This window comes from Macrosteles quadrilineatus, unplaced genomic scaffold (genome assembly GCF_028750875.1).
Source record: "Macrosteles quadrilineatus isolate MER2022 unplaced genomic scaffold, UCM_ALF_1.0 Scaffold_4__1_contigs__length_99947679, whole genome shotgun sequence".
In the NCBI taxonomy this organism is placed as follows: Eukaryota; Metazoa; Arthropoda; class Insecta; order Hemiptera; family Cicadellidae; genus Macrosteles; species Macrosteles quadrilineatus.
This window is the reverse complement of record NW_026542597.1, coordinates 55181898-55284491: the sequence shown is the minus strand read 5'-3', so window position 1 is coordinate 55284491 and position 102594 is coordinate 55181898. Positions and strand designations below refer to the sequence as shown.

At 34.4% G+C, this 102594-nt stretch overlaps 3 protein-coding genes across 11 annotated transcripts; 2 read left to right on the top strand and 1 right to left on the bottom strand.

Annotated features, from left to right (window-relative positions):
- Window positions 1-2961: 2961 nt before the first annotated feature.
- LOC128993540 (FK506-binding protein 15) lies at window positions 2962-26819 on the top strand. Of its 2 annotated transcripts, XM_054417510.1 has the most exons (19): window positions 2962-3130; window positions 4776-4961; window positions 8248-8398; window positions 9345-9443; window positions 9848-10003; window positions 12474-12590; window positions 13106-13230; window positions 13968-14151; window positions 15601-15774; window positions 17020-17172; window positions 17656-17789; window positions 18333-18447; window positions 20056-20152; window positions 20649-21046; window positions 21678-21773; window positions 23502-23643; window positions 24451-24590; window positions 25756-25914; window positions 26563-26819. In XM_054417510.1, exons 1-19 carry the CDS (start codon window positions 3078-3080, stop codon window positions 26635-26637), a joined length of 2754 nt encoding a protein of 917 aa, XP_054273485.1. In that variant the 5' UTR covers window positions 2962-3077; the 3' UTR covers window positions 26638-26819. The 2 variants fall into 2 exon arrangements, with proteins under 2 accessions (XP_054273485.1, XP_054273486.1); XM_054417511.1 differs by lacking the exon at window positions 25756-25914.
- A 1963-nt stretch (window positions 26820-28782) lies between these two features.
- Window positions 28783-61512, top strand: LOC128991648 (cell death activator CIDE-A-like). 5 transcript variants are annotated; one of them, XM_054414724.1, is made up of 5 exons: window positions 28783-28799; window positions 51060-51213; window positions 52160-52322; window positions 52995-53147; window positions 60528-61512. In XM_054414724.1, the coding sequence occupies exons 2-5, from the start codon at window positions 51105-51107 to the stop codon at window positions 60673-60675; spliced, it is 573 nt and encodes a 190-aa protein (XP_054270699.1). In that variant the 5' UTR covers window positions 28783-28799; window positions 51060-51104; the 3' UTR covers window positions 60676-61512. The 5 variants fall into 5 exon arrangements, with proteins under 5 accessions (XP_054270699.1, XP_054270698.1, XP_054270696.1 ...); XM_054414723.1 differs by lacking the exon at window positions 28783-28799 and adding an exon at window positions 49620-49736; XM_054414721.1 differs by lacking the exon at window positions 28783-28799 and adding an exon at window positions 49640-49925.
- An 8555-nt stretch (window positions 61513-70067) lies between these two features.
- LOC128992409 (alpha-taxilin) lies at window positions 70068-100246 on the bottom strand. Of its 4 annotated transcripts, none has more exons than XM_054415975.1 (10): window positions 100101-100246; window positions 98177-98270; window positions 97628-98044; window positions 96071-96217; window positions 94499-94693; window positions 93316-93444; window positions 76392-76550; window positions 73342-73558; window positions 71692-72311; window positions 70068-70614 (listed from the first exon to the last, which is right to left on the bottom strand). In XM_054415975.1, the coding sequence occupies exons 2-10, from the start codon at window positions 98237-98239 to the stop codon at window positions 70588-70590; spliced, it is 1974 nt and encodes a 657-aa protein (XP_054271950.1). In that variant the 5' UTR covers window positions 98240-98270; window positions 100101-100246; the 3' UTR covers window positions 70068-70587. The 4 variants fall into 4 exon arrangements, with proteins under 4 accessions (XP_054271950.1, XP_054271947.1, XP_054271948.1 ...); XM_054415972.1 differs by having other exon boundaries at window positions 100105-100246; XM_054415973.1 differs by lacking the exon at window positions 100101-100246 and adding an exon at window positions 98464-98568.
- Between the last annotated feature and the right edge of the window lie 2348 nt (window positions 100247-102594).

Sequence of the window (102594 nt, the reverse complement as noted above, 5' to 3'; positions counted from 1 at the left end):
AGCTACGTCAGAGAGGGCATTATTGAACAAAACTCTCTGCGAGCGATTTTCTAAGTAAGATTGAAATAGGCTAAGCTCCACACCAACAATGCCATAATGCCTTAATTTCGTGAGGAGTATCTCATGCGGAACGCAATCGAAAGCCTTGGTAAGGTCACATAAAGTTGTTAGAGTGTGTGAGTGGTTTTCAAAACCATCTACGACCTTCTGTACAAGGCTCTCGACCGCATCCACAGTAGACAGCCCTCTCCGAAAACCAAACTGAAATTTGGAAAACAAAAAATTTGTCTCAAAAAAATCGTTTACCTGGTGTTTCATTGCTGATTCAACGATTTTGGAAAAACAAGGCACCACAGAGATCGGCCGGTAGCTTCCTGGAGAACTTGTGTCACCTTTCTTGTAGATTGGTACAGTTTTTGAGGATTTCAGGCACAAGGGGTAGACACCACTAGTGAAGCAATCATTTATGCAATGTGTAAGTGGTGCCACTATACAGTGGGCCACTTCCTTTACAAAATCACTATTGATACCATATATGTCTTTGGAATTTCCACTTTTCATGTTTAGTATCAACTTTGCGACATCATCACAACTCACTGGCTTCCATCTGAAGGTGACCTCGGGTACAGCAAAATTGTTGAGCAGGTAAGTAGAAGCAGGTTGATTGAGATTGACAGTTTTCTGAACATCCGCCACAGATGAGATGAAGTAATGGTTGAATTCATCCGCAGTTATGGGTACAACGCCCGCCTTGCTGGAGCTAATCCTGGCTGAATTTATAACGGACCAGGCTGTCTTACATTTGTTGGAGGACGATTCGATAAACTTGGCGTTAAAGTGAAGTTTAGCATCTTTAATGGCTGCTTTATAGTCCTTCCTAGCATCCATGTAGGTCTGCTTGAAGAATCCCACATTGATGTTGTACTTGGACGCCCATAATAAATTATGGTAACATGTTAAAGTTTCTTCACGAAGCTGACGGAGGTCATTTGTGAACCAAGCATTTCCAGTTCCACGGCGCTTTACATGAGGATTTTTCTTTACCGGTTTGATGGGAATACATAAATCTAGTTTTTCACGGAACTTTTCCATGAATAACTCAAAAGACCTACCATTAGATACGTTATTAAGAAACGACCAGTCAATTGCAGACACGTGTTTAACAAAGTTAGCAACATTTGCTTTGTTAAATAGTCTTGAGTCAATTTTTGAGTGTAGGCCTAATTCTTTATCAGTGCCTGCTTGGGTAAACATGACCTCCACAATCAAACCAGCATGGTCAGAGAGAGGAGGCAGGGAAACATTAACATGAATATTGTCTCTAGGGAGGTTAGTGATCACATTGTCCAGACATTTTAACCCTCTAGTAGGTTCCTTGTTAGTATAGTGGCAATCTACTGACCTGAGCAGGTTATCCAAATTTTTTTGTGGTATACCTTCCACCAATACATCAATGTTTATGTCACCACAGATCACAATAGGTAGGTTATACTTTGACAGGGATACAATTATATTTTCCAAGGACTCAAGAAATATATTGAGGTTTCCATCTGGAACTCTATAAACAGATATTACAATGAACTTAAAGTTATCATAGGTCACAATAGCAGCAACAACCTCGAAATCCCTTTCTTTGGAAACATTGTTGACGCTAAGCACTTTATAGTCACAATCATTACTAACATAGATTGCCACGCCACCTTTGGTGATAATAGACCTACAATAAGTAGTAGCACAAACAAAGCCCTGTATAGTGGCATAGTCCATAGTGTCCGGAGTACACCAATGTTCGCATACACAGAAGATTTGGTAATTTTTGCTTAAAATATACTCCACCTCACTCAGTTTGTCCATAAGCGATTGAGCATTTACACTGAACATTTTTACTATGCCCGTAGAATGTCCGAGGTTAGTTCGCGGGTTCTCGGCTGCAACTGTCAAACCGGTTTTCTTAGAACTTTTATTGTCTATTCTAAAAAAACGCTACTATCAGTCCTGGGACCAACACCATTAAATTTAGGCTTGAATTTCTTCACCAGAGCCCCCTCAGGCCATAGGTTAGGATCAAGTGCATTAATATGCAGAGGTTGGACTCTGCATAGCAACAGGCGACCCCCGGCACGTCATGTATCCATAGTGCTGGGCAAACGGAGGTCGGGACAACGGCCACCTTTAACTCCAGGCCGCGGCCTTCCGCAAGTGGTGTTGTAACAGCTGTTTTGTTTGAATCAGCTAATGGTATTTGTGTATTTACGAAAGATTGATTACATGACTATGACAATATTGACTCCGCTTAAAAATGTACAGATATACATTTTAAATTCATTCATTTTTTTTTTAATTCATTTCATATTGTTTCAGTTTTCAATTCTGTATGTTTTATTTTCAATATTTTAATAAAATCATGTTCATAAATTTAAATTTAAATCAATAAAGTGAGAAATTAATGAGCTGATGTCGCCTGTCTGCCATGTTATCTTATGGGACGTCTGTCACTAAACAACACCACTTGCGACGTTGCCAATTCTACCAGACCGCGGCCTGTAGTTAAAGGCGGCTGTGGGTAGGGGTAGGGGATCGTCCCCGAGGGTATACCCGTTCCTGACTGTTTCCGGTCCGTCTTTTGCCGCACGATGTGCTGGTAAACATAGAGGAGGAGTCTAATCTCGTAGACATTGGGGTTGTTAGGTACTGTACATAACGGATTTTGTCCAGAAAATGCACCGGACGGAACAAACAATAAAATTGTCTTCAGCTGATCCATAAGGATGACAAATCTAAAAAGGGAGTATTTTTAGACTGTAGTATGATGTTTGGGTTTTTTGTAGTTGAACTGATAACAATTAACTTCACAGTTGCATAGTTTAAAACCCTATGAAGTTTACCTGGCAGTCGTAAGAAAACAATGATTCAACCTTCCCTTAGTATTCTTATCTCCAATTCATATCGTCGTCTCTAGTTTCTTTCTAAACAGACGACAAATGTCCAAGGGAATTTACTAAAAAACTAATCATTACGTAATTATTTGTTCTAATATTAGTTAACAATTTCAAACTTATAATTGCACTGATTTTAACATGTTGTTTTCGAGGGACAAAGATGATGATGATGACTTCAACCCCAATCCCAAGTAAGAAATCAATGCTAGGCCTAGCCTACAAAGTTTATTAGTGTAGCCTAGGTAAACAAACATGGGCTTATTTACTCTGCACATAGTGGAAATTTACCATTGTTTTATCACTTGCCTTGTGAGGTTTTTTTTATATTATATGTATAGGGCTTTGTTGCATCTACTTTGTTTCTTATGTGAAAAAGTCCACAACCTCAGTGTTGGGGTTGGGACAGGTTGGCCCTTAGTTGTTTGTTTTAACTTAAGTTCTTACAATATCTTAATTTTAAGGGGTCTAATTTTTAGCGAATTTCCCTATAATTAAGTAGCTATTACCGTAGGTAGCACGGTAGGACCTGGAGCCGGGACCAATTTTCTTTTTTATTTTAATGTCCCTAGAGGCTAAAAAACGCTACAGTATTCGTTCAAATGTTTATATACTATGATATATTTGTATAATATACACCTAGATATATAGGCTGCACTTTGGTATCTGCCCTAAACTCATTCGAATGAATATATTGAGTAGGCTATTCAATTATTTCATTTGGTTTAAGTTAGGTTAGGCCTAAAACTTATGTCCAAACTTTAACTTATAAAGGGTATGGAATGTAATAGGCCCAATCGATATATATTGAAAATTTCATTCGAATGAGTGTAGGACGGATACTAAGTAAATTGTGCAGCCTCTTAAATACATCCAAGAACGCTATAACTTAACTTGAGTAACTTAATTTTTGTCCTTGTTAATCCTTTTAATTCTAGGTAACTTAGGCTATACATGATTGACTTAAACTTAGTACCTTTAAATTTTTATACAGACTAAGTTACTTGGTGTTTATTATAATAAGTTATGTTACAGAGCCTTGCGGCAAAACACCTTTAGATTTTTTTTTTATATGCAGCACCGAGAAACATCATAGGCCTAGCCTACAAACTGCACACAGTCATGATTTCGGTAATTATATCAACTTCCGTACTTCACCCGAAATTCAAATTTTAAAAGTGTTTGGGGAAAACCCGATTTTTTAAATGGAATATGACATTGAGGGTATTACTCGAAAAATTGTTCAAGATCTCATCCTGGACAAGAGTATCTCATTTTTATTACGATCGTACTGCTACTAAGTTAAATATCGCCAGAAAAACGGGCCGTTGGCTACTAGTTTGCCACCCCTAAGCCAGCATGCGGGTGACTCCTACGCTAGTAATGTAAAGCCATTGTTTTATTAGGTTAGGTTAGGTTAGGATAACTTGTTAAGGCTAGGTTACTTACAATACCCATTTCATTAATAAACTAACTAAACCTATCCTTACAAAACAATGCTTACATTCCACAATGGCGTAGGAGTCACCCGCACGCTGGTGCTAGCAAGGGCCCACTTTTCCAGCGATATTTGAACTTAGTAGCATTTGAGTAGGCTACCCACAATGTCATTTTCCGAAAATTATTCTTTTTCGGGTTTTTCTGAATTTCCAGGTCGTTCCCACAAAAAACAACAATCATCTTTTGAATCAGTTGAAATTTCAACCATTTTGGGAAAAAATTTAATTTTGGGCGAGGTGCGGAGGTAGATATAATTACCATGATTGCTTTGTATTTAAAATGAGAGGTTTGCCTAAGTGAATTTTATTTTTAGTTGTATCACTAAGTACTTTCTTTCAGTTATCACTCAAACTTGGCATCTATATTTGGCAATGCTGGTAGTGGTGGAGAAAATAATTCTAGTTTGACATACACACCTCCGAAGCAGCCTCGGCGACAAAACAAACCAAGCACCATCGCGGCCCCTTCGTCTTCCGGGAGATCATCAAGTCTTCTGTGTGCCAAAACAGTTCAAACATTCAAAATGTAAGTTATTTACTTTTGTTGGACTAGAAAATAAACTTCACTAAAATTATGTTTTTCTTGATAGGATATAGGCCTATTATTCAACAATAATTAAGATTAATGATCCAATCAAATTCTTTTCTATGGAATGTTATTCAAGATTTCATTCAACGCCTAACATTTTGTACCTATTAGAAACAAATTCCTACTCTGTAATCATAAACTTCCATAAGTTCTTTAATTACTTTTCGAAATTGTATTTTAAAATTTGGTCTAACAAAAGACTAATTAGCCTAATGATCTTATATTCAAGATGCAGATTGTTTGTTCTCGTGAGTGTGGTAAGGTGTATTACATTATAGGTAGAATCGTGGTCTTCTGGTGACAATCGTTTCAAAAACGACAAAACACTGACTTTTGACAAAACAATTTTGACACAGTCGTCGCCAGAAGACCACGATTCTACATTGTGACCGAGGAAGCCTATCGAGCAAGGTACATTATAGGTAACCTAATATATTCAAATTAGAGTCTGTCTTGACAATAACCTGAGTCCACCCAGCCGCAAATTTTCAAAAACAGCTCTCACGCGGTCCCATATAGACGCCCCAAGAATTAAATGATAATTATAAATTTAATATATGCCTATTCATAGCAAGAATTGTTCAAGTGCTATAGGATGCTTTTGCTCGCGGGGGAGCGAGCTGGCGTAGTGGTTAGAACGCGGGACTTCAGTCCCTGAGGTCCCGGGTTCGATCCCCGCCAAGTCACCAATGGATTTTATCCAAGTGATAATGCCGCAACCCCTAGGTCTAGCCTGAAGTAATGTGAAAAACAATCCCAGGTTCGTGCCTAGCGTCTTAGGACAAAAAAAAAAAAAAAAATAGGATGCTTTTTAAGAATTTTGCTAGCTTAAATATTTTTTTTTATTTTCTCAATAGAAAGTCATCAAATTTAGACATTGTCAAACTTATTTTCAAAATTGTATAAAGCAATCCGGAAGTAGATTGATATTTTGAAAAATACAGGCACAAAATTGGACCGCAGAAAACCTTTCATTGTGTAAAATACGCACTGTGCGATCTTAGAAGCAAAATGAGGCACTTCCAGACATTCTAATTAGAAACTACAATTGTGATACCTTCTCAAGGTAAAAAGAAATTTAAGAAATTTTCCAGTTCTAACTTAATTGTTTTAGAATGTTACAGCAATCTAACATCAAACTAAATACCCCCGCCGCAGCAAACCTGCAGACTAAGCGAATTTCCATTTGCCTGGTTGGGCTTACACTAAAATGTCGATAGTTTAACAAGTACTTAGGTTTGCTGCATCAGGGAGGGTAAAACTGTTTTTTTTAGCGAATTTCCCTATAGGGAAGTAGCTATTACCGTAGGTGGCATGGTAAGACCTAGGCCCGGGACCGATTTACTTTTTCATTTTGATGTCCCCAGAGGCCAAAAACACCATTTGTTTAAATTTTTATATATGTATATATATATATATATAGATTTATATATATATGTGTCCGTGAACACGATAACTTGAGTAATTTTTGTCCGATTTTGATGAAATTTGGTTTGAAGGTGTAAGGTGGGATAAACTTGAATGAGTTCGCGAACCAGCATGATCGGACCATGGGAACAGGGTTTTACGGGGGGTTTTATGGGGTAAAAATTGGTTTTTCTAATTTTTTACCCTCTAAACACAAAATTTCCCATTTTCTCTCCGGACCTTTTTAAAGAGCTTAAAAAAAGAAATAATTCAGTATATCCAAGTGTTTTTGTACAATTATTGGTTACGGAGAAAATTCAAAAAAATGTTATTTTAAAATTCCTATGTTATTCTTATGGAGAATATTGTAAAATGTTGTAGTTTGCTTGTTTATGGATATATTTTAATCAAACTTGGTAAATTTATTTATTTTATACAAAGTTATTCATATTTTACAAAAAATACACTTTTTTACCCTCCCTGTAGCACCAAGCCTAGGTACTCATAAAACCTAATGTTAATTAAATACATTCAATTGAAAATCAATTCAGGCAAATGGAAATTCGCTTAGTCGGCAGGTTTGCTGCGGCGGGGGTATTTTTTATGTTAACAGTTACTGGTAGTAAGAAATAAAAACATTCTCAAAATTTAATTTGATCAAAATATGTTCATAAACAAGCAGTTTACTTGTTCTCCATAAGAATAACATGGGAATTTTAAATTTACATTTTTTAGGAATTTTCTCCGTAACCATAAGGCGCATAATAACGCTTCAATATACTAAATCATTTGTTTTTTTAAGCTCTACAAAATGGTTTGGAAAGAAATTGCTAAATTTTATGTTTTTTGGGCCAAAAAGGGGAAACCCTATTTTTACCCCATAAAACCCCCCATAAACACCCGTTCTCATAGTCCGATCATGCTGGTTTGCGAACTCGTTCAAGTTTATCCCCCCTTACACCTTCAAACCAAATTTTATCAAAATCGGACAAAAATTACTCAAGTTATCGTGCGGATGGACACATACCTATATAAATATAAATATATATATATATATATATCTGTATATAGATATATATATACATATATAACAATTTGAACGAATGGTGTTTTTGGCCTCTGAGGACATCAAAATGAAAAAGTAAATCGGTCCCGGGCCTAGGTCTTACCATGAGACCTACGGTAATAGCTACTTCCCTATAGGGAAATTCGCAAAAAAAAAATCTAGAACCGTACATCGTAAGTGAGGTTAGAATTGAAGAGTGAGAGAGAATTGCAGCCAATGTCTCGAGCAGTGAAGCTGGTGACGAGACTCGAAGGGTCTTGTGTAAATGGGGGGGGGGGGGGGGGGGCAAACACATCACTCTTGCACTGTGCTCTTTCACACGATTTTCTATATCTGTTTCGTGACCACTGTCTGCATGTTGTTCGATTAAAAAACACAAAGGGATGTGAAGGCTTCCTAACATGTCGAGGAGACAAAAATACCAATGGCCATTACCAATTTGATAGACCTATAGACTACCAGCTAGACTTATAGTTTAAAGCATTGACTATTGGATAATGAAGTAGACATCCCATCTATATGGACCATCACAAATTTTGTATTAAAATAAACGGTATCAGCAATCTGACACATACTTTCTCCCATTAGTTTGTCAACAACCTTTATCATGGGTACCTTCAGATTACCAGGTGAACACGACTAAACTATACAGCTGTATATTTACACAGCCACAAGCTAACGTTCATCCCCAAACTGCTCTCATAATAATTTTAAATCTTGTACAATAATAGTTTTCTACCTAAATCTCAGGGTGGATGGAGCTTACCAGAACCAAGGCAAGTTGGGAGCAGCTGTGCTCAGTTTTGGGTCAGAAGAAGGTGCCACTTACCAGATCCTGCTGTACCGAGATAAGCAGAACCATCTGTGTAACTCTAGGATACTCAGAGAGTTCAACTTCCATGTAAGTCAACATCAATATTGATTTCACTTAGATTTATGTCTTGTTTAGTTTACCTTTGACTAGGAAAGGTGGAAATGCCTGAGGTAGCAAACTGGTTTCTTCCACTTGAATCTTGGTCTCCGGGTTAAGATTGTGTCATTAGACTGTTGAAAGTACTGGTTGATGTTCAGATGGATTCTAAGCTCGAACCTAGTTGAACTGTAGCTTGCCCCATTAATGAATTGCTGAAGATAAATGGATCCAAACACTTGACCAGTACTTTTGCCAGTTAAAGGTCTTAATCATCTGCTGGAGATCAAGAGTCTACTTTCTACTTTGACTGTGGAAGCATTATGTTCTAGTTGAAACTGGTTTCCAGCTTTAACTTTTACCATACAAGTTACCCTAGAACCCCAAAATTCAGGTTACCGGTACAAACAAAATCACAGAAAATTTACTCTATTCAATTCAATTATGTTACTTATGTAGGTACCAAAATATCTTAAATTTTTTTTCTTTATGTCTGGTTGGAAGAAAAATACTAATTTTCACAAATTTGAAGGAAAAAATAACGTGTCATACAACTCAGACTTAAAACGTGCAAACGTAACTAACTCACGGAGTTGGGAAGTGCAATACAACCAGTTTAGTTGATTTTTTGTGTTGTCTTTTGGCCAGAGAGATAAAACTCAAGATAGCTAGCTACCACTCAAACCTTCAACTGCTAACTATTTTACTTTGATAAAATCTAAGCTTGTCTTCTAGGGTGCTACTCCTGTCAGGTAGCTTTCAGCTGTTTTTACTAACTACATTTATGCTTTTTTAAGAGCTGTAAAAGAATAAAAAAACAACAACATATTTTAGAATTAATTATCTTAGCCTAAATTGTTTTCAATTTTTTTCCACTAGTGGGTGCAACCTATTTAAAGAGGATTGTTTTTAATTTAGGTTATGACATTTTTTATAGATCCAGCCCAAGAATTATTGCACTTTCTATGATAAACTCAACACCATCTGGTCTATATTGTTTGACAGCCCTGCAGACATGGTGGAATTTAACTTGCAGGTCAGTCTTATAAAATCTATTTCTCACACTTTTTTGGTACCGGTACTATCAGAAAAAGTTGACAGTAATATGAGTCGCCTAATCTTCTATGGCATCACTGATGATGAAGTCTGTTCTCATTGGTAGTTTTTTAGACAATTGATAGTTAAAAAAGTTTTTACAAAAATGAGGTTTATAAATATTAGTTGCATAATAAATAAAACACAACAATTTACTAAGACCATGCATTGTAAATGTTGCTATTGTTTTCAACTCCAACCTTTACTTTTCCCATCAAGTTACTCCCAAAAAACATCAAATTTCGCTCCCCATGCTTCCTTAAAAACATGTGTTTATAGCAGTTTAGTGAGTAGATCTTGTAAAAGCCACTGTGTTACCTAGAACACTCTGTATCTTGTGTACAGGTGGCCAAGTGTAGATGGAAGGCTGAACATTCCACCAGTCCCATCCTAATACAAGACCTGTGGTGTCCTGTCCAGAGCGGGGACTCTCCCGTAGCTGCAGCGGGGGACTCTGTCGATCTCACATTCACACTCTCAACTATCGACAACACGACTCAGGTATAGCAATGCATTTAAACCCCTTTTAACTCTGCACCCCAATACAGAAACCCAGGTTAACTTAAGCAATCACAACAAATTCAAATCAATTGGACAATTAGGTAGACAATGAGAATTGGCTCGATCTTTTCAGTATTTATTTCAACCAAATGATAAGCTGATAAGTCAATTGTGGTCTAGGTGTGTTAAGGAAAGAATTAAGATTGTTGCAAGAAGTCATCATGAGTGTCTTAGGGTCGGTGGAGAAATAGTGTAAGGATAGATAAGTGGTCATTATAGAAACACAATATGATAAGGGGATGTTCTTTTTTTTTCTTTTTTTTTTCAAATCTCCCACTGGTAGCGCAGCTGCGCCGTGGTCCTCAGTTTTTTTGGCCTATTTTTCTTTTAGATATTCTTCAACAGAATAATATGGCCTCTTCAATAGATATTCTTTAAATTTCCTCTTGAATTCATCTTGATCTTCAATGCTTTTTAAATTTAGAGGGATCAAGTTGTAGATTAAGCTTGATAAAAACTTTGGTCCGTCCTTTACTAAACTTGAGTTGACTTGATTTAGATGAATGTTGTTTTTTTGCCTTGTTGAGTAGTTGTGAATTGTATTGTTTTGTGGAAACGTGTTCGGGTTCTTCTTAACTATTAGGGCAGATTCCAAAATAAATATTGCTGGCACCGTAAGGACTTTTGCTTCAACAAAAAGGGTTTTACAATGGGCAAGGTATGGAGCATTATAAATTATTCTTATTATTCTTTTTTGAAGAAGTAGTATTCTGCTTGCGAGAGGACTGTTTCCCCAGAATAAGATTCCGTAGTTGACAATACTTTGAAAGCAACCAAAGTAAATTTTCATTAAAACATCATTATCAACAATTGACTTAAGCCTTCGGACCATATGGCACACAGCGTATTGCCATAGTATAACCTTAAATAGTGAGCGTATAACCTTGTTCAATGTTGAGTTGGACAAACTAAAAATATTTGATTTCCATTCAACTTGAATATTGTGTAAGTAATCATAAACATTTGTTTAATAAGGATAAAACCAGTTTTATTGTACAGGAAAAACTTTATGAGTGATTCTGAGTAGGATAATATTGCAATAAGACACAATTTGAATGCAGAAAAAAGTAGAACATAAACAATGGATGTCACCAACAAAAAAGTAATATAATTCATTTATATCATTTATACATAGAGGAATTTTATAAAAAAAAGAAAATAAAATTATCCAGCTTGTAGACTGGTGAGGATGTGAGGAAAAGAAAATATTCTTAAATTTAACTAGAATTAAGTATGGTAAATGGAATAGGAAATTGTTTCAAAATAGTAGTTTAGGCAACAACAGCGTAAAGATAGTCTTTACGACACAAGTAGTTAAAAACTTCTATGAGTGTCGTAAAGGCTAATTAGGCTAGTTTCTTACACTACTTTACCTACAATCGTTTGTTAATTATTACATTTGTAAAACATCATAACTTGTACTCTTTTTCTGTAAAGGTTCTGTAAGGGTCTATTTTTTAGGGTAGGTAGGATAGGTAGGGCTTGCAGCATTCTTACTCAAGTAGTGTTTCAGTTACAAATAGACAAAAAAAATATTAAATTTTTCTTGCAATACTGCATGTTGCATAGTTTGCTTACAACATTTAAATCAAAACAAAATCATTAAAATATCTCTTACCATTATTATCAGTGAAGATAGTCGATACAAATTTTGGCCCATATATTATTTTCTCATAATGTTTCTTTTTTTAAGTTGGTAAAAGACTATTACAAACCATTAAAGCCCTTAAGTCTATGAATTTATTTCACTAGAACTAATTATCTGACATTTTCAAAAAACCTTCTTGCAACTGTTGGTTAGCAAATCGATAAGTTCAATTTTTAGGTTAAGGAAGGAATGTGTGTGTTTCCAGCGGAAGTTGGCGGATCAATTATTGAATTGGTTGTTATCAGCTGATAAGTTGGTGATTGAAGCATCACAATTTTACTTCTTTTCTTTCAATCCTTTAACCTTATTGGTTACTGTGCTTTAAAGTAAAGCAACAATGTGGTTTAAGTAAGTAAACAACGTTGTATCTTTTCAATTATAAGAACTGAATAGAAAAGTCTAGTTTGAAAAATGGTCATAGGTAAAAGCTGTTTACATCTTTTTAGTTTGGGAAGGGGGAGAATCGGAAGCTTTTGCGAAAAAAACACATCTCTCTCTCTGTCTTTGTTTTAGTTATTAACACGTTTTGTATTTTTTGACATCCTTCCTACACCAAAGAAAATGGCACCACACTGGCAAACCTGAACTAACTAGTTGGAAGATTTAAAAAAAATCTTGTGTCGTAAAATCAAATTAAATATTGATCCCTCAATCACACAGTTATTCAATAATTGATGATGATATGTTACCCCATTACTTTGAGGGATAACAATGTATGTGTCAGTTTCTGATACTTATGACCCAAGGAATGGACTGTTGCAGGAAGTGGGACAGCCACAGCGGATTGACGTTCAAGTGGAGTCATCAGGGTGGAAGCAAGCATTGATTGGAGTCCAGTTAAACACACAACGAGTCATCATACTTCAGCCATTCATGCTGGTCAGTTGAACTCTTGTTAATATCACATCAGTCCTGTGAATTAAGCTTAATTGTTTACATTTGGAAACTGTTTGCCACCCTAAGTTAAATTTGTAAAAAAGGTTGAACTAACCTGGTTAATTATTGTCAAAAGTTAGTTACAGCTTAACTAAATCTGTGCAATAAAATTCCTACACAGCCATGTTGCTTTCCCTTGAACTTTTTAAATGCTTTCTTTATTATCACATCAGTTTGAGAGGAAAATACTGTTAAATGGTTTTTAAAAGTTTAAAAACTGTTTCAAATATAAAAAGTTGTTAATTGAAGATGTACTGTACCTAGTGGGCAAAATCAGAAAGTTTGAAATCAAATTCTAAATTGTTTTTTTTTCATCTACCTTTTAGACCAATAGTTTCAGTGATATATTTTCTTTTAGGTATTCAACATTTTTGTATACACCATGCAGATATGAGGGAATCCATTGTATTTATTTCTGTAACTGAAACACTTCTTTAGGCCTATTTATTTTGTTTCAGGGTGATTTGAATCCCAACGAGTCTGTTTACAAAAGTCCTGTGGTTGTCAAATTTACGGTGCTTCAAGTTACCAAAGTACCCCAACCAGAACCTCCTCCCGTTCCGCCAGCAAAGGAAATAAAACAGTAAGTACAAGTTTTTGCATCACCCTCATGTATGTCAAGCTTAGGCTATAGAAAACTAAATTAAACTGTATGCTTGAAACCATTCCATTGTGACTTTTACAATGAGTTGGTCTTTATTAGCAACAAAAACACTGACAATGTCTCCTTTCATGTATTTAGGCTACGCAAATTGCATTTATGTTTTCTTAAAAATTGTTCTTACCTTTACCTTTCATAGTAATATTTTATCGGCAATTGTAAATAACATATTGCAGCTGTTTATTTGTTATTAGAGTAACTTTCCTGTGTAAACTAAGTAATACAGCCATAATATAATGACTCCGCTCTATGTTATTTTGTTTAATATAATTTTTTTTACTAATTTCTAAAGAAATTTGATAATTTGATGACAGTTTACCAGACAGTTGCTTTGGTTTTACGAGTGAAAACTGAAGAACTCACCCCTAATCATGCCATTTGTAGGCTAACACAAAGCCAAACCTCAGAGCTTTGCTACATTATCTTTCAATTTTCCCATTTGTTAAATAAAACAACCTTCTCTTTCTATTGAATATATATATTGACAATTCATTGAGTTTTTAAATACTCTTACACTTATTATTGAAATAAAATAAAATAATGTATTAAAATATTTGTAAATTAATTAAATTACCGTATCAGTTAGCCAACGTATTATGCTAAAATTAAATCAAAAATTTTACATGTCAAGCCTCATTGTTTTCCTCTATTTTCCACAGCCAAGAGACAGAGACGCCAAAACTGGAGCCATCGCTTCCAGAAGTATCTGAACAGAAAGTTGAGGAGACCCCACGTAGTCCTAAGAGCACCAAGGTTGATTTGATCAACCGTATGGCACGAATGGGACAAGCTTTGCCGTTCAAGACAGCCGTTCCAACCCCTTCCGATTCTGATGAAACTGAGGTGGGTTTTAACTGTTTTCAGTTATCACAAATTGAAATGTCATTTTATAATGATTTCTGGGGTTAGGCCTCAAACTCAAACTCTTTATTTGCCATAAAAAACATTACAAATTTGAGCATAGCTCATGTAACAGATGGCATGTCAATTATGCTAGAGTGTGAATTAATTATTACAATTAATTATTAAAAAATCAAATACAATGGATAAGATACAGTCTAACAAAAATGAGAATATATACAGTACAACACCCCTGACTCAGACAGATGTGCTCATTTAAAAAAAAAAAATCGTCCACTTTATAAGGACATGTTGCAGCTAGATGAGTTTCCAGTTTTTTTAAAAATGTGTTAGTTTTTTTTTCTTTTTTTATCTCTGGTGGAAGGTGATTAAACAGTTTAATTGCCATGTAATATGGACCCTTCTCCAAAAGAGACAATCTATGTTTAGGGTACCGCAGAGTGTCTGTGTTTCTTGTACCCTGAGTCCCCAGACTGTTATTTGAAAAATATTGTTGATGTTTTTTAAAGAATTTCAGAACTTCAAAAATATAAAGAGCTGGTACAGTTAATAGTTTAGAATTTTTGAAATATTGTTTACATGATTTTCTAAATTTTAGTTTAAACATTGCTCGAATGGCCTCTTTTTGTAACTTGAATATCTTGTCAATTACTGATGTCCCACCCCAAAGGATGATGCTGTACCTAACAATTGATAAAAAATAACCATGATAAACCTGAAGACATGTCTTTATATCTGAGATGTTGGCAATAGTTCTAATTGTTGGCCTAGCATTGCCCTAACACTTTCCCCAGGACCTGCTGTATAAGTTTTAGCTTGGTTTTACTTAACAATAAATTTGTTGATCAATGTATTAGTTGATTTAAACTAAACCAGATTTAATTTATTACCTAATCCTTCTTAAAGTTATGTCTGTACTGTACAAAGTGGGGAAAACAGAACAAAGATTAAACTAAATTTCAAATAACACTTGTAAGGGTAAGTTGAGTGTTGAATAACACCCAAAAACATTAACAAGGTTAACATTAACAAGATTTATAAATGCAATAATCAATATTTAAAAAAATAAAAAGCATTAATCTCAATTAGGAATCTAAGTATGTTTCATTTCATAAGGGTTCAACACAAAACCATTTACCGAAAACAAGTGTTTAGATAGACAGAGTCATAAACTAATATTAAAATTTAAAATTTTAGAAAAAATCAAGACTAGAGTATTTTACACTATTATAAAATGTTGATTTTTAAATATTGTCAAATGATAGTCCAAACTTATTTCTTTGGGCATTAACTCACTATTTGATCATTTTGGACATTATAATATACCCATTGTGAAAAACTACAATATTTTATACTAAAATGAATATAAGGTAAAATTTTATTGCTAGACACAATCTGTTTCCCCTTCCCACATCACAGTGTTGTTTACAGGAGGATCGCAACCTGCCGACACACAGGCTCAGTAAAGTAGTTCCCAAACCAAGGACAAGACAAAGTGCTACAGTTCCCCTAGCTGTGCAGGGAGAGACAGTTCCTGCCAAGCCACATGCCACTGTTACATCTCAAGTACCTTTACAATGGGCAACAACCATGCAGCCTTACTCTGTAAATATCACAGACATTTCCAATCACTATTAGTTAAAAGTTTTCACCCAATTTTTTACTGTAGGTTATTTTTTTTATCCTGATGAAAACTGTCCTCAATAATCTCTTAACATGAACTTACAATAACCAAAAATGAACTTTTAACAAATAATTCCTCTCCATGGTTGAAAATACTGTTAGTGATAGTGAAAAAAAATTAGTGTATGGTGTAAAGTAGGGGTGTGCGAGTAATTAACATACCCCATGGTTCATATGAGTTGACAATAAAACTAGTGTGCTTCTATTCCAGTGTGCATCCAGTAAGTTATTGTGGGGAGGGGGTTGAAGAAAGGGACAGTGAGATTTGCGCTCCTGACAAGGGGGGTGTATGGTCACCTCTGGACCTCTGAAGCCGTCCTTATCATTTAATTTATATTCAAATCTCACCCTTGAGGTACACAAAGTACAAACCAATTTATACTTCTCTTTTCAGTTTTAACAACTTTATTTCAGTATGTTTTAAGGTTAGTTGACTGTACATTATAAAATTAGCAAGAGTAAGGATCGTGATTTGATTCTGCCATACTTCACAAATATACTGTAAATGCTTCCAGGAAACTCATTATAAAGCTTGGCTCATCAAATTGCCTTGAAAAGCTTTAGTCAAGCCGAATACTGAAATACTCGCTCAATGTTACTCGACTACTTGCACACACCTAGTGTAAAGTTAAATTTGATGTGTTCTTTGTGCCAGAGTGGACCTCTTACCCATTAGGGCGAGAGTGTTTTCAAGAAAAATCTCTGACTCTAGTCACTTGTGCTGTATTTTACTTAGTTCCTTTGACTGTAAGAGATCTTTTAACCTCGGTGAGACTTGAACTCAAGATAGTAAAAATCATTGTGTTTTTACTTTTCATTTTGGTTAGGTTTTTCAACTCTAACTATAATAATTACTGTAAACCGTTGCAAGGTTTCATTTCAAAATTGTTATGTAAACATTTTTTGTTTCAACCAACACTGTAATAAAAAACCAACAATTCAAAGTTAAGTAAATTTATTTTCAATAACTTCATAACAAAAATTATTCTAGAAATGCACTACATTTTTGTGAATTGTGTGGATGCGAAATTGCGCAAATCAGAACTTGTTATAGCAAGGACTGATGTTCATGAACTCCTTTGTAAATTATATAGATATTACACTGTTCATTCTTCTAGAGAGCCAATATTGTCCAATCTTGATTTTAACCAAACTTTTTCTATTAAGGTAGGCAACATGTATCCAGTTCCTCAAATCAGCTCTCCGCTAGAGTCACATTCCCAGTTCAATATGTTCCTGTCAGAAGTTAGAACTACAAACTCCGAACTGAGAATGGGACTGACAAGACTGACTGATAAAGTTGATAATCTTCATACCAAGGTTAGTTGTACATCGTAATCCTTCAAATAGTTTTAATTCCACAAATAAAACTTACATTACTTTCTTCATATATTTTTGAAAAGTAAATTTTTAAGCCACAGTAAGGATAAAGTAGCAAAATACATTATCAGAGGTAAATCCTCGAAGAATCTTCTTTTTCCACTAACCCTCCACTCAAGCTGTTTATCCATTTTAGGTTAGTCCTTTTTTATTGCCAGAAACAGATAAAATCCTCATGAGTTGCACCCTGAATCTGATTTCTGAGATATTATTCAACTCTGACTCAATAGTGCTCAATCCTTAATCCTTAACCATTACCATTATTAGTGCCTTGGTGTGGTAGTTGCCATAGCAATGTAAGTCTGTCCCCCACACTCATGCACAACAATAATTCTTCAATAATGTTTGAATCTAAACATACTGTAGATAATATTGAGATAAGGTTAGTGTTGAAACATACTATTATTTTTTTACTGTCTTTAGGTTGAAGAATCTAAAAATGCTCCCCCGTCTCTAGGAATTGGTCCTGTTTTGGAGCAGTTAAAGGACGGAGAGAAACATTTAAAGGATCAGTTGCATCAAGTCTTGACCATTTTACAAAACACTCAACTTGTCAGGTAGTTATGTTACTGTTGTAGATTTAGTTTTACCGACGAGATGTAAAGATTTTATTATTGTGTTACATGTCATTCCAGTTTTTTGAATTGGAAATAAATTTGGAATAGTTTAGAGCTATAAAATATTACTTAAAAACTAACATAACATAATAGGCTATCTTAAAAAATCCTACTGTGTTGTGTAGACTTTTTTGTATCTTAAAGCCCTCAAAATGGCTTCCACTGTGATTTGCTGATAGCTGCTACCAAAATCTATTACGATAATGTTAGTGTTCTGTAGACTGATTGATACCATTCGAGACAACAACGCAACAATTTCTACTGTACTAATGACCGCTCTCGATAAATGTGATTATTTACAACAGTTCACAAGTTGATGTCCTAACTTTTTAACCAAAGTCAATGTCTGTATTCAAAATAATTTACTCTTAAAAAAGATAGCCCACATCAATAATACTCATACTAAATAAATTACAGTGTTTAAATAGTTCTGACCGTTGTATCTATGATTGAACATTTCACCAACAGTGTTGTTTGTGACAGTCAGAACAGAGCAAGTGCAGAGTCTACGGCTCAGTCAGCTGTTACACCAAGAACGTCCGATGTGGAGCCTTGTCTCAAATGTGTACAGCTACAGCAGACCAACACAGAACTGTCAGTAAGTTGGAAGCACACTTGGATGAGACTTGTAGATATAGTACATGGACAAATATTTGTCAGTGAACACCGTTTGCATAGTTCTAAAAGCAATTTAGGAAAGTGTACAAAAATCCACGTCTACTACTTTTAAGCTTAAAACTTTGTAAAATGGAAGTCTAACCTGTCATAGGTTAAAGAAAGTTTCACTCACCCACTTAGTAACACAACCAAAATTAAGTAGGTAGTGCTCCAACCAGTTCATCTTCAAGCACTGTCGCGTCTCATACAAACAAAGCTGGATTGTTTTTGTTATGGTTCTTTGATAATTATTGGAAGCTGCAATAGCCTATATTAAATGTAATTCACTGTAAACCTGTTAATGCACAATTTTGCACCCGACTTTAAACAAAAATCCTGACCAACAATTATTTAAACAGTTGGTAATTTACTGAATCCCACCATTGGGTGGAATCAGTGAATGACTGTTTCTGTCATCAACTTGATTTGATTTGGATCAATTTTATTTCAAAGCTTTGGAAACAATGTGTTCTGATGTTTTAAGTGCTTACTAGGAAACATAAAATCCCATCTGACATCATGTGAACTAATATAAAATGTAGACTGTGGTTGAAGGTTATGGTAATTTACTAGATGAAAAGTGGTCATTCACTAGAATTTATATTTTAATAATCGTCAAATAGTTTTATATATATATATGTGTCCGTGAACGCGATAACTTGAGTAATTTTTGTCCGATTTTGATGAAATTTGGTTTAAAGGTGTAAGGTGGGATAAACTTGAATGAGTTCGCGAACCAGCATGATCGGACCATGGGAACGGGGTTTTACAGGGCGTTTTATGGGGTAAAAATTGGGTTTTCTCATTTTTGACCCCCAAAACACAAAATTTCCCAATTTCTCTCTATACTTTTTTAAAGAGCTTAAAAAAACAAATAATTTAGTATACAAAAGAAAAAGTGTTTTTGTACATTTATTGGTAACGGAGAAAATTCAAAAAATTGAAAATTTAAAATTCCCATGTTATTCTTATGGAGAATATTGTAAAATGTTATAGTTTGCTTGTTTATGGATATATTTTTATCAAATTTGGCAATTTTATTTATTTTATACTCAGCTATTAATATTTTACTAGAAAACTCACTTTACTAGTTCCCTTGTTGCAGCAAACCTAGGTACTTGTTAAACCTAATGTTAAATATATTTAATTGAAAATCATTTCAGACAAATGGAAATTCGCTTAGTCGGCAGGTTTGCTGCGGCGGGGGTATTTTTATTAAATAATACAGGATCATGAGAATTAGCTCAAACTAAATTAGCTTTGACGTGAGAATCTCGAACACATTATTTGGTGATATAAAGGAGGGAAAATTAGTAAGTACAGGAGAATTTGTGTTATCCCCTACTCTGTAGATGAATAGAATATTTTTTCTTTTCATATTAGATACAAGTGGAAACTCAAGCTTAAATGGCCATTTATAAAACAACATTACAAAAATTGTAGGGTGAGTGCACCAACCCTACAATTTTTGTAATGTTGTTTTAACAAATTTATAGACTACATAGTAAAACTGACATGTTATTGAATAACTAACTATTACAATTTTCAGGAAAAAGTTAAAAAGCTTCAGGAAGAAAATGAATTTCTCCAGATTAGTTTATCTGCACAAAAAGATGCATTGTTCAACGCAAAAATTGCTGATAAAGGTAAACAGTGTAATTCTTGCAAAATACTCTCATTTATTGTAAAATTATACTTTAGTCAATGTTGATCTAAGTTTGATCATTGACTATTGGAAATCCATTCAGAACATTTGGTAAAACTACAAAAAATTAGTATCAAGAAATGATAAATTTTGGTATCGACACATCACTAGTTTCCATCCATTTTAACGAGTCACACTATCTAATATCAAGGCTTAATTATTACATACAGTACTGGTAACATTAATAAAGCATCATTATAAAAGGTTAATTTCATAAGTTTTCTATAATAGACAAGTCTAATCTCATATATGCTACTCTTTTTCAAGTGATGTAAATATAATATTAAACAAATATTTCAATGCCTTTCTTAAGTAAATTAATTTTTTCTTCGGATATTATACCTGTATAGTGTTATAATGACTTTGTCTACCCTGTATCGTACCAATGAAATTAATAACTGTAGAAAACGACTTACCATTTACTATTACTTTTCCAGATCAACTATCTCAAATCAACTCTCTCCAAAAGCAGGTCTCTGAAGAGCAGAGACGCGTTTTGGAGTTGAATAACCGTTTGGCGAGTCTTGAAAGAGTCGAGGAAACTCTGAAAAGTGATTTGCAAACAGCAAACAATACCATTACAGAGCTGCAAGATACGATACGGGAAAAGCAAACCAGTATTGACAGGTTAGAACAGGCTTTGAAGGAAAGTGAGGAAACCAAGTTGGAGGAAGTGAGACGGAACATGCAGGAGGTGATGGACCCAAAACCCGTCATCGAGGAACACATCAAGAAAATTTCAAACGCTGTTTATAGAATGGTTAAGGTGCAGTTTGAGCCCCAAGTGAAATATGATGCTAACTTCATACAGTCTGTGTTGGCAGAAACAATTAAGGTTTGTTGAATGAAGTTTTTATTCTCTTTCTTTACATTTACATATTCATCAAGGTGTGTTAGGGTGTCACCCTAAGTCTGAAATATCACTGATTTTACTAGGGGACCATTGAAGTGATCTTAACTTAAATTGACTTACAGTAGCTAAAACACATTTATTCAATCCTTCCATTTTTAAGGTGTCATAATCTAAATACACAAATATTACGACACCTTAAAAAGTGAATTTTTTTCAGCCTAACCATGACAGTAGGTATTCAATAAATGTCAAAAAAGTGTAACCAACTTAGAGCTCTTTTTTTGTCCCTAAACACTAAAAAGTGAAATTTTTACTTGTAATTTGGGTTGAGATTTAAATAAAAACCCCTATATTAACAAAGAAAAAGTAATACATTTTGCATATAAATTAAGTGTTTGGTAAAAAAATAAATACAACACTTTAATATACAGTCTCATAATTTATTTAATAATCAACTCAAAGTTTCTGAATATCTAGGAATCTTTCCTAATACAAATATAAGATGAGGGGTACAGATAATTCCACTCACATCTTCATGTTTTTGCTACAGTAATATAAGTGCTTGTGTTGCTTGTAGCATATTTCACTTTTCTCATAAATATTTCTTTTTTAGGCTGTGACACTTCAATATCTCCAGAATAGTGACTTGACCAATTCAGAGAAACCGATAGCAACCAAGATAGACTCAGTTTCAGACATCTCTGGTCAGGTAAATTTTATTTTACAAGGGCATCTTATTTTACAATCTAGCAAGCGTTTTATTATAAACATAAAGTGTTTCTCCCAATAATGCGCTCAATATGAATTGTTCTATTGCCCCCAGGTCTACTTCTTACTATGCAAGTAAAAATGCTCTTGTAATATTCAGGTTTTGTTTAGATATTATGTGTAACTTTGGCCATTTCCTTCAAATGTAGTATTTGCCATTTGGTTCTATTATGTTATGTTGTAATTTTTTATTTTTTGTTTCTGATATAAAATAAGACTTTTTGACAATATTTTGTATTTACTCTTACTTGTTTAAATTCTACTCCACTCTGATTGAATCTATATATTTAATACGCTAGGCATATTTTTGTCATAATTGTTTTGGAGTGGTGGTGCTACCGATCACCATGTTCAAGGTGTCGTTAGAAAGGTCTAATCATGTAGTTTTGCCATCAAACAAAAAACTTTGGAATTCCATCAGGGCTCTGCCCCAGTGGCCTTCAAAGTTCCCATGTTATTCTAAGGGAGAAAATGTTTGTTTACATTTGAACAGATGAATACTTTGAAATAGACACTAATGTTTTAAACAGCTGGTTAAACTAAAATTTTTCACAAAATTAAAACGTAACAAAAGAAAAACGTTCGACATAATGGAGACTTAAGACGTTGAGCAGGTCGGCCAATAGGAGGAGGCCGACGAACTTTAACTGGTGGACACGAACGAAATACAAATAATACTATTGTCGTTCATAGCCGAATACAGCAAGCACCCTTCCGTGTTTGGTGTTCCGTGCTCTCCAACAGTCGCCTGAAGATTTCACATTCAATTTAGGACTGTTGGATAATCGCTGCATAAGCTGTTGATTTTGGAAGACAAGGAGGCGGGTAGTGCTAAATCGGAATCAGAAGAGAGGAGACATTAGATAAGTGGAAAATGCGTTGGGAGCAGTGTTTTATGTTAACGTTTTAGAGGTAAACGTTCGGATATATACCTAACATCAGAAAGAGACTAGAACAAGATTGGGAGATGGGCCATTATGAAACGCAGTTTGTCATAGGATATGGAAAATTTAAGTCGATTTTGTGAAGATTTCACATGGTGGAAGAGGAAGTATGTAAATGTGGAGAAATAAAAAACACGAGTCACGTATTTATAAATTTCAGGAGACAAATAGGAGAGAACATGAATAAGTCTTGGATAAGATAGGCCTAGAGATGAGAAAATAAAACATGATGAGTGACAAGGATGAATTTGAGACGTTTAGAAAAGTAGTTAGGGAAATAGGAAAAGACAAGGGATACATACAGGCATTAAAATTTAAAAAAAGAAACAAACAAAAACTAAGAATGAAAAGGGATGAAAACTTGCCCACGAAGGGGAGAGGAAAGGTTTTACGATCTGTTATGTACATCTTTAGTATTTTCATAATCTTTGAGTCCAATATTTTAAAGTCATCAGAAATTATGACTGTTATTTGTTTTAAATAACGCATGTAGTAATACTTAGCAATTGCTTGAATTCGAGCAACAGGTACACTAGTTGTAAATTATTTGCTTAGTCTAAGATATTTGGCTTCTAATATATGACGCTACTTCTATTCACAAATTTTCAAATAAGTGATCAGGATTACGATCGACTATAAAAATACCCTACAATATTTCAGACTGTTGTAGTAAAACGATACCATATAGGAAATGTGTAAAAACATAATGTAATATTTTGTTCCAGACTAAACATGAAGATTTGAATGTTGAAGAGGAGATGCGCTCTACATCTGATGTCGAAAGTAAATCTGAAGTTTCAACATCCACCCAACAATCCTCTGAAGACAGCCTGAATAATCAAGCTCAAAACACAACAGAAGGCAAAGGTAAATTAACTTAAGAAATAGGCTACGTAACTTCACCTCGATCATCAATCAATCATTAGGATTGACGACTTTAAGGAATGTAACCTATCATGGGGAAGTTTTGTGATGAGTGGATTGCTGATTTTATCCGTTCGGTTTCGGTTGGGTTTTTTAAATCTGTTGTCCCTTAAATCAGTTAGCCTCTTTAAATAGAATTTTCCTTTCTACTTTTGGATAGGTCAATTTACATGTTTAAAATTGTAAGCTGTGCTTTATGTAGAGGCCATTATATTTTGAAGCAAGATTAGGTCGGTCAACGTACCCTAACATCAATAAACTATGGTATCTATACAATTCAGAATTGTCTTATTTTATAATTCAAGGGAGCAAATACAAAGCTAAACAGATAACCTCAGTCTATTCTACACTCATCTTGCATTCATATGTACCTTGGTGTTCATCACTGTCTTAAATAATGATGCTGTAAAGTAATGATAAATAAGCGAGTCGGTGGCTCGGTCAGTAGGGGCCACATACTTGGGCCCAAAGCAGCGATGTCGTAGGTTTGGATGCTGGTGCCTGCAACTACTATTTATCAGTACAGTTCACCCTTGTACTGCACCGGCTCACCCCTTGTTGTGATGGATACACTAAGTTACAAACATACACGCCTCTGTGGACAGGTAAATGGGAGATAAAAGAGGCTGTATTTTCATTATAATGGTGAACTAAAGGGTAAACAGGTTAAATCTACAACTTCTATTTTTTTTTGTTTTTTTTTAATATTGGGTCTTTTATTCAAACATTTCTTTTATGTTTTCAATTTAGTTGATACAGTTCCTGGAGAAAACCAATCAGAAGTGAAGTCTGACAGTGAAAACGAAAAGGCTAATATTGTTAGCAACTCTTCAGCCAAATTAGGTCCTGCAACATGTGTGCCTGACACCAATGAGGAATCATCAGATGATGTAAGTATTCACACAAATATTCTAATTTCATCTAAGGGTTTTCAAAAATAATTTTTAAAACTTTTTCGAAATACAAATAGTCAACTCAAAACATATCAATATTTATGAATGTTTTTGACACAAACAATCACATTTCCTATACAGATTATTTTAATTTCAAATATAATAGGGGAAACACTAGCAGCCAGCGTCACTTCGTGACTTCATAACCTGTGATATATTTGAATTTTTTGAATTATTTACAATATTGATTTACAATATATTTATTGATCGAAAGAGAAACTAACAAAGGCATTTATGAATCTACCTTTGAATATTTCAAGCAAAATTTTAAAATTTCGAAAATTGATGTGATTTTATTGTTTATTGGTTCTAGAGGAACATTATCAAAAAATTTGTTGTGAACTTTTGGAAACAATATGATTTGGACAGATCCTTTTTGAAAATTATTATTCATGAAACATTAAGAGATTCATTGACCATAATGAGAAATCATCTATATGGCAAACATCAAAATTAATCAGTCTTGTAGCTATATAATCCTTCAATATTTTAAGTGTACATTTTTTTCTGTGTCATTGGCAACCTTATTTTTTAAGGCAGATGTATTTATTTTTATAAATAAATTCTTTTCTCTTCAGGATATCATCCAAACCACCAAAAGTCACATCTAGAGGATACGAGCTTTAAATGTATACTTATGCCAATGAAAATAAATATTTAGTCGTCGATTTGCTGAATAAAAAAAAATCCAGCAAATTCTTTTAATAATATAGATACATTTCTTTTGCATGACTGATCTGTATAGTTTCTTAGTAATAAAATACCCCAAAGCTTTAGTTTGTTTCCTTAAACAGATTTGATAAATAGGTATTACACAATTATTTGGAAGAGGAATAGTGAAAAGAAAGGAATTATGTTTAGGTTTATCTAAGACGTCTCATGACAGATGGACGTCTGATGTCAGAAGAATTTAATGCTTTTAACCTTATCTAGAAAAGATATAAGGGCACGATTTCTGTAAAAACAATAATAATGTCAGAAAAAACTCTGCAATTTCAAGTTTTGATTTTTGATACTCGTCAATCAAAGATTAGAGTTTTGACTCATCACTTATAGCAATTTCTACATAATATGTTGTTTGAACACCTAACATTATCCGCAGACTCAGAGTTTGGTAAGTGAGAAGCTAGAGCGAGTGTTGTTGCACATAGCTCAGTCGCAGAGTAAGATGTCCAATCATCCTCTTTCTCTATTCCATTCTTCCATGGACCCTACCACTTCCTCCTTCACTCCTTGGCCGCCTCATATAGAGGAGATTCAGGTAAATTATCATCAAATTCCTCGGTAAGATTATGTTGAGGACCTTCAAATGAAAATGCTTGTCAGCCACTTGTATATCTACAAAGGTGTTGGCTGAAAGCACAATAATTAGGTCAAATAACACTTGTAATAATATATTTTTACACTTATACTGTTTACTTACTAGACAGTAAATACATATAACAGGTGGTGATCGATTTCAATTGGACACTCCAATCATCATCAGACTCAATAGGCGCATGGAAGACCAAATCATTCGCCTATTGGGTCTGATGATGATTGAAGTGTCCAATCGAAATTGACCACTTACCACCTTTTATATGTATGTTACCGTCTTGTGATTAAATAGTATAAGTGTAAATATATTATTACAAGTGTTATTTGACATACTTATTATGCTTTCGGGTAATTTAATAACACGTACGATGCTGATAAAGAAGTTGGCTCAAATTTGGATTTGGCCTTTTTAATTCCAACCAAGCTATAACAAATTTCACACTTTCTCTACAAGTTGATGGTGACCAAGCTTTATTGTGTAGAAAAATCAAGTTACAAATTAGATATTTCAAAAGATATTTTAACATTGAATTCCATGATCTGTTTAATTCATACATATTTAGTTCATTGATTAAAAAAATATATTTTGCAGGTTTGGCGACCACAGCCGCCCCCTCCTCCTTTGTTCGAAGACGAAGAAGCAGACGACGACTGGTTAAACTCTTGAGAACGCTCTACAGAACGCTTTAATGTATTCAAATCTATAAATTATTCCTTGTATTGTGTTAAGCCCTTAGGTTATAACACTTGTGATATTTGCTATTCCTGTATAAAAAATATACAATAAATAGATATAAAAATATGTTATATATCTTTTTTATGTAATAAATATAAACATTTTAAAGAGTATTTTTCTTTCTATTGATGTTGTTAACCATGGTTTTCTTTCATGGGACTTTAAGTTGTAACGGTCCAAGAGTATTATTTATTATACAGTAATTCTCATTTTGATTGCCCCTGGATTGTGTTTTTATCACAAATAATGGTGAAATATACCTTGTCAGACAATCCTTAACATAGTGTTGTTTAAAACTTGCTGCACGTTTCCTGCCGGTGGCAATATACACACATGTAATTAATAGGTATATCCAAAGACTAACCAACACAAGTAGACTTCTCATCCCATTGTAAATTTTGAAGCACGTTTTTCGTGTCTAGTTCATGTACGTGACACATGGGCGCTAGTGTCGACGAAACTTTGTTTCTATTATTTTAGGGTTAATTTCTTGATTTGTGCTTTACTGTTTGGTTATATAACTAGGGGACAGGTTATTGTTTATGATTAGATCGTATTATTTGGTTAAACGAGGTTGGCTGTAATAACGGGAAACAAATTGTAAACAAAACACGACCTCTACAGAAAACCGTACAGAACTAACAATAAAATTGTCTTCAGCTGTTCCATAAGGATGAGAAATCTACTAAGGGAGTATGTTTTATCTATGGTATATCTTTCATCGCTTTTGTGTTTTCTGTTATTTGTAAAATAAAATGTGTATATCTTATTCTGACAAAACACCAAGAAGTGGATTCTTTTGTTAGCCTGATGTGGTGGAGTTATAAAAAACCGCCAAAACATAATATGTAGCAAGTTTTAAACAACACTATAGACCGTGTTAAGGATTGTCTGACAAGGTACGTTATTATGACACTATTTCTGTCATTATTATTTAATTAATGATTCAATATATTATATTCCAAATTTTAATGTATAATGATTCAATATATACGTTAGAAAGATACCGATACTGAGGGTAAGTGATTGTCTGGATATTGTAGTTAAACCAAAATAGTTTCTATTAAATACATAATTTTCATCTAATAGCATTGAGTCTCTTAAGAAAATATGCAAGAATACCACTTAAACATTATTATAAACTGTTTATTACTGGAAAAACTCTGAAATTCATATTTGCCCTCAATCATCAGTTTCACATTGATGAAAATAATTAGATAGTAACAAGACCAGGGTTTGGACCCCCTCAAAGTGTGTAGTCATTGTGCTTGTAGTGCAGTTCTTCCTCAATCTCTAGTGTGTAGTAGATAGTAGCCTGGTCAGTATTGTAGATCGGAGTCATGTGATGTAGGCGGGCTTCCCATAAGATGTTACGATGGTGTGAGGGGATCCTGGGTCATCAGCCCGCCTTCTGGTCAAGTAGTCAGTAGTCGTTAGATAATAGTCAGAAGTCAGCAATCAGCATCCTGTAGTCAATAGTCCGTAGTCGGCATTCTGTAGTCAATAGTCCGTAGTCGGCATTCCGTAGTAAACAGTCCATAGTCGTCATTCTGGAGTTAACAGTCCATAGTCGGCATTCCGTAGTCAACAGTCCATAGTCGTCATTCTGTAGGCAACAGTCCTTAGTCAGCAGTCAATGTAGTCCGTAGCTTGTGGCTCATGCCTGGTAGAGTCTGGTAAATTTTTACCTCAGCTAAGCTATGTTGTCGTCTGGCATCTCAGGAGTGTTGCAGTATTTGCTCACAAGCTGCTTCAAAAGGTCCCACAACTTGGCAGAGATCCACTTGGCAAACGGGACTGTAGGAAAGAAAATACACAAGATGATACCTGTTATGTAGAGCAGAGCACGGACAAGGTCGGGAAGGATGACACGCATCCTCGAGGGCTTCCTCTCGACGAGAGATTCAACGTCAAACACAGAACACATCATTAGACTTGTTTATCAAAATCAAATCGAATTCAGAGTGAACATTTACCTTGTTGCTATGGAAATTCTAGAAGAGTTAAAAGTTAAAAAAATATTTCCCATAGCTGCCTTAATTTTGTAAATTGCAAAAGAACAGAGTCCAACTAGAAATACTTTGCAACAATTAGTTAGTATATTATTTTATGTTATTTCGTTGCAAGTTTTAAAATGTTTAATGCATATTTTTTAATTTTTCTTTTCCAAAAGATACATTGATTATGAAATACTTGAATACTAACAACTTTGTGCATTCCAATGAAAAATTTTAAAATTTACTATAGTGAGTCGGTGGCTCAGTCGCAGTCGGGCCCAAGGCAGTAGTGTCGTGGGTTCGGATCCTGGTCACTGCCGATAACATTTTATCAGAACAGTTCACCTTTGTACTGTACCGGCTCACTCCTTGCTTTGCTGTAAACGATCCACGCACGGGCGCTTAGTCTATATGGACGAGCAAATGCAAGGTTAAAAGAGGCCGCCAACCTCTTTAAAAAAAATACAACAAATTATATTGTCAACAAAAAATATATATTATCAACGAATTAGTTTAAATGACAATCATGAGTTAACACAAAACACTGGGGATATTTATAGAGTGGGGGATTCCATATTTCAGTATAAACAAAGTTGGCGTTTTTAGAAACAATACATAGATTTCTTTTCTTGGTTGTTATTTTCTTTTTTAACTTGATATCCTTATTTTATAAAAGCTTAATTGAATTTTTAATTTCCACTAGGAAAAGCCATAACAGGTAAATCATTGACAATGATAGATGCAAAATATTGACACTCCGCACCACAGGCACGTGACGGATCGTCCCCAATTCAATCTTCAATAGTTTGGGCTACTCACATACATAATGGTAGCTGATTTGTTTGATGACGATTTCTTTGGCAAATAATCAATGATGAGATAGCTTAATGAACTATAAGTTTGATAAGTGATGTTTAAAATTTTAGTAATTCCAGGGATAGGTCCAATCCATAACAAACATAAATATTCACCGGAAGTTCCCCTGTCCCCTCTTTAAGTTACATTTCCATTAGGACCTAACTGAACTATAATGTGTGTGTATATATAGCCCTGATTAATTTTATTCTAATCTAAACTCCTCTATTAGATTTACCCAACAACTTAACGGCCTCTGTAAAATTATAAACGGTTCAAACATCTTCAGTAAGGAAGTTATTGTACACTGTCATTAAAATATGAAATTTTAACACTGAACAAAGTCCAGTAATCTTTTGTATATCTTCTTCTTCTATATAAATAAAATTAGAGTTTTGTCTGTACTTTGCTCAGAATTATATACTTTTAGGTTATTTTTAAGTTTTATACATTAAAGAAGCAGAAACGAGTCTTATCTCTATTTCTGTCTGTATGTCTGTCTGTCTGTCTTTCCCTTTGTCTGTAACACTCAAGATGGCATTTTACGCAATCTTCTCCGTGAAAACCAGAGTACCTATCAAGATCCAAGTCATTTTAATGTATTCACTGGATTGGCGAGAGTGTCTTTAGTGATTTAAATATAGCCTCACTACTTTGTAAATAAAATTACGGACGTTCAAAAATGCAGTTTTGTGCGATTTTTGTCAAACTAGTTAACCGCCCGTGCTCCGCAACGGGAATATTGTCAGCAATAAAAGAAATAATAATTAACAAATACTATTTATCTTTGTATTTTATTTAGGAGTAGTTTAATTTTTTACATGAAATAGAACTGATAGTTTGCCTGTATAAACTATTTTATGTTAATCAAACCGATATATTATTTTAACCAAATGAATGTTTTATATTAATTCGAGTTTCATTTGAAAAATAAATAGTATACGAACTGGGCAATGCTGATAACCTAATAAGCAGCTATTTATGCTATTTAGATAATTTGCTCAAGTATATTCCTATATTCGTCGTTTTTTTTTCATTACATTTGTTGTATGGAATAAAGATAGTCACCTAGCCTACATGTAAATCACGCATCAGCAGTTGGTCGCATTTCACGAATCTTTGACCCATACTGTGAGTAAAAGCTGTGTTTACGTCGTATATATAAAGTTGGGCATACTTTGTTCAATGTTAGAGGGTATTAACGGTCCAATTCGATGGAAAATGAGTCGTGGATTTTAAAACTACCTATATAGACTACCACTAACAGAAAGATGTTGATTCAAGTAAGACTTAGAACTGGCCATTTCAAATGCAGATTTGTATTATATTTTACTCAAGTAGTTTTTTGTCTCTTTTGTCCCTTAATACTTTTTTTATAGTCGCTGTTGATAAGATTTTCCATAAACTCTAAATGTTGATAAGGAGTTCATTTTACCTTCCCCTTGTGACAACATAAGGAAAAAATATTTGTGTCCCAGTTAGTCTGTTCTGACTCAAAATTCATAGATTTGCAGTCACAGGTATACTGACAAATCCAATCTAACGACCCAAATTAAAAAAAATTGGTATTTTTTAGAAGGGACTTCCAGAGCACATTTAACACTATCACTGCTCTTTACCTTTTTAGTTTGATGGTTCTCTACATGTTTTTTTTTTGTTCTGTATGTCTCTTTACGCCTGGTTAATGATTAGGCCTACCTTTTCTTTTTCTTTTTGTACTTTTCACATCCTGGGGTTAATGGTAAAGTTTTATGACGCTATAATATGACCCGAGTCAACATTACCATTAAACATCAAGTCAGATACTTCTTCGCCAGAACCGAAATCGTAAGTCACAGTTTCTCAAGCAACTTCCCTGTGTAGGCCTACTCGAAAAAATATAGTTAGGGTATAGTTCACTGATAAATTGTAGTTCCAAATATCCCAGCGTACTCGCCATCTCGAGAAGGTAAAATTTGGACGTCGAACACTGATCTTGAGTAAGATTAAATCACTTACGATAAAATGTGTGTATGTTTACCAATCATTATGGTAGCAATTATCTGTACAACTTGCAAGCGGATTTCCCCAATGATTGTTCTGGTGGCTATAGAGAATAAATTATATTGATCAAAACAATAAGTTTCCGTCCCCTACTATGGGTATTATTTCACATTCCATACTCAAACTTAAACTCAATTACCACTTTCCTTCAGATCACTTTGCAGGAAAACTAAAACATTTTTGTGTCCCAGTTAGTCTGTTCTGACTCGAAATTCATAGATTTGAAGTAGTGACAAATCCAATCTAACGACCCCAATTCAAACGAGTTGGTATTTTTTTGTAGGGACTTCCAGAGGACATTTAACACCAACACTGCTCTTTACCTTTTTAGTTCGATGGTTCTCTAATTTTTTTTCGTTCGGTATGTCTCTTTACGCCCGGTTAATGATTACCTTTTCTTTTTCTTTTTGTACTTTTTACTCCCTGGGGTTAATGATAAAGTTTTATAACGCTATAATGACCCGAGTCAACATGCCATTAAACATCAAGTCACATACTTCTTCGCCAGAACCGAAATCGTAAGTCACAGTTTCTCAAGCAACTTCCCTGTGTACTTTAAAAAAAAAATCACTGATATTTTGTAGTTCCACGTATCCCAGCGTACTCGCCATCTCGAGAAGGTAAAGTTTGGTACCACTGATCTTGAGTAAGATTCGTCACCTACTATAAAATGTGTGTATGTTTCCCACTCATTAGCAATTAATTATCTGTACAACTTGCAAGCGGATTTCCCCATAATAGTCGGAGAAATATAGAATATGACCTTAAAAAAATTGCAAGAAAACGTTTTATGGTTTTATTTTGTAGAGTTGGGTTTGCAGAATGACATACTAAAAGTTGCCAAAAATCGGTGCACGAGAAAACCACTAAAATCACAATATAAAATGGCGGCTTTTTCCAACATTGGACAAACTAAAAAAAAATATTTCACATGCATTTGTTATGCACATTTTTCGAGATATTGACTTGGGACCACCGCCTGTATTTATTGGGTGGTTAGTACTTCATTTTGATAGGGAACATGTTTTTGGCCGCCATCTTGGATCCGCCATATTGGTCATAGATACTTTTTTTTCAAAGTAAAGATAGTGTTGTGACACATCATTACCAACAACATTTTTACACTGATTTCAATGCCGAAATCCGTTTTTAAATATCTTTTTTCGTTTAGAAGATATATTCAAACGAAAACTCTCCACCATACATTTCTTATGGACGTTTCGTAGTTGATAATTTTTTTTAAAACTATTTTTCTTATATCTCCAGTTCTTATTGACGCTTGTAGTTCGTTCTAGGCTTAAAATATTCAGTAATGTAAGGGCTTTCATTTGAGCTCTTGGTCATTAAAATCAGACGAGTTAAAGACCAGCTACGAACCTTAGAACAATATTAAATTTAACTTTTTAGAAATATATTTTTATTAAAAGATTTATAACTCGGGTTGTTAATACGTCACAAAGTTATTTCTGGTCTCAAATTACTCAGTGAATGTTTGGCTTTAATTTTATTGACCATTAAACAAAATCTGACAATTTTAAAATGAGTCATGGACCATAATTTAACATTAAAATGTATTTATATTGAAATTTGTCTTTAGTTAAAGACGTATATCCCCAATTCTAAATAACTCCCAAAACTCTTTATAGTCTTAAATTATTCGCCAAATTATTGACTTTTATTTTAGCTATGGATTACTTTCCGGGAGTTATTTAGAATTGGGGATATACGTCTTTAACTAAAGACAAATTTCAATATAAATACATTTTAATGTTAAATTATGGTCCATGACTCATTTTAAAATTGTCAGATTTTGTTTAATGATCAATAAAATTAAAGCCAAACATTCACTGAATAATTTGAGACCAGAAATAACTTTGTGACGTATTAACAACCCGAATTATAAATCTTTTAATAAAAATATATTTCTAAAAAGTTAAATTTAATATTGTTCTAAGGTTCGTAGCTGGTCTTTAACTCGTCTGATTTTAATGACCAAGAGCTCAAATGAAAGCCCTTACATTACTGAATATTTTAAGCCTAGAACGAACTACAAGCGTCAATAAGAACTGGAGATATAAGAAAAATAATTTTAAAACAATTATCAAACTACGAAACGTCCATAAGAAATGTATGGTGGAGAGTTTTCGTTTGAATATATCTTCTAAAATAATAAAGATATTTAAAAACGGATTTCGGCATTGAAATCAGTGTAAAAATGTAGTTGGTAATGATGTGTCACAACACTATCATTACTTTGAAACAAAATTATCTATGTCCAATATGGCGGATCCAAGATGGCGGCCAAAAACATGTTCCCTATCAAAATGTAGTACTAACCACCCAATAAATACATGCGGTGGTCCCAATTCAATATCTCGAAAAATGTGCATAACAAATGCATGTGAAATATGTTTTTTTAATTTGTCCAATGTTTGAAAAAGCCGCCATTTGAAATTGTGATTTTAGTGGTTTTCTCGTGCACCGATTTTTGGCAACTTTTAGTATATCATTCTGCAAACCCAACTCTTCAAAATAAAACTATAAAACGTTTTCTTGCAATTTTTTTAACGATCCCTATGTAAGATTGTTTAGTTTGCTTGGACTATAATTATTCTGGTGGCCTTAGAGAATAAATTATATTGATCAAAACAATAAGTTTCCGTTCCCTACTATGGGTATTATTTCACATTCCATACTCAAACTTAAACTCAATTACCAATAATTTCCTTCAGATCACTTTGCAGGAAAACTAAAACATTTCAAAAATAAGTTAACAAATACACTTTCCTTGATCAAAATCATGTGTTTATAAACAGAAACTCCAAGTTTAATAATATTGCATACTGAAAGTGAGGTTATAAAAATAATAACAAATGTCTGACAAACAATTAACAGCTGACGAATAATTTATAAACTGTGTATTATATTCTTCAATAAGAATTGTATATGTAATCTTTGATTGTATTGACTCGACCTTTAAAGGGCTGTAGGTCGTAGCCCTTAGGAAAAAACGTAAATTCTAAGGAAGTTCGGCAAATCTACACACTATCCCCTTTAATTTGAGACATAAATCTTGTAGATCGGTCCAGTAATTACTGAGAAAACAGTGTTACAACTGTGTATTAAATATATAGAAAGATTTTCTTTCAATTTTTATCACATAATCGTCTATGAAATAACGAACAGCTGTTCGGATCAAGATTATTTTTCCTAGCTGTCAATGATATGTTTACAAATGTTGTTTACAAATACCGCAACCATTTCGAATCACGTTTTGAAAGCAAATCCCAACCAAGTGAGATTAAAAACGTTTTTCTTACATAACGGATTTAATTAATCGCAAGTGCAATAATATAGTCTAATAGTGTAACCGTAAATGAAATTAAATAACTAGACATCGTCCAAATCGGAACCAGAAATTCTTTGAGTATAAAATGTTTCTTGAGTTTTGACAACCAGAAAGAAGACCTTGAATCAGTGTTGTATAGGGCTGGACACTGAAATGATCGTCGCCAATAGCTTACAAAAAAGGTTTCCACTCATTGACGGCGCTTCAATGGTGGTTGTGTAAAGTGTAAAGTAAAAAATTAACAACTGCAGTGGGTGATTGTAACAGAGGTTTAACAGAGGAAGTGGTAAACTCGCTTTTCCAATGTGTCACTTTCTGTTTCTACTCACCGTGTGATGCAATCGCTGGACCATGCAGCCAATAGGCCCATAGCTCATATCTTGGGTACGTAAGCCTACATATTTATTCATAACAACCTTTTTGACGACGATCCTTGATACCGGTACTTTTCCATAGAATACATGGCCTGCCTACTTAAGAAATATAATTACAAATGATTAAAACCCCAACATTGTGTGATTTTCCTCACATTTCCTTGTTAATAGATATACTAATCATTGTTTAGAGAATGCGTAATCTATTAAATAACAAAAAGTTGTTTGGGCAAGGTTGTTTTTTTTTCAAACTGACAACGATAAGTTTACGCTATAACTTTTTACGAGAAAATCCAAAAGCAAGAGATCAATAACCTCGGGACTAGATGTTAATGTATTTAATTGGTCGGATGTACTATAGTTCTTAGGTAGGTTCTTACGTAGGTACTGGTTCTTTTCCTTAGAACCGTTGGTAAAATCCTTGCCTGAACCTTGCTAGAATCATTTTTACGTAGGTACCAACACATCACTGTAGTTTACAAATTAGTTATCGTTGGTGTTGCACCTTATTTATTAGAGCCGTCCGTATTCAATTTAAGTGATGTCTTAACTCTGTATAAGTTTTGCTTTTTCTGTCTGGATTCCAAATCTTAGCTTACCCGGTATGCTAAGAAAATGATCACCTATTTGAGTAAAACATTTGTTGGGCAAACCATCATGAATTGTTTACGCCTTTATATTGTTTATGTATCAATAGTTCGTGGCCTTTTTAGCGAATTTCCCTGCCCAGTAACTTAAGTAAAAAATCAAGGCTAACAAAGACATGAAAGATGTAAAGCTGTATTTTTGCATGGTGATAGTGTATGATAGGAAGGGTGTTTTCTGAAAGTTCCCCGGATTTCCCCCCCTTGCTTCCCCTTAAACCCCCCCCCCCCTCCCCCAAAACACCAGGTTTAAAGTGTAGTGTTTTACTAAATCACCTATATCTTTTGATGTAAACGTTATCAGCATAATTGTTTTTTCTTTGAACTCCCCGTTAAATTTACTTTAATAAAATAACCTTACTTGTAGCATTATCTCTATTGGGTGGGTTTATATCTGTGATATAACAAAAATTTTTATTTTTTTAACATAAAATTGTAGATTAGGTCAAACCCCGGTTTTTGCAGTAGGTCGTACGTCAATGTGTTTGAAACAAAACTTTTTACCTATTTGATGAGCTTTCCAAAAATGTATAACAATATATATTTTAATTTAAGTTGTTACCGAATGAAGCTATTTAAATCCATGCTTCACTTAGTGCACTTAGTGCATCATTCCAAATTGTTCAGTAAATATTACTAAATGATTACTTTTTATTTATTTGTTGTTTACACACCCTGTGTGAATGTTTAACAAGCAAAATAAGATCACTCAATTACAAAATTAGTAAGAAAATAAGTACTCACAAGAATTAAATAAAAATGAAGTAATCGGTACCTATAGTTAAAAGAAAGGGCAAATATTTGCTCAATAGGTTTATTTAATTAGCCTACAGTTAAAAAAAACCACTTAAGTAAGACATAAACAATACAGTACATATCAACTTTCTTTTCCCTCATCATCGTCAGTTCCTTCGTCAATGAAGGGTGGGAGTGAATTTATACAATCATTTATACAATCAATTTAGTTGTACAAAGTTAAAAAAAAACAATTTATTATTTTTTCACCACTTAAAAATTTGTAGATCACTTAGCTTATTACCAATAACTTTTAAATGGAGGGAAAATCTACCAAAGTGAATGTGATATTCTGAAAGAGAATACAAATTACTACAAATAACTACTATGCAAGACTATGCATTTTTTGAAAATACTTAATAAAGGCAGCCAAAAGCTGGCTACAAATAGAAACTTGAAAACAGAGACTTGAAAAAAGAAACTTTCACCACAAATATTTGATAAAATCACACTTTCATAATAATTTGCAAATCTAAATGAATTAGGCTTTCCAATGACACAATAATTAACAAAATCGGTCTAGTAGAAGTCTAGATTTAGTTGTACAAAGTTTAACGAAAATATCCCTTACTCAGTATTTTATCATTACTATAAATTCAGAGGTTGCTTAGCCTTTTAGCAAATAACTTTTAAATTGTGAGGAAATCCACCAGAGTGGAAGGTGATATTCTGAAAGAGAATAAAATTTACTACAAATTGGTACCATACACTTTTTGGAAATACTCAAAATAAGTAGCCAAAAGTCGCACCCAAATAAAACGTGTAAAAACACTGTTTTCAATGCATTTCTTATGGAAAACATTTTTTTATATTTTTCACCATAAATCATAACAAAAACAAACTTTCATAATTATTTTCAAATTTAAATGACACACATTTGAGCTTTCCGACGACACAATACTGTAATTAATAAAATCGGTCCAGTAGAACTCTAGATTAAGTTGTACAAATATTTTTAAAACTGAATTATACAGGGTTAGTAAAAAGTGTGGAGACCCCCTGTTATTTTTTAAACGGCCCAAACTAGAAAAACTAAACTGGGCACACCTTTATGGCATGTGATGAAGTACTTTTTGGGCATAACTACCACTTGGTGTACATCCCCAAAATGGGGGATTTTGGGGGAAACTCAAACAACCCTTTAAAAATAACATTTTAAATGTTAAGCCCCATTGAGTGATTCCTCATTTTGAAGGTCCTGGTTGAAGAAAACTAACAACGCAAACTAGAGGTTTCTATCTCAATCCAGTAAAAAATGGAAGCTGATTGAAATCTGAAATAACTTGCAATTTAATATTAAATTGGCTGCCATATTTTACTGTGTTAAGATAGAGACCTATAGTTTGCGTTGTTAGTTTTCTTTTATTATGATTTTCAAAATGAGGGGTCACTCGATGGGGCTTATATTTAAAGTTTTTGAGTTTCCCCCAAAATCCCCCATTTTGGGTTTGGTAACCAAGTGGCTATTAGGCTTAAAAAGTACTCCATAACATGCCAAAAAGGTGTGTAGCGTTTAGTTTTCCTAATGTGAGCCGTTACAAAATTTACAGGGGTCTCCAGACTTGAAAAGCTAAATTTAACTTCTAAAATTTTCAATTGGCTGCCATTTTTCACTGGATTGAGGTAGATACCTCTAATTTGCGTTGTTGGCTTTCTTTTACCAGGACCTTCAAAATGAGGGGTCACTCTATGGGGCTTAAAATTTGAAATTTTGGAGTTTCCCCCAAAACCCCCCATTTTGGGGATCATCACCAAGTGGCGGTTATTCCCAAAAAGTACTTTATAACATGACATAAAGGTGTGCCTAGTTTAGTTTTTCTTAGTATGGACCGTTAAAAAAATTAATAGGGGGTCTCCACACTTTTTACTAACCCTGTATATAGAATAGATATTTACTGGACAAGTTGGAAAGGTGCGCTTTGTGGCGGTTTGAAGCATGGATTTAAATGGCTTCATTCGGTAACAATTTAAACTAAAATATATATTGTTATACATTTTTGGAAAGCTCATCAAATAGGTAAAAAGTGTTGTTACATTGACGTACTACCTACTGCAAAACCGACGTTTGGCCTAATCTACAACTTCACGTTTTAAATAAAATAATATTTATTATGTATCACATATAAAGTCCCACCCAATAGAGATAATGCTACGTGTAAGGTCATTTTATTAAAGTAAATTTAACGGGGAGTTCAAAGAAAAAACAATTATGCTGATAGCTTGTTTACATCAAAAGATATAGGTGATTTAGTAAAACACTACACATTCAACCTGGTGTTTCGGGGGAGGGGGGGGGTTTAGGGGGAAGCAAGGGGGGGAAATTTGGGGAACTTTCAGAAAACACCCTTCCCATTATATACTATCACCATGCAAAAAATCTGCTTTACATCTTTCATGTCTAGGTTCTTACCTAAAGTGACTGGGCTATATAGGGAAGTAGTTATTACCGTAGGTGGCATGGTAAGACCTAGACCCGGGACCGATTTATTTTTTCATTTTGATGTCCCCATTGGCCAAAAACACCATTTGTTCAAATTTTTATATATGTATACATATATAGACTTATATATATATATATATATATATATATACGTCCGTGAACGCGATAACTTGAGTAATTTTTGCCACTGGAACACGTACAAAGGTTGAATTAAGTTTAAAAATGTTATAAAATATATTTAAAAACCCCTTTTTGTATGACAAATTTTAAAACTACACTAAATTTAGAATCACATAAAATCCGTAATATCTCTTTAGTTCCTTTTTATTCAAAACCACGGATTATTAAGTGCGTATAGTTTCTTATACTGTCAGCTACTGGTGCGTTTACCTTATTAGTTTCCTTGTAGCGGCAAACCTAGGTACTCGTTAAACCTAATGTTATTAAAATATATTTAACTGAAAATCAATTCAGACAAATGGAAATTCGCATCAATGTCCTTATTTCTCAGTGTTTCACGGAATGGACAAGAGCACCTTTGATACTGAAAATGTCAACCGGAATAAAGTGTTAAATGGTGAGGTTGAGGTAGTACTTTAAATACGTTTAAGTTAACCGATGTGGAAAGTAACTTTCAATTATAGGCCTACTTTAGGGCTACGCTTCATGGATCTATAAAACATTTTTTAGTTTAATCATTGGACATATGGACCATAACGATCCGGGTGACATTTTAATTGCGAAGCATTTATTTTGGCTTGAACTGTCAGATACTGTATTTGCGAAGGTTTATATATAATAGTTTTGCCAGCATATCTGCAAATATGCAAACTAACTGCTGTTCTTAATCTTAATATAAGAAGGTTTCAACTGACTACTATAAGATCCCCGTGCGTAGAACGGGCACACAGCTAGTATATATATAATAATCTGAATTAACAGTGAGGTTATATTTAGGAAAAATGAAAGACAACACTGAATAAATAAATAGTTCAAAAAAATGTAATCAGTCTGTATTTTGGTCTAATGAGGTTTTCTGTGTGCTATCAAACCTTAGAGGCTTATATCACTAATTAGGACAGTGAACCTCTTTGTTAGCTCTCTTTGAACTATGTTAATGTTTTTTTTGCTAATTGTCGCCACAAAAGGAACTGACATTGTGTTGAATCCTGTGTAGAGAATAGAGATGACCACGAACCTTACATACTCATTGATACTATGTGAACTGAGCCGTGGCTCATACTGCATTATAACATGGTAACACTAGTTCGGAAAATTATTGCCTGAAAGAACGAAAAAATAGTCAAATAACACTTCTAATAGTATATTTAAACTTGTACTATTTACTCACAAGACGGTAAATACATATAATTATATGATAAGGAAGTTATTTAGAAAATTATTGCACAAACACAGATTCAAATTAGCTTTTATTATTTTTGTTAAAGAAGTGTATAGAATATTCATGTCTCATTAGTGGATAGGCTACATTTACATAAATCACAGTATGTAGAATTTGTTCATTTTTAGATGTAAACCAAAATTAAGCTATTTTAAAAATGAAACTAAATGAAAAATATTACAAATAATATTTGTTGAAGTTCATGGCATTATGTATTCTGTACACAATAATTTGGCATCAACCATTACTGAAGAAGGTATTCTAGGCCTATAAAGAAAAAAAAAACTTATATCAAATCAGTTTCCACGCAGTTTTTCATTACAAATGTTTCAGTCTCAGGACATTACTATTCAATTTTTGTATTAATTTATTTTTATACGAATAATTTAAAAAGTATTTGAACATTGGCCCATTGGGTGATACTTGACTGAACAATGTACAACTTGGAAATTACTAGGTGTTATCACAGAATTAAGAGTGAGATTGTCTTCATGTTAATTCTGAGTGTGGTATATTACATTTCACTTTTGTATCCTAACAATAGTTGGCTTACATTCAATTGCCATTCCGGAATCGGTCAATCCTCTGTATCTACTAGTGGCGCTCAAGATCAGCAATAATATGTGCGAGTTGATTGATAACAGCCTGATAATCAACAAAATTCATGTGTCAAGAATGAGATATTTAAATGATCCACCCACCGGAAATAAATCCTTACTGTACAGAAAAAATAAAAAGCTTTTTTTCATGAGTGAATATTTTCCCACTATAATTACAGTTTGGAATAAAAATTGCAAAGAGAACCTTAACTTAAAAAAAGTTCAAAGAAAAAACTTACTTTATGCTTTATGATGATTATCTTCAAGGGTCGTGGCTTTGATAAATGTTACCATTGATTCCATCATTAGTGCCTCACATTCACTGCACTTAAAGTCAGGGAAAAAATCCGGCATAAATGATCGCATAATTCCTGACGCAGATGAAGATTCTTTAAAGTAATTACCACATGTAATGCATTTGCTTAGTGAGTCTATGACATCACGTGTTTCACTTGGGTTAGAGCTTGAACAAGAAACTGATAATGTTGAACTTGTGTCAGCAACGGTTACAAAAACCCCCAAAGTGGGATATGAAAAACTTGTGTCGGAACCTGAAGCAGAAGTACTCAAAGTAGAATCTAAAGAACTTGCTTCAACAACAATATCACAAGCACTTGAACTGGGTTCTGAAGAACTAGCGTTACATCCTGAAAAAGAAGCACTCAAACTGGGATTTGAAAAACTTGTGTCACGCTCTGAAGAAGAAGCACTCAAACTGGGATCTGAAGAACTCGTGTCACATCCTGAAGAAGAAGCACTCAAACTGGGATCTGAAGAACTTGCGTCACATCCTGAAGCACTCAAACTAGGATCTGAAGAACTTGCAAAACACCCTGAAGAAGCACTCAAACTAGGATGTGAAGTATCGGAGCAAGAATCACTTGATTGACTATCCATATCTTAACTAATAGTTCGAACTCAACGTACAAAATAAACTTGAATTATCTATCCAACTAGCAGTGTATAAAGAATAAAATTGGTCTGAGAGCATTCCTGATATAGCAGTTCATCTGGTTTATGTAAATATTTTATCTAATACAAGAATAGACTCTGACTTGTTTGTTCTTTGATTTCTCTATCCTTTTTCAAATAGACAAAGAAAAAATACAGATTCAGTAGAGTTATGGGGGTCAAAGGTTATTCCATTACATAGTAAGAATTTGCTTTGACGATAGAGACCAAATCAAGATAAGATATATCAAATATCCGTTTGTCTGTCTGTCTGTAATTTAAATCTTGAAATCCAGTGGAAGGATTTTGACTAAATATTTTAATTAGGGTCTTTGTTTAGGATCTTTATAAATAGCCCTAAAACGTGATTGGCAACAGGCACTACCTCAGGAAAATTCGTATTTTGAGCACACACATTTAGAAAACTGAAAAAAATTAACATTGGCCTTATGAGCTGCCAAGTAACTATGTTGGTTGAAAAAAATAACAAGGATAAAGTAAACAAAAAGACTTGTAACATATGTTTATAACAAGCCATCCACAGTTTTTTTTAACTTCATTTTATTTTACAATCTGTTCAGCACTGTGAACAATTAGTAAAAGGGATAATATAAATAAGTGACTTGACCAAGAATCTCCCCTGTGAAAGATTTTGCAAAATTAAATAGTCATGTCATAACTAAAACTTTACAAATCGGTATGGGAGTTCAAGAACTTTCACAAATTTTCAGTCAGTTGGGAAAATCACTATTGTCCAGCAAGTTAACGGCTATATTGTTCGGGTGGGTTTCGAGTTTTTCTTCATTCTTGATATTTCTTGCTAATTCTTGTTATTTCCTTAATTACTGTAGGTATTTTGAAATTTTCATGGATTTTTTTATTCGAGAACTAGTAAATTACAAAATAGGCTACAGAGTACAAAGGGAAAAACAGTTGTAACTATTGAGCAAAGATTACTGAAGAAGACTGAAGATTACTCGATATAGGGGATGAAGATTACTCGATATAGGGGAAAATAGAGCAAATGTTGGTGACGTTTGAGTGCACTCGGTCAACTCAATGTTTCACTCTCAAAGGGAAGATTTTAAAATTTGTATGCACTCCTTCTTGTAGTTTACATAATTTTGTCAGTTAAATTAGTATTTAAAGTTAGTTGTACAGGGTGCGGAAAAAAACAATCTATTTTCTGCAGCGCACTGTTCAGCGATAGAGGGTGGTGGGAGTATGCTTGTTGAAAAGCCTACACAATGCCATTTTTTTGTAGTCATAGATCAGTATGGTCGCCTGTGCTATGCGTGCTTGTTATTGAGTCGTATTTAAAAAAGTAGTCAATTAATTCATTGCAACTCAGCGGAAGTTCCGTACATTCCGAGGTTCCGTCGTGATTATCTGTATGGATGATTAACAAAATTAAACAGATTAATATTCTTATTAACCTCAAAATTCGTGTAACTGAGCAGCAGTCAGACATGTTCAAGGCAGCCGCTTGTTTTTCGGGCGGGCCTACGAGGACTGTTTTCCACATCAGCACGAACTCTATCAATTAGTTGTCTGGCTTCCGATTTCTGACTTTAGGCGGCCTGTTATTTCCTTTTGAATGCAAAAGCCGTTGTTCCAAAGTTAGTGACCCACCGCATTATTGTGCAACGCAACGGAATCTGCATATCGCCTTAGCAGAAAGAATGCACGGAACTGCCGGGCCAAGGGTGGTCCTAGATACTTTGGGGGGTCACCTGGGTGTATGGAATACCCTCCAGCAAGGAAGGGGGGTGGTTAAACTAATGCTATTTAGGGAATAAATGTGATGTTATAAGCAATCAGGCATATGGAAATTCGCTTAGTCTGCAGGTTTGCTGGGTGGGGGGTACTAAAATATTGGTACCTGACTTTCATTTTGTTCACAAATTATTAGCGAATTGGCCGCAATCATCACTTATTCCGATATAAAAAATGTCTCAATAAATGTATTTCTGGTAGTAAAAAATAGGTACCCATTAGCATTTAAAAAATATTTTTTTTTATGGAGAGTGAATTTATTATACAGTTAAAAACAATTAACCGTTATGGATCATACACAAGAACAAATGACGTTTTTGGCCCAAAAATTAAATTTATTTAACTTTGCTTAAATGGAACTGCGAACTGCTATAATGTTAATGCTATTATAGGATTCGGGCTAACAACGTAATTTGTTTGTGTTTATGATCCATCCCGGGTTTCATTCTAGTATGCTATGTATGTAATGTACTTATTAGCTTTAATTTATTATAAAATCTATTCTGTATTACGTATTACGTACAAGATACAAAACCTCTTTTATATAAAACGATGTTTATTATTTAGTTGTTTCTATGACAAGATGACATTTGTTGACCCATTTTAATGGATTTAAAAGATACCGCGCTTGAAACCTAAGATAGTTTAAAAATATTCTAAAATAGGCTACAATACAACATGAGCGATGGGCGCCCACAGGGAAGTGCAAGGGGGTGCACTTGCACTCCCTGGAAAATACCCCCGCCGCAGCAAACCTGCAGACTAAGTGAATTTACATTTGTCTGAATTGATTTTCAATTAAACCCAGACAGCACACTTTCTCCTCAGAACATCCCACGGATATTGTGACAGGATATCCAAGATATCCCATAGTAGTCCTATGGTCAACCTGGGATATCCCAGGACAGGGGCGGACTGGCCCGCCGGCCCACCGGCCGGTGGGCCGATACGCATTTGCGCCCTCGTTAAAGGAAAAATTCATAAAAATTTTTAAAAAATGAGACGAGATGTGTTTTTAGAAAGCAAGAGGAAAAACTTAGAGAAAAAAGTTTCAGCAGTACAGTAAATAGCAAACATAAAGTCGGGTGTGAGACCTGAATAGACACTGTCGACAAGCGAGAGCAAAGCAGCTCTTCTCTGTCGTACGTGTAGGCCTACTAAGGCACTTTACTCAGTGGTATGAGCATGAACTACTTAAAAACAGCTGTCCTCTTCCCGCGTCATTTTACGCCGAACCCGAAAAAACTGCACTGCGACCACGAGTACTAGAAAAATACCAGTATGGTTCATAAACATAACCAAAAGACTTTTTGGCCAGAAAATAAACATTTAAACATTATTTAACATTGCTTAAAGTGGAACTGCCAAATCATATGTTCAATGCTATTAGTATAGGATTCGGGCCAACAATGTCATTTGATAATGTTTGTGATCCATACCGGTATTTTTCTAGTACCGGTATTCGTGACTGCGACTGCATCCGACATCGGTCGGTGTCACGATGTCGTCTGTGGTAAAGAACTTGAAGATAATGTAATATTATTTGATATTTGTTATAATATTAAATTATTGCTCACACTATAAATATTTCTATTTAAGTCACATTTAATTTTTATAAATGTCAACTCAACTCTCTTGTAAAATGGCGTTTGCCGTGCATGTAATATATAAATAATAAAGAGTGTGAGCTGCCAATTAAAATGTGTCTCTCTTTCGTGAGTGTCTGATTTGTGTCTCTGTGTATACCCTGTGTATACTCTGTGTTACCTCTGATTATTTAGACAATGAACATTGAAATTTTATGGTCTGCTCCACTGACAATGTCAATGCATGTAAATGTCCATGATAATAAATTATTTGATTTGATTTGATTTGTGTCGAAATCTTCAATTTATTTTTATATTCTTTACCTATTCACAGGTAACATGAACGAATAAACTAGTTTTGTAGAATCACTACTTTTACAAAATTTAAATTATATTTAGTGACAGTGTTTTTGTTAACTTAACCATTACACAGTAAAGGTTAAACAGTAAACAGTATTTTAATATGTGGCTACCGCCTATTAATTAATGATTTCAATATGCACTATGGCACTAATTTGGTCAACTTTCTTATTTTACTTACAGATAGCCAGCCCAAAATACCTTCGTAGTTATCTCTAGGCTATGGCTTCCATTTCGTTTGTAGAAATAGGTTAGGTAGGCCTACTTTAGGGTCACAGTTTTGACTTAATTTAATGCTAAAACAGTTTCAGTCAATAAATTGGTTTTGTTCACAGTGAAGGCATATTGTTTGTGTAAAATAATTTCATAGAAATCTAAAATATATAACTTCTGCTATTTACAGTGCCAAAAATACAACAGTTGCAAGTTCAGGTTGTAAACAGGAAGCACATGATTTATATTGTATGCATGCAGCCAAGTCATGCAAGGGAAAATAGTGAAAATGCACAAATATAATACGAAAGAACCTATATAAGAAAATCATTTGTATTTTTATTTTTGTTAGGATATTTACCGTCAGAATAGCACCAAGTCGTGTGGGTAAATAGTCTAAATTTTGTAAACCAAACATTGACCAATAGTGTCAGTTATCAGATTTCTGCTTTTCCACTGTTAATGCCTCTAGATTGCCTAAAAATGCGAGTTTATTGGTATAATTTTTAAAAAATTTCCCGGGGGAGGACCCCCCTCGATACAGGGGGGTATTCCATACCCCCCGGTTGGCGCCTTCGGGCTGGTCAAGGTTTACGCCCTAATAGAGTACCCAGTCCGCCCCTGTCCCAGGATATCCGCAGGATTGCGTAATGTCCCCGCCCGGGATGTGAGCTTATCCGTGGGACATCCGAGGTCATCCCAGGGTAGTCCTCAGGACATTTTCAGGACATATGGGACTACTATGGGATGTCCCTGGGATAAAGTGTGGTCTGGGCCTGAACATAAAAAACACAAAATAATATAGATTTAGTATGAAAAGCTTAATTATCAGTTGATTAAATAGCATAATAAGCACCAATTTTGAAGAAAAAAACGAGAAAAAAGTTTTTGACCCAGACTGGTCTCGAACCTGGTACCTTCACCTTAAGAGCCTCACACCTTACCTCCTGAGCTATCTGCGCTTGATGGATCGATAGGGCCGCTAGGGGTTTCAAGTGGTCAAAGCGTAGCTGACAGTTGCAATGGACGCAATACTTAAAATATTTTTGATACTACAGTATATAATATGATTCTGTTAATCTGTTTAGGCCTCAAGTAGTTTAATTGTTTTTTCTGGTAGTTGGAGAGGATACTGGTATTTGAATATAGATTATTTAATTACCATTAGATTAGCACTGTTATAATTGATTGTTATATGATTAAAATTTGTTTTAGTTTATTTTATTAATTTAAAGTTAGAATTAAATACACGTTTCACACAACTATGATAGAACTCTAGTTTTCCTTAACTCAGTGCATGGTAGTAATATGTCAGTAAAGTAAAGTCAGCCCTTGCTAGCCACAGTACAAGACATATTTTCAATTTAGGAAACCTTAAACTTTTAAATCAAATTATAAAACCTCAACATCTTAATGCTTGGGAATCTTATTTTATAGAAAAAAACAGGCCAAAATTATTTGTTAAATAATGAAGACGGCCCAATTATAAACTCGGAATTACTGAAATTATTTTTACATCAATATTAACACTGTAATATATTCAAATTTCAAAAGATAAAATTTTCTAATATTATTTTTTATTTTTCCAATATCCTTTAAATCATCTGTTTTAACTTTGTTTAAAATTAATTTATTAAGTAAATATTTACTTTTTGTACTCTAAACACAGCCTGAAGATGGAAACCTAGTTTCTGAAAGCGCTAGTGAATAAAACAAATTATTATTATATATTGGCCTTGTTGAACATTTAAATTTAGATATACATTTCATCAGTGGTAGTATTTTTTTCAGTTTGTTACTGGGACATTAAGGGACATTACAGGATATCCAGTGGATTTTGTACATGTCCCGGGATGTCATGGGACATTCTGGGATATCCTATGGCATTCGTACATATCCCGGGACTTTACAGGATATCCTGAGGTTAACTTACAAATCCCGGGACATTACAGTATATTGTAGGATATCCTGTGGATTTCGTACTCGTCCCGGGATTTTGCGGGATATCCTGAGGCTAGCGTACATATCCCGAGACATTCTCAGGACATATGGGACTACTATGAGATGTCCCTGGGATAAAGTGTGCTGTCTGGGAATATATTTCAATAACATTAGGTTTAACAAGTACCTAGGTTTGCTGGTTTTTTAGTAAAATATTGATAGCTTTAGTATAAAATAAACAAATTTGCCAAGTTTGATTAAAATACATCCATAAACAAGAAAACTACAACATTTTACAATATTCTCCATAAGAATAACATGGGAATTTTAAATTTACATTTTTTTTTATTTTCTCCATTACCAATAACCGAACAAAAATACTTTTATATACTAAATTATTGTTTTTAAGCTCTTTAAAAGGTCTAAAGAGAAATTGGGAAATTTTGTGTTTTGAGGGTCAAAAGTGAGAAAAACCAATTTTTACCCCATAAAACCCCCCGTAAAGCCCCGTTCCCATGGTCTGCAATTTTGGCTAGGGGTGAGATATTCACCTCGGATTTGCGTCATTGTGTTTCTTTTGTCAAACCCTTCAAAATAAGGGGTCACTCAATAAGGGTTGCTATTTGAAAAAAAAGTCACCCCCTACCCCCTACCCTGTTAGGGGGATTAAAATATATTTTTGATGTAAAAAATTGTGGAACCTTTTTGTTAACAATTATTGCCACAAACCGAATATTTCTATCTATTTCGGTTTTAAAAACACAGATTTGATTCAATACTTAATTTACACACTGTATATTTGCCCCCCCCCCTCTGTTCCAAATCCTACGGGCAATGAATACACAAACTATAGTTTGTGTATTCATTGCTACGGGCGCCAAAACACACAAAACATTAAGATACAATTAATTGCTCGGTAATTGGTACAGATCCTGGAATACCCATTATGCTTCAATATACTAAATTATTTGTTTTTTTAAGCGCTACAAAATAGTTTAGAAAGAAATTGCAAAATTTGATGTTTTTTGGGTCAAAAATAGGAAAACCCCATCACCCTGGTTCGCGAACTCGTTCGAATAAACGTAGGTTTACACGTTTGTACCAAATTTCATCAAAATCGGATAATTTTTGCTCGAGTTGTCGCGCTAACGGACATATATATATATATATATATATATATATATGAATTTGAAGGGATGGTGTTTTTGGCCTCTAGGGACCTCAAAACGAAAAAGTAAATCGGTCCCGGGTCCAGGTCTTACCATGAGTACTACGGTTATAGCTTATTCCCTATATGGGAAATTCGTTAAAAACTAAAACCATATACAGTACAATTTTCCTGAAAAGAATATCTTACATCTGAGTAGAAATAATTTGGTAGGTGTTAAGGTTTTAGTAATGGTAACTTAATTCGCCCTTCTTTTTTACCACGCTTCATCATCCCACCCTCATTCAATTTCAATTACAGTATTTTGGGGGAGAGTGTGGGTTTTAGGTCACAGGTCAGCTGTAGGGAATTTAGCCGATGAAGGAACTGAAACGTCACGTCGACGTCAGTTGTTATTGATTTGCTTGCTTGCGCTGTTCTGTCGTCTGCTCCCAGTGAATTCTGTAGGCCTATATTGTGGATAGAACTGCTTTTCTCACAACAACAGCTTAAAATAATTAAATAGTTTATATTAAAATTCTTTGCATTTTATCCAGTGTAAGTGACTAGTGAAGGTATATTATTGTTTGGTAATATAGGATAGGACAAAGTGCCTCAACAACTGACATAACCCCACCAACCAAAGTCAACATCCCAAATTTAGTACAGTAATTTTATCTAGCTAACTTATGTTCTTTTGAGTGATTTGAAGAACAAAAAATACATAATATCGCGTCATTCATATAGGTAAGACAAATCGTAATCATTATTTATCAACGTATTTGGAAAATATAATTATTCTACTTGTGTGTGTGGGCGGTTCCCTTATATTTGGGTTAGTGATGCCAGGGGTAGGTTATTGATTTGCCAAAAGTAGAGCAGGAAGAGGGGTTATAGCTTAACCCTGTTCTAGCTCAACTATTTTGCCCTACATTTCGGTCTCTTTTAAACTAGTTCACATATATGGGTTACTTCCCATTCTTGTGGCAGATTTCATTTGGTAAGGATACTTTTCCTAGCTTGTGTTTCACTTTGATGCAACTGAACAACAGCTCAAATTAACACTAACAGTTGTTAGTAATTAATACTAATTTAAATTATTTTATTAAACAAACTATTATTTTAGGAAATTCAGATATCTCACAGTTAGATGGACTCAAAATCTATTTTTATTGAGCTGGGATTCCAATTTTTTTGTGTAAAAATTAACTTAACTGTCAATTTCTAATTTTACAGTCCTCTACGGTAGGCTTCTCTTTTTTTTTTTGTAAAATGTATATTATAATTTATATTAAATAAAAAAATCTAAGGACATATAGTGTAAGAACTATGGATGTACACAGAGGATACACATCCGGTAACCAGACGTGGATTAGGCGTCCGGTAACGACGTCACCGGGTTGTGGGGTCCCGGAACGCCATTACCACAACGATACGATGTTCGGCCAGCGTTGTTCGTGGTGTAGTGGATAGAGTGCTCGGCTGATATCCAAGAGGTCCCTGGTTCGAAACCCATCGGTTTCTTTAACTTTTTGTCACAGATTTTGCTTTGAATGTAATTTCTTCTTAACTGTACATCTTTTGTTAGAATTTTTGGCATTTATAATTTTATGGTATGAAGAGAATTGAACCTTCATTTGATTTTTTTCATTATCAGCTTTAAGTTTGGTTGGTTAGGTTAGGTTATGACAGTAACTGCCGGACGCCTAATCCACGTCCTGTTACCGGACGCGTATCCTCTGCGATGTATGTAATTGAATCTCTACCACTGCTTTCCATTGTTAACTTAAATATCATAGCTATAGGTACAGACGTATCTCCATCTAAAATAAGGTAATTAAATAGAGATAGCCTAATATTGTAAGCTACTTGATCTCACAGGTCGCCTTCAAAAGTAACTCTGACTGCATAGAACAATACAGCACTATGGAAAAACCTGAAATAAGTGAAATTGTGCCTTTCAAAGTCGTTGATTGCACCCGAGAGAAACGGTTTGGCGTAGTGGCAACGTCTCTGCAGGACTTTGTAATCAGGGGTAAGTTCAGCAAAACAGTTAAGTTAACTTAATTTACTTAACAAGTTCACTACTGCAATAGACCTAGTACATTTTGTGGTACTTATGTATTAAACGGAGGCCACATTTTGTCAGCGCGCTGCGGCGGTTATGTTAGGTTGGGTTATCATAATAGAAAGTATAACTCGTCTGGTATCGTTCGATTCATAACGAAGCGAGGAAAGTCCTACACACATAATATTTACGATAACCCAACCTAACATAACCGCCGCAGCGCGCTGACAAAATGTCGCCTCCGTTAATACGTAAGTACCCATTTTGTATTAGACCAGCAACACGGATGCCACGGCCGGTTTCTATCCTTAGACTGCTGTCTTATGCGACAGCTGGTTGTATGAAAATAGACTGATGTCGCATATTTGTGTCGGTGTCCCAATGCTAATAAAAAGTTTATATCTTCATAACGGTCTATTTGAAGGCACTGAATTCTCTTCAGTGGTCCACAGAGATGTCCTTGGTTTGTGGATATATGATGATGAGTGACGTAATATAATAGTTGACAAAACTGTTTTTTACTTTGCTACATCACTGGCCCGTGGTCTGCATGTACTGTTAACCAAGGGACACCCCGTCTAGATGTGTAATATTAAAATGTGTACCTTGATCCGTGGCAATGTCCGCAGCGTCGCATATATGTAGCAATCGGAATCGAATGTGTTAGCCTAAGTTAAAGTTTTACAAATTTATAAATAGTTCTATTTTTTTGCCTTTGGGCACAGTCTGCGTGATTTCTTTTTTTAACATTCAATTATGGAAAAACTTAGTTTGAGTAATATAGTGTAGGGCCCAACTTAGTTCAATTTTACATAGTAATCACTTTAAAATGTGGTCTACAATCAAAACTGTTCACATGCATGGTTAACAACTACCAACTTAATACAACATCTATAGGATTATATTTTTTCAGCAAAAGAGAAACTGGGTCTGAACGGAGAAGCCGTGAAAGTAGTTCTTGAACAAGATGGAACCGAAGTAGATGAAGAAGATTACTTTTCAACGTTGGAGAGAAATACGAGTTTGATGCTTTTGGCTCCTAATGAAAAATGGGTGCCTCCGGGTCGCACACAGAGGTAGGGAATGTTTCACGTACTGAGAAATGTTATACTAGTATTTATTTTAATAAAATGATTGTTTTATTTAGTGGTAAAAATTATAACACAGTTAGGCCTATGTAAGAGATCAAATTAATCTTGTTGGTTGTTACAACTTCTTGTAGGGTAAATTTATTGTTCATTCATCCTTAGTCTATCACTGCTGATTTTAATAACATGAAATAAAGTTGGTTTTTAGAATTACTGACAAAGAAGTTCCAAAATCAGTTATGTTGACCTTGTCAGTAAAAATGTCAAGGTGTTGCAATAAAAAGGGTAGGCCTATTCGAATTACCATGCCATAGTTATCCTAATGCTGGAAATTTACATTTTTGTCTATAGGCCTACAGTACTGAACATTATAGTTAAACAGGCACCATGCTGCCTAGTAGCTTATACATTTAATGGTTCAAGTCATCAATTTGTATTTTAAGCATATAGTACCTAACCTGAAAAAAATATTAAAGCCTACCTTATCTTAAAATAGCCTAACTATGCTTAAAGCCTACCTAATCTCAAAATACCCCGCTTAAAACGAACCAACAACTCCCCCCACTTTTATCAGTTTTAGCATACCTAAACCTCAAATTACAATGATTAAAGCCAATCTAGCCTCAAAACTACCCTACTTAAAGCATGTTCCTTTTGCAGGAGTGCTGACGAGATAGATGGGGGCAGAGGTATCAGCGGTTTGTTGACTCGGCTGAGGGGAGACGTGGGCCACGTTTCTCTGCTGGGTGGCTGTGAGCTGGAACTCCTCTCTGACATGGACCCTGACAGCCTTGTAGACATCGTCCCAGACAGGTACTAATCTCAATTTGTAAATTCTGTACAGCTCGTGACATCTAAGCTGGCACTTGGCCTAGCGCGGGCAGTGTAGGCAGGAGGAGGGTGGAGGTATGGAAAAGACCGGACTGCAAACATTTCCGCTGCCTCATAGGGTTGACTCCCCGTGCATTATATACTTGAGCACCTTCACGTGAGTTGCGAGGGCAGTTGACGCAACCCACATGACAGGACAATGTTTTTTAATTAGAAGCTAGTAGGAATCGGCAAAGTGCCAGCTTAGATGTCACGAGCTGTAAGCTTGAAATCACTCAAAAGTTTACACCAGTTAGTCTTGTTTTTGTGTGTCTATGGGAATGTCGTTCATCGGATTGGACTTTTAATACCCACTAACATTGTCTTTTATTGCTGACATTATTCCTGTGGCGGAGCAGTTAACTAGTGTGATTGGTTTTGTAAGCACCCCAAAGCTCTTAGCTTTTATGAACAAATCTACTTTGAATATGAAGTAAGCCTACTAGACATCCCATTCTCACGTTAGGGTTTTAGCGAGTTGTAGAATGAAAATGAACGTTTCCTGTCAAATTGAGGCACCCACAGAGTGTCCTGTTGTTCATTTGAACTGATGATGATAAAAGTGTGGTGTTGCCTATAATGTTAGGTAACTCTATGATAGGTTATATTTGATAAAAGAAGTAGGCTACTATAGTTCATAAATAATTTTGTGGCCTCGTTTCCAATTTCCAATGTAATACAAGAAACAGATGATCCAAACAAAAGTTCTGGAGTAGCAGCTAAACTTTAAGAAGATTTTTTGGAAAGTTGTTACTTGTTTCTCTTTGGACATTTAGTGAAAAAAAACTTTGATTTCATTCAAGTACAGGGTGCGGCGTCAGCGTACTTACCGAAATTGCAGCTAAACTATACAGCTAGTATTAAACATAACTATAACAGTATTATTGCAAGTACTTGTTGGAGAAGCTGCTCCAAGTGACCACCTCAATTGTCTTTTACACATGTAGCACCTTTTCAACACTGATTTGCAAATACTTTTACATAGTTGTGGTGTGAATATAACATCAACATGTTCCATTATCAATTCTTTTAAGTGGTCTAGACTTTGAGGTTTCTCCGAAAACACGTTTTCTTTTAACAAACCCCACATACTAAAATCGCACAGAGTTAAGTCTGGAAACCTAGCTGGCCAATCAATAGTTCCTCTTCGTCCTATCCATTCTGTGAAGTTAGTATTTAAACACTGATATATAGATTGTAAATAGATCAAGCAATACACTCACCAACTTCACTTCACGGTTACAGGCGGAATACAGTACTGACTTAACAAAAAATCCTCAATAAAGAATGCAAAATAAAACATGACTTGATGTTGGATTAGAATGAGTGAAAGTAAGAGATAATAAAATAGCGCGAGAGATAAACAATGACGCTCACCGGTCTGCAGCGGTACCCTGACTTTTGCCGCACCCGGTATTTCAAAGAATTTACCTTTCATCAAAACTTAAGAAATTGAACAGTGATAGATTAATGATATACCTATGTAGGGTTTTGTATGAATTTTATGGGCCATTGCAATCAGAAATATTGGTTAAATTTAAATTATAAAAAAATACTTGAAAACAACAGATATTCCTGTAAAGTTGGTATAGGATAGGATGTGGGTTTGTTAATTCAATTTTTGGTTTAAATCTTAGTATAAGTACAATATTGTGCTCTCTTGTGTCCAAACAGTAAATTACAGTAGACTCTCAGTTATCTGGCAGATATAGGGCCGTGATACTGCCGGACTACAGAATGTTACTGGGCCAAGAAAGCTGGTGTAAATTCGCCATGATCGCACAGGATTATGTTTCCGTTACCGCAAGGGATATTCAGAATTTTGCCCTGAACACGGAACGATAACAATCCCGACATTGTTTACACGTCCGTGAAGACAATAACAATGTCTACACGGCCGAAGGAGATGATTAGAATTGCCGTGATTGCGGAAGACTATGATAATGTTTCTGTTACTGTGAAGCGCCTAAAAAAACTGTCACATTATATTTCAACTTGAATCCAATATCACACCCGTCAAAAAACACCGGATTACTGGAGTACCGGAGTGGTACAGTGCCCGCTTGTAGAGGGTCCACTGTATAGTAAATTGAGAGTTTACTTCTGGATTCTTTAGTTTACTACCTGTCGATTTGTAGTTAAGATTAGTTTGATTCTTGTTCTTTTTTATCATAGTTTTTTTTACTTAAATCAGAGTTTTCAAACAGTTTTACCAGGGATTTCTTCTCTGTAAATCAATCTTTTAAATTCAAAAAGTAAACTGTCACCTTGCTTGATGGTTTAAAATTCTCAGTTGGAAACAAAAAAATGTTGGATGCCTTTCTAAACAGTAGAAACCCTCAGCCCAATAACAACTTTCACGGGACAACTCCAAAAGTGAATGACTAAAACCGTTTGTAAGGTACGATAGTTTTGGGTCAACAAACACTGATACAAAATTTGATTGACCTAATTTGCAACTTGGATTTTACTTTACCAATTTAAAATTAACTTTGCCTAAAATTAAATTACTAAACAGGGAGAACGTTTAATCTTATTATTTCCTTTAATTTTTTACTATTTTTTGTTTTGTAAAACCCGTTGCACCGATTCCATATATTGCAAAAGTAAACATTCTAACAAATATTTTTAGTAAACAGTATTAGCAAACTGACACATACTTTCTCCCATTAGCTTGTCAACAACAATTGGGTAAGCGGTTGAGTAACAACAATAGATTAACAATGGTTTTTTAATGGGGAAAATCACTATATTCTTGAATCACAATTCTTACTGCATTTAATGATGTACCATTTTGTTTAGCGTTAAAAAAAAGGTACCATGATATTATACTAGCAGAGTACCCGTCCTTTGTACAGTAGACCCCCTTTTAACCGACCTCGTATTAACCGATAATCGGATTATCCGCCTTCGATCGTAAAATAATACAGTTTGTTTTAACCGACCTTGCTTTGAGAGCAGCTCGGTTTAACCGCCGCTTTCTAGGAATCTCGGCATTTCCGCTCCCACGCTGGGCGATGAGAACTGAACCATACGCTTATCTCCACAGGATATGACTAAGAATAAGTTATTTTGTGTTGATCACAAAAAATATAGCACAGCCTATTGACAGTTTGTCATCATCGTTCGTAGTTCGAGCGCATCTGATCTGTTTGTTATCTGTGCGGCAAATTTATAACATCATAAAGTGCCTTACGATTTTGAGAACTGATTATCTTATCACTGGAGTAAACAAACAACGCAACTTGTAGAGAGGGCAAGGAAGGGGGGTTAACAACTCCAAGGTCAAGATAGTATTTGTGCCTCGAGCCTCCAGTGAGAGGCTATAAATAAACATCCTGTCTTGTAACAAAATGGTTGCTTGTATCTTTAATTTCGACAAAAGGTTCTGTACTGTATTACGATGGATTTGGAAGGCATCAATAATTAATACATTACAGTACTAAAGTTATTTAAATAGGAATTTTCATTGATTATTGCCTATTATTATAATATATTCCACTGAAAGTTAGCCTATTTGACTCCACCGTGGTATGTGTTTATTTGTGACTCTTCTATCAATACGAAAAAGGAGATAAGAGTAGTTTTATTTTATAAATAATGCAAGCATGACTTCAAAATAATGATTATATAATTCCAAATGAATAGTGCTTCATTTTGTTATGATTTTAGGGATTGCTCGTTTTAAACGACCTTTTGAGTTATCCGACCTAGGTCCGGTCCCATTAGGGTCGGTTAAGAGGGGGTATACTGTATGGGGTTGGCTTTGAAATGCTTTTTGCAGCTATACTCATGCTTTGCATTTGCAATGGGAAAGGACGCGTTTTAAGAAAATTTGATTTACTAGCCTATAATTATTTACAGTATACTATAGCACATCTACCATAGCCATAATGTTCTACCTCTGCACCTAAACAATTGAAAAAAGTTAACTTCTCACAGATTGTTGTTGCTGCTTGGTTCAAACAATGAATACAAACCCTTTAAAATGCAAAATGCTATGGAGAATAGTCAGACTGTAATTTTACCGCCGAAATGAGCTTAGCATGGCCGCTGCTACGATCGCTCGCACGGCGGCCATGCTACTCTACCTCTCTCTCTTTCTAAGCAGATTCTTTGTCTCACTCTCTGTCATTCAGACAGCTGACTTGGCCGTGCGCTCGCGACAGTCTACCTAGCGACTGCCGCGGGAAGTATAGAAAATTCAAATATTTCTAGACTGAATTTTTTGCAAAGGCATTGCGCTTCTTAAAGGGTTTGTATTCATCTTGTATGTTGCCTTCCGGATTACTTCATGAATTGTATACAGGAGGTTACCTTGATTCTGTCCAAGTAATCCTTTTAAAAAAGTCGTCATTAGTGCGACCGGTTTCGATGTCTATGATGGCATCATTGTCAAGCTAGACTCATGACGACCTCTTAGGAGCGATTTTACGTCTAGCTTGACAATGATGCCATCATAGACATCGAAACCGGTCTCACTAATGACGACATAAAGGATTACTTGGACAGAATCAAGGTAACTTAACCGGTTTGTATTCATTGGTTCAAATAAGCTGTTGTCATAAATGCAAAAATAATTAATAGTGCTGCACCCTGGTGGTAATCCGTATAACCTTTTAGTGCTGTTGAATCTCATACAACCAACTTGTGTAGTTGAAACAGCTGGTAAAATGCTTTAATTATTTTTAAATATGAATACTCGAGGTTAACATGGAAAACTCTAGAGCCACTGGGGCGGAGCCCAAAGGATTTTCAAGATAAGAATATGTTTATATGTTAATCAGGAATGTGAGCTTTCATCATACCAAAATTCAACCTAATCCGACCAGTAGTTAATTTGTGATTGAACTGCAAACAAACAAACAAACATACATAGTATATAAACAAACATACATACATACAAACAAACAAACACACAAACGTTCCTTGTTTTAGCGAATTTCCCTATAGGAAAGTAGCTATTACCGTAGGTCTCATGGTAAGACTTAAGCCCGGGACCGATTTACTTTTTCATTTTGATGTCCCCAGAGTCCAAAAACACCATTCGTTCAAATTTTTATATATGTAAACCGAACAAAAATACTTTTATATACTAAATTAATTGTTTTTTTAAGCTCTTTAAAAAGGTCTAAAGAGAAATTGGGAAATTTTGTGTTTTGAGGGTCAAAAGTGAGAAAAACCAATTTTTACCCCATAAAACCCCCCGTAAAGCCCCGTTCCCATGGTCCGATCATGCTGGTTCGCGAACTCATTCAAGTTTATTCCGCTTTACACCTTTAAACCAAATTTCATCAAAATCGGACAAAAATTACTCAAGTTATCGCGTTCACGGACGTATATATATATATATATATATATATATATGTCTATATATATATATATATATATATATATATATATACGTCCGTGAACGCGATAACTTGAGTAATTTTTGTCCGATTTTGATGAAATTTGGTTTAAAGGTGTAAAGCGGAATAAACTTGAATGAGTTCGCGAACCAGCATGATCGGACCATGGGAACGGGGCTTTACGGGGGGTTTTATGGGGTAAAAATTGGTTTTTCTCACTTTTGACCCTCAAAACACAAAATTTCCCAATTTCTCTTTAGACCTTTTTAAAGAGCTTAAAAAAACAATTAATTTAGTATATAAAAGTATTTTTGTTCGGTTAATAGTAACGGAGAAAATTAAAAAAATTGTAAATTTAAAATTCCCATGTTATTCTTATGGAGAATATTGTCAAATGTTGTAGTTTGCTTGTTTATGGATATATTTTGTATTTTGATCAAATTTATTTATTTTGTACTAAGCTATCAATATTTTACAAAAACACACTTTATTAGTTTCCTTGTAGCAGCAAACCTAGGTACTCGTTAAACCTAATGTTATTAATATATTTAATTGAAAATCAATTAAGACAAATGGAAATTCGCTTAGTCGGCAGGTTTGCTGCGGCGGGGGTATTTTTGTAATTTTATGGCTTTTATAGTGAAATCACCATTTGTAATCAAAATAAAATAAAAAAAATGGGGAAAAAACACGTGAAAATACTATACTATAGTCAACTACAGTTTCATATTATAAGCTTTTTGGTTAATGAACCCAATTAAAACTGAATAGGTTACCATGGCGTATTGAAGTTACTTATGAATGCAGTCACAATTATTCAACCCTACAATATAATGGATTTCATTCAAGTCTCTTTTTATGGCTTTTATTTTTAGCTGGTCTATTGTGGTTATTTCCAATTTTTAAAGGGTTGTATTCATCCAACGATGAAAGTAATGATGTTTAAATAAGAATTTTTACTTTGGATCAGAAACTGAAATTACTCTCATTTTAAATATAATAATTTTTAACGTGTAAAGAGTTAGTTGTATTTATCCAATAAAAAATACAGTACAGTAGTACAGTTTAGTTGAAATTAAAAATTTATTTTTTGTCCAATAATGAATTAGTATCGGGGGATGGACCATGGCTCGGTTTAGTTTATTTAGATTGTAAAAGCAATATAAAGGGAAAACTTCAGCATAAGCATACTCTCTAAAATACTCTCGCATGATGGATTAGCTGAAGACAGATAAGTCAGATTCAAGCGTATATTGTTTACTATAAAGATTATTGTTAATACAATTGACTTTAAAATACTAATTCAACTGAAGACAGCTGTCCAAATTATGTAAGCTGTAGAGTGTGTAAAAGAGTGCATAAAAATTGTAAAATCTACCCTTGAATAAGAGTGAAACATTGATTTGACGCCAGTGCACTCTAAGGGCACCAACACTTAACACTCATCAACACTCGCTCTATTTTCCCCTATATAGAGTAATCTAATCTTCAGTGTAATATTTGCTCAATAGCTACAACTGATGTTTTTCCCTTGGTAATTTCCTAGTATACTGTGGATGGTTTTATAAACACGTGTTACAAGTCTTATTTTTAATTTTTCCTTGTTATTTTCTATTTTGTTCAACCAACATACTTATGTAACTCGGCAACAATTAGTATGTATTAGTTCAGGGGTACAATGTGATGGGCTATATGGATAAGTCTTGATGGTTTGAATTTGGCCGCATGAAAGACAATTAATTGAGATTTTCTACAACAAAATGTAATAAGTTTCCATAAATGTTATTAAAAAGTATGTTTTGAAAACCCAAACACAATTTTTGAATACTAGACGAGCACTATAACCACTCAGCTACATACATATATTTGTTACTGACAAATACCTGTTTTAGGCATATCAGTTTAAAATGTTAATGCTTTGAAAAAATGCCAGAGACGATTTAATACGGCACACAGTTGTATGGTTTCACAGAGCGTTTCTGGACCAGCTTAAGGAAGCGAGCAGCCGCGCGTTGAACGACAAGCGGCAGGCACAAGAAGCCCTCGACTTGCTCAAACTGTACCACAGCGCTTCGATCATCACGGCGGACGTGAACAAACGCAGCCGCGTCGCCCAGTAATCTCCCCCCACCACTGCCCTCCGCCTCGGGGACATGCAAGGCACGTATACGGTGATGATTAAATTGGTCATTAAATCTGTTGGTTTTCTTACAATTTAAAGGACATAGAACCGTGGAGATGGATTGAGATACTATAGGTTGGATGGAGAAGGCTCTCTTTTTAGCATTATGCTCGCATGATTTAATCGAAAAAGTAGTTAGTCTTTGTAATCGAGTAATTCAAAGTTCAGTTAAATGATCAAATTGTTCACAGAATGGGTATTTGATTAATTGGCAGATATTTACTAGTTTTTGTTTTACATTGGCTAAGATATTTTGCATGTAATGAACCAATGTGTGTAATAAACAATTAAGATAAATTTGATTTTTGTTAAATAGTACCAAATATGAGGCTGTATGATAACTAGTCAGGTCTGCTGAGAGGAAAACAATAAAGTGGGAGAATATTAGTTATTTAGAATCGACTCTGAGTTACTATAAATTACAGATTTTTAGTTGACAACCTCTCATTTCTTTTTAAACAATACAGTTCTTCTCCTACGGAATTTTATCAAGCAAAACTGTCTCTAGTATCCATCTGTCTCCATCTCAAAATCCTAACAAGACTCTAGAGTTTTGAATCTGTACTTGTATTAGAGTGAGTTGTAAAGTGAATTTGCAAAAGTATAATCAATTTTGTAGTAAAATCAACCACAAGGTTGTTGATAAGGTTCTACTGCATATATGTACATCTATAGTCAGTAATTTTGCCTAACTGATTGAGACTTTAAATCAATTGATTACAACTACCTTGTACTTTAAAACAGTGCAATAAATAATTTATTTTGGGTATTGTAAGTGTTAGTGGAAAACTCTGACTACAGCTATTATTGTGAATTCCATAATCATAACTAATACTAGTTCCTACAGTAGACTTCTTTTCGTTTGGATGTTTCTGGTTGGTACCCTTGGCCAAAGTTAATTAAGTTTCAAGTCTAAACACTGTGTGAAATATTGTTGGACTACATTGATACTGTTAATAATAAAGGAATGCAGCATTTATATATGTATGTACAGAAAAAAGGTTAGACAAATTGATTGTGACTTGTTTTTTTACATGGGCTAAGGACAAACTGGTGTCTGTGTGAATGTGTGAGTTATACCATTGACTACACACAGAATGTATAGTCTGTGTATAGTCAATGGTTATACCAAAGGACGGTCAGAACCAAACTCATCCCAATGAGACGGAGTCTGCTGTATGTATGTACATTCACTACTTTTGCAGACAAATATAGCAATACAAATCATAAAGAAAGTTTCTTAAAAACACTAACAAGGCAAGTAAAAAATAATTTCTATGATATATGTACAGTATTATGTATCACTGTGAGTCTCAAATCATTATCAGTATTAGAAGAGCATTTTTGTAATCTTGTGATGAAAATAAATAGATTGACATTAAGCAGAATATAACTAAAACTCATCATTCATGGGCTAATAAAATGCAACTTGTTATTTCAATGGATATACAAGCAAATGGAAGCGTACTAAACTTTTTAACAGTGTTTGAAAGCACAAAAATGAATGTTTAATGTTTACCTTGCATGCCCCTACATTTTGACTGTTGAACGTTGGGTGTTTTAGAAGTTATGAGGAATCGTTGCACTTTTGTGAATAGGATTTTCCAAGATTACAGATCTTCATGGGCCTAAAGGGTGTTGGATGTGATACGGTTTAACAAAATTTATTTATAGACTGATCGAACTGAAGACGATCTTTACTACATTATAGCTCGTGACACCTAAGCTGGCACTTGGGCCTAACACATGCAGTGTAGGTGGGGGAGGTTTGAGGTAAGGATAAGACTGGACTGCAAACATTTCCTCTGACTCATGGGGTGTACTTTCGTGTGTTTCATGTACTTGAGCGCCTTCACGAGGGTAGCGAGGACAGTTAACGCAACCCCCATGACGGCACATAATGTTTGTGAACTAGGCTAGTAGCGTCAGTCAAGTGCCAGCTTATGTGTCACGAGCTGCACACACTACACATATATCACAAAGCTAAAAACTGCCACACTTTGGGATTTGATTGTATCTTTTATTGACTTGTAAGTTTTTGGTAGTAACAAAATTTAAGGTATATGAGAAGTTGATTGAGTTAAAAAAATATTTTAAGAAAACAATGTGCCGTTTCATTGGACTAAAGTAGATTCATCAAAGTCACACCTTATTCGAATTAGGGTAAAGTTTTGTAAGAATTTCGTACGTTTTATACGAGAGGATTTTTTAATGGATATTGTGGAACTAGGTGTTAAGAATGTTGCGTCATTTTTCATCTCTAAAAATCTCATAACACTTGTCTTATTGAGCATCTTTAGCTCATCAACATTATACGCTGTCTATTGTATTTATAAGTTGTAGCACAAAGTCAAAATAAACAGGAAATGTAGGCTGCAATACCTTTAGCAATATAAATCTACAAAATGTTACCTTTCGCTCAAATGTTAAAGAAAATATTTAAAAATTCAAACTTGGTTGTATTTACTAACTCCAAAGGTCTATTAAACAATGCTCAAGGTGTAAACTAAGTTAAATTCTGTTAGATAAGGTCAGAGTCTAAAAGCTTTTTTACAATTTGTGAGACATCCAAAAGTACAGTAGTAAATTGTATTCTGTTACCATATCTCAAACTCTTGAAAAATAATTTGTATTTAGTTACTATAACTAGTTAACTGTTTTGTAAACGTAAAATACTGTTGGTACTATTAAATTTTGTTTTTAAATGTTCGAACCTAATGTTCTTTTGAAAAATATTTAATTTGTACTTTTTTTGAAACTATGTTTTAAGGCCTAAACTTACAAAACAACTAGATAACAATGAATCAAGTCTTTGATTTGAGCAATCACTAAAAACTATTTAAAAGCCATGTGACTGGTAAACTACATGATTCTATAAATATACACCTTTTCTCAATTACATGTTTTGTCACAAATTGTTGTACTAATAATAATAAGCATTAGCTATTAATAAGTTAGTACCTTTTTATCTAACAGTGTTCATTGAATCCAACACAATTATCATTGAAAAGATTATAATAAATCCATTCATGTAATTCTTACTGCTGAAAATTCGTTTTGAACTGCTCTCCTTATCAAGGAATCTTTGTGCATTTGGTTGAAAACAAAATACTTTGTAGCAATACGATTTTTACGGCTGAAAATAAAACTGAGTTTCATAGTTGAAGTAAATTGTTAATCCAATAAAACTTATCTCTTTTTTAAACTTATCTTTTTTCACAGAAAATTATGAATCATGATCATCAGTTTTGAATATTGTCTTGTCTATGAGCAGTGTTAGAAATATTGTAAAATATAAATGTGTGTTTGTGTGCATGATAAGCATGAATACCTTTAAATATTAGTTGGAAATTCAGCAGAAGTTAATTTACCAACACATTTTCATTTAAACTCCTTAATAGATGTTTAATGCTTTGGTTTTATAAAAGAAACCTCAATAATAATATGTTTTTTATAAATTAGGCTATGAAATTGATTATTATATTTTTGTTGAAATAATGCCTTCTTGTCTTTTTGGTCTAGAAGTTACAATCATAAATCAAAATATAAGTATATGAGTTTATTCCATTAATTAATTCAGTTTCAACATGAAATATTTTCTGGTGTTGATAAATTTAAAAGTGTAACTAACTTTTGCTGGATGAATAGCAAAATCATCAAACCTAGGTGAATAATACCTAGTTCCAGTATTAACTAACACCAATTTATTTGTGCACTTTATGCTTAGAAAAGCATGGTTGTTGATAAATTTCCTTGTAAAATAATCTATTTCCAAGGTATATTGATTTAAAATCAGGATTTGTTCAACCCCTAGACTAAACCAAAATTATAATTTTGCTCTGTTACGCCTTACTGGTAACTTTTGTTTCTTATTCACCTTCCAATACGTTTTTTAAGTTAATCAAATTTTGAACTAAACATTGTAGATGATAACAATTCCATTGGAGAAACAGTTTTACAAACAGTCAACAGGAAAAAATACAATATACATGCCATAAGGAGTACCCATAATCACCATTTTGAAGAGTGAATGGGAAACCATAGTTTGGTCTTTGACTAAAGATTTATTACTGTGAATTGGACATTCCATTCCTATGTTAAAGTTGAAGTCGGTTTATAGTTTATTAGAGCCACCAAACAATGTTTCTGCTGTAAACTACAGTTTCTATCCTACTCAAATGGGAACTTGTAAACTAAGGAATCTTGTCTATCAACAGCAACCATCATGGTATGAAAATGAACACAGAAATTTGACCTTTTTCTATGTGTGGTTCATTTAACTATATTTTCTTTGTCCTGGAAAAGTTGATCCATAAATGGAATGTCTCATTTCAGTATTACTGAACCCCTTTCCCTGTATTTCAAAGACGTTCATTTTCTCTATTAGAATGATCTTCATTTGATAGTTTTTACCATAACAAAAATTGAAACTTACAACCTAACCTAATTTCCTTCCCGTTATTTAATAATTTGCATTAAAATCTTCCTTCATTGTCCAACAATACTCCATTCAAAAGATCTTCATTAAATAGATGTGTAAAATAATAACTGTCTAAACTAATAATAAGTAGGAACATAAGTTAGTAAGTATCGTTAATTTGTACTTATCCACCTTATTTATTTACCTGGAATAGAAAATAATGTTAGAATTTTGAGTAGCTTAGACGTTGAATGAAAGAGTGGCTTTATTTAGATGTTATCGCCAACAGAGATAGCTGTGTAAAGTTAACGGTTTGGTTTTGAATTTTTGGTAACTGGGCAGTAAATCTTTGATTTTAAAAGTAAATTTTTATTTATCTGGACTAGTACATAAAATTGTTCTTTAATTTTAGAATTTTTTAAAGAGAAGTAATATGAAAGAGGAAATATTCATCAAGTTTGACAATTGTGCGTCTATGATTTTTCTGCTTTAGAATTCTGAAATAATGGTCAGAGGAACACTTTCTCCCATTTTCTTCAAAAAAAATCTTGTGTTACTTCTTCCATCTTACAATGTGTGTGTTTGTGTCTATGTGAATTTGTCCCAATGTATACCTAAAAACTATGATTACAACTGAGGGTTCGGTTACACCACTACTTAAAAATGTTTCCTCTGTTTTGTTACTTCTCTATCACTTTAATGAAAGCACTACTAATTATTGTCTATTAACAAAGTTGTTCCTCTTAAATTACAAGGAAATTTTGAATTACGCTATGCTAAGCGATATAACAAGCAAAACTTTATGGAACCAAACAAATAGGTTACAATTAAAAATAACTACGTTATTGAATTTGTTTACAATGCATAAATGTGATAATTTCAGTCCAAGTTTTACTGTCTATCACAAGGTAATCACTGCCAGTCCAGCTATCTCTATAGACAATCTAGCATGTTGTGTTAGTTTGGATAGAACATGTAGGTGATGGCTGGGTTTCTTAAACATTTAGTGTCCAGTTTTGATTCTAAGCTAAGGCTGTCCACTTAAAACACTCGATTTTGGAAAAAAACAACATAACAAAACAAGGGGAGCAACCACTTGTACAAAAATTTTATTGTCACAAACGTTCATGCCTTGACAGAATTTGAAATTCTCACCAAGAATTCTCATTTGAATTTCATCTGCAGACTTTACAAGCAATGATCAAACATTTTACTTATACATTGGAAATTTCGATTTAAATTGAAACCTAGTTCTCTCCAATCAAATAGTGACTTGAGTTAAACTCTATCCTAATGATCAAACAGCAAAAACATAGCTAAGTTTGGTAACCACTAACCATCAACATTATTTAAGATACCTCACTTCACTTGGTGGAGTTTTAAGACTTTTCCTAGATGCCTAAAGAAATTTTGGAAACTGCATTAGACTTAACTGTTTTCTAGAGGTGAGATTCTGGGATCAACGCAAGACGTATCTAAGCGAAAGCATTTGCCAAGCATGTCCTAAAAATCAATATTGGCTTGGCTTAAGTTGTCTTCTTTATGCTTGATTGTATACGGAACTACCAAATATAACCTATGCCTAAAAAATTGTAGAAATTGTATATTTCCTAGTGGTTTTAAAGGTTCTCTTGCGTGTCTCAGGGTTTTAAAAATATTTCAAGAACTTAAAACTTAATGTTTTCCAAATTTGCATACAATACTAATGTTCGAGGAACCCAGCCTAACTTAGCTTGGTGCTAAAGTTAAACTGACCGGGATGATACCATGCACTCCGTATTGACTTGTTTTTACCACGGAATAAGACTGAATCTTTACCTAATTTAACCCATTCCCAATTATTTCAGTAGAATAGATTTTTCACTTCTGCTCAATCCGTATTACATAGATTATTAGGAACATAAAAAATGTGTAAGTTTATTTTAAAGTCAAATTGAGATTGTTAAGTCTTATGTTTATTTTGAATCTTTTTTGTATTCTTTATATTTTTTAGTTTCTTCGAGTATTTATTTTTACAACTGGTTCCACTCTGTAAAAATCTGAGTTTCTCTTGAGGAAATTTGTTATTGCTCAAATACGTATTTACAATCACATTAGGTTTTTTATTCAAATACTAGTTTTGTCTAAAACCATTGACCAAGCATCCATAAGTGTGAAAGTGAAATAGACATCATTCTGGTAAGTCACTATTAAATATAGGGTTTTGGTAAAATGTATCAATTGAGGATCCAAAGTCAATGGTAAACTCACAAGAAATAATATTTCTCATTTTATTAAAACCATAAAATTTATTAAAGTGGAAATTAAATGTACATATTGTAAACCTTTGTTTTTTTTACACCTCCTCAAGAATGAAATAACATATAATTCCCATCAACTGTAAATATCCTTCATCGATCCAGTCTTTACAATAGACCATATAAATTAAGATTTAGTGGCCTAAGACTGAGTTTAATGTATAGAGACTTTTTGAGGACCTGGATTTGTAAAGTATTTGTTGCACTACTGGAGTACTTACAAGTCGCTTCATGAACAAAACCAGTGAATGTAAATTAACCTTGATCATAAATGAGTGTCCATTCCGAGGGAATTTATTGTATTTGAAAATTGTGTGTGAAATATATTAAAATCTAAACCCCAAACATTTATGACGTCTTATTGTTGATGGGAATTATATATAATTCAAACCAGTTTCCCAATATTTTAAAATGTTATTGTTGGATTTAATCAATTGCATAAACAGAATGTTGAAAATTAAATAACTGTGTATGGTTTTCACTCTCTATTGTACTATATTAATTCATTTGAATAAAAATGTTCACCAGCAAAGTTTGTCTAGTACTTAATTTACCTAACCCTACCTATTTCTTAGCTTTTGCAGCAGTATCATCAATATCTTTCCGACCGCATTGTTGGCTTAAATTCACAGTTAACATTTCACCCTTGTTGTGAAGTGGCATTTTTGACTAAATTTTTGTTGAGCTAAACATAGATTAATCACATTAAGCCAAAGGTGCTGCACAATAAGCTGTTCCAGCTGTGAAGCAATCCCATGGTCTACTTATTATCCTGGACCTCTGTTATAAAAATACCCCCGCCACAGCTAACCTGCAGATTAAGCAAATTTCCATTTACCAGAACAGTATTGGATTTTCATTAAAATCTATTTAAATTACATTAGGTTAAATAAGTGCCCATGTTTGCTGCTACAGGGACAGTAATTAAGTGTGTTTTTTAGTAAAATACGAATATTTTGGTATACAATAATTGATAAATAAATTACTGTTTGATCAAAATATATACAGGGTGTCCCATAACTCTCTGGAGATATGTAGTATGTATATAGCGTTATTGCTTAGGTCAAGACAAACACATTTCACCATAGGAACATCTGTCTGCGGTGGCTAGTTTTCCGTCTGTCTGTATTTATGTGTTTTTTACAAAAAAATTAATAACTCCTAAACGGTTTGAGATACAGCGTTGAGATTTTGATTTTGCATAAATGTTTATCTTGTTAAGACCTATATTTGTTTAAAATTATACTAAAAAATCATTTACCGTCTTAAAATGGCAGCCGTTTTAAATATTTGATGCCAAATTTCATGAAAACCGTTAACGAAAAAATTGCAGAAGACAAAAAAGTTAGTAAATTTTATGTAGTTTTCAATGATACCTCATTTGTTAGGGATGGACAAATAATAACAGAGAAATGTTTTCTTTTCTAAATGCATGACCACTCTTCTCCATTTAAACAATGCTAATACACCTTTTACGTTGTTTAGCATTCCTAGATATGTGGACAATCTTTGTGTTGAATTTTTGCTGTATCAGTTTAGTATTTTAGTCGTGAGAGCTACAGACAGACACCACCTCTATTTTATAATAGTATGGATAGATATATAATGTATTGTAAACTTAATTTATTCATTATTTATTGGTGAAACCCTTCCCTTAACTTTACAATCAAACAACAGCATTAGGAGACATGCGGATCTTTGTACTGTACAGAGAAATATTTGCACATAAGTGGGTGAGTGCAACCGATAATTTTGAGTAAAGGTTTGACTTAGGGGTGAGTATTTTAAATACTCCAGTGGAAGAAGTTTACAGATAATATTTGCTACAACATTAAATAAGTTAGTTAAGATGAACAAAAATCACGTTTACTTGTCCATCCATACAATATTGTGAGGTTTCCTATATAAACACGGAAGACGGTAGACTAAGTACAAGAAAAGAATCAGGCATCACTGTTTATAAACATAACACAAAAACGAATGGATATACTGTAGTTGAGAAATAATATAAAAGTACGGTATTATATTTTTAAGAGTAACCGGTCAAGGACTAGAAATTACAACAAATGATTTAAAATTACATTGAATATGATTAGCCAAATTGTACATTGTCTGTTAGTGTAGGCATTGGGTTCTAGAATCTATGCAACACAAATTGAAATCATCCTACCATAAAGTACCCATTTCATCGTTTTGGGAAGCTATATTTTGATATTGTAAAGCAATTATGTGTGTCACTACGCTACACAAAAACTCAATTTGAAAACGCTTGAAGCTCGGAGGTTTTTTTTTTAACTTAACAACTTAACTCATAAATTCAGTACTTGCACACTCCTGGATTGGACATAAGATAATGATGATGAAACCGACCTTGATGAAACTCAGATCATAAGAATTTCAGTGATCGATTGCGATTTATGAGTCTTAACGTCGGTTTAATTTGCTCAAACACATTATTCAGGTTAAGTATCATGGATTAAAGACCTAGATAAGTTTTTAAATTAAACTTTTTGTAGGAGTTTCAACTCAAAGATTGACACAGTCCATAACATCAGCAGGCATACGTAGCATTGTACAGGTTCGTCTAGAGTTTTGAATAAATACAAACTAAAGTTACTCAAATAATATTTATTAAATCAGTCGTATATCTTATCGTCCAATTCTCATAATACTATAATTTTCAACAAACATACTCGAGAATTAATACAAAACATCTCAAACTACAACCTCAAATTTAATTTATCCAAGCAACAAATTTATTTATTTTTCTTATATTTTTCAGTAAAAAACACTCTAACTACAATGGTGAAAACACCTTACAAGAAAACGATAGTTTTCCCATGTAATGTTTGCATGAGGGAATTAATTCTATAAACATATAAATAAATAATACACATTATAGTGATGATACAAATTTTGAAGTTATAACATATTTCCATAGCCGAATTATCTTTTTGAATGGTTTATGCTTAGAAATAGTTTTTAAATAAATATGAAGCCAGATATTACAAAAACAAACGCAATGAAACATTTTAGAATTACTGGTGCTGCAATGAAGAACCTCTTCTGACATTATACTTGAGAAATGCCGACTTCTTCAGTTTTAACTACTGGAACAGGATTTTCACATTCATTATTTCTTTTTCTTCTTATTTGCTTCCTGAAAACATCAAAGGATAAATTACCTAGCTGTAAAACAATACACACCCTGTTAAGAGCATTATTACAGCAGAGGGACAGCTTAAAAACAGCTAATACTCTAAACACAGTAGATTCCAAGTACCGTGATGTAGGACCGATAGATATAGCAACCGTGGTGATATAGGAAGATAGGACCGTGATATTTGTCGGATTAGTAAAAATGTTGCATTACTGGAATGCCATCAATGAAAGCACTTTCTTAAAATGCACGAAAAACGTCTACGAAGTTCGTGCGATCAGAAACCGCTATTGCCGCGATCCCGGAAGACGACGAAGACGTTTCCGTGACCGCGGGAGTCGATGATGATGTCTACACGACCGCGGGAGATGAAATTGAAGATACTTGAGAAGAAGAAGGGACTTAAAGGTGTATTAATTTATCATAATTAATAAAGGGGATTAAATTATTGTTCCATTAAGCAAAATACACTTTAATTATTGTTCAAGGATTTTAAATTTGTTGTTTATTATGAGGTATTTAGCCACGAGAAATCGATCGGTGTTGGTCTCAAGGTTAGGAAAAATCCAGTTTCCGCCATACAGCACTTGAAAGTGTCCATGTTATTGTCAATTAATAAACAGCTGATACAGGTTATTTTTACTGCCATCTAATCTATGTGTTCACATTGATTACCCTACTTACTTTAATAATGTTAATTAACTTATATATAATACATTTAATGGTTAGTTAAATCCAAGCAAAGCTTAGTTCTAAATACATTGGCAGACTGTGTAGGTCTATCAAAATATTTGACAAAAACAACAGTGTTAAAGACAGGACTTCTATCCTGCTGATCAGATTGAAATTGCCAATCCTGCGTAGATGACATGTTTTAGCCATGTGATAGTACGAACAACTGGTTTAGAGCCATAATACTTATAGGAAGGCTAGGCAAAGAGAACTTTCTCTGCACTGCGGAATTATTTTTACAAAAAGCTTTACTGACATAACATCAGAAAAAAGTTGACCAAGAACAAATCAATGAGCACCTCCATCAATCGACTACAATAATCCTGGGACAAAAGGATTAATTACCTTTACTTTTTTCCCACTGTCCGTCGACTTCGGACTGTTTTTAGCTGGCGACTTGGGAGTATCAGATTGAGTATTTGGTTCAGATGAAGAACTTTCTATATGAGCATCCCCGTTGACAACAGGAGTTGAGTTCTCCACTATGACCGAAGGCTGGGTTGATGTTTCCTTCACTTCAGTGCCACTAACACTTTCCTGCACTGTTTCAGTATTGACCGCAGTCGGAATTGAGTTTTCAGGCGCACCAGGGGTTATAGAGAGATTCTCCAGTCGCGGACAAGCTCCGTTGTTAACATCCGGGCTGTTGTCCACAATCTGATTTGTATCACCCACAACATCAGGTAAGGGATTAGGCATTGTTGTCGGTGAAGTTACACATGTATTATTGACGGCATTGTTAGAGGCATTGTTGGTTGCTGCATTAGTTTCAGCAGCCATTGCTGCATTAATTTCTGCCGCAACACTCTCTTTGAACGAGTCCAGGATGTCTTTTGTGTAACTGTCTAGAACCGGATTGCTGTTGTTTTCCATGACGTGATTCATGTCTTGGTTTAAGGCTTCACACTTTTTGGTGCACTTCTCCACTGAGCTAACCAGTTTCTCAGGAGGTTCGGGTCCGCCAGCTGAAACCAAAGTTTGTTAAATTAATCACAGAATAGAAAGAGGCAAAAAATTGTAGGTACTGTATTGGGGTTATCCTAGGTGTTATTTTTGTAGAAAAATAAAATATAAGTAAATACAATTTTTGAGGAAGATCATAGTGAATGTAGCCTATTAACTTTTAAAGATAAACACTTTCTCTAATTGTACATACAAGAACAAGGTTGGTAAATGGCTACATAAATTTCCCTCCTTTAGATTTTTTGTGTGAAAGGCAGTTGTTATTTATCTAGCATACTCTAAAAAAGAAAAAGTTAGAGCACAGACGTTACACAATAAAATAAAAGTTAGGCGTGATAGGTTTTAATTATCTTTTCTGAAGAGGTCCTATTCCTATATTGTGATATGTAAATGACAGTATTAAATCAAAATGGGACATTATACTATGCGTAAATAAACCCCTGAACTCTAATACTCAGGTAAGCTAGCTGAACTCCATTTTATTTAAAGGTCCATGAGCAATTCTTACATTGGTTTATCTTTTAAAACAGATAAGTAAAATTAAAGAATAATATACTAATTATAGACATTAATGGAGAAACTCTAAGCTTGAAGGGGGCCTACATCCTCTTCCATACAAAAATCATATTTTTTTTTAAAGGACTAGGGTAAGGGTACCTTACCAAGCAATTTGTAGGTATACATACACACATTTAATTTTAAATCAATAATGCGCTTTACAGAACCCCAAGCTACCACTATACCTAAACCTATAGTTAACCTCACTTATGTGCTCAAACTCTCATTGGAAAACCACTACACAGTCCAGAATAAATATTTCATGGTTCAGATAATTTATCCAACGGTAAACAATTTAAACATTCATAATCAGTTATGAAAATTGTCGAGACATGATGAAGTTTAATGGGTCTTTAGGAACAACAGGGCCAATCTGAATAATGGGAGTCTTTTCTAGAAGATTGGAGATAAGCTTGAGAATTAGAAATAGACAATCTGAATTAACTTGTTGACTACAAACAAATTCATACCAACCTTGGAAGGCCTTCAGTTTGGCCAGCATGGTGGTCCGTTCCGTCTGCAGTGTACGACACAGCCCCTGCAGTGTTACCAGCTGTCGTGACACAACAGCCAACTCCTGTTCAGACTTCTGCTTGTCCGCAGCCATCTCTAGCAGGGCATTGTGGCTCCTCTCCCAGCGCTGCTTCCACGACGACGTTTCCTTCTCCAGCTTACAGATCTTCTTGGACATCTGTGCAGGGAAATAGAGTGGAATTCACTAATAAAAAACTCATCTGTGCATAGTTAAAATTCTTTGATTTTTGAAGTTCAATCAAATACCACCCTTTGACTATTGATAAAAGTAGACGTTCCATTTCAATCTTAAAAGCTTTAGTCAGTTTTTTTAAGAATAAAAATGAATGTAGGCCTAGTTGAATTGAGCCAACGATAGAGTGCACTGATCTTAATTACCCATTTCAGTTGAATAAGCAAACTTTTTAATCCAGCCAAACTGAAAGGAATGCAAATCTACTTCTTTTACATCACATGAAACTATCAAAATATAGAACAAATTGAGGGATAAAAAATAACATTTTAATAGAAACACAGGCTTATTAGTCTATTTGAATAAAAAAAATTCACAGCTGATCCAAATAGATGAGGTGTATACTTCAGGATAAAGAAGTCAATAAATGGTTCAATGGAACCTTGCTCATCCATCATTGAGATCACATGGTTGAATTTGGTCATTAGGCCTGCTTTGAAAAACTGTTGAATCACTTTTAAAATGGTGTGGGTCCACATATCTTTGTTTTTTAACCGACTTCCCCACTACCAACAAAAGGAGGAGGTTCTCAATTTGTTTGTGGCGATGTTTTTTTTTCTATGTATGTTCACCAATTTCTCTGTGATTCTTTTACCGATCAGTGTGGTTCCACCACCAAAATAACCAGGAGAGTTTCTATTTGGTACCTTATATATTATGTTTAAGTATAATATTTGTTTTAGTGAAAAATTCGGAAAACCTTAAATATTCAACATTTATTTTGTTTACATTTGTGCAGATTGTTTACATTTGTGCAGAGAAGGCAATAAATAATAATAACATTCCTACAGCTGTTAGTTGAAACCATTTAAATGATGCTACAGACAATTCTTCATGAAACAGTTGCTTCATATTGATCAATAAACTATTTCTTGCCATGGAGCCTATATGAATTACATTGAGAAAAATGAATTTTGTTTTGGTTACTATAAAAAATGTATTTTAACGTTTGACCTGATTTGTGTATACAGTAATTCTGTTTTTATTAGTATTGAATATTCTGACTTACAAAAACATGTATTTTTCAGTGAATAGCTGTATGATATTGACAAATAAAGGTGTATTGTGAAAACCAAAGCATTCGTAAAACAGGTCTAAATATAAATTAAATGAAATTATTCCTTAAACGACCTAAGAAGTGTGACAGTGCATAATCGTCAATTGTCTTAAAAGTGTTAAATATTTTAATTACTAAACATGCATTTGCAGATATGGAATGCTTATTGATATTCTCTACCCAGTTACTATATCATATCAATACTATTATGCCTGCTTCGGAAAGTCCTAGAGGAAGATGATTTGCAATTTCGACTAGGCTATATCTTGATCAAACAAAACTACATGGCTTGCACCACTTTTAGCTGAACCAATCTTTCATATACATATTTCATTTGCAGATGTGGAATGTTTATTAATATTCTCTACCCAGTTACTATAACATATCAATACTATTATAATTTTCCACTTTTGAGAGATTTTAGTGCTGGTGGCTGAGGAATAACTTTCATATTGTTCCAAAAGGCTTGAGACGTTACTGTATTTCTTTTTATAATGTGGAAGTACTGTACACCGATTGCAGGAAACGATGATGTCTGACATTTCAATGTATCTAGAAAAGACAATTAGTTTTTCATTAGGCCTAATGTAATGGACAACTCTTTCTTTCTTAAGGAATATCTAAAAATGTTTATTTTCATACCCATTGATTATGTAACCTGAACAGGTGACTCAAGCAGTTTTAAAATAATGATTGTTCTGTGGAACTTTTGATTGTTTCAAACAGTTTTGCTTATCAAAAAACCTCAAGTAATTAATACATAAAAAATTATACAGTCACTAAAAATCATGAAATAATTTATTTTTGTAAAAAAATACAACCGACTTCAAACACTCTAAAAAGAATGAAATAATTTCAATAAAGTAGACTTTTGTATTAGGCAAGCTCACGTATTTCAAGTCGGCGCGGCTCAAACTGCAAATATGATTGAAATTAAATATTGTGTGTGTATTTTGAAAATCAATAAATTGTAGCTGGATAACATAAATATATAAAAAAACATACTGAACTGTTTTGTTTATATATTAAAAGAAATATTTTCTTGTATTTTATGTTTACTTCAGAATAAATGCATTATGAAAATAGCACACACAAATGTTCTATATGAATAGGAAAATAATTTAGTTTGATATTATGACAGGGAAAAGAAGCTAGTTTAGTATTAAAACATTACTTTTCCAAGTTAGAAACATTTAAATGCGTTATAATCTTTTTAAAGATACTCGTTAATACCACTATAATGCCGATCTCTGATTACGGTAATAAAATAACACTTAACGCATAACTATGAAAAAGACATGCAGATTAACACCTTTAGTTATAGATAGTCACCTGCAATATGGACACCCTCTTTCAATTTTGTATCAAAAATCATCATAGAGCCGCGCCGACTTAAAATACGTGAGCTTGCCTAATACAAAAGTATACTTTATTGAAATTATTTCATTCTTTTTAGAGTGTTTGAAGTCGGTTGTATTTTTTTACAAAAATAAATTATTATCTTGCCTTGTCTAGTTTTTTGGTACCCTATGTTGGATGGATAAACAATATTTCAAAAATAGAAGCTCAGTAAAAACCAGCTTTGCTGGGGTCACCTCATCCACATAGTTGTTCCATAATTCAAAATGTATTACATCTTGCTATGAATCCAGACACTTAAAAGTTAAAACATACATAATAAAAAGTATACGGTATACAAACCTTTTCCATTTCTCCTTTGAACCCTCCAAAAACATCATTGCTTCTGGCCAACGCCTTCTGGAATTCATCGTATTTGTCGTTATACATTGAGATCTGGTTGCGGAGATTGACTTCTGTGGCTTGGAACTCAGTACACCGTTGTTGATATTGTTGGATCTCCTGTAAGGGATAAAAACAAATTTTCTCATATTCGTTAAAGATTGACAAAATAATGGCTAGTACAGTTAAGGGGATGTGCCTCCATCTATAGGCCATTTTATAAAATATTTTGACTTTTTTCAAAAGTGACAAATTTTTATTCCTTAATTATTACTGAACATGTATGCAAAGTTTTATTTGATTTGGAGAATTTTTTCAGTGATTTTTATAATAAAATTGAAGACGTTGCGCCTAGCAACAATAAGTAGAAAGAAAACTTTAAACGGCGTTTTCTCAAAACTACGTTTTTTCATTTACTACATTTACGTAAGTTTGAATAACTTTAAAACTACTTATTATTTTTCAATGAAATTTTAACCAGACGTTCTTAATAGTATTTAGAAGGTTTGTGTGTATAGAGAACATCCTGCAATAATTTATTCCTATAAAATTTTATGTTTTACATTAAAAATCTGATCTTTTCGTGTAACATTTTTCATATTATTGTAAAAAGGTCTACTAAAGCTGTATTTGTTGAGTTACCATAGTTTCAATACACATAAATGTTCATTGTTATGTGGGAAAGTAAAATATGTTTACTTTTTTACATTATGTTGATAAACAAAAAAGTTATTCAAAACTGAAATTTTTTAAAAAAATTCTTAAAATTTTGAAATTTACCCCAAAGTGACCAAAAATTGATTTGGATAAAATTTTTTCTATATATAAATCCTCTAATTTGGCTAAATAGAAACAGAATAAACCCACAAAAGCCATTTAAAATAAATAATTCTAAAAAAGTCTTAGAAGGAGGCATATCCCCTTAAACTTTTTAGGCTAGGTACATAAATTTCACCCAAAACTAACTAGTAAAACCTAGTAAAGGATTTAGCATATTCTTTATAGATATTGTATAGACTCTCTCTTATTTGGTTCATACAGCCCAAGATGTATGGAGTAAAAGAGGTGGGCCAGACAGAGTGTACTGCGCGCGATGACGTCACTGCAGTCCCGGCCGCGGCCACCTTGCCACTAGATACATGCTAAACGCACAAACCTTACTTTTTAAGGCACAATTTAAGCTGATTTGGAGGAGGTATTTCACGTTATGACACAAAATATCTTTGTCTACTAAATAATTATTTTTGTGATTTTGAATTAACATTAACTAGCTGTTAGCCCGTCCTACGTACGGGAATCAAGTAAGTTAGTCAATTAAAACTGAATACAATTCATAACTGCTAGTTTGCTTTAAACTAGCAGTCTACATAATCCCTACTAATCTTACTTATTTCCTATAATCAATGACTATAGTTATTTTTGCAACTAGTTAGAAAAGTGAGCAATTGACTCACTCGAGAGAAATCCTTACTCACGAGCCGTAGGCGAGTAAGGAATGGTTTCTCGAGTGAGGCAATTGTACTTTGAACTCGAGTTGCACATTATACTTATCCTACAGTTACCATAAAACAAATAAATTGGTGAAGAAACATAACCTATTTTTACACAGAAGTGAACTTTTAATTTAACATTTAATGTGAAGTGACAAATACAACAGTACAACAGCTGACCAGCTGATTTACAGCCAGTGCTGCCAACGTATTTCGTGCGCATACGACGTTGCCTGCATGTTACGCGCTCACTATTTCGTGCCTTCACGTTGCAAATCTGGAGTGAGACAAAGTAATTAGAGTGAGACAATGTTAACATTGTCTCACTGATGAGCGAATTGGCCACTTTGCTTTCTCAAATCAGTGAGAGAACATGTACATTGTTAGGTAACTGTAGGAAAAATTAAATAACCTCCTAGTTCCATAGAATATTTTTATATCTATCCAGCTGTTATAGCTCAAACAAATTGTATTGCACTAAAACAAACCCAAGAGTTTATAGACTGCTCTAAAAAATAAATTGGATTTTCAAGTATTTACAATGGATATTAAAATAATCTGTCATCCCCTTATCAAATAAATGAATGTATCAATTATTAAAGCATTACACATAGTATAAATAAGTCAATCCTAGGTATGTCATTTCATTTCTATCCAATTTCCAAATGCTGAATTTGTGTCACAAACTCTGAATGTTTACAGCTGTTACGTTAAGCACATGGTTTTATAAAAAAGCCAATCTAGAATGTTAGCTTCGGCTGCTAGACTTAAAAAAAATTTAAACTTAATTTCTAAAAAACTGAAACCCTAAACTAAAATTATGGCTTCGACATTCCCTAGTTCTCAAAATCATCTTTCTTTTAACGCAAAAACCATGAAAAACCATCAAGTGGTTGATTCAGAATCGTGAAATAAAAAAACCCTGTCACGTTTTAATATATAATATGATGATGATGATTAGTATCCTATTGACCTTTTTGAACATTTAAATTTAGTTACATTTCATTATTAATTGCCAATATCTCAAATAGTTAACATATGTTACTACAGTACTTAGCACATTGACTATGGTACCATAACATAGCTCGTATTTAGAGCATAGGATATTTGATGTAGAGGTATCTAGATTTGGTCTCTATAGTCAAAACAAATTCTTACTATGGAAGAACCTTTGACCTCCATAACTCTACTGAATCAACATTTTAACTTTATCTATTTGAAAAAGGATAAAGACATCAAAGAACAAACAAGTCAGAGTCTATTCTTGTATAAGATAAAATATTCACATAAACTAGATGAACGGCTATATATCAGGAATGCTGTCAGACCAATGTTATTCTTTGGTAAACTGCTAGTTGGAAATATGCTGCAAGTTTAGTTTTTAGTTTGTACGTTGAGTTTGAACCATTAGTTAAGATATGGATAGTCAATCAAGTGATTCTTGCTCCAATACTTCAGATCCGAGTATGAGTGCTTCTTCAGGGTGTTTTGCAAGTTCTTCAGATCCTAGTTTGAGTGCTTCTTCTTCAGGGCGTGACACAAGTTCTTCAGATCCCAGTTCGAGTGCTCCTTCTTCAGGGTGTGACACAAGTTCTTCAGATCCCAGTTTGAGTGCTTCTTCTTCAGGGTGTAATGCAAAAAGTTCTTCAGATCCCAGTTCAAGTGCTTCTTCTTCAGGGTGTGATGCAAAAAGTTCTTCAGATCCCAGTTCAAGTGCTTGTGATATTGTTGTTGAAGCAAGTTCTTTAGATTCTACTTCGAGTACTTCTGCTTCAGGTTCTGACACAAGTTCAACATTATCAGTTTCTTGTTCAAGCTCTAACCCAAGTGACATAGACTCACTAAGCAAATGTATTACGTGTGGTAATTACTTTGAGGAACTAAGCACTCTTTCTATGTCAGCAATGATACGATTTTTTCTGCCGGATGTTGACCCTTTTGAGTGCAGTGAATGTGAAAACATATGGATGAAACCAATGATAGAATGTATCAATGCCATGGACCTTGAAGATGATCGTCAAAAAGCATAGAGTAACTGCAAGTTTTTTCTTTATATTTTTTTCAAGTTAGGGTTCTCTTTGCAAATTTTATTCAAAATTCTTAATTAGTAGAAACATATTCATGATTAGCCTACCATTTATTCTGCACAGTTAGGCTTAAACCATTTCCGGAGTATGGATCATAAATATTTCACTCTCGACATATAAATTATGTTGATTATCAGGCTGTTATCAATCAACTCTAGCTTGTTGCTGATCTTGAACGCCATCAGTAAATATAGAGGTTAACTGATTTTAGAATAGTGATTGAATGTAAACCGACTATTGGTAGGATACAAAAGTGAAATGTAATATCATCACAGAATAAACATGAAGTTAATCTTGTTCTTTATTCTCAAATAACACCTAATAATTTCCAACTAGTGTCCCTGTTGCTCGAATTCGAGCAATTGCTGGCAATATTACAGGCGTTATTTTCAAACGAATTTCAACCAAGTCAGCAAATGTATGTGTAAAATTAGCAAACTTATTAACTGTTTATAATTAAATTAACATGCTCTTCTTCTCACTTTTGATTTCTGACAACAGCTGGAGTTTCATAACAATTTTGGTTTCCAATGTTAATCTTATGGAGAAATTCAAAACTTTAAAGGGCTTCAGGGCCTCACTCTCTCAGTATTTCCCTAAAAAGAAAGTTTCCTGCACAGCTTCACGTTACTCTCTTTCCAATGACACCAAAAACATGACAATCGGTTCAGTAGTTTCGGAGGAGTAATTGTCACAAAAAATCTGCTTGCATATTAAATAAGTAAAAATATAGATTTGTAACGTTCAGTCAAGTATCACCCAATGTTCCAATACTTTTTAAATTATTCTTACTATTAAAATTACTATTTATTATATCTTACTATTACTCTTACCCTTTAAATTATTTATATAATGTAAAAATTGAACAGTTTAATGTCCTGAGCCTACATGAAAAATTTGTATTAAGGTAAAACGTTGTGGAAACTGATTTGATAATTTTTTTTCTTTATATAAGACTAGCTGTGTGCCCGTTCTACGGACGGGGATCTTGTAGTCAGTTGAAACTTTCTTATTCAGAACGAGTGCTTAGGTTTGCTGCTACGGGGAAGGTAAAAAGTGTTTTTTGACCATACGCCAACAGTATAGGATGAAATAAATAAATTTGGCAAATTTTATCAATACATATCCATAAACAAGTAAAGTACAACAATTTTCATTATCTTCATAAGAATACCATAGGAATTTTAAATTACACTATTTTTTAATTTCTCCCTGACCGTTAGGCAAACAACAGCGCTTCAATATACTAAATTATTTCTTTTTTTTTTACTCTACAAATTGGTTTAAAAAGAAATTGCAAAATTCTTTGTTTTTAGGGTCAAAAATGGGGAAACCCCATTTTTACCCCATAAAACCCCGTTCCCATGGTCCGATTATGCTGGATCACAAACTCGTTCGAATAAACGTAGGTTTACACGTTTGAACCAAATTTCATCAAAATCGGATCATTTTTGCTCAAGTTATCGCGCTAACCGACACACATATATTATATATATAAATGAATTTGAAGGGATGGTGTTTTTGGCCTCTAGGGACCTCAAAATGAAAAATTAAATCGGTCCCGGGTCCAGCTCTTACCATGAGTACTACGGTAATAGCTTATTCCCTATATGGGAAATTCGCTAAAAATACAGAATTGAATTAGGACATTTGCTACATTTTAACCGAAGGACACATATAAAACAATATCCACATACAAAAATAAATTAGTAATATAAAATCTATATCTAATATATAAAATTCTCGTGTCACAGTGTTTGTCTGCAAACTCCTCCGGAACGACTTCACCGATCGTTATGAAATTTGGTGTGTAAATTCTGTAGGTATGCGAATCGGACGTAAACTATTTCCCGTTTCGAAATTCTTAAAAGGGCTCCGCCCCAGTGGCTCTGGAGTTTCCCATGTTAACCTTATGAGAAATGGAATTAATGAATCTTAACAGCTGTTTCAATTAAACAAGTTGGTTCTGTTCTATGATGTTCAATAGCATTAAAGTTACAAGGATTACCAACAGGGTGCAGCACTATTATTTCTTTTACATTTATGACAACAGCTAATTTGCAACCAAAAGGTGAGTGAGCGTAGCGAACGAACTTCAACCTGGAGGCGAGTTAGCGTAGTGAACGAGCTCCAACCTAAAGGCAAGTGAGCGCAGCGAACGAGCTCCAACCCAAAGGTGAGTGAGCGTAGCGAACGAACTTCAACCAGGACGTGATTGAGCGATGCGAACGAGATCATCTTGAATATTAAACGTAACGGTACTTTCTTTCCATCGGTCTGTCTTAGGGGAAACCTATAACTTAGGCGATACGAAGTTCGCCGGGTCAGCTAGTATATATATATAATCCAATATATGTTTGTTTGTTTGTTTGTTTGTCCTTTATGGACTCCGAAACCGCTTGATAGATTGTAATGAAACATTCAGGCATTATTAAGCATCATTCAAGGATGGTTTGTGCTAAGTTTGGTGCAGATCCGTCAAAAGGGCTCTGCCCCAGTGGCTCTGGAGTTTCCCATGTTAACCTTATGAGTACTCATATTCAAATGGAATTAAAGAATCTTACCAGCTGGTTCAACTAAACAATTTAATTCTGTGAAGTTCAATAGCATTAAAAAGTTGATAGATTTAACAACAGGGTGCAGCACTATTAGTTTTTTAAATTTATGACAATGCAACCAAAAGGTGAGAGAGTGTAGCGAACGAACTTCAACCTGGAGGTGAGTTAGCGTAGCGAACGAGCTAACCTGAAGGCAAGTGAGCGCAGCGAACGAGCTCCAACCTAAAGGTGAGTAAGCGTAGCAAACGATTTTCAACGTGAAGGAGTGATTGAAAGGACGTGATTGAGCCATGTGAACGAGCTCATCTTGAAAATGAACGAGCATTGACTTAAAACCACATTAGGACAGGACGGCGTCTGTCGGGCCAGCTAGTACATATATAAAATTAGTATTTGAAATCTTTGTTAGTGTCATTAAATTTTATGAGGTTGTATTTTTTTAATCATGGTGTAGTGATAATGTCTTGTGTAATAAAGATTTATGTATACTTAATCCGAAGTTGACCCGAAATGATGGCCTACTTTATGAAGGAAATAAGCAAAGTATTAAATTGAAGTACTAAAGACGATTTAAATTGGTAGTTTACAATAGGCCTAAACAGGTCACGAACTATTGATATGTAAACATCGTTAAGTGTAAACTATATACTGATTCTTGTATTGTTTGTTAAAAAAAAAAAAAAAATCCAGCAAATTTAGTTATAGTATGTAAGAAGCATAATTGATTTATTTTAATTGTTTGTAGTGGTAACATTGTTTCTTTTTTCATTTCCCTTACAAAGTTTGATTTCATTCATAATTCTGTATCTCATGGCAGGCAAATCTCGTAGACATTGTAAGTACAAAATATTATTATCCATTATAATCTAGGAAAGTTAAATCTGAAATTAAAATTGGTTTTGAAAATACTATTGAACATGGATATGGGAAAATAATATTCACTGTTGGTTAACCTCAAATTCTAAAATATGTTAAATTAGGTTATAAGTATGTTAACTTGCAAAAAGCACATTGTACAAAAGAAAATGGTAATTGAAATTTATATTTAGAATAGTTATATTAGTAATATTTATGCATTTGTATATTTTTTTTACAGACGAGTTCTCTACGGAAGGTCATTGTAAAGTAAAACTGTTTCAATTAAATAATTATTTAGGACTGAGATACAGAGGTATAATGTAACTAAATGAAAAGTATATATTTGTTATGATTTCATTTATTTTATTAATAAAATGTCAGTGGTATACACGGAAATGAAATGGCTTCTTTTTAACTTAGGCTAAATCCTATTGAAGTTATATAGTTCTGTATTATAAATTATTACATTTATACTTGTTTATTGGACCTTACGAGTATAACTATTCAGTACCTGGGGACCGAGCTTTGCTCGGGGAAAATCATTAGTTTACTCTGAAAGCAGTTTAGTATTGCAGATACATTAATCCACTCCCAAACTCCACACTGCTCACCTTTACTACTTCCTTCACCACGTTGTGGACCTGTTTGTCCTCCTTCCCTATACCATTTTAGAATTGCAGATACATAAATGCCACAGATAGTTCTCACACTCTGCACTGCTAGCCTTACTACTTCCCTCACTACTTCCTACGTCGCCGACCTGTTTCCTTCCCTTCCCACGGCATTTTAGGTTTGCAGATACCTTAATCTAATCGTCATAAACAGTTCCCACACTCCGGAATGCTTGCCTTTACTACTTCCTTCACCACTTTCTACGTCGTGGACTAGTTTCCCTCCCTTCCCATAGCATTTTAGGATTGTAGATACCTTAATCTAATCCTTATTAACAGTTCCCACAGTCCGGACAGCTCGCCTTTACTACTTCCTTTACCACTTCCTTCGTCGTGGACCTCTTTTCTTCCCTTTCCCATTGCAGATACCTAAATCTCATCATCATAAACAGTTCCCATAATCCACACTGCTAGCCTTTACTATTTCCTTCACGACTTCCTTCGTCGCGCACCTATTTCCCTCCCTTCCCATAGCATTTTAGGTTTGCAGATACCTTAATCTAATCGTCATAAAAAGTTCCCACACTCCGGACTGCTTGCCTTTACTACTTCCTTCAACACTTCCTACGTCACGGACCTGTTTCGCTCCCTTCCTATAGCATTTTAGGATTGTACATAACTCCAATTAAGTGGAATTGGCACCTTACGTTCCAACCTTAATGTAATCTTCATTAATAGATCCCAAACTCCGGCCAGCTTGCCTTGACCACTTCCTTCACCACTTCCTACGTCGTGGACCTGTTTTCCTCCCTTCCCATAGCATTTTAGGATTGCAGATACATTAATCTAATCATCATAAACAGTTCCCACACTCCGGACAGCACGCCTTGACTACTTCCCTCACTACTTCCTACGTTGCCGACCTGTTTCCCTCCCTTCCCAAGGCATTTTAGGTTTGCAGATACCTTAATCTAATCGTCATAAACAGTTCCCACACTCCGGAATGCTTGCCTTTACTACTTCCGTCACCACTTCCTACGTCGTGGACCAGTTTCCCTCCCTTACCATAGCATTTTAGGATTGTAGATACCTTAATCCTTATTAACAGTTCCCACACTCCGGACAGCTCGCCTTTACTACTACTTCCTTTACCACTTCCTACGTCGTGGACCTGTTTTCCTCCCTTCCCATTGCATTTAAGATTGCAAATACCTTAATCTAATCGTCATACAGTTCCCACACTCCGGACTGTTTGCTTTTACTACTTCCTTCACCACTTTCTACGTCGCGGACCTGTTTCCCTACCTTCCCATCGCATTTTAGGATTGCAGATACCTTAATCTAATCGTCATAAACAGTTCCCACACTCCACACTGCTAGCCTTTATTACAATCATAGATAAAAAAAAGTCCTTCTACAATGTATCGAGTAATCTTCAGTATAATCTTTGCTTAATAGTAACAGCTGATGTTTTTCCTTTTGTACCGGTACTGTATTTTGTAATTTCTAAAATACTGTGGATAGACTACTTACAAGTCTTTTGTTTACTTTTTCCTTGTTATTCAATTCAACCAACATGGTTACTAAGCAACCCATAAGACTAATGTTAAAAAAATGTGACTTTCAGTTTCATTTTTCTACGTAATTAGATTTTTGTTGGCAGTTCTAAGTGCAGTAAACTCGTTTTTAGGCCAAAAATAAGCTATTTACAAGATTTGAAGAAAATCGTCGGAGCCGTTTTCGAGATCTTTCTGCAAGCAAGCAAGCAAGCAAGCAAGCATACATACAAGCAAACATTGCTCGTATTAGAGTATAGGATAATGGTTTACTCAAAAAATGTTTCACTCAAATGTGTTAACATATTCATAGCATAAACTAACATTCTGGAATCTGGAATCCAGACAGAAAACGCAAAACTTATGGAAGTACACTAAAGGTCGATTCACACATATTAACAGTCCAGTCACAGTTCTGTTACAGTCCAGTCACAGTTCTGTTACAGTCCAGTCACAGTCCTGTTACAGTCCAGTCACAGTTTGGTCTCAGTTGCATCAGCAATTCCTCAGGTAACTTTCCGTCAGTCTTCCGTCCCTAATATTTACAGTGATGTTAAAATAACATATTTTAAATTTAAACCCTATATTCTATCAAATTTTCATCGTCCATCTTGTTGATTGTTAAAAACAGGACTCAAAATATAATCAGAACCATTTAAATAACAAAAACACTATTTTCTAACCTCAAAGACGAAATAGAAAATCCATTAAAGAATATTTTTGTTAACTGTGAGGTGCTTGAAGTGACTGGACTGCGACGTGCCGTAACTGATGTATGTGAATCGACCTTTAAAATAGTTCTATTGCGCTATCTACACTCATCCATTGCAGTTCCGTCAGTCGCTCTGCCGGCGTCCGTCAGTCAGTTTTAGATTTCTTTTCACCGATATTTTTGGATTGTTCGGACAACTGATGGACATGTTTGAGGCTAAAAAATAGTACTTTTTTATTTAAATGATCGAGTTTATATTTTAAGTAGGCCTAATGTTTGTAACAATCAACAAGACTGACGATGAAAATTTGATAGAATATTGTGTTAAATTAAACATTTTTGACTGTAACATAACCGTAAATAAAGTGACGGAAGAGTGACTGAAACCAAATGACGGAAAGTTACCTGAGGAATTGCTGATGCAACTGAGACCAAACTGTGACTGGACTGTAACAGAACTGTGACTGGACTGTTATTATGTGTGAATCGACCTTTAGTGTATTAGCATAAGTTTTGCAGTTTGACTGAGAAATTGCGGATGCAACTGTGACTGAACTGATATGCGTGAATCGACCTTAAGACATCAATTAAATTTAATATTACTGTAAGAAATAAGATGCAACACCTACGATAACTAAGTTGTAAATAGTGATGTTTTTGTACGTAAAGATGATTATCGCTACCAATGGCGTAAACAACGCAACATAACATCTAAAAGTGTCGTGTACGGGCTGTGAGTAGCGGCTTGAGGACTGCAGTGACATCCCTGCCTCGGCCCGATAGGCGAGGGGAAAGAGGGGCGCGCTCTGTCTGGCCCACCTCTTTTACTCCATACATCTTGCATACCTACCTGCAAGACCTACCTGTCTACGTAGGTCTACATGCATGAGTGACTTTCACACTCGGACGGCTTTTATTCTTAGCTATAGAGACATATACACAACCTGTACTGATTGTTAACTCACTGATAGGTCAAATGCTGTAGTTTTTTTAGTGTTTAACATTGTACAGTATTGTTGATCTTTGGATAGGCTTGTATATATATATATATTCACTACTGTTAAAATTTCTACTTGTTAAGTCTTTGTATCATCATGTCAAGTGTACTATCTTGCTCTTGTTGTAATATATCTTTGAACCTAGAGTGCTGTCATTTTCCACACATAGTGTGTGGTTTGTAAATAATTGTGGTAACGGTACCTATTGACTTCTGGTGGTTCAGACTATTTGTTTGATTTGATTTTATCAACTAGCCTATATTGTTTGTTAAAAATAGGTTTTTATGGATAACGTATTCTATATTCTAAAATACGTTAAATACGTTACCTACATTTTCCTTATAATCCTGATCCAAAACCTTTTAATTTTTAGGCTACATTAGTTTTATCTTAATCAAGCACATTAATCATCAAGATTTTAAGTGACCCTCAAGAAAATCTCATGAAAAGCCAATATGACTAACTGAACATGACTGTAAGTTATTAATACAAGTTTAATACCAAAAATAACATTTACCTCAAAAATTCATAGAGCAGATGGTTATCTTGTAAACATTGCATAGTTTATAATTTCCAATTTTACATACAATTGCCCAAATTCTTTTAATTAAACTCTGCAAATATATCAAACTGACAACCAAGCAGTGACGTCACAGCCAACTCACAGCTTTACACATTCATCACTTCCAACACGACACCTGCTGCCTGGGAGTGTTTGAACTGAGAGTTGCTGACTGGACGCTCAGCAAACTGACCACAGACACTGCCACTTCTAACAGTGTCTACAACCTACCACCAACCAGTAATAGGCCTACAGTGCAACACTGTATTCTTCATTACTCTACACAAATTTTTGACAACAGAAATACCTAAATTTATTTATTTATTTAAATAGTTCTAATCCTGACATAAAGAATCAGCCAAACTTTTCAAAACTGATATAATTTTTAACCTGAACCTCAAGATTCCTGACATAAAGAACCAGCCAAACTTTTCAAAACTGATACAATTTTTAACCCGAACCTCAAGATTCCTGACATAAAGAACCAGCCAAACTTTTCAAAACTGATATAATTTTTAACCTGAACCTCAAGATTTCTGACATAAAGAACCAGACAAACTTTTCAAAACTGTTATAATTTTTAACCTAAACCTCAAGATTCCTGACATAAAGAACCAGCCAAACTTTTCAAAACTGATACAATTTTACACCTGAACTTCAAGACCCCTGACATAAAGAACCAGCCAAACTTTTCAAAACTGATATAATTTTACACCTGAACTTCAAGACCCCTGACATAAAGAACCAGCCAAACTTTTCAAAACTGATACAATTTTACACCTGAACTTCAAGACCCCTGACATAAAGAACCAGCCAAACTTTTCAAAACTGATACAATTTTACACCTGAACTATGTCGAAGAACAAAACAAAAGTTTCAAAATATCCGTGTGGTGAATGCAACATCGGTGTAAAATACTCCAGTATAAAATGTACTGGTCCCTGCAACTGCTGGTTTCATGGTGGGTGTGTCAATATCACAGAAAAACAATTAAAAACCCTTTCTAAAGAAGACATTTCCCTATGGAGGTGTAACAATTGTAGTGATCTTTCCCTCACCTCTGGAAAGCCAGCGTTACAACTAAAAGAAGACCAAACTCCCACACCCCCAAATCAAATATCCTCTGAAAGTCAGGGTAACAAAATGGGCGAGGTAGAAAACAAAATTCTAGAACTAGAAAACTCAGAAGATCCCGATTTAGAAACTTCTCTAACACTTGCAGCAGAAGTTGGAAACGCACTTCTAGCACAAAATAGCAAACTAAGAGAAGAAGTACTCAACCTGACTCAACAAAACTCGAGTCTGGCCCAGAAACTAACAAACATACAAACCATTGACATCATGAACTACCACGCTCAAATTGAACAACTAGAAGACGAGAAAAATACTATTCTAATTAGAAACAACAACCTAATCGAAACAATAACTGAACTAGAACACCAATTGGAAAAGGAAGTAAGCCTAAGAAACACTCTCACAAAAACATTTGAAGATTTTGACAAAGACAGGGAAGAAACTTTTAATAGCTTCATCACAAAAATAAAGGACATGGAGAATGAAATTAAATGCCTTAGGCAAAAAAATACATGCAGCAGAATAAACACCGGAGAAGAATCTACAAAATCATTCAGAGAGACAAGCACACAGACAACCACTACAGAGGCGAAGGACCTCACAAACAAATCCACAGTTTCAGACAACAAAAAGCCAGAAGCATCAAACACAGAAACACTAATTCTACTTGAACTAAAGGCCCTAAAAGAAAAACAGAATAATATGGAGTCAATAATGAAGAAATTAGAAGATAAAATAACAGTAGAAGATTCCCAGCACCTAACAACTGAGAAAAAGGAGACTCCTTGCAAGCCAATTAACACACCAAGACGAGTTTCATATAATAAAAACAAATTGGCAACTACTAAGAAAACCCATTTCAGTGTTTCCTTGCAAATAGCAAAAAGCAAGTTGAGGAAAGAAGCACCAGAACACCAAAGTCAACCACAACAAACACAAAATCAAAATATTAATGAACCCAAGGCCATCAAAATCCCAAAAGGAGTTTGCTCTACTTTCAAGGGCACTATATCTCCCCCAAACAAATCAACTAAACCAAAGAACACAGGGAAACCCCCGATCACCGCCAAGCTTCTTAAGCCGGGAGAGACCATTGAAGACTTCTTTTGGAAAAATATAGACCTATATAAAAAGAATATTCTGTCACACACCAAGCGACTAAACATGACCAATATGGACTGCCTCTCTTCTCAAGGAGAACAGAAACATGAGCAGCTGCAGGAACCCAATTCAAGTCAACAATCCAATCACTCTACAGTGTCCCATACTATAACCCCTTTTTTAGAAACAAACAGCCTGAAAAAAGCAAAAGAAAAATCTGCAAATCTCCAAATAATTCTTGTGTAGCAATAATGCACCAAAATATTAGAGGACTTGCTACAAAGACGAACAGACTACACCATATTCTCAATGACACAAAACCAAGCATTCTAGTCTTGACTGAACACGGACTGAAAAAAACAGAGCTAGAAGCTACAAAAATTCCCGGCTACTCTTTAATTACCCACTTTAGTAGAGAAGAACATAAACTTGGAGGTGTTGCAATATATTCCAAGGAATCCCTTGCTGATACAGTATCAGCTATTAACATATCAAACACATGCCAGGAGTTAATTTTCGAAGCAGCAATGATTCGCATGCAGACAACAAAGAAAAAGGATATCTACATTCTGGGAATCTATAGACCACCAATCGAAAATGCAAGAATTGCCCTTGACCTCCTATCAGACACACTAGAACTACAAGAAGTACACAAGAAAAACCTCATACTCATCGGTGACATAAATATTGACAGGCTCACCCAAGATTCCAAAAACACCATGCTGGAAGAAGAGTTAATCACACAAAACATCTGGAGATTTCCTCTAGAGGCCACCAGAATAACCCATGACACAGCCACTTCAATAGACTGTATATGCTCAAACTTACCATATGCGTATATTACTGGACAAGTTGTGCATACTGGTCTATCTGACCACACTGCGCAGCTGTGCCTGCTGAAAACACACCAAGAAGACACTTCCCAAAGATTTGTAATGAAAAGAAGCCTAAACAACACAAACCTAAACAATCTAAAGGCTCACCTCCATCTACAAAATTGGGAACATGTTTACTCTTCACCGAATCTTGAAACCTCCTACAACAAATTTCATAATATTCTTCAAACAGCACTGGATTATACATGCCCGTTAAAGAAAACTAAAATTAGTACAAACAAAAAACATATGAAGTACTACGATCCTGAAGCAAAATACCTTAAAGAGAACTTTTTGAAAGCTCTGCAAAAGTTTGAGTTAACGAACAGAAATGAAGACAAATTAGAAATGATTAATAGAAAAAGGATATACGACATGAAACTAAGAAACCTAAAAATGTCCTCAACAGCTAGCTTCATAGAACAAGCTGACAACAAACCAAAAGCACTATGTTATAAACAAGGAAAGGAAAGGAAAATGTGAAGAGAAAACCCTTACAGAATTAGAAATAAATGGCAAACTCACAAACGACACAAAAGAAATGGCCGAACACTTCAACACATTCTTCTCAAATATAGCAGAAAATACCCTTGACCAAAACAGAGCAATCGTTATAGACCCTGAAACAGTGCTGAATGGAGAGGAACCAGTCTGCCCAATAAACCTTACCCTAACTTCAACATCCTATAAAGAAGTTAAAACGATAATAAACTCCCTAAAAGCCAAAACATCAAGTGGAATAGATGAGTTTTCCTCTAAGATGATAAAGCACTGCTCTCAAAAACTCATCTCTCCTCTGGTTTATCTTATAAATAAATCATTTAAAGAAGGCAAATTCCCATCCGCCATAAAAGTCAGTAAAATATACCCCAAACATAAAAAAGGACCAACTGAAAATGCTCAAAACTACAGGCCCATCTCTCTCATCTCCAGTTTCTCTAAAATCATAGAAAAAATTGCTCTGGCTAGATTAATGGCACATCTTAATCATAACAAACTCTTAACTGACAGCCAACATGGCTTTCGGAAGAATAAATCTACATCCTCAGCTATAACAGCACTAATTGAGTACGTCCTAGACCAGATAGAAAACGAACAATACATTTCCGCCATCTTCCTTGATTACAGTAAGGCTTTTGACTGCCTGGGCCACGACCTGATATGCAAGAAACTCGAAAGACTCGGTATAAGAAACTCTGCGCTAGAATGGTTCAAAAGCTACCTAACGGGACGTTCACAAGTCGTGGAACTGAAAAACTCATCAAATGAAGTCACAGAAAGTTTCAAATCTTCAAAAAGCAAGCTGACGAGAGGAGTTCCACAAGGCTCTGTATTAGGCCCGATTCTATTCATCTTATTGACTAATGACTTCCCCAAACAAATTGAGAGTGAAAATGCTGTTGCAATCATGTATGCAGATGACACAACCATTTTGATCAAGGACAACACAGCCCAAAACCTTTACCTTAATTCAAAATCGATCCTAAATAAAGCTATCCTCTACTCAAAGAACAATGACTTAGCAATAAACCCCACAAAAACTACAACTCTGAATTTCAGTAAGAAAAAATACATAGTCCCTCAATTAGAGGATGTAACAATAGAAAACCTCACAAAATTTCTCGGTGTTATCCTCGATAACAAACTAACATGGAAAGAGCACATCAACCACTTAAGCAAAAAAATCAGTACTGGAATATATGTCGTCAGAAGAATAAACTACATAGGCGGACTCTCCGTGGCCAAAACAGCTTACTTCGCACTGGTAGAGTCGCATCTTAGATATGGCTTGACAGTGTGGGGAGGAACTTCAACAAAAAATATGAATCGAATTCTTGTCCTTCAAAAGAAAGCCATAAGAGCCCTCGCCAACCTTGTCCCACCACAGACTTGCAGACTAGCATTCACAAACCTAGGAATCCTCACAGTGGTGTCTCTCTACATACTTGAATCTATAAAGTATGTGAATGAAATAAACCCCCCAAGAAACCGAGACCTGCACCACTACAACACCCGTCATGGCTCCAAATTTGCACTACCAGTTCACCGAACAACTCTTTGGGAGAAAAAACCTTCCTACACCGGCTGCAAGCTGAGGAACCATCTACCTGACTACCTGAGAGACCTGACTGGCAACAAGCTACACCAGGAGTTGAAGAAGTGGCTAATCGCAAGACCCTTCTACTCAATAAAGGAATTTTATGAAAATTAACATGTACAATTCACTATTGTATTGACACTATTGTAATTCTTGATGAATTAACAATAAAGAATATTGTATTGTATTGTATTGTAATGCAGTTTTAAGCCAATAGACCCATACCGTAACAGGAGAGTGTACATTATATCTTACATTTAACAGTTTTTCAAGTTAAACATGTAGACCAAATGGTACCAACTGACCAGTAACAGCTGTTGTTTCTCTCTCAATAGCATCTCTCGCTCAGCCGCCATCTCCATCTTGAGTTTGGCCAACTTGGCATCAGCCAGCTGCTGCTCCAACTGCATCTGCTTGCTGATTCTCTCTACTTGCTGAGAACAAACATTCACTATTAAGTATGAAACCTTATGGGTAATTTTTAACACATTCAATAAAAATCTTTACACATAATAACTACTATTTACTAAGCCTACTTAATATTTTCTTTGTGCCTAACAGCATTTGAATTTTTATTGGCCTAGGTTTTCTAAGGGAACCTTCCGAAAATTAGTATTGTTGACATCTAATGTCAAGATTATCATTAAATCAATATTTGTTAGACAATATTTTTTTATTTGGACAGATCCTGTTTGAAAATTATTATCCATGAAACATTAGGAGGTTCATTGACTATAATGATAAATCATTTGGCAAACATCAAAATTAAATAGCCTTATAGCTGTTATAATCCTTCAATATTTTGTGTATATTTTTCCTGTGTCATTGGCAACCTTATTTTTAAGGCAGACATGTTTATTTATATCAATTATTATCATCAATTATTTAAGATGGGGACGCCACTATGTGCGTATTTTAACCCAAAATATGAGTGAAGGATGAGTGAAGGAGGAGTGGCGCGATCTTGTAGTCTTGTTAGTAAATAAATTCTTTTCTCTCTGGGAGATGTTTACGATTTTGCCACCATCAAGGGAACTAATTGGTGGGGGCCGCAAGAACCTTTAAATCTGGCACTGGTTACCAGCACATATTTTTAATATTCATAGCTAAATCTCATTACAGATTCACCCCAATTGTATGATTAAAGATATATCTAAGGGCCTATTCACACTGGGCCACCATGGTGGTCGGTCGAAATGTGCATAAACCACCAGCTCAGCCACCATAATGCAGCTGCAGCCGCAAAGCTCACAGTTTAATCATGGACATAGAATAAGGTGCTTTAGCATATATTTTTGAAATTGCAAAAACGTTTAAGAAAAAACATAGTTTTTGGGTTCATCCGTTTTTAAGAGATAGAAGTATCAGAGGGACTTTTTTCACTAACTACCAAGACCTTAGAAATAACCCTGACAAGTTTTAACCCCCCAGTGTGAAGGGGGCCTAATGCCTGAATTAGTTTAAATGTACCTAAAACATTACACTCACCTGCTGTCTAATCTCATATTGCTCACATATGTTCTTCAGCTTGGTGGTCATATCTATATTGTCATCTCTCAGCTTCATGTTTTTGTCATTGTTTTGTTGCATTAAAGTAGTTATTTCGTTCATGGTGGTTTGAAACTTGGCTGATACTTCTTTTCGCTTTTCTTCTTCCTCCCTGATTTTAAGTAGACTTTCATCCTGAACATGATTAAAATTTTTATTAGAAGAGAATTTTGTAACTCTGAAATATGAGTTGTTAAGCTATAAGCCTATGATGGATGTCCTATCAGCATTCATTGGGTTAGGGATAAAAGACATAATGATGTTCAGTAGGGTAGGCCTAGTGCTGCAAATGAAGGCTGTAAAAACTTCAAAAGAGCTATGTTAGGCCGGCCGCACACCTGATACAGCAAGGCACGGCAAGGCGAGGCGAGACGTCTTTGCCTCGCCTTGCCGTGCCCGATGGAGGTTTGAGATGCATACAGCACGGCACGGCAAGGTGACTTGAGCACCCACATGGTCGATCCCATGGTTTCAGTAAAGTGAGATACTGTGTGTTAATGAGGTTGTTTGTATATTTTGTGACACTTTGTACTACACATTTTGTGAGAATGGATGCAGAAGGCGAAGAAGAGGCTGCTGCCATCGCTGCTATATGGTACCATTGACTGTTGTGTTTATATAGTCAATGATGGTACCTAATGAATGTAATGGATGATCTCCCTAACAGAGAATCGTGGGTGCATCCCATCAACCAAAAAAGGAACTTGAAACCATTCATTGCAGAACTAAGAGCAGATCCGGAAAAAATCATAATTACTATTCATTGGAAGTGCACACTGATTTTGACAGGGGCTGTCACTGCGCTGAACGTGGTGTCGATCCTCGCGCATTCGCACATCGTTTTGCAGCAAGCCTTTTGCCCGAGAGACGAAAATTGAAAAGGCAGAGCAAAGCGCCGTACGGCGCTGTTTTGCCTTGCCTTGCCGTGCCCGATGATGTGTGCGGCACCCCCATTTGAAATAAAAGAAATCTAGTCGCATAAGGCGCCTTAAGGCGAAACGTCGCGCCGTGCCGTGCCGTGCCGCATCAGTTGTGCGCCCGGCCTTAGTGTGTGGCACAGTTTAAAATTACTGAAACCATGAAAAGTACTCCAACTATAGCCATGCAAACCAACAATCTGCCCAACTTTGACATCCAATATATAGGATATTGGATAGAGGGAGAGGCAAGGTGTATTAATGAAAAAATAGCTGAAAGACTTTTTAATGAACATAGGTTGATGCGTGGTGTTTGCTACATCATAGGATGGAGAGATGGAGGGGGACTATCGAGTAGGAAACCATCGTCAAAAGGATAGCTGTGGTCAGTCTCTGATATAAGGCGAATGAGGTCCTGGTCAGGTTGCACCATAAACTTATCTGCACAGGTAATCTAGTACATTTAGTCTGACCCCATCAAAGCAAAAATCTTTATTTTGAGGCAACAAGCATTCTAGTCTTGAAACTGCAGAATAACTTAGTTCTAGGTGTATAGTTCTTAGACATGACAGGAGTTAAGTCAAGTTTGTACAACCTTAATAGCCTTGTTCTGTCGCTGCAGCTCTCTACACAAGTTCTCCAGTCGGCTGCGGGTCAAGATAGCTTTGCTATGTTCAGTCTGCAGTTGTTCCTTCTCTCTCTGCAGCATGCTACATCTCTTTTCAGTCTGCTTGTGAAGCAACTAAAAATAATCAACACATAAATAAATATTTCTTATAAAATGGATAAATAGGCTAGCCTAATGTTTTTGTGACAGCCTAACTTAAATAACAAGTAACAGTTTTCACTGTGAAGATATTAACTTAAAATAGCTTTCAATCAGGGAAAACTAAAACACTGGATGGTTTCATGAATTAAGTTAGTCATGGAGACAAAGAGAAGACCCGGGGCATATAGAATACAGGGGCTGGCTCACGTCTTTAATGTAGCACTTGCCGAGATGGTACCGCTCCCCCACCTCCTGTGACGTCACTGGTCTGTCAGTTGGGCCTCCTTCCATCACGCGGCCAACGAAAATCTCACTCTTTTACACGCTCCCCTACCGTTGTACAAACACATTTCTCATATGAAACTTATAGGCTATTGTTTTATTTTGCATTAACTTTAGAATCCAAATATCCAAACAGTTTTTAGTTTACTAATGTTAAATTGGTTTTATAACAACAAACGTAGAGAAACTACAATAATAAAACTTGAAAAAGTCCCTTAGTGAGGAATATTTTTATTTTCGAGTTAGGCACAAACTTTCAGTGTGAAAACTATAGTCAATCAGTTCTTCCACAGTAATTACTTAACACTTCTTAAATACCCCTAACAGTTAAAATTAATAAATCACCTCAAAAGACCCGAAAGACGATTGTCACAACTGAGCGCTGGCGGGTAATTTTGCCGCTCGCCTCGCAATTTTTAGGTTTTTGTTATGGCAAAACTGCATCAAATACGCGGGAAATCAACTTCGCTCTTTCATTGTTATTCTCGTTTCCTGTTTGTTTCTGAAGAAGATAAAAAAAATTATCACAAGATGTAAGTGGCTAAAATCAAAGTTCAAAGTTTGTTCCTATCTCAAAAATAAAAAAATCCCCGCTTAGTGACTTTTGAAGTTCACAGGTTTGCAATCCTTATAATTTTCCCAAAAAAAAAAAACATATTATTGATCATAACTAAAATATTTTTGGACCTCAGATTTGGTAGTTAATATAGATTACAACGATATAAGTTTCATAAGGAAAATTGAATTGTGTAAATTAAGGGAAGCGTTTAAATGAGTGATTTGTATATGTACCGCGCGCTAGCTCCACCCGTGGAGGCAGCCCGGTGATGTCACAGCCACACGGCAGTAGGACCACTTTGCTAGACGTGAGCCAGCACCTGTATTCTTTAGCCCCGGAGAAGACCCCAAAAATATGGATGACCCTACATTTGTTTTAACTATTCATCTGGGTTAGAAAAAAGAAATTAGGCTAACTTAAGTTAGTCAGGAAGTCATAAAATAATTGTAGAGCTGAAGTCTAAATTCGAAATCAAACCAAAAAATAATGGTAAAACTCCAAAATTATAATCACTGAAATTAGGCCTATACCTAAGTACTAACCTGCAGTTTTCTATGTTCATCAAAAATGTCAGCGTACTTCTTGCACATGGCCGCAAGTTTTTCTTCAGTGGTATGCAAGCTATTTAATGCTCTTAAGACATGGTCTACGCTCTTATCATCTTTCTTGCGAGATTTTTCATCTCTAGAGGATCGATTCTTAACTGAAGCTTCACTTGCTGCTGATGGCAAAGAGGTCGGCCTTGGAGTCCCAGCAACAGTACTCGGTTGAGCAGGAACAGCTGGTTTAGCAACTTGAGGTGAACACTTCGCCGCAGGAGATGAGGTTTGAGATTCAGATTTGACACATGATTCATTTGCTGTCGGAGTACTGACAGTAGTCGGTGAAGGTTCTACTTTGGCAGTATCACTGACAGAAACAGGCACTTGACTCAGTACATCAGGAACAGCTACTGGTACCTACAAAGAAATGTAATTAGTGCCTAGGCATAGTTTCATAACTGTGAATCAAGTTATTTGTGAATAAATAAACATTATAATCTCAAGTTTGAAAAACTGTGACATTAAACTTGTAGGAGATTTCTTACTTACTGTAGGTTGGCTTGGGTTATTATTCGAGGTAACAGTTTCTGAACCAGTTTTACAGCCATCCATGTTATTATTTCTTCAGTATCTCATCAACAGGCTAAAACAGATCAAGGATTAATATTAAAATTACTATACCGAATTGAATGGAGATGCAAATAAGACGATCGTGATATGCAAGAATATGGATTACGGCCTAGTGTAGTCAGCTCTGAAATTACGGGCACATCCTGTTAACGAACCGTGAAAGTTATCATTAATAACACACACAACTTGTACTGTACACTAATTACCTTATTTTTTTAGTTTTAAATTAGTAGTTAACTGAAATTAAAAATATTGCCCTGTCTGTGTTTAACCGATGATTATGTTTTTGAGGTTATAACATTAACTTTCTTTTTCTTTACATACACTTTTTTTTTTCAGACATTATGCCAATTATTCAGAATACAGAACAAAATACAGCTGGGCTGAGTTTATGGTGAAATGCAGCCAATAACAAATGTATGATACGAAAATGTATAGAAACACGGAATATTTATCCTGTAAGTATTTTATATGTCCAAAAATGATATCCACAGGCTATTTTGAAGGAAGGAAATCCCTATACTCTTTCCCCTGTATAAGTTTTCCCTCAAAATACCTGACCAGCAATTTCACTAACTAAAAAAAATGTTTACAGTAATATCATAGATACAACATACTCCTATAAAACATACCTACTCCTATTAGTAGATCCCAAATATATGTTTTGTAGTAAATGGTAATGATGGACTTGTTCATTCCTTAGTGAGTCGATACAAACCATTTTCCTTCCACCATGGATACACACTTACTAATTTTACTAACTTGTAAAACCATTATACGATATAAAATAATAACGGTTTATTTATAAACGACTAAATGTCCTATAAAAAAACTGATTAATCTATGATTAACTAACTAGGAATTTAATACTAAAATAGCAGAAAACCAGTCGAGATGTACATTGGGGATGGGAATTATTTGGTTTTGCGAATTTTACTGTGCTAAGCGGACGTGGGGAAACATCTCAAATGAACCTGCGTGTAACTTCTGACTTTGAATACCGCACTGAATTTTGTATTGTTTCAGTGCCTAAATGTTACATTTTCTCCGTATGAAAATGTACACTAGTAAAACATGCGTTACATAACAGTTACATAACATGTTATTTAATTTATGAAAATTTACTAAAACCTGGATTAAAAAATTAACTAACAGTTCGAAGCGAGTTGTTAAAATTTAATCAGGCTTAGAAATGAATAGATATTTATCAAGCGATACATTATTTTTTGAGATCGTTTAAAAGTTAACTTTGATCAAACAAATTTGCAATCTCGCATTGTATTTAACGTAATTTTTACACGAAACCTGAAAAAATATGAAATTTGCTATGACCTATTTTCGTATTTTTGAAAGACATATCCAGTCTAGCCACTATTTTTATACAATGATAATATTCCTTTGTGTTTCTGCGTCTGTTTTTCTTAATGAGGTAACCGCAGGTATCTAGGTCATGTGTTATTTTAATTCTTCCCTTCTTCTTTATGTGTTATAATCTTTGATCATTAAATTCCAAATAAAAACTGATAAGGATTAAAATAGTTCAAAAATCGTGGAAATCTCACAATTTTGTTTTATTCTAGTTTAAAGGAATTTGTTTAAAAACACGTGCGTCACATTCGACCTTTTCTTATGCTTGTACCTACTTAACTTCTAAACATTACGGTAAAACACTGCTACTTACACAACTCTACTTTATAGAAAAGTAACACATTTTCACAGGAAAATATTACAATCTTTTTTATTTTTGTTTATATTAAATTAACTCAAAACTCATGACCAAATTCGGCTTTTCATTTCATAGATAGATAAATGTTATATTAGATGTTGAACATATATTACTTACTTACGTCGTATCCAACAAACGTAGGTAGTTGTACACAATGTGTCGTACCGGCAATCAAGAAAGCTTCGCACTTTTGATAAAAACTCAGAAAGGGTTAAAAGAAACTAAAAGTGTCGCAGCTAGACTCGCCAGACGTTAGCAGAGATGTGTTATTTTGGATAGAGTGTTATTTATAGATAATGCCGAAGACACTGTTGGGAAGGGGGATTAGGTGATTGTTTTGGCGCGAATTGTCAATTTGAAAAGATACACATGTTGATTTTTTTCTGCGGGATGCCTAGAAACAATCATAGTTTGATAAAACTTATTATTCTAAATTATAAGTGAGAAAGTTTGGATGTAGATAGATGGATGGATGGATGTTTGTGACAAGTAAACGCGATAAGTACTGGTCGGATTGGGCTGAAATTTGGTGTGATAGTTTACATTCCCGACTAACATATGGACGCATTCTTATCTCAAAAATCCTTTCGGGCTCCGCCCCAGTGGCTCTGGAGTTTCCCATGTAAACTTATGAGTATTCATCTTAGGAATAACAGAATTTTGTCAGCTGTTTCAACTACACAAGTTGGTTCTATGATATTAATTTTTTTTTATCAGAATTTATTTTACAATCTGTTCAAACTTCAAATATGAGAACAATATATATGATATTAAATAGCATTAAAAAGTTATAAGCAGGTTTACCAACTGGGTGCAGCACTATTATTGTTTTTTTGAATTTATGACAACATCTAATTTGAACCAAATAGCAACAAAAAGCTGTGAAAAATGAGAATTTCACTTTTTTATTGTTTAGGAGCAGTGGTAGAACATTATGGCTATGGTAGATGTGCTATACTATAGCATACCGTAAATTAAAAGAACCAAATTTTCTTTGTTACAAAATGAAATGCAAACTCAATGAAGTCCTAAGTAGGCTATTAGGAGATGAAACATTTTTTAACTAACTTAGGATATAGTATTTTTTTGTACATCAGAGCATCCAAACGTAAGAGGACGTCAAACTTTTAAATCAAAAAACTAAAAAAATTCAAGAGAATTAGTATATTGACATAAATTATCACAATATGCATTCAAATATAATTTGAAATTTTTAACCCCATGGTAAATAACATTTTTTATCAAACCAAATTTAATATTATGCAAAGCAACAGATAAATGAAATAAAAGGTATAAATTAATAAATTTCAATTTGCAATGGTAAGGAATGTCCCTAAAACAAACACGAAGGCACGACTGGGATTTTGCCCGCACTGTGAATGTAATAGCCATTGTTATATTGCAATATAAATTTAAAAACCACAACAATTTTGAAATACACATAGAATTTAATAACTCAACATTCAAAATTAAGATAAGAAATACAGTACATAGTTTATGTAATAAACTTTATTAATAATACACAAATTATTAAAATCCAAATCTTAAAGTCTGGCTACAATAAAATATTGCCATGCTAAATTAAATTTAGATTATATTTTTAATAGGCTACCATAAGTTATCAAATATTTACACATTAAAATATTATAATCAGATCAACCTTAATTTTACAGATAATTTTACATTCTTTACCTTTTACAAAACCCATTCACTTCAAGTTAGTTGCCTTTGAAGCACAAACTGTGGAAGAATAATCCAACTAAAGTTTGATCAATGTAGCATCAGACACTCCAAGCGATCGAGGATAAAATACCCCCGTTGCAGCACACATGCAGCCATAATGTTTCTAGGTTTTTGCTTGTCAAACTAATTAGATAAAGTTATTTTAAATTCAGTTAATGCCAAATTACCACTACGTTTCTAACTACTGTACAAGGAAAAGGAAAATAAAACCCATGCACGTGTTTTTTATGTATAATAAAGTTGTAAAATACAAACGAGAAATAGTACCAAAACTTTCGAAGCTATAACAAATAAAACGACAGAAATTAATTTCTCCTCCATGAGGATAACAGGGGAGATAATATAACAAACTGCTTTTAATATTTTGGTTACCAATCTAATGTACATGGAATAACTACCCATATTTTTGTGAACACCTGGAAATTATTGGATCATCTAAATTGGTTTGTAAAATATTACAACTAACTAGATTACCACCCAATATAAACACAATAGTAGTTTAGTTTATTGCTACGATTAACACACCAAGTGATTATCCATTGAATTTGAAAATACTTGAATACAATAATGCCATTATGAAATTATTAGTAGGCCTGGAAATGAGTCAGGGGGATTTTTTATATGAAGCATTTGTTATAAAACAAACTCTTTAAAGTCTGAAATGATACTAAAAAGTTGGAATCTTTCACGACAAACATAACACATTAGTAGTGTAAACCTAGTACATATATAGTTTTTCTACAGATTACTTCAAATGGGGCTTACGACCCCAACCGCCCCTCTTTGTTCTCGGCTATAACTATCTACGCAGATTATTCAATTAAAAAACATTTAAAACATATAAAAACATATAAAACATTTTAATGTT

Excerpts from the sequence above, each read along its gene's own strand:
- LOC128993540 (XM_054417510.1), top strand. The coding sequence starts at position 3,078 with ATGTTGTTTTCGAGGGACAAAGATGATGATGATGACTTCAACCCCAAT. Across the intron at positions 15,775-17,019 it reads CAACCATGCAGCCTTACTCT|GTAGGCAACATGTATCCAGT; the intron begins GTAAATATCACA and ends TTTTCTATTAAG. Across the intron at positions 21,047-21,677 it reads TGTTGGCAGAAACAATTAAG|GCTGTGACACTTCAATATCT; the intron begins GTTTGTTGAATG and ends TTTCTTTTTTAG.
- LOC128991648 (XM_054414724.1), top strand. The coding sequence starts at position 51,105 with ATGGAAAAACCTGAAATAAGTGAAATTGTGCCTTTCAAAGTCGTTGAT. Across the intron at positions 51,214-52,159 it reads GCAGGACTTTGTAATCAGGG|CAAAAGAGAAACTGGGTCTG; the intron begins GTAAGTTCAGCA and ends ATATTTTTTCAG. Across the intron at positions 52,323-52,994 it reads CCTCCGGGTCGCACACAGAG|GAGTGCTGACGAGATAGATG; the intron begins GTAGGGAATGTT and ends TTCCTTTTGCAG.
- LOC128992409 (XM_054415975.1), bottom strand. The coding sequence starts at position 98,239 with ATGGATGGCTGTAAAACTGGTTCAGAAACTGTTACCTCGAATAATAAC. Across the intron at positions 73,559-76,391 it reads TCAAAGGAGAAATGGAAAAG|ATGTCCAAGAAGATCTGTAA; the intron begins GTTTGTATACCG and ends TTCCCTGCACAG. Across the intron at positions 70,615-71,691 it reads ACAGTGGGAAAAAAGTAAAG|GAAGCAAATAAGAAGAAAAA; the intron begins GTAATTAATCCT and ends TGATGTTTTCAG.